The 142,598-nt window shown below is 41.0% G+C and overlaps 10 protein-coding genes across 23 annotated transcripts in view; 5 read left to right on the top strand and 5 right to left on the bottom strand.

Annotated features, from left to right (window-relative positions):
* The first annotated feature begins 23,726 nt into the window (after positions 1–23,726).
* LOC143102075 (ligand-gated cation channel ZACN-like) lies at positions 23,727–30,007 on the top strand. 2 transcript variants are annotated; one of them, XM_076265457.1, is made up of 9 exons: positions 23,727–23,918; positions 25,070–25,212; positions 25,553–25,597; positions 25,710–25,816; positions 25,942–26,114; positions 26,866–26,978; positions 27,293–27,500; positions 28,599–28,733; positions 29,015–30,007. In XM_076265457.1, the coding sequence occupies exons 1-9, from the start codon at positions 23,864–23,866 to the stop codon at positions 29,281–29,283; spliced, it is 1,248 nt and encodes a 415-aa protein (XP_076121572.1). In that variant the 5' UTR covers positions 23,727–23,863; the 3' UTR covers positions 29,284–30,007. The 2 variants fall into 2 exon arrangements, with proteins under 2 accessions (XP_076121572.1, XP_076121571.1); XM_076265456.1 differs by having other exon boundaries at positions 25,067–25,212.
* A 770-nt stretch (positions 30,008–30,777) lies between these two features.
* On the bottom strand, positions 30,778–39,795 carry LOC143102073 (exocyst complex component 7-like). 10 transcript variants are annotated; one of them, XM_076265453.1, is made up of 19 exons: positions 39,628–39,795; positions 38,919–39,024; positions 38,463–38,676; positions 37,936–38,139; positions 37,318–37,575; positions 36,257–36,469; positions 35,882–36,027; positions 35,295–35,450; positions 35,111–35,209; positions 34,764–34,826; positions 34,528–34,600; positions 34,329–34,379; positions 34,080–34,200; positions 33,342–33,404; positions 32,859–32,954; positions 32,562–32,625; positions 32,425–32,466; positions 32,115–32,248; positions 30,778–31,417 (listed from the first exon to the last, which is right to left on the bottom strand). In XM_076265453.1, the coding sequence occupies exons 2-19, from the start codon at positions 38,967–38,969 to the stop codon at positions 31,315–31,317; spliced, it is 2,151 nt and encodes a 716-aa protein (XP_076121568.1). In that variant the 5' UTR covers positions 38,970–39,024; positions 39,628–39,795; the 3' UTR covers positions 30,778–31,314. The 10 variants fall into 10 exon arrangements, with proteins under 10 accessions (XP_076121568.1, XP_076121560.1, XP_076121561.1 ...); XM_076265445.1 differs by lacking the exon at positions 39,628–39,795 and adding an exon at positions 39,137–39,535; XM_076265446.1 differs by lacking the exon at positions 39,628–39,795 and adding an exon at positions 39,137–39,535 and having other exon boundaries at positions 34,528–34,579.
* Positions 39,796–40,237: 442 nt separating this feature from the next.
* On the top strand, positions 40,238–58,912 carry LOC143102072 (putative ATP-dependent RNA helicase DDX17). The gene is made up of 13 exons (XM_076265444.1): positions 40,238–40,702; positions 40,929–41,088; positions 41,291–41,387; positions 41,518–41,651; positions 41,831–41,896; positions 42,056–42,197; positions 46,609–46,769; positions 48,561–48,733; positions 52,650–52,760; positions 52,897–52,958; positions 53,157–53,216; positions 56,500–56,736; positions 57,309–58,912. The coding sequence occupies exons 1-13, from the start codon at positions 40,647–40,649 to the stop codon at positions 57,881–57,883; spliced, it is 2,034 nt and encodes a 677-aa protein (XP_076121559.1). The 5' UTR covers positions 40,238–40,646; the 3' UTR covers positions 57,884–58,912.
* A 279-nt stretch (positions 58,913–59,191) lies between these two features.
* Positions 59,192–67,456, top strand: micall1b.2 (MICAL like 1b, duplicate 2). 2 transcript variants are annotated; one of them, XM_076265442.1, is made up of 15 exons: positions 59,192–59,931; positions 60,492–60,540; positions 60,711–60,852; positions 61,253–61,320; positions 61,465–61,604; positions 62,036–62,598; positions 62,693–62,738; positions 62,977–63,949; positions 64,055–64,181; positions 64,384–64,506; positions 64,916–65,003; positions 65,954–66,027; positions 66,141–66,255; positions 66,709–66,755; positions 66,871–67,456. In XM_076265442.1, the coding sequence occupies exons 1-15, from the start codon at positions 59,789–59,791 to the stop codon at positions 67,002–67,004; spliced, it is 2,832 nt and encodes a 943-aa protein (XP_076121557.1). In that variant the 5' UTR covers positions 59,192–59,788; the 3' UTR covers positions 67,005–67,456. The 2 variants fall into 2 exon arrangements, with proteins under 2 accessions (XP_076121557.1, XP_076121555.1); XM_076265440.1 differs by having other exon boundaries at positions 61,253–61,329.
* Positions 67,457–67,641: 185 nt separating this feature from the next.
* polr2f (RNA polymerase II, I and III subunit F) lies at positions 67,642–74,362 on the top strand. The gene is made up of 5 exons (XM_076265443.1): positions 67,642–67,776; positions 68,160–68,229; positions 69,640–69,770; positions 73,322–73,393; positions 73,897–74,362. The coding sequence occupies exons 1-5, from the start codon at positions 67,757–67,759 to the stop codon at positions 73,985–73,987; spliced, it is 384 nt and encodes a 127-aa protein (XP_076121558.1). The 5' UTR covers positions 67,642–67,756; the 3' UTR covers positions 73,988–74,362.
* A 4,212-nt stretch (positions 74,363–78,574) lies between these two features.
* sox10 (SRY-box transcription factor 10) lies at positions 78,575–84,995 on the bottom strand. Of its 2 annotated transcripts, none has more exons than XM_076265438.1 (4): positions 84,896–84,995; positions 81,374–82,229; positions 80,103–80,365; positions 78,575–79,459 (listed from the first exon to the last, which is right to left on the bottom strand). In XM_076265438.1, exons 2-4 carry the CDS (start codon positions 81,802–81,804, stop codon positions 78,645–78,647), a joined length of 1,509 nt encoding a protein of 502 aa, XP_076121553.1. In that variant the 5' UTR covers positions 81,805–82,229; positions 84,896–84,995; the 3' UTR covers positions 78,575–78,644. The 2 variants fall into 2 exon arrangements, with proteins under 2 accessions (XP_076121553.1, XP_076121554.1); XM_076265439.1 differs by having other exon boundaries at positions 80,211–80,365.
* A 21,914-nt stretch (positions 84,996–106,909) lies between these two features.
* Positions 106,910–108,901, bottom strand: kcnj4 (potassium inwardly rectifying channel subfamily J member 4). Its single transcript, XM_076266859.1, has one exon. It carries the CDS (start codon positions 108,848–108,850, stop codon positions 107,390–107,392), a length of 1,461 nt encoding a protein of 486 aa, XP_076122974.1. The 5' UTR covers positions 108,851–108,901; the 3' UTR covers positions 106,910–107,389.
* Positions 108,902–127,266: 18,365 nt separating this feature from the next.
* On the top strand, positions 127,267–130,642 carry kdelr3 (KDEL endoplasmic reticulum protein retention receptor 3). The gene is made up of 5 exons (XM_076265437.1): positions 127,267–127,706; positions 128,155–128,255; positions 128,688–128,846; positions 129,755–130,007; positions 130,134–130,642. Exons 1-5 carry the CDS (start codon positions 127,616–127,618, stop codon positions 130,175–130,177), a joined length of 648 nt encoding a protein of 215 aa, XP_076121552.1. The 5' UTR covers positions 127,267–127,615; the 3' UTR covers positions 130,178–130,642.
* Positions 130,643–131,929: 1,287 nt separating this feature from the next.
* On the bottom strand, positions 131,930–133,630 carry LOC143102851 (GTPase IMAP family member 7). The gene is made up of 2 exons (XM_076266666.1): positions 133,609–133,630; positions 131,930–133,278 (listed from the first exon to the last, which is right to left on the bottom strand). Exons 1-2 carry the CDS (start codon positions 133,628–133,630, stop codon positions 132,248–132,250), a joined length of 1,053 nt encoding a protein of 350 aa, XP_076122781.1. The 3' UTR covers positions 131,930–132,247.
* A 375-nt stretch (positions 133,631–134,005) lies between these two features.
* The window catches only part of LOC143102066 (ankyrin repeat and fibronectin type-III domain-containing protein 1), a 14,199-nt gene continuing 5,606 nt past the window's right edge, over positions 134,006–142,598 (bottom strand). For both annotated transcript variants that reach the window (XM_076265436.1, XM_076265435.1), the window contains exons 12-18: positions 142,329–142,550; positions 138,219–138,385; positions 137,413–137,575; positions 136,672–136,834; positions 136,090–136,256; positions 135,598–135,811; positions 134,006–135,368 (exon numbers count right to left, since the gene is read on the bottom strand). In XM_076265436.1, the coding sequence (XP_076121551.1) occupies positions 134,596–135,368; positions 135,598–135,811; positions 136,090–136,256; positions 136,672–136,834; positions 137,413–137,575; positions 138,219–138,385; positions 142,329–142,550 (1,869 nt within the window). In that variant the 3' untranslated portion in view covers positions 134,006–134,595. The remainder of the gene's footprint in view (positions 135,369–135,597; positions 135,812–136,089; positions 136,257–136,671; positions 136,835–137,412; positions 137,576–138,218; positions 138,386–142,328; positions 142,551–142,598) is intronic.

Raw genomic sequence — 142,598 nt, 5'->3', positions numbered from 1 at the left:
TCCCTGATAGAGATTACTGTCACTGACATATTTCTGACATGTTTTTCCGGCATTCTTCTGTTGATTAGTTTTTTGTAAAGCATTTTATACATTTGATATGAAAAGGGGATATGCAAGTGAAGTTTATTATTATTATAGTATTTTAGCGTTATTATTTTATTATTGTTGGTTTTTCATTTTATCATATATATTATAGGATCATTGAATGTAGCATCTAATGGGAATAATCTCTAAAACAAATATTTTTTTACAATAATTACCTTCCGAATAAATTCACAGATGTGCTGTGGTCAGGTGCTGCAGAATAGAAACAGATGGATGCCGTATTCGTCTCAGAGCCGACCGGGCAGCAGACAGGGACCCCTAGTTCAACTCTGAAGGGTGAGAGAAAAATGCATTTTAATCGTCACAACAGTGCAAGACTGGAATAGCCAAATTATATCCAACCTCGGAAGCCTTTCCACAGATAGGTGAAAAAAGGGTTCTGTAAATGATTCCAACAATAATATGCCAGTCTTAAGAAGTCTGCTTAGAAGAAGAAAAAAGACATCTGTCCTTGCATAAAGTTCTTGGTAACTAGGAAAAACTACGAAAATATACCCATTGCATTACCATTGAACATCACTGTTAGTCAGCATGCCAATGAAGCTGAATTAGCAAACTTACTTTTAAAGCAGAGCTACAGTTGGTATGGAGCTGATCTCTTGCTAGGACAGACTGTGAGGTCCTACCCTGCTTTGGCTTAACGGCTTGTAACACTTGACCCTTTTTTGTGGGCAGTCCAAGCCGGAAGGCAAAGTCCCATTTCAAAGTGTAATGTCACACCAACTTTGGCATATTTGCATATCCTTATGAGAATTTAATTGTGTCAGGTTTCATTAGTTTACAAACCTTTATATGAGGGTCGGTTGTGCAACTCTGACAATGCATAAACAGTTCTGTTGGTAAACATCATAGTGTTCTGTCCCATTATGCCTCATGAGGACATAAACATTTCCACACACACAAATTCTTCCTCATTACACCCATCCAGACCATTCCTGAAGGTGATAAGAGCTATTTAGCACAGTTTGTCCTTTAAATTCTCACAGTCCGTTGGTAAATAAGTTAACCATTGCCTCATCGAAACCCAAAGCCCCATAATGAGATTTAAAAAAAGTTTTTTTACTCTATTGGCTTCTTACCTGAAGCTAATAAATGCCCACTCTGATAAAAAATGAGCACAAGATCACATAGGTGCCGCCCGACAGCCACACAAAATAATTTATTAGGCCCATTAGATGACCAAGTAAATTACAACCCACTGAAGATAACAGCAACAAAGTCTCAAGCACGTTCACCACTCTCAGAGACAAACTTCTACAGCCATATATCTGTCTCTGGAAGATTAGACAAACACTCTTTGTGAGACAAGCAAATAGATAGCACCTTTACAACTGTCTATTCTACAATGTTTAGCAGGCATTGAAGGTGAATTGCATAATAAAATACCCCATAATACAAGCTTCCACAAGAGACAAGAGGGTTTACACCAAACAGTGATGAAGCTTCTATGATTGTGTGAAGAGGACTTACATCAAACTAATGAAGCTAATTATGTGATTTCAACATAAAAAGATTAGAGAGAATCATGGAAGAACTTGAAGGAATTGATATAATATCTGAATAATGAGTTCTAGTCATATTATTGGGATAAACGCAAGTTATTTTGGTGTAGTCTGTAGTGTATGATCTATTTATGTATTTATTAATCTATTTTTTCCTCTAGAGTGTGTAGTAAAACATGTCTGTTATTTATGTGGTGAAATGTAGATACTTTATCGATACGTTTTGTGTCAAGTTGTATTTGTCATGAGGATGCATGGGGGGTGGGCAGGACCGGAGTGGGGCCACTTTTCAGCAGGGAGTTTCAGGCCCAAGACCGGCCCATGTTTTCCATAGTGGTGGAAACTGGATAAATGAAGCAACATTTCAGCTCTTACTATCCTGTAGTTTTTATTAGTACCATGGTTCAACAAATGTGTGAAGGTTATAATTCACTTCAACTGAGAAGTTAACAAAAAATATTCCACTATTCCACAAGTTAACAAAAACAGAAAAAAAGAAAGAAAGAAAGAAAGAAAGAAAGAAAGAAAGCCTTTGAAATGTAGCCTATCCCATGCTTCCACAAAGAGGCATATTGAACTAATGTTTAGGCTATGTTTTTCCATGGGTAGGCTATAGCCTAATGTTGTTTGGTGATTTAGCCCAGTGGTTTTCAAAGTGGGGGCCGCAAGGGGGTGTCAGGGGGGCCTCAGCAAGTTGTAAGGAAACATAAAAGCAACAAATAAATACATTTGAAAAATGTAAAATATACCTATTACTATGAGGGTTGTTATACAATGCCATTATAATAATTTGTTGCATATCTGAACAATATATATGATGATAATGACTGGGAATAATAGTAGAGTGATAGGTCTAGTGATAGATGGGTTTAATAACATATCAAGGGGGTCCTTGAACAGAACCTAGTGGTATTTGGAGGGCCTTGTCGTGGAAAAGTTTGGGAACACCTGATTTAGCCTACTCCTTTACTACACCCTCTTCTGAGCAAACAAGGCATATATGTTTATCATGTAGCATAATTGCTCTTTCTTACATTAAATAACTATAAATTATCCTCTCTACTTGTCCCTGTAGTCATGGCCTCCTCATCACTAATTTTGGGCTCATCATTTTCAGTGGTCGACTGGTTGATCTGCTGCTCAGAGGCTACAATTTTTATTGCATAGGCCTACACAGATCATGCTTCAGTTTTGTTATCAATATTTGCATTCTGCAAAGTCTATGAATCGGATACTAAAGGCTATTTTTTTAAGTCATTTAATATGTTGCTTGCGAATAGCTTGACAACGCTACAAACGTACAATATTAGCCCAATAACTAGAGAATGTAATTCCAGGGAATTACGAGTGCATGAAAATGAAGCTAGGACAGACAGCATAGCTTAATAAAAGTTGATAGTTTAGAAGTAGACAGTTTAAAAGTTGAATGTAGATAGTTTAAAAGTTGTTAATAGACAGATAGTTTAATGGATGTTGATACACATAGTTTCATGAATGTTGAAAGTCTAAAAATGAAATGTAGATAGTTTAGAAGTTGTTGATAGACTGATACTTTAATGCATATTGATAGACAAATAGTTTAAAGGCTCTATATAGGTAGATAGTTGACGATAACTGACAGTTGGAATGGCTCTAATGTTTGCTAGCAGTTATGCTAACAAGGCTAATTATTTTGACCAAGTTACTTAGCTAACTTAGCTCATGTTTTCTAGCAGTTTTGGAAAAAATGTTAACTATGCTAACAATGGTAACATGTTAACTATGCTAACCATGTGATTTAGCTAACTTAGCTAATCATTTTAGCAGGTATGCTAACATGCTAACTATGCTAACATGCTAACTATGCTAACCATGTTACTTAGCTAACTTAGCTAATCATTTGTAGCAGTTTTACTAAAAATGTTAACATGCTAACTATGCTAACAATGCTAACATGCTAACTATGATAACCATGTGACTCAGCTAACTTAGCTAATAATTTTTAGCAGTTCTGCTAAAATGTTAACAATGCTAACAATGCTAATGATGCTAACTAGCTAACTACCTAGTGAGGACTTTTATTTTGAAACAGTTGAGGCAGAGGATACAGTTGATGGGAGTCATAGTTGACAAACAGTTACAGTAACAGTTTAACAGTTGATAACAGTTGAACAGTTAAAAAGTTGGATAGTTTAAAGGGACTTTTATTTTGAAACAGTTGTGGGCACAGGAAGCAGTTGAACAGGATCTGCAGTCTTAATACAGCCATATTGTATGCTTAAAGCCTGAGACAGTTGCTCCAGGTGGCCAACCATGCTAACCATGTTACTTAGCTAACTTAGCTAATGTTTTCTAATAGTTTTGTCAAAAATGATAACTATGCTAACAATGCTAACTAGCATGTTAACAATGCTAACTTTGCTAACCATATAACTTAGCTTATCATTTTTAGTAGTTATGCTAACTATGCTAACTAGCATGCTAACAATGTTAAAATGCTAACTATGCTAACCATGTGACTTAGCTAACCTAGCTAATCATTTATCATTTTTAGTAGTTATGCTAACTATGGTAAAATGCTAACTATGCTAACCATGTGACTTAGCTAACCTAGCTAATCATTTTTAGTAGTTATGCTAACTATGCTAACTATGTTAAAATGTTAACTATGCTAACCATGTGACTTAGCTAACCTAGCTAATCATTTTTAGTAGTTATGCTAACTATGCTAACTAACTACCATGTGACTTAGCTAACCTAGCTAATCATTTTTAGTAGTTATGCTAACTAGCATGCTAACAATGCTAACATGTTAACTATGGTAACCATGTTACTTAGCTAACTTAGCTAATCATTTTTAGCAGTTTTGCTAAAAATGTTAACAATGTTAACAATGCTAACATGCTAACTATGTTAACCATGCTAACTAGCTACAGTGGTTAGGAGTCATAGTTGATGACAAGTAACAGTTACAATGGCTGAACAGTTAAAAAGTTCAGTAGTTTAAAGGGTTAAATTGTTTAACAGTGAAATATTGTAGTGAGGACTTTTATTTTGAAACAGTTTTTGGCACAGGAAGCAGTTGAACAGGGTGTGTAGCCCAGAGCCATAGAAAAAGAGAGTTGCGACACTTTGAAGTCACCGCCACACGGTCACGTAGTTCACGTACGCTTCAACAGTTCCAAACAGCTCTTCGCGTGTAGTGTTATTTCAATGGGATAGACAGCAGCAAGTGCGTTATTGAACGGGAAACATTACAACAAAACAAAAACGAGTGTTATTACGTGTTAGTATGCTTACACTATAGTGTCAATTATATATTGCAAGTATAATTGGTCTGCAACATCGATCTAAAATATGTTCTTTGGTAGTTCTAACATTGAACGTTTGTTTCCTTGCTGGACATATACGTTATTGGATTCCTACATTTGCCTGTATCACGCTACATACATTGTCAAAACGTAGGTTATGCATTTTGTATCCTTTTTGTGTGTGGACATTAGATCCAGTGTCCTTTTCGGTTCATTTGGTGAGATGAAGATGAAGGTGCCCCCCCCCCAATCTACCACACAGCTTTGATCATTGTAAGACTAGCAATAAACGTCTATCAAATATATAAATAGCATTCAGTAGCCTAACAGCTTACATTTTAAAAGTTTGATCAATGCTTTAAATCTGTTCTCTTTTAGAGAAATAGTATAAAGTTGGCCACCACAAAGCCTTGGTAGTAACATTTTAAGACTAGCCATTAACATGTCAAAAACACATAGGCTAAATAAGAATCAATAACAACTTAAATGTGAAAGTTTGATCAATACTGAAAGACACCTACTGTTTCAATAACACACTTGTAACTCAATAAGCAATCAACTGTTTCAATAAAATACTTATAACTTATATTTCAGCCGGCTGGTGAGACTACAGCATGAAAAGGATGACTGATACATGTTAGGTTTTCAATAGAATTTTTATTAAGTTTTCAATGTGTGTTTAAAACAAGAACAGGAACAAATGCAAAAAAGACTGGGAGAAAGGTATGGTGACACTGCAACATAAAAAGGAGGTCTGACACTCATTTAGGTTTCCAAAAAATAAAAAGATTTCAGTTTCCAAAGTTTGAACAACAATTGTGTGTGGACTACACAGAAGACACTATGAAGGGATGGACAGCTCTCCATATGCTCTGTACACCTATAAGAGGGACATTCTGGAATTTCCCCCTCGGGATCAATAAAGTATCTATCTATCCGGTAAGGAGGATGCAACACATTTGGCTGGAGTCAGGAGTGTTATGGGAGGTGTGGAAGATGCTGGATCAACCCAACTCCCTTTGTGTAAGGGCCCCATTGTGTGGACCTCAAACATAAAAAATGATCTTATCTGTCCATTCCAGTCATATATAGCACACCCTTCTTGTCCTCTGCATCCTTGGTCCTGGATAAGCAGAACAGGCACAGTGGAGAATGGAGGGAGAGAACAGAGCAGGTAACACTCAGTGTATACTTGGGACAACACATTAAGTAAGTAGCAGAAACCTAAGCAAGAGGCCATCTTCAGCAAGAGGTTTTACATAGGCTACCCATACACAGCCAACCATTTGCAAGGCTGGGGGTGCCACAAGTCCACACAAAAACTATAACAATAACAACATGAAGAATAATTTTGTTGGGGATTACTTTCAGACTGTGCATACGTTTATGGACGTAGGCACGCTTCAATTAAACTAAAATACACATTTTGCGCATCATGTACAAAAATCCGGGACATTCAGTGTCCAGGATTTTTATTTTTATTTTCCTGGACAGACCATGAGAATCCTGGACAATCAGGAAAATCCTGGACAGGTGGCAACCCTATGTTCAGCCCACGGTTCAGTTCATAACGCCATAAAACTCGCCATCTAGCAAGCTAATCTATATCAGGTTAAAAGACAATAATCACATTCATTTGCACCATGCTGAATGAAATGTATTTTATCAAGATAATAAAGTTCGTGTCCCCCCTCATAGCATATATCGTTAACACTATGTGAATGAGCTGACTAGCTAACGTAAGCTAACGCAATCAAGTTTGAAATATATAGTTCTAGCATTATAAAAATCTGTTGACAACCAACCTATCATCTAAAGTTGCCCTACTACAATAGGCTAACTAAATGTGTTTTGTCTGAAATTATTGACATAGGAACATTATCTTTGAGCTAGCCTCTCTCCACATCAAGGTTTTCAGGCTAACTTTTAGCTTTGAAATTTCGTCAACATTTAAGCTATAAATATCAGTTAAACAAGCAGCACATAAACCTCAAAGAACAATACCAGTAAATAACAATACCAGTGGTTGAAAATGTAGCTAAAAATGTGGAGAATGCAATGCAATCAAGCATTTTGGACGATATATTGTCACAAGCTGGCAGAATGGCAACAGGCCGATGTGCGTTTTATTTGGAGACTGTTTTGCGCGACAGAGACTGAGTTTGCTGCTGATATTCTGGGGATAGGCCTAGCCAATGTACGACTTTTGCCTTTTAATATATTTGCTGCATTAGATCAGTCTTTCTAGAACAGGCAAGGGCTTTCTAGCCTCACGTCAGCAGCGCTGCATCACCCATATAGCCTACATTAAAACAACCAGCGGATGGCGGGTGCAGTTTTGAAAATTGGTCAACAAACTTTAGTGCTGATGGATGGCTGATGGATGATAAGTTTTGCTATGCAGTTATGGTTGAAATAATAGCCCATCAGCGCATCTCTAGTGTGTGTGCCTCTCTCGCTCAGAGGGGAGGGAGAGGCTGAGGGTCGATCCAGCATGGATTCTAAACTCTGTGGTGGATAGGATCTACAATTAGGTGTTAATAATATTACCACGCTAGGTCGAAGTACTCCCAAGTGCTATTGCGCCACACATTGTAGTTCTCATGTTTATTCGCTTGGAAAATCGTCACGTTTCATGTTGTGCGCCCTAACATTTTTCATCAACTACTCGTGCAACTGTATTTAAGTAGGTAAAACGTGGAGGTGTTTGAATACTGCTATGTGCCTCTCTCTACGGCCACGGCAGAGGCCGCTAGCATAGCAACATGCTAACACATTCGCGCCACGCGACAGAGCGTTTGAGTGCACCTACCGACGCGGGAGAGGTACGACTCAACTCGTGAAAGTTACGGTAAGAACATATATCACTACTGATTTTGGGTGGCGTGTTCCTTTAAAGCAACACCAAAGCACTTTTCCTGTTTATCCAGCACTTAGGGTTGCCACCTGTCCAGGATTTTCCTGATTGTCCAGGATTTTCATGGTCTGTCCAGGAAAATAAAAATAAAAATCCTGGACACTGAATATCCCGGATTTTTGTACATGATGCGCAAAATGTGTATTTCAGTTTAATTGAAGTGTGCTATACGTCCATAAACGTATGCTCAGCCTTATTGGCTCTACAAAAATGACGTAGCATAACATGGGTGGTGGTGGTGGGGGCACACACCATGGAGGTTCATTAGAAATGGTAAGGTGGAGAGGGAGAGTGTGTGGGACAAGGAGAGACAGAAGTTTATTCCACATAAGCAAAAAAGCAGAACCTAATTATGTATTCCCCCTTTTTTCTCAATACTGCCCCCAGGTGTCCACAACTAAAAACTGTTGAAAATATAACAAAATAATAAAGGTCTGCTATTAAATAAAGCAATTAACAAAACAAATAACTAGAAATTGTCATTCTTACTTTAGCTATACAATTGTGGCTTAGAATGACGTAGAATGATTAGTTTTTAATTAATAGTTTAAAAAGTATAAAAGTTACAAAGATGAAAAATACAAAGCCCGGGTGTCACAAGTAAGACCTACGTAACAAAGTTTGAATGAAGTTTCATTAACTTTTCATGCATTAACTGCGTTAGAAGGAAGAAGAAGCCTAGGAAGAACAGTACAGTGCATTTTCATGCACTGTAATTACATTGTCAATAGGCTAATCATTGCCTATAGGCTATCTCTCTTTACCAGTTGCCACTTTTGTCTGTAATCTGGAAGCTTGGCACATTTAGCAGCATTCTACCTGGCCGTTTCTACCTGGCCGTTTCATCCCTCCTGGCCTCTTTTTATGGTTATGGTTATGGTTATGGATTTAGCAGACGCCTTTGTCCAAAGCGACACATAAATACAAAACAACATAATAATATTTAAAATTGAACAGGGAACAGATTAAACTGTAGGTCAAATATAGTAAGGAGAATAGTTGTAGTACACAATAATATCAATTCAATCAATAGCCTAATAAAAAAGCAATGTAAAAAAGGGGAAAGGCAATAATAAAACAATAATGTCAATTCAATCAATAATATAAAAACAATGACATGCTAAGACTACATTGAGAATACCAATAATAAACAATAATGTCAAATTAATTAACTGCCCAATTAAAATAAAACAACATTATATAAACCATAACACATAAGCGCTTAAACAACTAAGTATATGTTGAATAGGAATGTCTTTAGACCCCTCTTAAACGACCCAAAACTACCACAGGAACGGAGAGCACTGGGCAGTTCATTCCACCAACATGGAACCACTGAAGAAAAGAGTCTGGAATTAGACCCAGTTTTCATGACTGGTCGACACAACATACGCTCACCAGAAGACCGCAGTGGGCGGTTGGGGATGTAAGGCTTGATTATTGAATTAAAATAACTAGGAGCAGATCTAGTTCGTGTCCTATAGGCCAAAGTGAGAGATTTAAATTTAATTCTGGCTACTATAGGGAGCCAATGGAGAGTAACTAGGAGAGGAGTTACATGTGTCCTCTTTGGCTGATTGAAGACCAGGCGTGCTCCAGCATTTTGAATCAGCTGTAATGATCTTGTTACACAAGCGGGTAAGCCAGCTAATAGTGAATTACAATAGTCCAGCTTAGAGATGACCATGGTCTGAACAAGAAGTTGTGTGGAATCTTGTGTCAGATAAGGTCTGATCTTCCTAATGTTGTAAAGCATAAATCGACATGATTTTGCAATAGAAGCTATATGATCAGAGAAGTTAAGTCGGTCATCAATTACAACGCCCAAGTTTCGTGCCGATCTAGTTGGGGTCAGTGAAGTTGAGTCAAGCTGGATGTTAATCTGTTGGGGAATAGCTGTTTTAGCTGGAAACACCAAAAACTCTGTTTTTGAGAGATTAAGCTGAAGGTGCCGATCTTTCATCCAGGCTGAAATATCCTTAAGGCATGCAGAAATACGGTGGGAAACACTAGAGTCATCAGGTGGGAAAGACAGGTAAAGTTGAGTGTCGTCTGCATAACAGTGATAGTCAAATCCATGGGAGTGAATGGTATCACCTAAGGAAGTGGTGTAAATAGAGAAAAGCAAGGGTCCTAATACTGATCCCTGAGGCACACCTGTGGTGAGGTCATGAGACTTAGATACCTGTCCCTGCCAAGACACGTTGAAAGAACGCCCTTTTAGGTAAGATTCAAACCAGTCAAGAGCTTTTCCAGAAATTCTCAGTTCAGATAGTATAGATAGGAGAATGTCATGGTTAACAGTATCAAAGGCTGCAGATAAATCTAGTAGAATTAATACTGATGACTGAGCAGAGGACTTAGCTACTCTCAATGCTTCAGTCACAGACAGAAGAGCAGTTTCAGTAGAATGGCCACTCTTGAAACCAGACTGCATAGGGTCTAGTAGATTATTCTGATGAAGAAAGTCACAAACTTGCTTGAAGACCACTTTCTCCAAAACCTTTGACAAGAAAGGAAGAAGGGAGACAGGTCTGTAGTTCTTCACCTCAGTTGGATTAAGTGTACTTTTCTTTAGCAGAGGTGTAAACCTAGCCTGTTTAAAAGAATAAGGAACTATTCCAGAACTGAGTGAAGCATTAAATACATGTGTGACTGCTGGTAGAACAGCGGGTGAGATAGACTGTAGAAGAGTGGACGGGACAGGATCTAATGGGCATGTTGTTGGACGACATCGCTGAAGCAATTGAGAGACTGCTTCCTCATCAAGAGGAGAGAAAGAGTCAAATGATGCGGTCATACTAACACAAGGCAAAGCCCTCCTTATAGGAGCATCAAACTGAGCACTTATTTTAGCAACTTTTTCAGTGAAAAATGTTGCAAAGTCATTTGCTGACAGTGAAGTAGTTGATGGTGGTGGTGGAGGATTGAGAAGAGATTTGAAAGTAGAAAAAAAATTTCTACTGTCAGTGGCGCTCTCAATCTTTTTCGTCCATCCTGGCTATCCTTAGGCTATCTGAGAAAACTTTTTGGAAAAGACGGGCGATATGGACCCAACCAACTCTTCTTGGGAGGGGAGAACTCCCTCACATAGGCTACAACCCATACAGAGGCAACGGTGTCATGCACAGAATGCGGAATGTGTATAGCCTACTTTAAGAGAAGATAGACTAACGTGACAAATGTCAATATTTTTTTTTTCCTCGACCGGCCCAAAAGTGAAGCGGCCCACCAGGAATTCTCCCGATTCTCCCGATCACCCACCCCGGGCCTGGGGGTGGGTTGAGGCTTTTATGTAGGCTATGTCTGTTTGTGAACTGTTGCACATTTTTGTTTTGTGCACTTAACATGTGTGAGGCAGAAATCTTAGCTCAGTACAGTGTAGTCATATGACTGCTGTTTGGTAAAGGTGTAAACATTTTACAGCGCTTATGCTAAATACTTTCACTCACAGTAAAGCCACATCTTTATCTCCTCTGGCTGACTTCTATTTTTTTGCTAATTTAATCATATCAAACACTAACTCCGTGCACTTCACGGAAATGACGATCGCAAACATTTTAACATAACTTTATAGAGTGGTGAAGTCCCGCCCCTTCCGTTTGCCTCCATGGGACCTATCTTTCAAAAAAAATTGAACGGCAGTCTATGGCGAAAAATAAATTATTTTCTGGTCCCGGTTGACTTGTACCTTGAATTACCCATATGATGTTTGTCAATTTTAAAGACAATTTTTCATGTAAAGACATTTGCAGTTTGTTTCGTAACTATTGAATTACAACATTGTGAAAGATCGTAATTCCAACGACTACAAACCCATAAGTCGCGCTAGTGACGTTAGCTCATTCACAGCCACACTAGATTGTACAAGCATACCAGCAACAGGTCTTAATTGGGCTTTCCTTGCCGAGGAAAATACCATGAGTCAGAGGATTAAACACATCAGGTAAGTTGTATTCGTCCATAGACTGTACATTACATACTGTTAAGTGACATAGCAGGCAGCAAGATGCAACCGTTAACTAGCATAACAGCTCTTATCGTTTCATTACGTTGGTGACGTACATCGTTCGAGACGAGAGATGTAGTCCACTGAGTGGATTCGCACAAAACCAACATAACTTTTGAAGTCTATCGAACAACAGTACTTTCTTGACGTGAAAAATTATCTTTTAAATTCACACACATCATATGTGAAATTTGTGGCACAATTCAAACTGGACCAAAAAATAATTGTTATCTCTCCATTAACTCCCGTTCATAATTTTTTGAAAGATAGGTCCCATGGACCGGAAGTAGAAGGGGCGGGACTTCACCACTCTATTGGCGTCCTCAACTCGACAGTGACATGGTCATACTGTGTCAAAACATAAACCGTTTATGTTATAACTTGCTTGTACCTCTGTAGTCTGTTTTCCACTGCTGCTGCTTCAGCTTTCTCAACCGCGATTTCCACGAGTTTGAAAACGCTCCCTCCCCTTCCGCTATTTGGCCAAGATGGCGTCCATTAAGGGCGAAAAGTGTCCAGCGTTGCACACTCAGCTTTTTGACCGTTATGAGTGCACCATCCGGGAACTTGCAGCGCCCTTCGTGTCGTTGGAATTGTCAGTGTGAACACCCTCATGCACTCAAATTAGGTATTGTAAGTGCATAAGTACGCGATTTGAGACAGAGTCTCAGTTAGAGTTATCCAATTTATACGGTCAGAGTCTATGCTATGTCTATTCTTTTTGAGAGGGCAACCATAATTTATCTGTATAATTAATAAGATAAGAAAATATAATACAATTTATTACACGGCTCTTCATAATGCTGCAGAATGCTCAATTCACTTGAATGGGCCTTCCCAACGTTCGGCGGTCTGCTAAGTAAGGGATAACGGCCGCCGAGGTGTCCTGTTATACGGAATTAATGGACGAGGGCGAGGGGCAAAAACTCCCCGACGCGCAGCGGAGTTGCCTCCGCCCAAGTCCATTAATTCCGTCTAACTGGACACACTTCGGAGGCCGTTATCCCGCTTATCACCCGGTTGCCACTGTAAACACTGGAAACACGCGGTTCTGTTTAAAAAGAAGCTCACTAGTTCAGCTTGTTGTACAACTTTAGCATGGACAGTTAGCTTGTTTACAGTTGATTCCATTGTTTGGAAGCCTGCAACCAAAAGATTCTAGAGCGCTGCAACCGTCGTCCTACTATGGTTGTTATAGTTACCATTCATAAGCATTGATATGGAACGGTGTCCTGTTATTCAGAATTAAAGGCCACCCGCCAGCCAATCAGAAAAGAGTATTTCTTCTCTCCGGGTGATAATTCTGAATAACAGACCGTTGCTAAGTATAACAGACCGCTGTCAAGGAAAATGGGCTTTGTGCTTCTGAGTCATAGTCAATTCTTTCATATCACTACGCAAGGATTGGAACTTCATTCAAAAGTGAAAGCAGACGGTTGATCAGCTGTGTTCTAAAGAATGTTTGATTCAAGTTCAGCGTGTGTTGCGAACTATTTGTTTCTCAGCAAAAGCCATGATGAAACGGTAACAAATAGGCTATAGCCTAGGCTATGTAGGCTAAAGAGTCATATCGTGGGGAGTTTATTGTGTCGTTTTGGTAAGTAGCCGTGTAATAAGCGGGATAATGTATAGAACACCGGTCATAGAGTGTGCCAGTGACGCCACTTCCATTTGCCTCCATGGCCTATCTTTAAAAAAAATTTGAACGCCAGTCTATGGCGAAAAAGAAATGATTTTCTGGTCCTGGTTGACTTGTGCCTTGAATTACCCATATGATGTTTGTCAATTTTAAAGACAATTTTTCATGTAAAGACAATTGCAGGTGTTTCGTAACTATTGAATTACAACATTGTGAAAGATCGTAATTCCAACGACTACAAACCCATCAGTCGCGCTAGTGACGTTAGCAGCTAGCTCATTCACAGCCACACCAGATTGTACAAGCATACCAGCAACAGGTCTTAATTGGGCTTTCCTTGCCGATGAAAATACCATGAGTCAGAGGATTAAACACATCAGGTAAGTTGTACTCGTCCATAGACTGTACCTTAGATACTGTTAAGTGACATAGCAGGCAGCAAGATGCAACGTTAACTAGCATAACAGCTATCAGCTAGCTTCTAATCTTACCCAGATAGCAAAGGGGCGTTGAATCCACGTTTGTTTGAAGCGGCGGAGGTTGATTCAACGTGGATTCAACGCCCCTGTGCTATCAGGGTATCGTTTCATTACGTTGGTGACGTACATCGTTCGAGACGAGAGATGTAGTCCACTGAGCGGATTCGTACAAAACCAACATAACTTTTGAAGTCTATCGAACAACAGTACTTTCTTGACGTGAAAAATTATCTTTTAAATTCACACACATCATATGTGAAATTCGTGGCACAATTCAAATGGGACCAAAAAATAATTGTTATCTCTCCATTAACTCCCGTTCATATTTTTTTGAAAGACAGGTTCCTTGTAGCGGAAGTAAAACGGAAGTCACTGGCACACTATTGGGAAAAGACCTCTCCAGAATATATCCCGCCTCCTAACTTCCGTATCCATCCAACTTCCGGGCGTGGATTGTCTATGGGAAATAACATGGCGTTTTGAAAGATCGTACCTGTCAAACTCTGTAGGTGACAAAGTAGAAAAAGCTGCTGGGCAGATTGGCCTACACACTTCTGCCATCTAGTTTCCACTGGATTTTTTTGATTTTCGGTGCCGTTTGAGTAGTATAGTCTATAGTATACTACTTAACCCTTAAAACCCGATTGACGCAAAGTGCGTCAAAAAACACACCCTTTCTTCTCTGTTACATTGCTCCGGAACGGTTCATCATAGCGAGATGAAACCTTTATTGCACGACAGAGCAGAAGTGAGGCTTTCCAACGAGACTACACACTTGTCTGTACGATCAAGTATGAAAATTTTAAAAAATCATGAAATTAAATCAAATTGCATCATATTTACAGTCTATACTTCTCTGCATTCACCTGCACACACATTACTCTAGTTTGAATTACTCACGAACCCGTGATCGCATCGATATGGCAAGCATATCAGATGAAAGAGGGGGCACAGGGCTATCCACTGGTACCATGTTTATCGATCCTTCTGGCTTATAAAATCAGACGAAGTGACTGCAAAATAATAACGTCATGTACACAAACCAACGCTGCACACTCATTACTCTCATTTGAATTACTCCCGGACCCGTGATCACATAGATATGCCACGCATGTCAGATGAAAGAGGAGACTCAGAGCTATCATTTGATACCAAGTACATCCTTCTGGGTTATAAAACAGACGAAGTGACAGCAAAATAATAACTTCATATAGCTGGACTTACCCCATGTTTTTGTCTGTTCTTGTGGCAAAGCATGTTTATAATCCAATGCTATCATGTGTTTCTCTATGGCAAAGCATGTTCATATTCCGGTTTTGAGATCCTAGCAAATTCCTGCATTGCATCCCAATTTGTTCAACAAATAAACACCTTTTTTGCCTTTATTTAAATAAGTATACTTTGTTCATGGCAATGCAGTAAAGAGTTGACAATTATTATGACTGCATACACACAGGCACGCAGGCTAACACGCAACCTCGGGTCAAGTCAGGTCAGATCAGTTCGTGTCACCGATATGGAGCGCAGAAAGGTCATTTTTCATCACTAAATAAAAAATGGCATTTATTTCCGTAAATCACATAGCAAATATTTCTGTAAATTGCTCAGCCCCAGAGTATCCCTCCAACATGGCAATTATATTGCCCGATTCAGGACAGTCTGCCCTACACACACATGAAATGCATGTAGAGCTGTGAGCTTGCAGTGGTGAGATACATGTCGAAATATAAGATTTTTTATAATACACTTTTTATATTTTAATTCTTTAAAAATCAAAATAAAATCAATGCTAGTATTAATACATGAAATGATGGCAGATCTGAATAGCCTAAACTCTCCTGAAAAAAACAATATATAATATATGTGTGTGGCACTTACAATGACCAGAATAAATCCTTATGAATAAAGGTAGTGAAAATGCCCTAAAAACAGCTTAGGGTTCTAAGGGTTAAACGGCACCGACAATCAAAAAATCCAGTGGAAACTATATGGCAGAAGTGTGTAGGTCAATCTGCCCACCAGCTTTTTCAACTTCACTACCTACAGATGTTTTACCGGTATGATATTTCGAAACGCCATGTTATTCCCCATAGACAATCCACGCCCGGAAGTTGGATGGATACGGAAGTTACGGAGGCGGGACTTATTCTGGAGAGGTCTAATAGGTCCCTTCAGGGCGGAACAAGACCCCTCCGCTGCACGTCGGGGTCCGGTTCGCCCTGTCGGGACCTATCTCCCGACAATGACCGGCGTTCTATACATTATCCCTTACATATCAAATGTTGTTGTCTTAGTATGATTAAAGGCCTATATGCTCATGTGGGATAATAACATTATTAAATTAAGATGAATGCGTATTTGTACAAAATTCTAGTTTTAAGGGTAAAAAATATTAGTTTTATGTCCTTTGACTTCATGGTGTTCAGTCAGAATTTCATTTAAGATAAAAATTCAAGGAGATGCATAAGTGTATACTACATTCATACATCTAACAGATGGGCAAAGAGCAAAGTCACTCAATCAGTGGACTGTTTTGTGCAACTTGTGTGGCCTGTGTGTGACCAACCAATTTATGTGCTTAGGATTTTGGTCATTGTAATAAATTAGTAAATTGATTTCGCCTCGCTATTAAATTAGCTCAACTTCAGACTTTGCACAGTCCACCTTGGTTCAGGGAAATTCAAAGTACATAGCAAGTCTGGCTCATTATTCTGAATTCTAGACCAGATAATGATATTGCAAGCCTACAGGTGCATCTCAAAAAAATTAGAATATCATGGAAAAGTTCTTTTTTGTCTTTTTCAGAAATCCTTTAATGACCTTTTTAATGACCTTCATGTGCTTGCCGTGAATGTGACCTCCTCAGCCCACTATGCCATTATGGGGCCATAGCTGGCGGCACCAGCAAGAACTCCAGCTTAGAAAAGAAGTAAGCGTGCAGTCGACCTCAGTGTTTTTGCCTTTGCTCCTCTGAAAAAGTCAGGACCGCACTTGCAACCTATAGTGACCATGAAAATATCCTGTTAAAAGGACTTTTGGGGAGGACCCCAGCAAAGACCCCAGGGGTTGCAGAACTCCTCTGAACATATCTCAAGAACAATAAAATAAAACAATAGCAAACCCTTTGCCCCGAGTTTTATCTGGTAGGACAGACCTGTATATATTTCTGAGATAATAGCCACACCTGTTGACGCACCTTCTACCTGCCAGTGCAGGGCTTGGTTTTTAACTGGATAACACCTAAGTGAAGTGATTAGATAAGTCATTCAATCACTCTGATTTTCAACATTTCTGTCTAAATGACTCAACTACTCAGATAGACAGATTTATAACTAAAACCTTGGCGTGATGATAACCATCAGACTGGGATTTGGCCATTGTGTAACTGAGGCCCTTTTGTTGTTGCACGAGTTACAAAGAATCAACACCCACTAGGGAAAAAAATCACCGCTAAAAGGCCAGCTTACCCAGTGTGTGGAGGAGTGGTCTCTCTGGCTGGATCCAAGGCACTCTTGTGTAGAGGGGGTAAGAAGTATAGACGAACGGCAACTCTTTTCAGCTGAATGGCCTTCAACAAAGCATTGTGAGGTTGCACAGGTGTGCTGAGCTGAATATAAAAGGGAATGATTCTCATTGTGTCTCGCCAAGTATCACACTGGTCATGTGATGTGGCGCCATTGTGCGAAATGTGGTATTCTGAAGAATCAGCACAAGATAAACAGAATGATGCAGCAGTGATGAAAAAAAAAGTTTACGAGATTAAAATTATTTTCCTCGTTTAGGCTTAGAAAAGTCATGGCTTCTTGCTTGTAAATTCAAAAGGCTGAGAAGTTTCTTAAAGCGATCACTCCTTCTTGTAGTTAGGTTGACATGTTTATTCTCACTTTCCTTAGGAGTGTCTCATTGTTGGAGTAAGAGTTGTGGAGGTGTCTCACTATGGGCTAACCCATCTTCACTGGCACGGTCTCTCATGCCCCCCACATAAAAACATCCACTTGGTGAACCAATGCGTAGTATGACTTAATGAACTCTCTGAGAGATCAGTATAGTTATTTAATCACTTCATTATGATAATAATGTATGTTGCTAAAGTTTACACTTAGCAGATATGCTGACCCTTCCTCATCGTTAATCAATTCTCAAATTGATTGATTGATTCTCGAGTTCACAGTTGGGTCTTGCATGAAAGCTCCTTCCACATGAGTTATCTTTTTATCATTTGTTGAGTTGATTGTCATTAACAGCATATATTTTTTAGCAATAATACTTGTTAATCTCATCCATCGCCTGACATAATTTGATATCAAAGATATGTTAGTGACACTGAATTGGTGAGTGAATAGGTGAATGGAAGGCATTACACTGTAGTCTAAAGTGTTTTGAGTACTCAGAGTGGAAAAGCACTAAATGCAGCTCATTTACCCAAATATAGTACCCTCCAGAATTATTGGCACCTCTGCTAAAGTTGACTAAAAACCGGTATAAAAAATAATCTGTTGGTGATTTATTGTAATCTCGCAATGGAAAAATAGGAAAAATCCAACCTTAAAGGCCGTGTTGCAGGGTTAATTTTCCAACGAATTTGCACAATTTGCTTGTTGATAATAAACATTTAAACTGTTATCCATTGTATTTGATGTTGTTGGGTATCACAAAACGGAATATAATACGAAAAAGCAGCTACTATTTCACAGCGTTTGAAGTGATTCTCCTTTCCCCCACAATGCATTGCATTACGTCACCTTGGGGAGACTACAGACCAAAGCCCACCTTGAGACCCTTGAGAGTAACGAGAGAGGAGTAAAGAGAGACGAGTAAGGGATTGTTCAGCAGTAGATACGATTATAGATAAATAGATAGGCTATAGATAGCCTAGATATGTATATAGACAGGTAGATAGATAGCTAGATAGATCATAATGCTGGTCACAGGGGAGCTCCTCGTCCAGCGGCCAAAATGCACTCGCTTCCCTAGTTACTGCAGCTCTCCACCACAGTTTCCATCGGGACGGCACAGCCCACACAAGCACCTGCAAAACTGCGACTTGCCCATATTATCTCCCTCTTTGGTAAACCGTACCCTGACGATGTCAATGGCAATCAATCACGAGCAGTAGTTTTCGAAAAATATTCATGCTGAAGACACGACCAGCCTAATCGGCGGCGGCTAGAAGCTAAGTAACTGGGGTTGCTCACAGGTGGGACTAAAAAGTTAGCCCAGCTATCATGATGCTTCATATTCTGATCTTCTGACTAAGTTTGCCTGGTAGCCTACTTATCTGAACTAACGACATGATCACTATCACTAGATATAAAGAAAATGTTGACTTTCATTCGGTGCTGTTCACTGACAGTAACAAAAAGTGTCGTAATGTTATAAGCATAATACATTGAACTGAATAGGTGCATTAAATGTAGCCTCATAACGAGGCCTCTCAAATTCAGAAAATTGCATTAAACTAAAATCGGAAGACATTGTTATCTTTGTTAGACCATAGGGTCGTTGTCATATAAATGCTGTAACGAAATTCGAAGTGTAAATATACAAACTTTATGTTGAAAGTGTAACCGCGACCGTTTCCCATAGGAATGAATGTAAAACATACCCTCCAAAACGAGACCTCCCGAAATTCAGAAAAATTACTAAATTGATATCAGGCACCGTTATTACCATTGGTAGATCATAGGGTAGCTGTGATATAAGTGCTGTGACGAAATTCGAAGTGTAAATATACAAACTTTATGTTGAAAGTGTAACCGCGACCGTTTCCCATAGGAATTAATGTAAAACATACCCTCCAAAACGAGACCTCCCGAAATTCAGAAAAAAGTACTAAATTGATATCAGGCACCGTTATTACCATTGGTAGATCATAGGGTAGCTGTGATATAAATGCTGTGACGAAATTCGAAGTGTAAATATACAAACTTTATGTTGAAAGTGTAACCGCGATGTCCATTGAAATGCATTGAAATGAATGAAGCGCAGATCAAGTAGTCCCCAAAGTGACGTCATCACCGAATTGCGTACAAAAAACCTGCTAATGCTAAAAACAACAAAAACTGGCATTTAACACCATTTGGAGACATTTTTTAAAATGATATACATAGATTGAGTGCTTTATGTACCCATTAATCGACAGTGGTGGTTAACCTGCAACACAGGCTTTAAAGGGAAGCAAATTTATTTTGAGAAAAAGGGAAATCTCATAAAGAAATAATTATTTTTAACAAAAACATGTCGCTCACAATTATTGGCACCCCTGCTTGTAATACCTTCTTAAGCCTCCCTTTGCCAATAAAACAGCTTGTTATATTCTCCTATGACACCCCATAAAGTTGGAGAATACAAAGCAAGGGATTTAAGATCGTTGGTCTTTAAAAAATCTCCCCAGATCGTCCAGATTGCTAGGTTTTAGTTACCATATTTGTTTTGATCTGGACATTTGTTTTGGTTTATTGACCTGATAAATAAATTTCCCTTCAAGGTTGGATATTTCCTAATTTTTTCATTGTGAGCTTACAATAAATCACCAACAGATTATTTTTTAACCCTTAAAGGAGTACCGTCACACCGGTGTGACGGGAATATTGAGAAATGTGAACGTTCTAAAGAATATCTGGGTTCATTGAATTCAACATAGAATTTTAGAACCTTCAATTGTTGCGGAACTTAGAATGTTCAAAAACCTACACCTTTAAGGGGTTTTTAGTCAACTTTAGCAGAGGTGTCAATAATTCTGGAGGGTCTGTAAAAGATAATCATAATAATCCCATGGAACATTTAGTATGGTGTAGTGGAGCATTTGGAACATTTATTATAATGCTACAACATCCAGTAGGCTACAAAATGTTATTGGAAAATATGTTTTTATGTTGGTTCATTTTTCTTTCAAATTTGATGCTTTTATTATGTGATGATAACTTGACCATTTTAATTAAACTGACCCACTATTCCGACTTTTTAAGTATAGTATAAGTATACGTATATATACTCTTTTGATCCCGTGAGGGAAATTTGGTCTCTGCATTTATCCCAATCCGTGAATTAGTGAAACACACACAGTGAAAGCACACACTAATCCCGGCGCAGTGAGCTGCCTGCTACAACAGCAGCGCTCGGGGAGCAGTGAGGGGTTAGGTGCCTTGCTCAAGGGCATTTCAGCCGTGCCTATTGGTCGGGGTTTGAACCGGCAACCTTCCGGTAACAAGTCCAAAGCGCTAACCAGTAGGCCACGGCTGCCCCAACACTCGCAGTGGGAGGAGAGAGCAAGGGCCTTAGATGTAGGCTGGACAACTGTTTTGTTTACAAGCTCAATGGACCACCACATTCCATGGCAAGCATTTAATTCATGCTGCGAACATTTGGTCTGGATAAACGCGCACACACCAGCAACCTTCAAGCCACATACCTCATCCCATCTCCTTCCTCTTGAGTCTCCAAAGTATTAAGGAGTAATAATAAAATCAAAACAAATACTCAAATTCATGAACATCTCTACAGTCACTCAGTCAAGAAAATAACAGAATCATTACACATTGTACTGCAATACATCTAACAAACAAGCCGTAATCTAGAACTTGGAACCTCTTAGCTAACAAAGCTTCCACCTGTGACCTTACCATTGAAGCAAATTTCCGAAACACAAAAAACTCAGGCACCAACCACAACCGCTTATCCGGCATGAGGCAGGCAGAGCTTAACTCTTTCAGAAAGGTGTGTTTAATGTGCTTCCGAAAAAAGATTGGGTAAGAATTGAATGTACCAATTTAAGTTTAATTTCACTGCTGGTTTTGCCCCTTGGACATTGGAGGTGAGTGGAAGGTCCCCAGGTTGGTCCCCATTTTGTAATTCATTTGAGATTTGTGAATTAATCTGGTTTTAGCCAGGCCAATCTGAAACCTATATCCACCAAACATTTGACTTGAACGGGCTGGGATTCAATAAACATATTTGCTGGGAGCTACACAGTGACTACTAGGGACACAAACATTATTTTCAGAGGGGATGAGGATCCACAGCCCTCCATAAGTAATCCAAGCTAGATTTGATAAAACAATGCAAAGCAAAAAAGACAGGACAAAGATATTGAATTACATTCAAGAACACAGAGTATAATCATTGTGTAAGAATTTTCTAATGTGTTTTTCTTTTAAATCATATCACACTGATATAGAAACTAAACAACTGCTAACTACTTCATAGATCATAGGATCAGACTGATACTCGTTGGGACTGTGGTGTGAGGGCAGTGAATAGGCACCAACATTGTTGCTCTGTAGTTTTTCATGAGAACACACTGCCCTCAAGTGGCTCATCTCGAGAAATATATAACATTATAAAATATAACATTGTAAAAACCTGCTTTAGAAGGTAAAAAAGGCCTATATCCAAAAAATCACTTGCACCAATAGCACAATATTATTAGCTGCTGTTCACTTTATTTCAGGCTTTTTTAATCGCCGAGGTTCAGAGAAATGTGTGGACAAAGGAAACCTGGTACGACTTGAGAGTCCAGGGGCATTCATTCTGACTGCCCTTGTGAAGCTCAATCCTGCTTCACATAGAAGACAGCAATGTACAAAAGAGCAACAAGTTTTACAACAAGTTGTGCTCTTTTAGAGGACAATAAATGGTAACACTGACAGTATCGACATAAGAGTGACATGACATTGTCATGAACACATGACACTGTCATGACACATGAATCCTAACCCTAACTTTATCCCTAACCCCTAACTTGGTATGACAAAAACCGAATGTCACTTAATAATAGAAGTGTTATGTCATAAACGTTTATGACTTGTTTATAACATGTTCATGACAGTGTCATGTCACTCTTATGTCGATACTGTCAAAAGTGTAACCCAATACATATATTTCCAGTTTCCAGCTAAGTGAACTGTTTTTACATAAAGGATAATTGTGCACTGGGAGTGCATTAAACCCAGAATGCTTAAAGAACTGCATTTCGTTGTCTTTGTACTTGTACTCTGTACAATGACAATAAAGTTGAATCTAATCTAATCTAATCTACGTGTTTCTGGGTTTCAAGACCTTTTATCCCAAAAAGCATTTTCCTACTTTTCCATTAAAAGCACTAACATTGACCAATGGACCAACACCTCATTGCTGTTTAATTACAGGTCAATGACTCAACAGTAACACAAACTGAACAAGGCAAATAGGCCTCCAGTTTCACATATTTTTTTGAGGCTCAAGGCATAGTATTCAACGTCAGATCAGATTACACAACCACATCCTCATTGAACATTTCTTACAACCTCTGCTTTTCTGTGGTCACCGCGGGTAACCCAATGCTGGCACTCTGACTCAGACTCATCAATCTGTCAAAATAAGCCCACTGATCCGACAACCAGTCCGGCAATTTTCTTTTATCATATAAAACGTCTTAAACAAACTAACTGCAGAGGGCTTTGTAAACAAATAATGGGAGCCAGAGTTTGCATTGCATCGCGTGCCACCCTGTGTCTCTTGCTGTACTGAAACTGCACACAAGCACATAAACAAATGACTGAATGATGACGCTCACAATGGAACCCTACAGCATTGAGCTTTGGAACAGGTTTAAGGCTTAAAGAGGTCATGAACCGCAACATTGCATGTCAATGGCACATCTTTTGAAGGTTTGTGAGTTAATTTGACGTGCGTGCATGAGTGATTGTTTGCTCGGTACACACAGACGTGTATGAAGTAGTCTGTACGGGATGCCTTATAAAAGTGTCAGGACAATCACTGGCGTAGCACATTACATCCCATGACAGTCCCTCGTTGTAACCCATCACAGCACCATCCAGCTGAACTCTGGAGGTGGACCATATTAGCAACCTGAACATCCTCCATCTACTTGCACTCATCTTTCACTGAGCCAAACCGCTGATGTGCCAGAGGGGACAGTAAAATGGGCTCCTTGCGTCACATCCTCGGAGGACTGCTCTTGTGCCTGTCTGTCTCAGGTGAGAGTATTATTTTGAGTAAATGGCAACCAGAACAAATGTGTCGTGTGTAATAATAATAGCACTTCTATGATAGTAAGATGTATGTAGCTAGTATAAGCTAGTGCACTGATATCAAAAGTGATCTTTGCTTATTTATTGCTGTTATTGTTCGTGTTACACTCACTACATTGTTAGTTTAAGTTGAAGAAAAACTATTGCTAGAACAAAGAGCAGTGAATCATTCAGATGCTCATCAGAGGATCACTCATCACAGTGGGCAAGAGGGGACTTAGAGCTGGGTCATGGAATTAAGATAGAGAGGTGCAGTTCCAGAAAGTGTCCTATAGGCCAGAGTAAGGGATTTAAATATAATTCTGGTTGCTATAGGACGCCAGTGGAGAATAACTAACAGAGGAGTTACATGTTTCCTCTTTTACTGATTAAAGATCATATGTGCTGCTGCATTTTAAATTATCTGTAATGTCCTCACTACACAAGCAGGTAGACCGGCTAACAATGCATTGCAATAGTTCAGTTTGGAAAGAACCATGGCCTGTACAATAAATTGTGTGGCATATTATAGATAAGATCTGATCTGAGATAAGGTCTAGCTGGATTAGCTGGGAATACCAGAAGCTCAGTTTTGGAGAGAGCTGATGAGTCAATCTTTCATCCTGTCTGAAATATCTGTGATGCATGCAGACATCTGAGCAGAAATAGTAGTCATCAAGTGGAAAGACAGTTGAGTATCATCTGTATAACAGGGATAGGCACATCTATGTGAGCAAATGAGCTCACTTTGGTGTAAATGGAGAACAGAAGAGGCCCAAGTAATGATCCCTGTGGTATGCCTGTGGTAAGGTTGTGAAAATTTGATACCTGTCCTTGTTCACTGAATGAACATCCTTTGAGGTATGATATAAACCTATTAAAAGTTTCCCCAGAGATTCCTAGTTCAGATAATGTAGAGGAGAGAAATCATGGAAATAAAAAATAAAACTGACTGAGCAGAGACTTTAGCTACTTTCAATGCATGCATCAGTCACAGATAAAAGAATTGTTATACTTACAATACACGGCATGAATACTGTATATAAGATGCAAAAATCCTGCTTTGCTATTTGCAGCATATTTCTTATGTTCTACGTGTGTTGCATGTTTATCAGCAGCAGAAGACAATGTTACCTCGTGTGTCACCAGGAGATGTTTGGCATCTCAGCTGGTAGCAAAGAACATCGTCAGTCAGCCACAGTCACCCTCCTGTGACATTAATGTCAATATAGTATATCTCCGCTATGAGACCATAGCAGTGGTGAGTGTCATTAACCTCATATTTTCTATCGCTCTTGTAAAAAAAAAAAGTTGGTAACACTTTACTTGACGGTATCTACATAAGAGTGACATGACACATAACTTGTCATGACAAAAACCGAAGGAATCTTAATAACAGAAGCGTTATGTCATAAACGTTTATGACTTGTTTATAATGTTTATGACACGGTCATGACAGTGTCATGTCACTCTTATGTAGATACCGTCAAGTAATGTGTAACCAAAAAGTTTTAGGCCTACTTTGTGCCACATAACTGGATTATTACTGACTTCAGCTCAAATGACTGGTTTCTATATTTGTTCATTCCACTTACACTAAGGACACCAAAATGATGCATGTCTCCAGTCGATTGACTATGAAATTGGTAGGTTGAATGTTTTTCTCCTGTGTTTCCCACATTTCATCATACTGTTCATTCTATATTAACCCCAAAGCTAGCACCATTGTATGAGGAATAACTTTTATTCTGGGAACAGAGATGGAATGATCCTGATCTTTCGTGGGATGAGACAGTCAACAACTTCTCTATTGTGGTTCTTCCAGCTGATAAGATTTGGACCCCTGTCCTCACCGTGGACAACGCGTGAGTACATTTACACTACAGACACACACAGATATTTGGTGATAACAACCACTAGTGACATTCTATCAAAGAGACTACACACCTGGTAGCAGGGGAATCATTAGCATGTTTTACATTTCTCTTAGAGTGGCTGTTAAGACAACGCCTGTCAAAGCTGACGTGGTGGTGGAGAGCAATGGAGCTGTTGAATATAACGTCAACATGTACACTACAGTGAAATGCAACATCAATCTCTTCAATTACCCCATCGTCAATGACTTCTGCCCAGTGGCCCTAAATGGCTGGTCAAATAAGGAGGGTGGGCCCTGACTTTACTATCCAGGCAGATAATTACATTACCTTTGGCAGACATGAACCACACTAACATTAGTATTACCATATTATTATTATTTTACTTTTTAAACTTTTGTGACTGATATTATTTTATCATTGTTGATGGAGGTGACATTACTAGTAGTGTCAGTGGCTGCAGCAGGGTAATTACAGTGCATGAAAATGCACTGTACTGTTCTTCCTAGGCAACAACTTCTTCTTATTATTATTATTCCGCTTACCACTTTTTCCGTACGCAATTTCTCTTGAACAGTTTAACTTAGAAACTTCATTCAAACTTTGTAACATAGGTCTTCAAACGCAGATATACTACGATATACTTAAAAAAAAATTTTTTTTTAAATAGTCTACTCTTAAACTATCATTAAACTATCTATCTATTAAACAAGCTGTCTATCAACAACTTTTAAACAATCTACATCCAACTTTTAAACGGTCTACTTTTAAACTATCAACTTTTATTAAGCTATGCAACTACCATGTCTGTCGTAGCATCACCGCAGTAACCAGCACTGTATTATCTATTTTAACTATACATGATATTTTACATCACAACTTTTGCATTTTCATGCACTGGTAATTCCTTGGGAATTGCGTTTCTAGTTGTTGTTGTAGTTGTAGTAGCATCACTTGCGACACCTAATGTTTGCCACTAACAAGCTTCTTTTGGACCCCTACGTTGTTTCATTCATCTCATGCCTGTGTGTCGGTTTCAGGTTGTGGTATGCATCTAGAGTTTGGCACCGTGAACTGGACCGCTGGAAGCACTGCAGAGTGGATTACTAATTCAGTGGTTCTTACTGGTTCCGGCTTCCGCACCTACCTCTATGTAAAATGGGCCATTGCATCACACAACATTATAGAACAAACATTATAGAACAAACAGGCAAATGCACTGGCACACTCACAAACCCATGTGCACAATCTCTCTTCCCAATGATTGGTAATGTTACAATTTCATCCACATAACTAAATAAAATGCATAGTCATTGCAAAGGACCTGTGCTGCATAATGCACAATGATCTCCATAGAGTGTCATTCATATAGTTTTGTTAGAAAATCCTACCGTTTTGTTAGAATCATACAGTTTTGTTAGTCATACAGTTTTGTTGGAATCATATCGTTTTGTTTGCATCCTGTAGATAGAGCTGTCGGTCAGTCCGTTCAACCCTGTCGTGGGCCTTCTCATGCCCAGCGTGCTCATCATCCTGGCCGACATCATGAGCAGCATGCTGCCGCTGGGCGGCGGGCGTAACAGCTTCAAGGTCACGTTGGTCCTCAGCTTCACAATGTTTCTCGTCCTGCTGACGGAGCAACTCCCTGACAACGGCAACTGCAGCCCCTTGATTAGTATGTTTGCGGCACGCTACATGCTACCCAATTGACCACCATCAGAGTTGGGTTTTGTCGTGGAAAATGTCCACTTCCGAATCCAATTTTCCAATTAACAATTACCACTTGACTATTTAGTAATTTAGCACTCTGGAACAAGGCGTCCGAAGGAGACAATGTAGACAGAAGACTTTCTGAAGACTGTTGATCTTTATTCTCCATATTGCAATGATAGTACAGCCTAACCAAAGTCCAGACCAACCGTCAAAGCAATAGGGAGGAGATGTCATCAGCTGGGGCCCCCGACGAAATCTGCCTACGGAGGGCTATACACTATATTTTATATCCCTTGGCCCTCGAGAAGTGCCACCCTCTCACGTCATCCTTTCACCAATCAGCATTAAGCAGGGTCACTTACATTGGTGGAAACCATCTTCCCATCATGCATAAAACTATATGCAAACCTGTCTAATGCATAGGACATATGTAAAATGCGGTTTTCTGGTTCTTTCCAGTTTGGGGAAATAGGGCCTTCTTATCTAATTCTCTTCCTAGCTGGACAGGCCCTAAATCATAAGACACAGCGGCCTCCTACTCCCTATCCTGTCCGGTGCTCACCAGCTGGATAACACCCCCCTTCCCTTGACCATGTAAGGAGGAGATGCTCTCATCCTGGTACCCCCAGTACTTTTCCACTCACCCCACTCCTCTGATAGTTGGTCTGGCCTACACAGGATACAATGATCTCACTCTGCTCACAGCAAATGCAGTGACATAAAAACTTATGACACTCATGACTACTGTACATTCTTCTAAAACATGAAAACCCATGATTACATCCCTTTAAATCATGAAAATCCACCATAGTTTCTAGGCAAAATCACACTCACAAACATATGGGGCGAAGAGCATATACTCTGTGGTGTGATACTTTTGTAATAACAATTTAACAATTAGTGTCTTATGGTGTGGGGTATGTCATTCCAACCATGTGACATATGTGAATGGTTTGGGAGAACCAGCTCTTTTGTCTAAATAACTGTGTATGTGTGTGTGTGCTGGGTGTGTGTGTGTATTCTCATATTTTTTTTCCAACATGGTCTTTGTACTTAACAGGGTACCATTTCCTCATCTCCCTCCTCTTGCTGGTAATGAGCATGCTGACTTCACTGCTCCTCACTCGCCTGTCAGGAGGCTGTACCTTCCTATTGTGTGGACGTAGAAAGGTTACTGAGGACAAGCAGGAGAAGGGTGAGGACATACCTGCCTTCATGCCACCATTAACTCACATGTGCAGGGAATTCATATATCTTTGCAGTCTGAAGTTGGAGAAGGCAACAGACCACAAACAATTACACTGACAACACTGTCAAGGTCACATAATAACTTACTTCAGCTTCAGCTTGTAATTTTACCTCTATGCCAATGTGATGTGGAAACAGTATTGCTTGTACACAACCTCACTACACCAACCATACCAAAGTGACCACAATAGAATGAGTAACCGTGTGACAACAACCATTTTCACACAGGTAATGGAGTGGTCAGTGGTGATGTGGCACTGGGCAATGTGCCTGAGATGGAGGACACGTTTCACCAGAGAGTGTTGGGTTTCATGGAGACCAAACAGCAAAAGGAGCACCAGGAGAACAAGAGTATGGCCTTTGCTGAGAAATGTGACCACATCTACTTGGTGCTTTACGTTTGTCTCTGTCTTATCTATACGATCGGCATAGTGGTCACTGTTCAACAAAACATCTGTGATGAAAACCACTTTGATTTCTGGAATGATTTGATATAATGTTTACCTCATGATAGCAATTATTTTAGGGTTAAAATTATTACTTTTAGTTAGCCATGTGGCCCCTCTTGGCACTAAACAAAGACATCCTCCCCTCCCCCAATGAAATGCCAATGTACTGGTTCCAAGGACTATCAGATCCACAAAGGATGTTACCTTGCTATAATGTATCCATGTGTCATGAAATGTAAATATATTTATGTTTGGTATCATTGTAATAGTCTCAGTACAAGAATTGTAATGATTTGATTGTGAGAATGTTTGGAACATTCTATAAGTGATATTTCTGATATATAAGATATCTCTCCTCATGTTCTTCAGATAGGTGTGAAGTAGGTGTGTCTGATGCCATCTGGAGAACCAACCAAGTGGGATTGTTTTGCCGCCAAATTCTTCCTGTGTTTATCCCATACAAAAGTGACTAACTTGCATTGTAAGAAGGATGGAGAACTGAGGAAGAGAGGGAGAGGTTGATCCAACAGAGGCCATGGCCTACACAGACCATAGGCCATTTTTTTACCCTCTCTGCTTGTAACAGAATAAACCTGATTCACATAGCAGTCACATACCTTGAAAATTAACTTTATTAGTTTAACAGTTGAATTGAAAACCAAATTGTCTGTAGTCTCCTTATTTCATGCGACTGCTTAACCAGAGCACTTAGACATTCTCTGGCTTAAAGCGATGGTTCGGAGTAATTTCACCCTAGGGTCCTTTGCACCATGACCCCTAGCCAAACACCCTCCCAGAACCTTTTTTCCCTTGGTCGAACCCTGGTCGAGTAGCGCTATCAAAAACGAATGACGTTCTGCAGTCGTGATGGAACCAACTTTTATCTCGTAAATTACCCCACTAATAATGCCCTGAATGGTACGAAACTTCTGCAGTAGTACAACTACGACCTTTAGTCCAATAACGAGGCATTAGAAAGTTTGTAAGTGCACCAGGAGTTTATTTAAATAAGACTTGCCTGATTATCTGCTACTATACCGCTGCATCGACGTTTCTTCCGTGATTTGGGAAAAGCCTGTAAAAGTCCTGGCAGGAAGCATGCATAAGGATGTAGATCCAGGAATGCACTAATATTTTGTTCGTAGTCCAGTTTGCAACAATTATTAGTTATTACTAAGTTGTAAACATTTCGGAAAAAAAATATTTAAAACTGGATATACCAAAAAACGTTGATGTAATCGCTTCCTGCAAGGACTTTTACAGGCTTTTCCCAAATCACGGAAGAAACGTTGACGCAGCGGTATAGTAGCAGATAATCAGGCAAGTCTTATTTAAATAAACTCCTGGTGCACTTACAAACTTTCTAATGCCTCGTTATTGGACTAAATGTCGTGGTTGTACTACTGCAGGAGTTTCGTACCATTATTAGTGGGGTAATTTACGAGATAAAAGTTGGTTCCATCATGACTGCAGAACGTCATTCGTTTCTGACGGCGCTACTCGACCAGGGCTCGACCAAGGGAAAAAAGGTTCTGGGAGGGTGTTTGGCTCGGGGTCATGGTGCAAAGAACCCTAGGGTAAAATTACTCCGAACCATCGCTTTAACAAACTGTTTCAACAATGTTTTCTTCTACGCGATTCACGCGAAACTATCGTGAAGCTTCTGCACAGCGGCGCCATCGACTGGTCTGGCATATGCACTACAGCACACTTAGCCGGTTACACCTCTGTGTGTACACGCAAGGTTTTTTCTTGCCGGAGTCGTTAAAGGTGTGAAAGCGGTAAGATAAAATCCACCCGGCGGTTTCGTGTAAACGGCCCCTAAGTTAATATTAAGTAATTATTCACCACAATTACTTTCACTCATAATATCCATAGTATATTTTTTTCTCTTTTTCAATGCACTGCACTTGCTTCCCAGACATGTATCAATGACAAATACCCGACAAAATGACCTTGAGACAGCTTTGAAATAGAGATATTTATTTAGCAGATTTCAGCAAAGAACATACAAAACATTGCAAATGAATAATTAATGAACACTAGTGAACACCATGTAATTCGATAGCAGATCCCTAGTCAGATTAGGGTGTCAAAGAACCTCTCAATCATCTCATCCAGTTCTTCAGGGCTGTACTGGTTATACTTCTGTGGGTGTCTGGTGAAGTTAACCTGCTCATACCTGCATGAAGATGGACATTCTGTAAACCATGTGTTAGCCATTTTCTTTTGATTCTCATCTTTACTTTTTTCATGTAAAACAAAAAGATGTGTATTAAAGGAACTGTGTGTGTTCTGAGTTGGCGCGAGTTCGAATTGTCTTGAACACACCATAACATCCTGTACTGCACTCTGCCACTGACTTGCATGTATTTGATACTCTTGAGGTACAATGCACGCACGCACACACACACACACACATAAACACACACGCACATTCACACACACAGCACGCACACTCACATGCACGCACACACACAGGCACACACACACGCACAAACACATAAACACACCCACACACACATCAAAACACACACACACATGCAGGCAAGCAGGCACACACACACACACAGATACACATGCAGACAAGCAAGCACACGCACACACACACACACACAGATCAACACAAACACAGTCACACACACACCCCCATTACCCCCCCCCCCACACACACACACACACATTCATAAGCGAACCCTCCCACACACACACACACATTTACATACACAAAAGTAGGGAATGGAGTAGGAGATGGAGACAAACTGACAAGCAGAGAGCATGTGCAGGACTGGGCAGCGGTCATGCGGTACATCTAGTTATTATCATTATTATTATTATATCGAAAACAAGTTAAAAGTGTGGCTATGACTGGAGCTCACCGCTGCAGAAAGGCCCTATAGGCCTGTCCCACCACATAGACCTGGCCCCTAGAGAGGGCCTCTCGCTGGTCCGGGTCAGGGATGGCCCACTCCCTCTGTGCCCTGAGCAGCTCCTCTAGGCTGTCGTTAAAACTCTAACAACAGGGGAGTCATAGAAAATAAACCACATTTGGCATCTAATGCATATCACTGGTGCTTGTAACTGCATGGAAATTACACTGTGTGATTTAGTGTCCTCTGTGAAATCTGTTTGAATTCATTTTAGATCAATCACAGAAGAGGGAATTTACAAACCTAGTGTTCTTTGTACCTTAAATTTTCCTTTGATCAAGCAGCACTCTTTTTCTTTTAGCTAAAAGATAAGCGGTGAGAGTCAAGAAAAACGATCACATCTACAAAGTTATGCTGTATGTATTCATTATGACCCAACAACTTCCAAAAGTCTACCTCAGAGCCTGGTTGTACAGGAGGAATCCCTTCATCCTTCAGGTATTCAATAACCGCCAACCAGCTGTAACATAGACAAATATAAACGCACACACTCAAATGCACACACACATACAAAAAACACTCACACCCACACGCATACATACACTCACTCACTCACTCTCACACACACACACAGAGACACACACACACACACAATCTCCCCTTCACAGAGATTATTAAAAAAGTGCAGCAGGGAGAACCCATCCTCTCCGGTCCACTGTTCTTTCCCTGTCTCTGTTTGTCCTGGCCTGTCACCTTTGGAGATATTTCTGCTTCTGCTCCTCCGTCCTGCTCTCCCACACAGCCTGTGGTGCATCAGCGCCTTCCTCCCACAGCCCCCTCAGCTGAGCCCTGGGGACACACTAAGCTATTGAGATGCACCACTAAAGGCCATTGCACACTCCGACTCCGTGTTTTTCACACAATTAAAAATAAATACCACCTTCTGTTGTGTCAGTTACATTTACACACAACTATATGCACTTTTAACGGTCATATGAGTTTTTGGAGGCGGTTCGATTGCCGAGTTTTTCGCCTCCCTATGTCAGGGAATGAGGCTTCCTGCAGCAGTGTTCTGTATTTGATGGGTTGAAAACATACATATGAAATTTCACTGTGCACACACCCTCACACATCACACTGGAATATTAGAGGATGAACCAATACTGCTGTACTGACCAATTTATCAAATTAAGATCTATTTTACTTTTTCATTGACAAAATGAAACTATAGCTCACTCCAAGGCCAATGAGATTGGCAAGTGACCAGGTTCATTATCTACCAATCGGCCACATTCAGATCTGTTGTTTTGTTCAGCCCATTAATTAACACACACACAGGCACACACACACAACACACACACGCACTCACGCACACAACACACACACACATAAACACACCCACACACACATGCACGCAAGCACACACACACACACAGAAGCACACATACACATATACACAAAAACACACACACACACTATGCACACACTCTTTTACACACACAAAAGTAGGGGATGGAGACAAATTGACAAGCGTGATTTATTTTTGCGGAGAGAATGTGCAGGACTGGGTGGCAGACATATTTTGTACCGCTCTGCAGTACATCTAGTTTTTTTTTTTTCTGTGGTCATTCTAAACGACTGTCATTGAATCAAGATTGAATGATTCAAGTGATGTTACTGTAATGTCAGAGAGATGTGTATGACAATGCAATTCCTCTGACAATAAAAAGCCTTTTCATTATGTCAAATACTATTATACAACACAATACCAAACACATGCATATCTCAAACACATGCAAATTAACGTCAGTGGAACACTATTTGGACCCTTTCTGACAAGTTGGAAAAACTGATGAGGGGATTTTTGTAAAGCGACCTCTTTATTGTTAATATTTATTGTTAATTATTACTTGTTAATTACTATTATTGTTACTATAATATTATAATTATCATTATTACACCTATTATTATTACCTCAAAATAGATTTGTGAATGAAGTTGTAGTTGTTGAACAGGAAGATGGCCCTTAGGGAAGGGTCATCGTATGTGGTGGCCATGTTCTCCAGACTCAGGAAGATCTGCTCGAGCACCTCAGCTGAAAACCCAGAGCAGGGAGAGAGAGAAAGATGTATTTAAAAAAAAAACTCAGCCTGAAAGCTTAGAATGCACTCTTTTGAGATTCACAGTCAATGTAAAAAACTGCCAAGACCCTAATTCACATACAAATGAATGGTCTCAGACATGTGATATCATCTGGGGTCTCACTGCCTGGTTCTGCAAAAACACAACAACAAAAATATAAACAAAAAAACTCACACTGACAACAACGGATGTTCTAAAACCAAATTTGACTTTCATGCTGCTTCCCTAACTGGAGCATGTCAACTGTTCAGATGATACTTAAAAGGTATAGTAAACGTACCCCTGGAAGCTGGAACCTGGAAAAGCTCTGCTGTTGACTTCAACTGGACCAGCTGGCTTAGAAAGAGAACGACCTGGGAATAGTGAGAAGGCCCAAGCTAACACACATGCATACCCTTAACTCACTGCACTGATATCGGAGATCTTACAGCGTACATCTTAAACCACCTCACTGATGTTACAGTAAAAAGATGATCTCAGGTGAAAGGTTTCGTGATAACAATGCGTGCAGCTTACATTGCTGGTCAGCTCATGAACTGTCCCATCCTCAGGCATCTCTCTTTTCTTATTCCACTCTTCCTATAAATAACATTATTCTCATAAAGATAAAGTTCCTGTGCACAGCCTTCCAGGTGCTGGTGAGGTGCAGTCGTCAATAGATTAAAAGGAAAGTGAAGGATCACCGCACACTGGTGGGATTTCTTTATTGGTTTATTTAGCATTGTGCGGTGATCCTTCACTTTCCTTTTAACATTATTCTCATATTTTAGAATATGTGCTACATGTTTTCAATTCATAAAGAATGCAACGTGTAGACACTACTCTCAACAGCAACCAGGCAACAGACACTCAGGGCAACATACCATAATTCTACCGGGATACTTATCCAAAGCTTGCTGAGCAAAAGCTCCCATGGACTCAATGAGATTGGGCAACTTGTCCTTGGTTTTGTTGGTTGTGTACTATAATCACATGATCAGAAACTGAGAGACAATCCCGATTGAACTGAAACATGCACATTCTTATTACTGCAAATTGACTGCTCACCTCCAGCACCTTGTTGATGCTGGGCTGTGCAGCCTTGAGGGTGTAAAGGGCACGGAGGAGTGTCAGCAGGGCATCATAAACATGGTAAGCATTCACGGCATGGCGCACAGCAAAGACGATGTACTCCCCTTCCTCAATCAGTACATCTAAAGCTTCCTGTGGGGAGGGGGACAAATGGATGGATGGATGGAATGACAGACTGACACACAGACAGATAAAGGCTGTAGAATGTAGATAGAGAAAAAGGAATACTAGTATGTGATATAACCTAAAGAAAGTCTGCTGCATGCTTTTTGGAGTAATCAAACATGACATTCTGAATGGTGAGATCAATGGCCTTCATGCAGTAACATTCTCCTAAATTTAGTGTAATGTTAATGACCAAAAAGTGACGATTTGACTTCTGACTTGCCCAATATCAATGGGAATCTGCCTTAGAACAATATTCAGGAACAATGCCCAACAACATGCAATTAGAGGAATGCACAATCATCACCTTAACTCAATACCTTTAACTGCTACAATACAAACATCATCTATGACAAGCACATTCTTCCTCCTTCCAACCACCTTGTCTATCATCTAACCTGCACCAGTGGGTCAAAGGTCTTTTTCCAGTGAATCTGAGGAAAGACTCTGGCAAGGGCAGAGAACTCCACACTGGCCAGAAGACTGAAGGCCTTGAGGCACTGACTGTAGCAATCAATGTTGATGTCACTCCAACCCTCCTTCCCTTTTAGATAGTAGGAAAAGACACAAGAACACAGAGCCTTGAGTTTTAATATGACATATCCCTTAAATTATTATATATCGCAGATAGATAGATAGACAGGTGTTGGACAACGTTTGACATTTTTCTTGCATCCATAGCATAGCTATCTTTGCTATACTGTAAGAATGCAGGCATTGAAATCATTGTTGAAACTATAATTGACATCAAGACATCAGACATTCAGTCTGACCTAGTCTCTTGAAGATCCTCGCTAGGCTGCCCCTGAAAGAGCTAAGTGAGGAAGACGAAGAGGATGACGAGGAATATGAGGAGGAGGAGGAGGAGGAGGACAAGGAGTGCAGGCTTGTGAAGGAAACGCTTGTCTTCCGCAAGTGATCTTTGAAATCCTTGAGAGAGCGGTGCAAGCGACATGATCGTGCCTTGGAATATGTAGTAAAGATGTCTGCATATAAAAGAGAGAGCAATCTCAGAAAAAATCTTATTTATAATGGCCATACACATCTATTTCTCACTCTCATCAAATATAACCATAATACACTGGAAATATGCACACAGTATTTAAGAATATAAAATGCTGTTTTTGTTCTGGTTCCAGTCCAATTTTGGTATCAGGTGACCACTGAATTTGTTGTTTTAGCAGGACTAGCTAAAGGGGAAGCTGTTGATGAAGCTGTCGTTTCCCAATGACGGGCACGCTCTGCCCAGCAGAAGCTGAGATCCAGCTGTGATGGGGTCAAGAAGATCATCTCAGCCAGCCACCATGAGGGGACACCCGAAACTGTACAAGCTGTCTCTGGTGACCCTCTCCATTGTACACAGCCAGGTGGGAATAAGTTTGCCTTATTTAGCCTTTTTCCATCGACAGAGAACCGGCTCCGTTCCTGTCCGGAACCAGTTAAAGAACAGGTTCGCTGTTGGTGGAAAAAACGCCTACAGAGACTCTTAGAATATATACCTTTGACTTTCCCATTTTAACTGAAGTATGAGCTCTTCCAGCTATAGCTTATCGATAAGGTTTTCGATCTGTCAGTGTTGTCATCTCCTGCCTGCGTATCACACCAATGTGTCAGTGTCAGAACCAGAACCAGCCGGCTCTGTCAACTGAGTTGAGAGTACGTATTTTTTGTGTTTTTTATCTTTTGCATCTTCTGGTTATATTCTTGAATGAGAATGAGAAACACACTTAAACAAACATATTGCTAAAACAACTAAACCAACAGGTGCCTATGACTACAGATATACACACACAAATATATAAACATATACATGCACTCTCACTGTCATACTCACTGACTACTCGCTGAGGCCTTCCACTGAAGAGGCCATGCACAGGCTCGAAACCTGGGTGTCGCTCTAGTGAGCGGGTCTTCTTCTTGCCTATCACCCATGACACTGTTTTCCTTGTGAAGGGGCTTCCAGGGAAAGGTGCCTTAAAAGTGTTTGGTGATTCTAAGCGATCAAGAGACCGTGTCTTCCGTCTACTCTGATTGCTTGCCAAAGTAAGCGGACTCTCCTCTTCAATGATGTCTGGGAGTTCACGGAGTTTAGCTAATGGGCACATATACAGAGGGGTGAAATTAGGTATGGGAAAGGGGGCTTAAAGTGTACGTGAAGAACACATACTATTGCCGTACATGCTTTCCTTGACTTAGAAACTTGAATGACCTGATACTAGTCACAACATGGTTAGTTCAATAGTTCCAATTTACCACATCGTATTATTTAAAACTATTTTACCTAAACAACTCTATACAGTTTCATATTCTTATAGCTTAATTATAAAATCATGCTGCAAGTAGGCAAGATAATGGGCTTTAGGAACACAGGCATTTATGACAAATAATACTTTAAATACACTATGAAAACAGGTGAAAGCCAACTCTCATGTATCAACTCATTGGCACTGACAGTCTTCCTTGCGGCGAGGTAAAGGCCCCAGGTTTGAGGGTCGGTCCAATGAGCGGGTCTTCAACTTGTTGGTTAACCATGATGCTGTTCTCTTCTTGTGGGGACTTCTGCAAGTGTCTCGGTCTAGTGACCTAGTTTTCAGTTTTTTCACACCCTTCCACATGGAAGCCTCGTCAGCCTCGTCAATGTCCTCTAGCCAACAATCTGGACAAAACAAAACACATAAACTAACAAGGATGTAGGGTTGTACGAACCACTCCTATCATCATCCACAATCCTTAAAATATCCTCTAACATCTATCTTAAAAACTCCTTGTGTTCTTGATAAGTGGGTACGCTGCAAATACAAAAACAATTCTACATGATGGAAAAAGACTCACCCCCATCTCCCAATGCTGGCTAGTATAGCCTGAATAATAATTATTGTAGTTATCTTTAAAAAGATTAAAAACACTGGTATCACTTTCTCTCGTCTTTTGATCAATAAAATCTAGTGCAGTAGAGTAGGGCATTGAGGTACCCATTACCAAAGCTGGAGCAGTCCTCCACAAACCAGGTGGAGATTGACACCATGTCCTGCAGTAGATTACTGGGGATGCCCACATCCTCTTTCTGAGTGCCCAACACCTCCTCGTCAATCAGGTTCAGGATGTCAGTTGGAGAGGAGGGGTTACTGCACCTTAGCAACAACCTCTTGAATTCACACAGCAGCTGCGCCTTGGCTGAATTCTTGGTCTGCCTCTGTGTGACAGGTCATAAAAACCATTACCAATTATTATGTAGCTACAGTGGGAAGATCTAATAGCACAAATAATTGAATACTGTACATTGTCTTGTGTATAACAATAAAAACAATCATGTTGTCAATTACATTGCCGATATGGTTTCTTCTCATTTTGGTTCCATTCTAAAAGCATTTAATTTTATAAAGTGAGCTGGCAGAATAACTGAGGCGGGCTTAAACGAAAGTAAATTAACGTTACCAGTGCTTTTAGCTCAGGACCCTCAGGGATAAATTCCTCAAAATACTCCATGGCTCTCTTGATCTGGTCTAAGCAGTCCAGATAATTTTTCAGTCGTCCTGTGGGGCTACATGACAGCAGACAAGCATAGAATTGCTTTCTACAACATTAGACTGGCCACGTCATAAAGTTTAAATAAACTAACCACACATTTAAGATACAACTAAGTCACTTTTTACCCTTGACTAATGATCCATGCCGTGGTCTCCCTGATGTTGTAATGAGAAATGACAGAATCTAGCTCTGCCAGGGTTAGGTCTGTTTTAAGCTCCAGCTGTTTTAACCTCTGTGATTCCTCATACATTGGCATGATTTTGTTCTCCATGCTCTCCAGTTTACCATATAGTGAAAAGAAGACGGAGTCCTGACAAACATCAACATATGTGATAGGTTGTACTATGACTAGGCCTATTCAATGCAATTACATCATTATAATGAAATTAAGCATTAGTCTAGGTAAAAGGGGAATATAATGTTAACTTTACCATTTTAATGTGGAGTTGGGCATTCCGTTTCAGGGCATCAGTAATGAAAGAGAGTAATGTTTTATCCTGAATAGCCAGGAAATACTGATATGACCTTGCAGGCATGCAGCTAATTGAGCTATATATTGGCTAGCTTCTAGCGTATAAAAACAGCTAACATGAGTTAGTTATATGACAAGACAAACCTGTTTGAGACTTCTCTCGATTTCTTCTACACGTGTTATCTTGTTTTTGTTGCTCATTGTGCCTCCTGAAACTTGAGTCGTAGTCCTGATGGTGGTAAAAAGTGTTCATCTACTCTTTTTGAGTAGAAATGAACAGACACTGTAGGCTACCAAGCTCTAGCAGTGAAGTTTTGGGGTAAATGGCGGCGGTAAATGGCTCTGGCACTAATCATTAATAAACAATTTCCTTCAACTAAGTTGCTGTTTCCTGCACATCAATTCAAGGCTAGACAGATGGCTCTTTTTGGCTTGTTTAAAATATAAAACGTTTATATAGGCGTATTTAGGCTTAAACCTTTTAATAACTTTATAAAAGAAAAGTTTATCTTTTTAAAAAAAAACATGGGGGGAAATTATGCGGATAGTCTGCGAGCCTCAATATTGTTAACAGGTTATGTCTCATTATAAAGCTTTCAAATTCATGTTGATGGTGGTAAAGATCTCAGCCTGTGCCTACGGGGGTGTTTGGTGGTGTTTACTAGTCGTGCAGGCCCTAAAAGCTGTCCCCTGTATCACCTTCCCAACCCCAGGTGGCAGTTGTGAGCTCATAGGTCGTTCGCTTAGTGGTGATGCAGAAGAACTACAACAACAACGCCATTTTTGTCTTGCAGAGTGTTGGAGCGAGACATCATCAGAGCAAACGGGAATAGTTAATCCTGTACCTTTCAGTTGCATGGTAATAACATTGCTTAGAGTTTGTTAAAGATTAAGCAACAGTATTTAGCGTCCGCCATTAATTTTTTTAATTCTAACGGCACATTGAAATTGTTCTCGGCCTTGGTCGATAGCTGACTAGGTTAGAGCCTGGACTTTGCTAAAGCTAACGTTAGTTAGCTGACATTAAAGGGAAATATTTTCACGTCCAGTAAGCCACTGTTGATCATAAATACGGGGTGTCAACCCATTCGAACACTCTAAGGAGGTTTTTGTAGCGAAGACACGTTTCTCAAACGAGTTTGATAATATACTAAGGCAGCAGAATGAGAGGTGGGTCGTCGTATGGAGACAGGGACCGAGACCGAGGACGCGACAGGGGGTGAGTACGAATGTGAGAGCATAAAGTGGTCAGCCAACACCAACTAACTTGATTGGGGGCTTGCTGTTAACGTTTGAAACATTTGGGCTTGATTTGCACATCAGGCTAATATCAAGTATGAAACGGCATTCTTTCCATATAATTATGTTGGTTGGGTCTAAATAACTGACGTACTTAACCAGCAGACAACTTCATTAAGTCTAATTATCGATTTCTTATATGGAAGGCCGCGCTTTGGCTCTAGCCGTGGCCGCTCACCTCCAGGGTCAAAGAAATTCGGCAATCCAGGTGAACGTCTTCGTAAAAAGAAATGGGATTTGGATGAACTTCCAAAGTTTGAAAAGAATTTTTACACAGAGAATCCTGAAGTCCAACGAATGAGCCAGGTACCCTTGCATTTTACACGTCGTCTGTGATCAAACGTTGTTATATGACGAAAAAAGACTGTTGTTCAGTAATTTCTCTTTAGACTTCTGCTTTAGTGCAACTGTAAGTAAACCTGTAGAACACTGAAAATTGCTCTTTCTACTTTTTAGCGTTTAACCTGTTCTTCCAGGAAATTAACAAAATATTGTTTCTTGATTGTAGTATGAGCTTGAAGAATTCCGCAGGAAGAAAGAAATCACTCTAAGAGGCTCGGGCTGCCCCAAACCTGTCATCAGCTTCCAACAGGCCCAGTTCCCACGTATGTACACTGCAGACACATATTTCAGCTCTAAGAAACAAAAGACATGCATAATTGTATAAAGATACACAGGAAATACTGTTTAACCTATCCAAAGTATAATGAAAAAAGGTGTGATCTCTCTCTGTAGAGTATGTAATGGATGTCCTGATGCAGCAGAACTTTAAAGAGCCCACTCCCATCCAGGCCCAGGGCTTTCCATTGGCTCTCAGTGGTAGGGACATGGTGGGCATTGCTCAGACTGGCTCAGGGAAGACTCTTGCGGTGAGTAAAGAAGTATGACTTTAAATGCCCATTCAATTAGAGTAATTCATGGAATATGAAGGTAGGAAAACTACAAATCAATAAAAAGATTATTTTCATTAAAAGTGTAGCTTGTGGTGGGAATTTATACCAGGATGAATGATATACTTTATTGTACATATGCTTTATTTGTTCCTCAGTATCTTCTCCCTGCGATTGTACACATCAACCACCAGCCTTATCTGGAACGAGGAGATGGACCTATTGTAAGTCTTACCATCACTTTTTAGTTGTATGTCAAGTCTTCTGTAGAATGGTGTAATGGAACATTGTTTGCCTCATCAAAATATATATCTATAAGTAAATTGGTCTTGATGTTCTTATGTTCTTTTTTGTGTAAACTCTCCTCTTCTGTCGCTCTCCAGTGTTTGGTACTGGCCCCAACTCGTGAGTTGGCTCAGCAGGTCCAACAGGTGGCCTATGATTATGGCAAATCCTCACGCATCAAGAGCACTTGTGTATACGGAGGAGCACCCAAGGGCCCACAGATTCGCGATCTGGAGAGAGGTGATGTGTCTCATAACCTATATGACACAAATAAGGGAATTCTATACATTTAAGATACATTTCACCCTAGTGCATAGGTGGGTCATTCCGTGTGAAATCACCCAATTTCAGCACAATTTGGCAGGTGACCCTCTCCGAAAAAATCTGAAAAAAATCACAGGTGTTTGTAGACCAAATACATGCATAGATCTAAAATAGTATATCTGTATAACTAATCGTTGCAAAACTACAGCCCTTAGAAACTTCAAGTCATTTTAAGCATTGTGGTGAACAATCCTTTTTATTCAACTTCCAACCTTATTGGCTCTTTTGGTATTTCACACACATTAGTGAAACTATGTGAATAGAAGTACATTTTCCCGTTGAATTAAAAAATCCAAGCGGATCAGACGTATCTTGTGTACTTTCCCCTCTGCAAAGCTCTGAAAATGGCTATAAATTCATAATGTGAAAAGACATCATCATCTTTGAGGGCTTCTCATTCAATAAGTATGTGACACAAATTCATCAGATTTTTTTCCTACTCATGTATGTATTATAAGGTCCTGTCCATGCATTAACTTTGGTTGTTATCATTATCATATTTTCAGAGCATTTCTTTAAAATTGGGCTTGATTTTCAAAAAGCCTGTTTTCATCTTCTCATTTCACCACGTGGACAGTTAACATGATTTTTTTTAATTTTCCCATATATCATTCTGAATGTGAGGATCATCTGCCCAAAATTTGGGCTTGTTGCTGAGTTTCTTCATTGAGATAAGATTTTTTACAAATATTGTCTATAAATCCACTGAATTTGTACTTTATCTGCAGTACCACTTTGCACCACACGTGGTGCTCTTTTAATACAATGGAAGTCAATGGAAGAGTAAGAGAGTCACTTGTTTGCTGCACATATCCAATCTAAACACACAGTTTATGGTTCATATTTAAATTGCTCCAAATAATTATTGCAACATGAACAACATACTACTCATACATACATTTTATTTAGAGAAAATAAACTGATCAAGTAAATTATACACTCATAAGACTGACTGGTCATCATACATGCAGCAAGAGGATTTAGCATAATTACCATCTTTGTAACGGGTTTTCTACACCAGCTTCAACCTATCAGTGCCTATGTGAGTACTTTAATAATTATGACCGCCGCGCAACGAAGCGGCGGTCATATAGGTTTAGTCAGATTTTTATTTATTTATTTATTTTTTATTTTTTTCGCATGCCCACATTTCTGTCAATGATTCCCGGGACACTGAAAGACCGGGGCACACGAAACTTGGTGGGCATGTAACCCCACATGGATAGCATGGAACCATCGTTTTTCGTTTTGATCTGTAGCCCCCCCGCTGGACTGGACCCCCCGAAAGGAGGGTAGGGCAGACACAGTTTTCTGTGAATATCTCGAAAACCGTAGGGTTTAGGAGGACCTTTTTTTTTTTGTATGTTGATCTCAAGGGGCCATGTCAACCCATTCCATAACCACTCATTTCATGTATAGCGCCACCTAGTTAAACACAAAAAAGTAAAAATGAGGTGTTGTAATCGAAGGTATCTGTGACCTAACATAGTCAAAACTGCACGAAATTGGAAGTGTAGGATCATTATGACACCCTCTGTATGCACGCCAAGTTTCGTGGAATTCCATTCATGGTGGGCCACACAATAAATTAATTTATGTTACTATACACCAACTGGCCTGTAGGTGGCCGGAGACAGTTTTCTGTGAATATCTCGAGAACCGTAGGGCCTAGGAGGTCCACCTTTTTTATGTATGTTGGTCTTAAGGGGGCATGTCAACCCATCCCATTACCACTTATTTCATGTATAGCGCCACCTAGTTAAAAAATTAAAAAGCAAAAAATTAGGTGTTTTCATCACAATATCTCTGGCTGACAAGGTCAAAACTGCACGAAATTAAAAGTGTAGGATCATTATGACACCCTCCGAATGCATGCCACGTTTTGTGTACTTTCGTTCATGGGGGGCCTTACAATAAAATAATTTATGTGTACATTTAGTGACGTACACCAACAAGGATTCCCGGGACACTGAAAGACCGGGGTACACAAAACTTGGTGGGCATGTACCCCCACATGGATAGCATGGAACCGTCATTTTTCGTTTTGATCTGTAGCCCCCCCCTGGACTGGACCCCCCGAAAGGAGGGTAGGGCAGACACAGTTCTCTGTGAATATCTTGAGAACTGTAGGGCCTAGGATGACCATTTTTTTCCGTATGTTTGCCTCCAGGGGTCATGTTAACCCATTTCATGTGCACACATGTGCACAAACAGATACACACACACACACAATACATTCACAGTAATCATACGTATGACACATACTCACACAGTAGACATATGTACGCTTGCATGCACAGGCACATAGGCAGGCACACACACAAGCACACACACACACACACACACACACACACACACACACACCCATAACATAAACATAACACAAACAATCAAGAATTTCTCAGAATTATGAACAGGCAAGATGGAGGTGGGATTGTATAAAATTAATTTTACATGTGAAATCTATGAACTAATCATGTTTTGGTACTTGTTGTCTAGCAGATACCAGTGAGAATTGAGTGTGGATAATGCAATTTAGTGAGACAGTTAGAATCATATAGGCCTTTCAGCGTGATTTCTTTTTGTGGAAAAAATGTGCTGGACTGGGCGGCGGTCATATTTTGTACCGCTCTGCGGTACATCTAGTTACTAGCCAGCTGGTTAGGCAAAGTCTATATCCATCGTCATATGCATGGGATGCAGTCCTCTGTGATACATAGACAAAGAGCATTAAGATGGAGATCAGTGCTTTGTCTCCATGTGATCTGGGAGTTGGAAAATGAATGTCATAAAGGAACATATTCAAGAAACAATGGTTTTCTAAAATTCAGTTCATCAAGGTATTTCACTTGATGAAGATGACCATGTGTGTTTCCATCACAAGTATTCATAACAAGGTTTGAGGACTCGTGGATCCAAGAGGCATTCGTAAAAAGATGATAACTCTTTAGTATTGATTTTTCTGCATCTGACAATGCACTGAATTTTAGAAACCCCTTTTTACTTGAATATGTTCCTTTATTACATTCATTCTCCAACTTCTTTCCTAGATCACATGGAGACAAAGCACTGATCTCCATCTTGATGCTCTTTGTCTGTGTATCACAGAGGACTGCATCCCATGCATATGACGATGGATATAGACTTTGCCTAACCAGCTGGCTAGTAATTATTAAAGTGCTCACATAGGCACTGATAGGTTGAAGCTGGTGTAGAAAACTCATTACAAAGATGGTAATTATGCTAAATCCTCTTGCTGCATGTATGATGACCAGTCAGTCTTATGTGTGTATAATTTACTTGATCAGTTTATTTTCTCTAGATAAGATTTATGTATGAGTAGTATGTTGTTAATGTTGCAATAATTATTTGGAGAAATTCAACTATGAACCATAAACTGTGTGTTTAGATTGGATATATGCAGCAAACAAGTGACTCTCTTACTCTTCCATTGACTTCCATTGTATTAAAAGAGCACCACGTGTGGTGCAAAGTGGTACTGCAGATAAAGTACAAATTCAGTGGATTTATAGACAATATTTGTAAAAAATCTTATCTCAATGAAGAAACTTAGCAACAAGCCCAAATTTTGGGCAGATGATCCTCACATACAGAATGATATATGGTAAAAATTAAAAAAATCCTGTTAACTGTCCACGTGGTGAAATGAGAAGATGAAAACGGGCTTTTTGAAAATCAAGCCCAATTGAATAAAAATGCTCTGACAATATGATAATGTTAACAACCAAAGTTAATGCATGGACATGACCTTATAATCCATACATGAGTGGGAAAAAAATCTGATAAATTTGTATCACATACTTTTTGAATGAGAAGCCCTCAAAGGTGGTGATGTTTTTTCACATTATGAATTTATAGCCATTTTCAGAGCTTTGCAGAGGGGGAATTACACAAGATACACCTGATTTGATTGGATTTTTTAATTCAACAGGAAAATGTACTTCTATTCAGATAGTTTCACTAATGTGTGTGAAATACCAAAAGAGGCAATAACGTTGGAAGTTGAACAAAAAGGATTGTTCACCACAATGCTTAAAATGACTTGAAACTTGAAAGGGCTGTAGTTTTGGAACCATTAGTGATACAGATATACTATTTAAGATTTATGCATAGGTTTGGTCTAAAAACACCTGTGATTTTTTTCAGATTTTTTGGGAGAGGGTCACCTGCCAGCCACTGGGTGATTTGACACGGAATGACCCAGGTGTCTATTTCCACGCCTTATAAGATGTAGGAAAGAAGGTGCATACTTACAAGTACAGCCTCTAAACCCCGATGGACCCTTTTGTTCTGGCTCTGTTCTTAGGTGTGGAGATATGCATTGCAACGCCAGGCCGACTGATTGACTTTTTGGAGGTGGGCAAGACAAACCTGCGTCGCTGTACCTACCTGGTGCTGGATGAGGCCGACAGAATGCTGGACATGGGTTTCGAGCCCCAGATCCGCAAGATTGTTGATCAGATAAGGGTAAGATGGAGCGAAATCTATAACGTTGTTATGTTGTTTACCATCACAGAGAGAATTTAAGGAGTATTTCACCGCTGGGAAGATGAATGTAAATTTTAATTGGGTCATTTATGTAGTAGAAATGTGAAATCATTTTTGAAGTCAGTGCCTTCTTCACCGAGGAAAAAGCCGAAAGTGTATTTTTGGCTCATGTGGATGAAAGCCAACAACTCCCAGAATTGCACTTCCCAGAACTCCCAGAACTGCCCTTCGCTGCCCTGCAAGGCCACTCCCCTGGGAAGTGCAAGCACACTGAGGGACTCATTGATGTAACATTTTGACATTAATAAGGATTTTAAAATTAAAACAATCATTGTTTTATGTTGCACTCAATCTTGTGGCCATGTATTGAAGGTCCTGTTCTTCATATGGAAGTTTTCCAAAATCATTATTTTGCAAACTTTAACACCACATTGTTTTTTCCTATTTGCCAGAAAGTCATACATTTTGCATATATCCATGTCAGATGACCCGCAAATTGGCTGCATAGGCTACCATGTTCGACATTTAACTAATGTCCAGCAGCAGCGAAATTTTCTGAACCTTTTACCACTGATACCGTGATAAAGTTGGTTTTATATTGGACGTTGAATATTCAACACATGCAAAAAATTAATTTTGCACTTGCTACGAGGGATGAATTTGTGTCCAATATAAAAACAACTTTACTTGCCGTTCTTCTGATATGACTGCATTTCATTGATTGTGATGCACTCACATCTGCTACAGATAGTGATGACTTCTGATGCCATGTAACGGCCATTTAGGATATATTGTAAAATATCAAAGTTGTAGGACATTTACATAGCTTAAACTGTATGTTTATTTTGTCCCCCATGTCTGTTTCATTCATCCAGACCAGGAGGGACCAGTGTGAACCTTTTCCCCCAATTGATCTGTCGCTAAGCCCCGTCCCCCATTGTTACCGTGTGAAACTCGGAAAAACATACCAGACTTGCTTAGACATACATTATGGAGAATGGCAGCTGACAGTATATCAAAGCAGGCATTGAGGAAGTTTTGGTTGATAAAGGATTTACTTTCCTCCAGAAGCAATCAAAAGGGACTTAATTATGATATGGAGAGGTATATCCAAAACTTTAAAATGTATACAAGGTGACAAGCTTAAAGTGGAGGCGAGTAGCCAGATCACTGTGCAAAAAACACTGACGTTAATGTTAGCTAGCTAGAACTAGACTGAGTGTTAGGCTATATTAACATTCGATGCAGTAAGAATATAGTAGTTGGCTAATGAGCATTTTCATCTTGGGATTTAACAGGGAACCTGGAACCTGTGCCCACGTTGTTGGCTTAGTAGCCTACATTACGTCGAGCTGTTGCAAATGCGAGATGCGTCCTGTGTAGGCTGCTGTTTATGAAATATACCCTCGTTTACTAGCCACTCGGGGTACCGGCTATCAGTATTACACGTCCCCCATGCACAATGTTGGACCATGGTTATCCGTCGGGTTTTTTTTAGGAAATAAACTCCATAAATAACCATTAATTTGTCATTTTATGCCTCCTCCCTGTTGTTTCCTATGGAGTTGTTCGAGCTTATGTCCGAGTCTGTTGAGGCTGGACTGTCATTGGTTCATCTGCGTTCTAAGGGTGGCGCTTAGCGACAGGTCAATTGTTGTGTCTGCCTGTTAAATATGCTCAGTTCAATGTCAGTCTCAGAGTCAGTCAGTCTCAGGCCGATGCCAATTATTAAAAAAATGCCAAAAATTGGCATGTCTTGTTTGCTCTCAGCCTGACAGACAGACCCTCATGTGGAGTGCCACCTGGCCGAAGGAGGTCCGTCAGCTGGCCGAGGACTTCCTGCGGGACTATGTTCAGATCAACGTCGGTGCCCTGGAGCTCAGTGCCAATCACAACATCCTGCAGATTGTTGACGTCTGTATGGACAGCGAGAAGGACAGCAAGTAAGTCACCTCTAAGCCTTGATCTGCAGTACATCTCTGCTGTGGTACATCATCGTTATGTGTGTGTGTACGCATGTGTGGTGTAGGGGTGTCACAATTCTCCAAATCCTCGATACGATTTAATTTTCGATTTTAAAGTCACGCTTCTATTCGATTTTCAAACTTTTTTTTTTATATTACTATTAATGCCTTCCTTATGATGTTAACTTTTTTTGGCCTTTTCTTTTCTGTTTTGGGGGGCTTTTATTTTGAAACAGCTTTTTATTTTGAAACCGTTCCAACTGCGAGGTTGTAAACAAAACAAACATTAAACATAGACGTGAACATAGTCAAATGAAACAACACAGCATGATAATTTGACTGTTTCTTCAGCAAACTTTGAAGAGACCCTAGGTTAGTGTTTATGGATTATGCACTTATCAATGTGCATTTCATGCCTCAAGTATTGGGCAGCCGTGGCCTACTGGTTAGCACTTCGGACCTGTAACCGGAGTGTTGCCGGTTCGAACCCCGACCAGTAGGCACGGCTGAAGTGCCCTTGAGGTTGGCTGATTAATCAGGCCAATTTTTGGCATTTTTTTAATAATTGGCATCGGCCTGAGACTGACTGACTCTGAGACTGACATTGAACTGAGCATATTTAACAGGCAGACACAACAATTGACCTGTCGCTAAGCGCCAACCATAGAACGCAGAAGAACCAATGACAATCCAGCCTCAACCCCTCACTGCTCCCCGAGCGCCGCTGTTGATGCAGGCAGCTCACTGCGCCGGGATTAGTGTGTGCTTCACCTCACTGTGTGTACACTGTGTGCTGTGTGTGTTTCACTAATTCATGGATTGGGATAAATGCAGAGACCAAATTTCCCTCACGGGATCAAAAGAGTATATATACTTATATACTTATACTTAAGTAATTTTTGACTGTAGCTAGATCATCTTTTCACTTACTGAGTTGAGTAAGTTAGTCTTAACGTGAATGAATGACAAAATACTTTTACACCGGTGATTTCAGAGTAGAAAGATGGGCTTCGATTTTGGTCTGGACCTGACATAGGGGCTGTGGCTACATCGTCGATTCTGCATTTGAGTTCGAAGTTCGAGATTGAGACTTAAAATTGTGACACCCCTAGTGTGGTGTACTGTGTGTGCTTTAAAGCATGTTACTGTTATTGCATCTAGTGTGGAGATATCTAAAAATAGCTGATGGGTCATTCCGTGTCAAATCACCCAGTGGCTGGCAGGTGACCCTCTCCCAAAAAATCTGAAAAAAATCACAGGTGTTTGAAGACCAAACCTATGCATAAATCTTAAATAGTATATCTGTATCACTAATGGTTCCAAAACTACAGCCCTTTCAAGTTTCAAGTCATTTTAAGCATCGTGGTGAACAATCCTTTTTGTTCAACTTCCAACATTATTGGCTCTTTTGGTATTTCACACACATTAGTGAAACTATGTGAATAGAAGTACATTTTCCTGTTGAATTAAAAAATCCAATCAAATCAGGTGTATCTTGTGTAATTCCCCCTCTGCAAAGCTCTGAAAATGGCTATAAATTCATAATGTAAAAAACATCACCACCTTTGAGGGCTTCTCATTCAAAAAGTATGTGATACAAATTCATCAGATTTTTTTCCCACTCATGTATGGATTATAAGGTCATGTCCATGCATTAACTTTGGTTGTTAACATTATCACATTGTCAGAGCATTTTTATTAAATTGGGCTTGATTTTCAAAAAGCCCGTCTTCATCTTCTCATTTCACCACGTGGACAGTTAACAGGATTTTTTTTAATTTTACCATATATCATTCTGTATGTGAGGATCATCTGCCCAAAATTTGGGCTTGTTGCTGAGTTTCTTCATTGAGATAAGATTTTTTACAAATATTGTCTATAAATCCACTGAATTTGTACTTTATCTGCAGTACCACTTTGCACCACACGTGGTGCTCTTTTAATACAATGGAAGTCAATGGAAGAGTAAGAGAGTCACTTGTTTGCTGCATATATCCAATCTAAACACACAGTTTATGGTTCATAGTTGAACTTCTCCAAATAATTATTGCAACATTAACAACATACTACTCATATACTCAATACATAAATCTTATCTAGAGAAAATAAACTGATCAAGTAAATTATACACACATAAGACTGACTGGTCATCATACATGCAGCAAGAGGATTTAGCATAATTACCATCTTTGTAATGAGTTTTCTACACCAGCTTCAACCTATCAGTGCCTATGTGAGCACTTTAATAATTACAAGCCAGCTGGTTAGGCAAAGTCTATATCCATCGTCATATGCATGGGATGCAGTCCTCTGTGATACACAGACAAAGAGCATCAAGATGGAGATCAGTGCTTTGTCTCCATGTGATCTAGGAAAGAAGTTGGAGAATGAATGTAATAAAGGAACATATTCAAGTAAAAAAGGGGTTTCTAAAATTCAGTGCATTGTCAGATGCAGAAAAATCAATACTAAAGAGTTATCATCTTTTTACGAATGCCTCTTGGATCCACGAGTCCTCAAACCTTGTTATGAATACTTGTGATGGAAACACACATGGTCATCTTCATCAAGTGAAATACCTTGATGAACTGAATTTTAGAAAACCATTGTTTCTTGAATATGTTCCTTTATGACATTCATTTTCCAACTCCCAGATCACATGGAGACAAAGCACTGATCTCCATCTTAATGCTCTTTGTCTGTGTATCACAGAGGACTGCATCCCATGCATATGACGATGGATATAGACTTTGCCTAACCAGCTGGCTAGTAATTATTAAAGTACTCACATAGGCACTGATAGGTTGAAGCTGGTGTAGAAAACCTGTTACAAAGATGGTAATTATGCTAAATCCTCTTGCTGCATGTATGATGACCAGTCAGTCTTAGTGTATAATTTACTTGATCAGTTTATTTTCTCTAAATAAAATGTATGTATGAGTAGTATGTTGTTCATGTTGCAATAATTATTTGGAGCAATTTAACTATGAACCATAAACTGTGTGTTTAGATTGGATATGTGCAGCAAACAAGTGACTCTCTTACTCTTCCATTGACTTCCATTGTATTAAAAGAGCACCACGTGTGGTGCAAAGTGGTACTGCAGATAAAGTACAAATTCAGTGGATTTATAGTCAATATTTGTAAAAAATCTTATCTCAATGAAGAAACTCAGCAACAAGCCCACATTTTGGGCAGATGATCCTCACATTCAGAATGATATATGGGAAAATTAAAAAAAATCATGTTAACTGTCCACGTGGTGAAATGAGAAGATGAAAACAGGCTTTTTGAAAATCAAGCCCAATTTTAAAGAAATGCTCTGAAAATATGATAATGATAACAACCAAAGTTAATGCATGGACAGGACCTTATAATACATACATGAGTAGGAAAAAACTCTGATGAATTTGTGTCACATACTTATTGAATGAGAAGCCCTCAAAGATGATGATGTCTTTTCACATTATGAATTTATAGCCATTTTCAGAGCTTTGCAGAGGGGAAAGTACACAAGATACGTCTGATCCGATTGGATTTTTTAATTCAACAGGAAAATGTACTTCTATTCACATAGTTTCACTAATGTGTGTGAAATACCAAAAGAGCCAATAAGGTTGGAAGTTGAACAAAAAGGATTGTTCACCACAATGCTTAAAATGACTTGAAGTTTCAAAGGGCTGTAGTTTTGGAACCATTAGTGATACAGATATACTATTTAAGATTTATGCATAGGTTTGGTCTTCAAACACCTGTGATTTTTTTCAGATTTTTTCGGAGAGGGTCACCTGCCAAATTGTGCTGAAATTGGGTGATTTCACACGGAATGACCCTGATAGCAATGATGTTTGATAATGATGAGAATGATCTCTCTCCTCTTTACCCTCACCAACAGATTGCTTCAACTGATGGAAGAGATAATGGCTGAGAAAGAAAACAAGACCATCATCTTTGTGGAGACCAAGAAACGATGTGATGATTTGACGCGGCGCATGAGGCGAGATGGGTGAGTCAGAATCAACTTCCGGCTCTGTGCTCCCCTAATTGGATGCCTTTTGGACATAAATACTTTGGCCTCAGCACAACTCGGGACAAACACACAATGCATGAGATTCATAAGGCCTTCAATTTCTTCTCCCTAGATGGCCTGCTATGTGCATCCATGGTGACAAGAGTCAGCCTGAAAGAGACTGGGTGCTCTCAGGTAGGGATTGGGTTGAGCGTCTGGCAATGGAACTAATGGAGTGCTAACTTTGTTATTTAAATTACTGCTTAATGTGTGCATCATATCTTATTAACCTGGAATAAAAGTGTTGCAAATTTAGTATTATAATATTTATTCAAATAACAGAAGTCTGAAGTCTGTTGAAATAGTGATGTGTGTATTGTCTGTTTTTGTTAGAGTTTCGCAGTGGAAAAGCCCCCATTCTCATTGCGACTGACGTGGCCTCTCGTGGTTTGGGTATGTCTTGAGTATTGATTCTGTGATTACATACCACAATACGTGTATATGTAAACACACACATAGGTACTTGCCTGTACCTGGTTTAAACTGATGTTATCTCCTTGCATTTTACAATAGCACATCCTTTTTTTGCTTCAGCGTGAAGTGGTATAAACCTGTTTGCTTAGTTACTGGAACTTAAGACATGATTGCGTGATGTTCTTGATTCTGGCTTTGCTGTCTATTGAATAGGCTAGCGTCAGATTAGATTCCACTTCTTGATGTTACTCTACTGTAAGGATGCCATTGCTCCATTCAAGCTGAAGAGTATAGATAAAGTGTTGCACTGAAGTGTAAGTGGGTGTAGAGTGGGATAAGTTAGCTAATTTCAGCCACATATGAGCTAAGTTAGACAAGGGGTACAGAGAAAGATGCCTTTTGTAGATTTATAACCTATTTTTGTTTCTGTGTTCATTTTTTGTTTGTTTGTTTCTTTATTTTGTTTCCAAGTCTCTCTTCCGGCACTAGAAGCGCACAGGCCCATGGGAGCCTGCGGCCGGACCTAGGCATGACAAATCGAAGCCAGAATTGCGGAGCGAAAACAGGGGAGAGAGACGGCCTGATTTTAGCTATCCCTGAAAACAGCCATCTCACCGAAAAAACCTTCCCCCCCGCCCAGAACCAAACGCGCTCCTGTCAACTCTCCCCCCCTCCAGGGGGCTGACTGCCTGGGACCCCTTGGGGGGGAGAAAGGGACGCTGCTGGGATTCCAAATTTTGAGAGCTGGGGTGTGGTGGGCCGGTCAGCTGAGAGGGCAGAGAGAGGGGCGTGGAGGCGGGTGACCTCCCTCCAGCTTTGCCAGCACCTTGCTATGAAGGTAACGCACCATTGCCAAAGGAAGTAGAACTTTACTACCCCATGTGCAGTCATAGTGTGTGTGTATGTTTCAGCAAATTAGATTTTTATCTAGCAGAAATGCTTCTCTCAAGTAGCTGGCCATTTCCATTCAAGTTTTATTATCTATGAGGTACTCCAGTAGGTTCCTATTTGGGCACATACCTTACTTTAGTGTAGTAACAGTCAGGCATAGTGGTTTGAGGGTCCCCTTACGCTAAGATACAAGCCATTGACATTCCTGCATCGTCCCAGTAAGGTGTAGTGGTTTAGTCAGAGGTGGTGCGTTACGAGAAGACAGCAAGAGAGCGGGCAAGCTGAGCAGCCAGCAGTCGCCGCGCTGGAGGCCCCTCACCCCCTCTGGTCGGCCCCCCTGCGGCCTCCCACTGCACGGCTCCCTCGCTGACACCCCCACCCTCGCCTCTGGCTGTGCTGAGCTGGCCTCTCCCTCTGCGGGCGTCATGTCTGGTCCTGGCCGGCAGGAGTCCTGGCCTGAAGGAGCCTCTCTTTTTACCGTTCACTCATTCTCCTTAGCGCCCTCCCCGTTTTCTTCAGTTATTTTACCCTCCCCGTTTTCTCTACTCATCATTCTCTCCATTTATCTCTCTCTCTCTCTCTCTCTCTCTCTTTCTCTTTCTTTCTCTCTCTCTGTGTGTCCCCTACTCCAACTTGCTCTTCTCCTGCCTGGCTGCTCCTGTCTGTCGCTCTCTCTGTCCAGCTCTCTTGCATTTCTCTAAAGACTTCTTTTTGCTCTCTGTCTAATTCTCTTATGCTATCTTGTCGGTCATGTGACAAACCCCCACACACCCTCCACCGTCATCCTCCTTACTCTTCAGTTCTGAATGTCCCCTTGTGTGTGTGTGTGTGTGTGTGTGTGTGTGTGTGTGTGTGTGTGTGTGTGTGTGTGTGTGTGTGTGTGTGTGTGTGTGTGTGTGTGTGTGTCATGCCTGGATAATCCCCGTGTCGGGGGGAAATGGAGAGAAGCAAACCCATGACTCATCTCCATTTGATAGATTAACCAATGCCCCCCCCCCCCCTCCCTCATCACAAAAACGGCCCTTCGCTCCGCTCCTTCACGCTCTGTGCAGTCTGTCACACGGTCGGGTTTACCGTGGACTAATGGCCTACTGTCTGTTTCTTGTTACTCAACACTAAAGACCTGGGCTCCTGGAGACTCTGCCTGGCCTGGAAGGGCCTGGTGGGGGTCTGGAACATGGATCCCCATTGGCCTCTTTCTGCTGTCTCCTCACTATAGTCGGATAGAAGGCTAAAAATCCAAACACAGCTTTGACATTTTACCACGGCAGCTTTATGGCAGTCAGATTTATGTTTGGAATGAGAGAGAGAGAAAAAGGCATATAAAACGAGAGAGAGAAAGGAAAATAGTAGTGTTTGGCCCTGCCTCTCCAGTCCAGGGTTGTGGAGTGGGGTTTTAATGGAAGGGTGCGAACATGGGGGTATTTGCTACCTCCACACCTCTCCAACCCCTACCAACAGCCCAGGACTGGTCTTGGGGGCCAGAGGAAACCTCAATTATCCAGGGTAAGTACCTCAACCCCCTCCTACCCCGTTGAAATTCCATTTTGTGCGTTGACCTTCAAAATGTTCATTTTGTCCCAAAAGAAGTTGTATGTGGAGACTCTAGCAGTGCTTTCAGAGCCCTCTGTCCGTTGTAATGAGAAACAGACTTGTCTTGTCCAACAATCCTTTGTCCCCACCTGGTGGCAAGGTGTAATACAACAGTCTTCCACCTTGGCCGTCCCCAAATCAATAGTTGCTGGTGGACCTCTTGTTTCAACCTGATTCTGAACATCTGTGAATTACCTGACTTTGACCCAAACAGTACTAGTGTTTAGACATGGCGATGGTGGTCTTTGCAATATAGGTCTCAAACAGCCAAATTAACTGCCTTATCCATGAATAACACTGTCTCAGGGTATTTCTACCATGCTTTGATCGTTCACCATTTAAAGTAATCTCATTTCCCTAACTCATAATGCACTGGTATTGAGGATTTGAAGGATTATTGCTCATGGGAAATGGACAGCAATCAATGAAGAATTTATTAATTTTAACATAATTGGTTGTGGCAAGGCTTATTAATAGTCAGGTTTCTCCAGCAAGTAGATATGAAATGTCTTTTCACTTATTTGTGAGGTAATTAAAGTTCAGACCCAATGTATACTGTCCAAACCACATTTATTGATAAGTTCTCAATCCAGACTTCAGTGATTATTTAGTGGGTCCTTAGCCTAAAGCACAATCTTGTAAAGTGCACATGAGTCCGTGATGTGTGTAGCTCATGTTAATTTCATCTATTTATCTTCCTTCCCTTTTGCTTAATGAAAACCCTACCACCTTCCTGCTGCCTCCCCTCACCCCCCGCCCCCCTTTTCCACACCCCAAGATGTGGAGGATGTCAAGTTTGTTATCAACTACGACTATCCCAACTCGTCCGAAGACTACATCCACCGCATTGGGCGCACAGCCCGTAGCACCAACAAAGGCACGGCCTACACCTTCTTCACACCTGGCAATCTGCGCCAGGCCCGGGAGCTGGTGCGCGTGCTGGAGGAGGCCCGGCAGGCCATCAACCCCAAACTCCTCCAGCTGGTGGACTCTGGGCGTGGGAGCGGTGGAGGAGGTGAGTTGATGGGGTGCAGCCAGGGCACAGGAGCAGCTGTTTCATTTTGTGGAAAAACTTTAATGAATGACTTTAATAGATAGATTTCTGGGCCTATCCTAGACTGGATTGTTTTGTTTTTTGGCGGGGGGGGGGTGGTCGTGTTACTTTCTTTTTTTTCACCACACATGTGTTTGCATCCCTGAATATTAAAAATGTGCAGACAGGACATGAAATGGAATATGATTGCTACTAAAATTTTTTGTTGTTTGCTGTTCATTTTTATCTTCAGGTGCAGGTATTTAAATGTCTATATAGGAAAAAACACATGTAAATGAAATGGTGCTTAAAGCCTACTTTAAAATATAATACTAAAGGAAAAACTATTGAATACAAAGAAATATCATGATATTAATAGCCATTGGAGGTACCAAGAACTGTTATCATGTTCTCTGCTTCAGAGAGTGCTAATTTTAACTGTTTGAGGATCTTTATAGCAGACTTCTGAGTCTCTCTTAGGCTTATCAATTGTACTTTTAAGATCATCTGTTCAATCACTCAGGCATGCACACCTGCCTTACTGCATTCTCCAGGTGGGAGATCTCGTTTCCGTGGCAGCGGCTCAAACTCCAACAACCCTAACCTGATGTACCAGGAGGAGTGTGACCGCCGCATGCGCTCGGTGGGTGGTGGCGGCAGCAAGGACAGCCGTGGGAATGGCAGTTCAAGCGGCGGATTCGGCCGTGACGGGAGACGTGATGGAGGTGACCGCTCCTCCTCTTCCTCCTCGTCCTACCGCGACCGCAGTGGCAGGGATGGGCGCGGCAGCGACAGCTACAGCTCCGGCTCCAACTCTTACAGCGGCAGCAGCAGCCAGTACAGCAGTTACGGTAGCAGCAGTGGCGGCAGCCAGTACAACTCCAGGGGAGGTGCTCCATCAGGGGGCAGCTCGACGAGTGGAGGTGCAGTGCCCGATCAGTCGGGCCAGTCCCAGGGTCAGTTTGGGAACATTGGGGCCAGATCGGGCAACCCCCCGCCACCTGTCACCGGGCCACAGCCCCTCATGGCCCAGCAGTTCTCTCCCACTCAGCCAATGATGGGCCTCATGGGTCAGGGTGGACCCTACCAGTTTGCACCGCCGCCACCCCCACCCCCATCAAGGAAGTAATGATGTTTAGAGTTTACTTGGAGTGAGGCGTTCAGTTAAGCTGTGATTATTGGGGTATGCAGCGGTTAGAATGTGTTGACATTCCACCAAGTCCCTGTTTTGCATCTCTCCCCTACCTTGGAATGTGTCTGAGAGCCCACAGTGCACAACCGTGAAGTAGATAAGTGTTCCAGAGGAGATAGCAGTGCGTTTCTCCGAGTCGTACATTCTTGTTTTTCCGAGCCTACTATTACAGTACATAAAGACACAGATTCCCACCATCCTGATCATGATTTATGCAGCTCTGCAGATTACACTCTGAGCTTTTCTCTTAATTCAGTGATGCTGTTGACAAAAGGAGAGGTTGTGTATAAATATACGTTTATTTAGAAAAGCGGTGAAATGACTTAGTGAGCAGACACCAGCTGTATTTTTTATCTTTTGTATTTTGGCTGTATTTTTGTTTTGTTTGGTCAGATTTTGTCTAGTGATGCTATTTCCCCTTTTTTGGCTCTACTGTTGGGTAAAAGTGGTTTGAAATCTTTGAACTGAATACGGTCATTATGTTGTCCTTTAAGAATGTACCAATGTAGGTGATATACATGGTTATGTCTTATTGTTTCATAGAGTCAGTTCTTTTGTTCTTTTGTTGTTTAGTTGACTCTAAATTGGATGATGGTGAGACATGAATATTGAATCAGAATGACTTGATTGCTAGGGATCATTTCAAGATTAATATTTGGCCTGTAACATGTAAGTACTAATACAAAATTCATGATTTTTGTTTTCCATCTTGACCAAAACAATAAGCTTCTATACTTGTTTTCATTGAGATTCTGTTCAGTGCCAGGCATTTTTTCAGCGTTCCCTCAGACAGTGAGGATATACTGCAGTTTTTTTTTAAAGTTGATCTCTCTTTTTCAGTTAAATATCATAACAAGAACAAATTTGTAACCAACTTTGACTATGTTCTTAAATTTTGTATCTTGAGTTAGCCTATAGAAGCTATGTGTCTACGTTTTTCAAATTGAAATAAAGATTTCCATCAAGCTTTGTAGTAATAATTTGAATTTTATTCTTAGTGAAGGCATAAAAATAACATTCAAGCTGCAGAGTATCTTCCTTAGGCCTATGTGGGTTTTGGCTGTTGATATTTTACAGAATGCATTAGGCGCATAAAACGCGATAACTGCTGCACTGTTTTAGTACATTTAATTAAATTCACATGTGAACACGTAGTGTAGTGAGCTAGAATCTAATGGCATGTCTCCCCCACCCCTCCAGATAAAACGAGATGTCTGTTTCCCCCTACTGGTCGTTCGAGGAAATTGGTCTGCGGTCTCTGCAAGTCATACGATATTGTTTTGAATTTTGGGATTTTGCGCGTGTATGTGTCCATTGGGAATTACTGTAGATTTGTAGATTCCTACAGCGTCGGAAGGAAGTCTGAATCTTCATGCAACATTTAGAAACTTTAATCGACAAAGCACTATTCACCGTGTGCTGTAGCCTGTCGTCTGTTGCGTGGGTAGAAAAGTAAGCAGTGTTTGTTTCTGTTAAAGGAAGTCGGTAGGTAGCTTACATTTGCGTTAAGTAGGCCTATGCAATTCATTTATTTGACTGTAAATTGAAACCGATTGTTATGTCAACATTAGATCGGTTGCTAGAACTCCGAATGGCCGGACTGAATATTTGTGGTGTGTTGAGCTCATACAATCCAGAACATTTTGAAGGCTGAACTACATTTCTAAGAATATTGTTGATCTTGGTGCATTTATTTTTATCCAAGCCGCATTTGCGAGTGCGGGCTTTACCATGACGGTATGTTATGCCGAAGATGTCAACAAATGTGTCACCTAACGTTACAGTAGCTGGCTGGGTGCTCTGCTGCTCTTCAAAGACGTGGCAAACGCACTCTAAAGTGATATGGGGTCCCAGAAACTTCTGCAGGATTGGTGTCGCTTACAGTGCGAACATTATTCCAATGTGGAAATTAGGGATTTGACCACCTCTTTCAAAGATGGGTTGGCTTTCTGCGCCATCATCCACAAACACAGACCAGACTTGCTGTAAGTATCCATGCGCCTTAAGAGACCGAGGCTAGCCTAATACACTGGGCATGTTGGCGAAAGTTATGCATTTTGCTGTAATTAACACAACACATTTAACTTAATCTCACACGTTAAGGATAATTTCCTAACATTAATTGCCCTGTATATTTAAATAATTGTGTTCACTAGACGCCCACACATGACCTTAACATAGCCCATCATTGGATGCCAAACTAATCTTTAGCCGAGGATGTGAGCTTGCCTGTCACTAAGGATTTGTAGCTAAGTCTTCCGTAAAGAATAACAATCCTGCTCACATAGCACCCACCAACAAATTCCACGTGGAGGCTACAGTATTTTTTTTTTCTCAGGTTCCCTATTTTCCCTATTCCTGCCTAGTTCAGCATCTTACTAGACATTGCAATTCTGTACAATTTAAGAATACTTTTACTATTGTAAGATAGTGTCACGTGTCTGAAGACCTAATTGGTTATATCCCTGTGTGAGAAAAAAGAAAATCATCTATTGTTTCATTGTTTAACGCCACATGTACTGACATAATGCTCTTCTCAATACAGAGATTTTCATTCACTCTCGAAGGAGAAAGGCTATGAAAACAATCGCCTGGTGAGTTTTTTGAAGGATCTGACTGAACATCATGGACAGTCGTGATCCACTGATTAATGTAGATTTTATTAGAGTAAGATGCCTAACTTTTGTCTATCAGTCTTTCTGAAATAACCTTGTTAAAGACCTGTTTGACACTGACATTTTACCCCTTTTTTCTGTGATACCAGGCCTTCGAAGTAGCTGAGACACATCTAGGTATCCCTGCTTTGCTGGACCCTGCTGACATGGTGTCTCCAGAGGTGCCTGACAGGCTGAGTGTCATCACCTACCTTTCCCAGTACTTCACCTACTTTGCCAAGACATCTGATGGTGAGTCCCAGAAGGCACTTCAGGTTGACTGTGCTTGTGTACTGTACTGCTCCCAACTTATGATGCTGCTGACATTGGCCGACTCTTCCTTTCTGGCTTTGGCATGAATGCAGAAAGTACTGTAAGTGAAAGTGAATAACATGGTGGGACTGTTCTGTTGCTCACACTTGATCCATGGTCAACCTCCTTAACATTTGGACTGCACTTTCAAGTTATGCCTGTTTATTTGAAATCAGTCCAAAGTACAGGATGCACACTTTTCCACACTTATTGGTAAACTCCCTGAACTTTAGTTTACAAGAATGAATGGACACATTCATGCACTTATAGTAAAGGAATACAGCGGATGTACTCCCCAGATGCATTCTGGTATTGGTATTTGTATCTTTTACATTTTCAGCTGGATTCAGCAACTTCCTGATGTCCAGCCTCCCAAGCACCTGCACAGATGGGAAGAAAGGGCTCCAGGTATCTGAGGTTGTTTACCAACCAAAGTAAACTTTGCTTTACTCTTTACTCTGTTATCAACCATGTCCAACGGTTTGGTTGTTAATTTCATTGTGAAACAGTCTGTTAGAAGAATGACCCTCTCTCTGGTCTTGGCACTGTTAGAGCTCAGCAGAGAAGGGGAAGGGGAAGGGCCAGACCAACAGCAGAGCTCCAGCCCACTTGTGCAGTGTGTGCCAGAAGCAAGTTCACCTGGTACAGAGACACATCGTGGATGGAAAGTTGTACCATCGAAGCTGCTTCAAGTAAGAGTTGGGGGAAAATGTTTCTCATATTATACAGATCTTCTCACTTCAAGGGCCCTAAATGAAAAAATTGGCAAAGTCTAAACAAGTCTAACTAAAGCTAATTTAATAACGTGGCAAAATCTATGCACTAATTTAATACCAAGAGCAAGATCCTAGGCTTAAGCATCAGTGGGTCAACTTCACACTTCCATAAACCACACAAAAGCTTTTGTTCATGCACGAGACCCTTTGCTCATTGACTGACTTGCCTTTTTTGCTGGTCAGATAATTAAGGTAATAATAATAATAATAATAATAATAATAATAGTAATAAAGTGTTATGAAAGATCAGGGGAATGAAATGTTTGTAGTAACTTGCTGTATTACTGCTGTATGCATAGCGGAAGAAGTAGTTTAATCAATGTTGCTGTTGTTGTGATGTACTTCAGGTGTAGTCAGTGCAGCAGCACCCTTTTCCCAGGATCATACAGGAAGGGAGATGAGGCTGGCTCGCTGCTGTGTTCACACCTCTGCATACAAAAACCAAATGGCCTCCCTAAACAGCATAGCCTCGCAGACCCAGGAGAAGCTCTTCAGAGAGTGACTCAAGACGTGCCTTGTTCAACCAGCCTCACTGAACAGCACAGTCTAGAGGTGGACAAAGAGAAGAGAAGCGAAAGCCAGTTGCCCGAGAGCACAAATGAGCACACACAGTGCGAAGTGGACGATAAAAAGAAATCACTTCCTGACAAGGAGGTAGAAACAGAAAAGGCAGAAGGAAAACAAACTCTTGAAAAACAGAAGCTCATGGATGTTGACACAAAGAAGCTCGGAGTCAGTGCAGGCACTGGCTCTTCTCCCGCACTGGCTGGTCAGTCGGGGACAAACAGCCGGCCCGTGCCAGCACCACGGAGGGCGAAAGCCCGACAGCAGGAGTCCAGCAGGTCTAATCCCCCCTGGCCACCACCCAGGGCACATCCTGCTAAAGTGATGAACCGTTCTCTGTCTGAGAGTGAGTTACCGTCACTGTTTGCCATCCGAAAGGTAGTGTTGTAAACAATGTTGAACTCATGTTTGACTTTTTTGTGTCTTTCTCGGCCTTTCAGATCATGAAGCCAAGTCTGGAGAGGAAGGCTTCAGCGTGTCAAGAAGGTCTGTTTATTTGAAGCACTAAAATGATGGTGTTTTTATTTTGTGACATCAATCAATCAATCAATCAATCAATCAATTTATTGTTTAAAGTGAAGTATCACCATGCAACATGGTCTCAATACACTGTCATAAAAGTAAATAAGTGGCATATCGTGTTCTCATGCCTGGAGTTACATAATCTAAAGACGTGTGGAATCATCATGTCGATTCATGTCATCATGTAAATTTTCTTCTTCAGCTCTGACAAGTCCAGTGAAAACCAGAAGCCAAAAAGTCCCCCTTGGCTGGATTTGATTCACCCTGGACCTTGGGCCAAACTTCCTCCAGTCCCTCTTCCACCAGAGCCCCCTCGCTCCTGCTCTGTCCCTTTCCTCAGTGAGATGTGGTCAAGGCGGAAGGCTGTCCATCTCTCCCCTCATAATCCATTTGACGAGGAGGACGTCAGTGAAGGTCTTGAGGGATCACACAAAGACACATGGACAGTATGTTCGGAGAGAGATGAGAGCCAAGTGCAGGTGACCATGGTGACAAGCCAGACCTGGTGTGGCACCAGTGTACGGGACCAAGCCAACGCTGAAAGGTCAGCTGATGACAACCCAACCTCAAAGGCCAACATCCCCCAATCAGCTGAATGCACTGATACACCACCCGCACGTAAAGGGGAATCCATTTCAGAAGAGAGAGGGGTGGTGTGCTCAGCAGAAGACTCTAACTCACCAGGTGACTGCCCTTTAGTCCAAGCTAATGCTCCACCAAACATGGCTGAAACAGACCGTCTTGAGAAACCACTAGCTGAGACTAATGGCACGGGCAACGTGGCTCCGTCGATTTGTTCCTCTTGTGTATCAGATTTAGCTGAGACTGCTGGTTCAGTGTGTACGCTAAATTTAGCTAAAGCAGTCACCGTACCTGAGGCTTCCAGATTAGAATCCCCTGCTGGCAGAACTGAATTAGAGAGTTTGCCAAAATCTGCTTTGGCCTCAGCACCCCAGATGCTTTCAGAGACTGATGTTTGCCAAGAGCAAGATCTCCCTAAAAGTTTATCAGAAGTGCAGTTATCAACCCAAGATATCACATCCTCTCCACCAAGTGCATCATGTAGTGACAGAAACACTGAGAGTCATTCACAGCATACTCAACAGTTGCCATCTGATTGTCTGATCAGAGACAGAGAGCCTCCACCACCACCAACTAAACCATATCGTAACAAGGTAAGGACATTCATTGATTACTGTGATGTTTCAGGTTATAATGACATGTTCTGTTGAATGATCCTTAGTTACGTTGTTGTGACATTATCTCCGTCTGCCCACCAGCGCACATGCAAAGAAAACCCTTTCAACAGGACAACATCCCTTGCTGAGATTCCCAGTGCGTCATGTTCCTCTTCCACTAAAGCTGCAGCGCCTGGCCATGGTTTTCCCCTCATCAAGAGAAAGGTAGGTGGGCATAGGGTCTTCATCTCTCAGTTTAATTTGATAACTTTATTTGACTTGTCAAGGAACCAAAAGAGTAAACAGGGCTTAATTTTGCATTTTATCATCACATCAGTCCTTTATTATCTTGAGGATTTTGTCACAATTTGGACATTTAGTTCATTAGTTCACTACAAGCGTCTGCCGATTGATTGAATGCCTGCAGGTAGAGACCGACCGGCACCTCCAGAAGAAAGACCTACAGACAGAGCGCGGGGAGCTGGAGAGGCGTTTGAATGGCCTGGAACAGAGAGGCGTGGAGCTGGAGAGGAGCCTCAGAAACTGTCACAATGGTGAAGAGGAGATGGATGTTTTGATAGCTTCATAAACAGTCATTCAGTGATTTGGTTTTGAGTTTGATTCAGTTTGGTTTGGTCATAACTGAGTTAAGTATTTTGAGCCTCGATCTGGTTGGATCTGTGTGAATGGAGCTCCCTTTGTTTCACTTTGTTTCAAAATTGTTGGGCAGTTGCGTGCCATGCAACTTTGTATCTTGTATTTTGCTGCATTTTGTCTCAGAACAAGTTAGTTGACCACATGCCACATCCTCTACACTTGGTTTGCAGCCTTGTGCACACCGGCCTTTGCCACCTCAACACCCTGTTTCTCTTTATATCTTGTCTGTGTGAGCAGGAGTGTATGTTTATGGATAGTCATGCAAAATGTTCCTCACATAGATTTTTTTTCTCTCTTTTTGTTCAGAAAAAGAGGATGACCTTTTGGTGAACTGGTTCACCCTCATTCATGAGAAACACATGCTGGTGCGCAGAGACGCTGAGCTGGTCTACATGTGAGTGCACAAAATCCTATGATGCCCCGGCAGGGTATTCTGCTTACCGTAAAAATGAACGTTGCAAAAAGACAATAAGACAAAAGATGCCGGACAGAGCGGCGTAGTCACCAGCGTACTTGTGACACCAAGACATGACAAATACATTTAAAAAATAACAAACACAAAAGATGCCAGACAGAGCGACGTATTCCCCAGCGTACCCATGACGCCAAAACATACAAGAGGAGGAGCAGTGTGCCACTGTATGTTCTTTTCTGTTCCCGTATGGTTGGAAGTGAAATGTCTGTCTAAAACTGGATGCTCAAGAAACAGGAACCACACAGTGACACATAACACTGCCCCAGTTAGGTGTTCACTTATGGTCTCACTTCTAATTTGTCTTCCTCATTCATGATTGTAAATCCTGTATCCTATCGAAAACAAAACAGGTATCAGTTCTCTGTCTAATTATATTCAGCCAAGTTCTGCGGATCTGATGTGGGAAATAGCAAATGCTGTGGACGCTCTACAACATGTATTTTCATTATCTGTTTCAATCATTTTCATATTATATATGTTGTAAAACTATGATACCCAAATTAGTCAGTCAGTAGAGGAAAAAGTACAGTACAGTACAGTATGTCATGACACGTGGAGCCCTAATTTAAATGGGGAAAGTGCAAAGTCTAAAGTCCAACTAAAGCTAATTTGATAATGAGGGAAAATCTCTTTGCAAATGTGATACCATGAGCAAGATTCTATAGGCACAAATATTGATTTGTCTGCTTAATCCTTCCACACACCACACAGTAGGTTTAGTTCATGCAGACACTTTGGTTGACTTTGCACTTTGCCCGTCTTTTAAAGTAGGACCCATAGTGTCATGGCAAACTATGTGACACTGAAAAGGCTCTTAGATTTCCACACAATGTAGCTTTTGGTGACTTTTTTTCTATATACATTTAAAGGGCAAAGCAGCAGAATCTGGAGGAGAGGCAGTCAGATGTGGAATATGAATTAAGATGTCTCTTCAATAAACCAGGTGTTTACCACATTACCACAGCAATGCATCCATCCTTCATCATGTGTAAATATTATTTATTTATTCAATGAGTATTCTGTGTTTATTTTTCTTCAACCATGTCTGTTGATCAGAGAAAGATTGGAGCAAGGATGACAAGGCCAGGGAGAAGCAGCTGATGTCAGACCTAGTCACCATCATTGAACAGAGAAACCAAATTATCAACAGCCTGGACCAGGACCGGCAAAGGTGAGCCAACTATAACATGCAGTTTATTTAACGACTAGTTCCATCAACAACAAAAAACAAAGGGTGTCACCATGTTACCTCAGTATTCAGAAATCCGGTTTTCTATTTCCGGCCAAAGCTGAGTTGTATTGATTTTAATATGGCAGTAGACAGTGCTTGACATATCCTAAGCCATATAAAAGCAAACTTTATATTTCTCTGTCAGTCATATAGAATATCCATATTGAGTGCAGAATTGTCAACATTTCGAAAGAAATATAAGTTGAAGCATATTGTAGTTAGCCTGCTGAGACTTCACTGATAATGTAAATAGAATGGACGGAAGATGAAAACCGGATGGATTTCCGCTTTCAAGAATAAGGTGGATAGGTTATTTGTTTTTGTTCTATACCTATTTGCAGACAATACGTTACAATGTGTGGCTTTTTACTGAGTTATGTTTACTTCTCTCAGAGAACAAGAGGAGGACATGCTGTTAGAGGACATGATCAAAAAGAGAGGTATGAAGCAAACCACTCTTCCTGTCTTCCTATAACTTGTATTCATCCCGTTGAAATATAGGCAACCTAGAAGCTTTGCTGTCTTCATCTTATGTTGTTCTATTTACCCTTCCAGATTCCCATAGAAATGAAGAAACTGATCAGAGGATCTTTGCTGGAAAGTTTAAGCCAATGAAGATGCTGAAGCAGCTCGGCCACAAGACTGAGAGCAAAAAGGGAAAGAGCAAAATCTCTCTGAAGAAGAGCTGAAGACTAACCACTGGGGGTAGTCTTGCCACGAGAGCTGAATGTGCAGTGATTACCGGAGAGTCGGTGTCACAAATAAAGTTGCCCCTTTATTGAGAATTTATGTAGACATGCCATAGACATGTCACACAAAGATTACCCAAAATGTTGTGAAGTGATTGTGAGTGATCTCAGCCAGTTTATGGCATTTTCTTATTCCACAGGGTAGGGCATCATGAAGAATTTATGCTTTTATAAATGGGCATGCCAGTATTTAAACTTTAAAAGTAGTTAAACTTATGTTTGTGGCCAATGCTAGGGTTATTCCCCTCAAGAATGGATTTTTGCGAAATTGTGTAGACGGAAAGACATTGGATATTTATTTTCAGGCTATGTTAAGAAACTCAGACATTCTATTCTGTCATTGCACGCATACTCTGTCTGAAAAGTAAAGTATTATGGCTTTTTGCATTACTTGTGTTGTGCTGTTATTTCACATGATGTGTGTGGATAGTTTTCACACAATAACTTCAGCAAAACTCATATTTTTTTTTAGTTTCAGGGGAAAAGACAGAACATAGATTCAATTGATTGGCTTCGTCGGAATTGTTTTTCATGGTATTGTGTTTTACACGGAATACTAAGACGACCGGAAGTGTATGATAAAGGCGGAAGTTGAAAGTGTCGACATCATTCTCGTGTGTTTTCTGGTGCCTCCACATTTTGAACAAGTTGAACATTTGGTTATCAAGTCAAATACCCAGTCTGAGTAAATAATGTCTGACAACGAAGACAAGTGAGTAAAATACACAACATTAACGACAATGCCTTGCTGACTGCATTAATAGAACTCGCATGTGAACAGTAATGTTAAATAGCTTGTTATCCTGATGCCCTAGCAAAGTTAGACGGCTACGGGAGCGTGATCCATGTTGGATAATACGTTTAAAAGTTATTGTTAACGTAGGTGATCGATAAGACTTGAGGCAAATTTCACTTTTCATTTGGAAGTCTTTTGCGAAAGCTCAGTGCGATAGAGAAGCTTGCATGTGATGTCAACGTTAGACTGTTTTTACTTGGCACTTCGACCCATTCAGACTGCTTCGCTTCGTTCATTAATGTTTATCCTTGAAACGCGTATACGCTTGTAATATATACCGATTCACTTTGTTCTGATAGCTTCGATGACGGAGATTTCGACGATGGGGAAGAAGATGAAGGGTTAGATGACTTGGAGAACGCGGAGGATGTAAGTTAAATGAATAGTGCACTTTCAAATATTAACTCTTTCTGAAGTAAAGTAGATCTACCTATCTACACAATAATTTTAACCTGCACCTGGCAACACTGCATTTGCAACAAGGCTGTAGCCATGGAGTTAACATAAATCTGTTTTTGAATATTGGAGGGGACATGTCCCCCTTAAAGTACAGTAGGCTACCAGTCAAATGTTTGGGGACACCAACGTCTTGTTCATGTTTTTTTTTCTTTACTTTGACTATTTTTTATAGAGTAGAACAATACAGACGGTTATGTAGCACAAATAGCACATATGAAATTATGTAGTAATATCATATAATAGCAAAAAGTGCAAAGAAAGCCGACTTTTAAGTGACTTTCAATGTACATATAGTAGACAGACACCTTTTAATGATGTCAAAAGTATGCAAAGTCATAAAGGTAGATGATGATGAATATAAACTAAAACATGTATATAGGCTATGGGTCATTCCACGTCAATTCAACCAGGGCCCACGCACTTAGATCTCAAAAAATTCTGAAAAAATTACCAGGTGTACCTATGTTACCCAGGAGACACACTGTAAAATTACTCTTATGTAAGATCAATACTTTCCAAGATACAGCCAGTTTTACATTGGGAGGGGGGTGTCGATTTTGTTCGGCCTCTTTTTTTGGTCAAAGTTCACAAGGCCACAGCGTAAGAACTAAACCATGTAGGAGGCTCAAATTTTGCATGCTGGTACATAAATAGGAATAGTATGTAGCAAAATCGTCACGTTTGGTCTGGATAATCCTGCATGGTCATAGCTGTCCCTCAAAGTTGATACAAATTTTATTGGAGTTTTTGGCTGGGCTCTGTTTAAGCCTTCAGAAGACATATTTGTACTCAACATAGGCTCTTGATTTATTTTCCTTACTGAGATAAGTAGAAACACTCTCAAAAAAAACAATGAACAGAAAACAAATCCCTTCAGGGTCTGAACAGCAGACTTTACAAGTCTAAAAAATCATTTTGGTTCTCATTTTCAGAGCACCCAAACACCTTGTGGGAATATACAAAGATTTTTTAAATATTTTTTTCTTTATTCTCCATGATCTTTTCTTTTCAAAAACACCAATTTGACTTGTCTTATGCAAATCTTTTCTTTTCACTTTCCACCCTGAACATTGGCAAAATGCACCATTGACATCAATATGTTTTGTATAGAGCTACCACAGGTTACTCTATACAACCACAACCACCATAACATTGGTACACCTGGTAATTTTTTCAGAATTTTTTTAGACCTAATTGCGTGGGCCCTGGTTGAACTGACGTGGAATGACCCTATATATTTATAATGAACTTTGTGTTCCGTCATACTTTGTCTTCAGTATTGCCCTATAAAGTAGGTATCATTTTACTTCTTCACTATAGGAAGACCAGGAGAATGTGCAGATTCTACCAGCTGGGGAAGGACAACAAGCTAATCAGAAAAGAATTACCACACCTTACATGACCAAGTATGAGCGAGCACGAGTCTTAGGAACTCGAGCCCTGCAGATTGCGTGAGTGAAAAAGGGTTATCAGGACTCTTCATTTGATTCTATTTGATTTGTTTGATGTTTTCATCAAGTACTGAGGAACGTTCAAATTTGGCAAACAGTGGCGAAAGTTCCTGGCAAACATGTTTTCTCGGAACAGTTAAATTGGAAAGATTTGGTGTAAACATTCTATTGTAATGGTAACACTTTGTAAAGATCACGTCCAGGTCCACTGTATGTTCACGGAGAACTACCTCCTTAGACAAGTTTGCAAGTGTTCACAAATGTTCAGCGAGAACTGAAGGCAAACAGAAATCTGTTTAAAAATTTGAACGCACATCTGGTTTATTAGCCACATTCGTTAGGCCATTTCTTACGGAGTCCCCAAAGGGACATGGTAGGAATTATTCTTCTTGAGGTGGGGATTTATTTTTTGGGCTGCTATTAGGAGTCCCTCACAATACTTTTGCATTTGCAAAGAATACTTTTGAGCTCCCTCACAATAGGTGAAGAGAACTCAAAAGTATTATGTGGAAATGCAAAACTTATTGCAAGGGAATGCAAAATTATTCCGATAGAAAGAAAAAGGAGCTCTGAAAATAAATGTCCAGCTCTAAAAAAGAATTCCCTACCATGTCCCTTCAGGGGCACGGTACTTTGTAGACCTACATTTGGGTCATTGCACACTCAGGGTAAGCACTTGACATTATCATACATGTTTGTGTGTCTCAAAATATGTGATTAATAACTATGTTATTATTAATATCTAGACATATCATCACATTGACAGCTGGGAAAAGAACTGCAAAAATACCATTTGTTGGCACAAAACACATCTTTCATAGCCTGGCGGGCCATCCTATATCATTGAAATGTATAGTCTGGAATCGAATCATTCACCTGCTTAATCCAAGGGGCGGGCAGAGAATTGTCTTTCAAACTGCCTAGGCATGCAATAGGCCAGCGCTACGACCATATCCGTATCCGGTCGGCAAAACAGCAAATACATCCTTCTACGAAAGGAATGACTTAAGTGCATTGTGTTGCTCTACTTTCAAAGAAAAGCACAAATCCAACTCCTCCAAGTTGATGCCAACGCCGATTCAAACAAGCGCTCTTCGTTCGCCATATAGCCACCTTCCTTGTTGTTCACCGTCGCAGGATGTCGTTATCCTGTTAAGCCCGCCTTAAGACTCTGTAACGAAATGGAGCGCTGTGATTGGAGAACATCCACGGTGTTAAGCCAATAGAAATTCCTATGGTTCGATACTAGACGTACAGGCTGAGCAAATTAATTTGCTGCCGCTAGGGTGCGTCTAGATTTCTAGGCTACATCTTTCAGTCATTTTAATCCAAATAGAATCGATTTTTAAAATTACACCACTTTAACACGTATTAACAACATTTTACGGTGGACAGAAAACTGGAAGATATTCAGTAATATGTTACAATTGTGATGTTGAAGAAAGCACATATATCATATCATATGATCATAATTTGAACGGAAATAGTGAGTATTTGAAATATAGAAATATATAAAAAATAAATGATATTATAACAAATATTGCTGATCTGGTTGAACTTATTTAGCAAAGAATATACTGGAGATATGTATTAAACTAAGTAACTACCCAACAAAGAAAAACAACAACAGATACAATTTAAATATCATTATTGACAACGTAATCACAAAAGTTTTCTACCAAACATGTTTTGTCCACTCCAACTCTTGTAAACATGCTATAGAAAGTACAGTGTGTAATTAGTATTGAAGGCGTCAAACATTTTTTCAATAAGTATATTTCCAATGAGGCCATTCACGATGGTAATTCAGATGGTTTTGCTTGTTGTACTTCCTCAAGCTGGTCATTTTAACTGGTGTTACTGGTCTTACATTGCTGGTTTAAATGGCCATGCCTGCTTATGTTGGTCATTCTAGCAAACCAGCCTGACCATCTTATACCACCAATGTCAAGCTTGGCAGGGTGGTCACCATAGATATCAGAAAGCTAGATACAGCATTGTCCGTCGAGTTCTATTAGTTGGCATACATGAACGTGGCCGCCATATTGCTGGGGGCAAACACCTTACTGTCTATGGGCAACACTTGCTGGCAATAAGACACACCTGTCTGAGTCAGTCACATGTTTTTCCATTGGCCTCCAGTGATTGTGGCCCCAACCAATGTGGCGGCGCTATTTACATATGTTCAAAATCCCAATGCGGTATCTAGCTTTCTAATATCTATGGTGGTCACCATCATGACCATCTTACACCAGGATGAGCAGCTACCTCAGATGGTCACGCCATCATGTCCACCTGGTGGCCCAACCAACTACTCAGCAACTACAGCAAAGACCAGCAAGAGCTGGAAGAAAACCAGCAGGGTTAGAGGTAGCCGGTACAATTGTTACAGAGAAAAACATAGGCAATGCACTCCACCACCATGGTCTCTATGCACGCTCACCCAGCAAGACATTACTAAAGAAAAGGCATGACGAAGGTTGTTTAAAGTTACACAACATTTGGACAAGCCTGTGAAATACTGGGAGAATGTAGTTTGGTCAGATGAGGGCAAAATGGAAGGTTTTGGCTGTAATATTACATGCCATGTTTGGAGGAGAAATGGCACTGCACATCACCCTACAAATATTATACCAGCAGTGAAGTTTGGAGTTGGGCGCATCATGGTGTGCGCTCTGGCAGACTTCCTACAGTTGAAGGAACAATACATGGAGCCATTTTTATCTGGGAGAATCTTACCATCCATGAGGATGAGACATGGTGGACCTTCCAGCATAATTGGTGTTATAGAAAGAAAATCAAGGCCCTAACTTAAATCCAATTTAATATTTGTATAAGGAACTAAAGATCAGGATTCACAAGAGGGCACCCCGGAATCTTCAAGATTTAAGGCTATCTGTTTAGAATAATGGGCTAAAATACCTGAATGCTGCGACTGATTAGTTTTATCATACAGGAAAATGTCTTAAAGCTGTCATTACAAGGATTTTCCACAAAGTATTTAAGAAATTTGAGTTTGCGCGTTGAATACTTTTTTTTTCCTGTGTCATTCCACTTTGATACACATAACTTTATTTACGGACTTTAATGTTTGGATTTCCTGAGTTAATACTAATGTCTGGTAAAAATGTCATGTGAATAGCCTCATTGGAAATGTTGACGAGTTCAATACTTATTTCCCATTGTATTATGATGCAACTTTTTTTTCAGTCAGTATAAAATAACTGTATACTGATTGTGAATGTCCGATGTCCACTCCGACACACTCATAACATTGGAAGTATACATATCTAAGAATTGTAAAATGACCAGTAACCATAAAACATTTTTTGTCCTTGAACAGATGTAGCATAAATAAACAAAAAAAAAAAAACATAAATAATGATATTTCAAGGTTTCTTTTTTGTTCTCGTGAAATAAAGTACCCTAACTGTGAAGCTACCTATTTGTTGTCTAATGTTACTGAAAGCATGTTGGTGAAATCAGCTTGCTAAAGTGTATATTTGACTGGAAGTTCGACAAAAGTGAAAATCATTTCTTTCCTTTCATAGTATGTGTGCCCCAGTTATGGTGGAGCTGGAAGGGGAAACAGACCCACTTCAGATTGCCATGAAGGAGCTGAAGTGAGTTACAACCGTCTGCCTCAATATTTTCTTTATGTTTAGTGATGTTTTTCCAGCTATGATATTTTTTAAAAGAGCATCTGATTGTACACGCACTTCCCAAACTATCTCTGAAAATAGCACCAAAGGAAAGTGCTTAATGTTGTTTACAACGTGGAAATGTCCTGTCCTGAGTGCTGCTGCTGGATATTGGCAGATGATTAGTCATAATACCTTGAGATAAAGCCCCATTGAATATTTTGTGATGTGTTGTAGTCATAGTGTTGTAGTCATTTTAATGTAATACATATACTGTAGGTTAAAGAACTACTGTTAACTATTTAAGCAAAGGTAAAATGCAGTAATGAATGTACAAGAAAATTCAGTTGGCCTTGGAAGGCATGAGGTTTGCTCACTGATGAACACTAGTGAAATGAGCTGTACCCTTGGTTAAGTGAAAAGCTAAAAGTGGTATATACTGTAGGTATGGATTGTGTATATTTTGTTCTGTTTCATTTCCACAGGAGCAGAAAAATTCCAATTATTATCAGGAGGTACCTGCCTGATGGAAGTTATGAGGACTGGGGCTGTGATGAACTTATCATAACAGACTAAGCTGACCTGACCTAAGCCGGACCAAGCACACCTGCACCCTAAAGAATCAGACCAATCCTCCAAGACCCAAACTGCAGCTGTTGTGAAAAAAGCAAGTTTGGAAAAGAGACATTGATTCACACGTCAACCATAAACAGAGGTCCCAGGTATCACTCAAAACGAACACAAAATGGTATTGTTTTGATTGGCTGCTCAATCAATCAGTGGTCCAACCCCCAGCTCTCCATCTGGAACTTTCTGCTGCATGCCCACCTCTCCTCCACTAGGTGGACTTCTGAATCAGGAGTAAAGCATGGGTATGAACACAGCAGTGTGGAATAGTTTTGAGTTTCTCTTTATTTTAAGTAGTTATTAAAAATGTTTTGTAAGAAATTGCTTTGAATTTGTGTATGAGTTTTCTTGTGTAGGTAAATTATATGGACAGGCCTAATGTCGTGTGGTTTCAGATAAATACATTTGATACATAAGGGTCTGTTATCACTGATATATGTGATTCAAGAGGGTTTTCTCTGGAAAAACTAACCTTTATTGCCTAAGGTAATGGGTAAAATCCAACCTTGCAAACGCCAACACCACAGTAGGCAATTCAATGCCTTCCGAAACACCAGCAGCACTACTTTGAGCGCTGATAAAGAAATTTGCTAATTTTTCCAAATTGGTGATATGCTGCTCATGCTGTTCCATATCATGGGTTTCTGACACCAAATTACATTTGCAAGTGTGTCAATATGAATTTGAGGGTGATACAATAACTAGTTACAAACAAAAACATCCCCAATAAATGGTTAAAAACCTCCATGCTGTTTAACACATAAAATAAAGTTTCATAAATAGGAATTTGTAGTTGACTTATTAATGATCAGAATTTCTCTTGTACAGGACATAATGAGTTCTTGAACTCATTGGGCCAAATCTGGATATCTGATACCCATAAGTTCTCGTTAGGAACATGTTTTTCTTGGTGGCTCAATATCTTGAGTCACACTGACGTGACGAAGCACACTGTGTGTTCTGTTGCCCTGTAACATGCCTCCCCAGTTCCACACCCTGCATTTCCTGTCTGTGGTGATTCTGCACACCTCCATACGTCACTTGAAATCAACTTCTGTTGAGGGCCATGGTGAGGTGGACTACACCACTGAAATGTATCCAAATGTTAGTCATGACTCAGTTGGTTTGTTTATTTCACAGTGTTACTGGGCCATAGTGTGCTGATCCTTTCTTGAACTGATGGTTATAGGAGTTTACTCTGCACCGCACACCCCCACAAACAAACAAATAAACAAATAGGCCATTCATTGTTTCATGGGGGGCGGAGGGGTTGTGTTTCCATGACAACAAGCAGCCCTACCCTATGATGTGGAAAGATGGTAGATTGTGAGTATACAGGAGAAAGAGCACACTCATACAGACCTTGGTATGGGTCAAATTGAAGTGTAACATCAAGCAGTTGCGTTACAGTGTGTGTGTTGGCATTATCAGTCATGAAATACATATATTTTGTCAAAGCTATGCGAGAACTAACTGGGAGATCAAAATGTTTTTAAAAAAAGTCCTATTGGTGACATTATAGGAGATCAAATTTCACTTGGTTACTTTCCCCTGCTGCCATTTTTGCTGCGCATTTCAAGCTTAGGTCTTTTGACTTCCATCCCATTTCTTCAACACTTCCACGTCCCACTTTGCCCCATATTTCTCCGTTTCTCTTTCGCCCTCTCCAGTCTTGGAATGTTTTAATCCCATTACACTCTCAACCTGGGAAGGGGAGGGTAGGGCCGGGGAGAGGGGGGGAGGCAAGCAGTAAGGGTGGTGGTGGTGGGGGGGGGTGAGGGAGAGGAGGGGCAGGAGCAGGGTGTGCTGAGACTGTGTGCCCTCCATGTATGAGAGTCCCTTTGTATCACAGCAAAGTTCTGGATATGGCTCCCTCATCACCCCCCCCCCCTCTCCCCCTCCCCCTCTCCATCTCCTGCCCTTGGCCCCCCTCCCTCAGCTCTGGCTCAATGGCGCTCTTTGTCTTACTAAAGTATCACACAGCCGATTAAATGGAGGGAATTAGGAATCAGGCTTAACCCGTAGCGCGCACACACACATACGCACAGAGAGAACGCACAACCACGCAAACATATTTGTGAACATGCATACATATACCGGTACATGTACATATACTGTACACCAAAGGCAATGGCTGTGCCCTAAAAGCAGCATGACCGGGAACTGTGGCCTCATCAGTACTGTCAGGTACTGCGTCGTCTGTATGGTATTCTCTGTAGGCCTCTGTAAAGAATGTGTGGTAGGGACCGGGGAGAATTGCATGCTGCTTCAGAGACATGTTGACTGTACTCTATCGCATGAAGTGGAACTGCTACCGACGTTCCGCCATAAAAAATGTACAGAAGTTCCTTTTGGGCACCCTTAGACTGGTCACTGATGTCATTGTGTTTGTGATTTGTTTGGGATTTCTGTCTTAACCCCTGGTTGTCCCATATTTGCCTGACCCCAACTGAAGGGCCACTTTATGAACCACCACTGGAGATCCTTTTTTTTTTACAAAAGCAGGAAGCGTACAGATTTATTTAGTGTGAGAGAATTCATTAGTCATTCTGTCTCTAAAGTTTCATCTCTACTATTTACATTGGTGTTCTGGTTTGCTGGCAATGTAGCTGAGAAAGTACAAAATAACATATAACAGTATCAGTCATAGGCTTTCAACATATAAGGAAAACAAAAAAAAACAGTTAACAGTGAACAAAACATAATACCAGCAAATATAAATAAAAATTTTGTAATATATAACGAACATGTTTTTGCTTATAATACTACGAAAGGCAAGACATCAGGCAACGAAGTGAAAGCTTGCAATGATATCAAGATGATACCCTCTCTTGCACTGGGTCAAACAAGGATATAGAGAAATTACTTAAATTAATAGTCTGATGAAAGGAACATACATTAAATAACTGTCCCTCTTATATTTCTTATATAAATACTGAACCTACGTGTAACCATGGTGTAAGGTTTAACTCGTATTGTATGGCACCCAAAATGGACGATTAAATCTGCAGATTACTGGTCCTCTGGCTTGGAAATGGCATGGGTTTAAATCACTTTGATTCATTTTTACAGTCCACCTCTGACAAAATGGCACAGTCCACACATTGACAACATCCATACGTTATAACAGTCGTCTAAATGCACAGGTCATGGTTTAATCACTGAAGTTATCCACAGTATCTCCTGAATGATGTGTGTGTGGGTGAGTCGAATGATCATTGTATTTCATGCCATTATAAACATTAGTCTAATGTGACAATGAGGTTAACAGTAATTTGTTTTCTGTTACAATTATTTTCTCATTTTGTCTCACACAATCTCAGGCAAATGGACTTCACTTTGTTGAACTACAGATAAGCACTTAAAAGAGAGCAAAAAAAAAGTTACATAACAAGTATCTACAAAACTATAATTTGACACTGAAGTATATACACATTTTGAATGTCAAACAAATTTTGAATATAAAAATTGAAGGGCAGTGGTGCAGACTTTTCAGTGTAGTAATGGCAACAAAAACTGACAACATTGACATTAATATTAAACACTACATGGACGACTACATGAAAAATACTGTATTATGATTAATGAATAAGACCTTTATTTTGGTTAATAGAAAAAGATTACTGTTTTAAAACAATTATCAACGCCTATGAATGTACACATAATATTGTCTTTCAGTGTCTGTCCCAGGTCTGTAAAATAGTGTCTTCCTATAGCAGTTCGGAATTACATCAGTAGTCAGTGCTGGAGAGAACTGCTCAACGAGATCGAATTGGAAATGCTAACAGTCACCGCCGTAGTCTTGTGTTTATATGGTTTCCAAATAGAAAAGTAACTGACCTAAGAGTATGATGGCAATGACAATGTGTGTATATATATATAAAGTGGAGGCCTGCTTATTTTAAAACCAGTTCATTTCTTGGTCTTTAAAGTTTTGGTCTCAAAACTTTGGTCATGTTTATTAGTACTCCCTACAATGCAGTGACAAACTTCCCATTACACTACACAGTGTTTGTATCATGAAGGCACTTCCTCACACTGAGAGGATACACAAATACTTGGAAATGATAAGCCTTGAAGAAGACACTGTACGTGTCCTGTTACATTATGCCTGAGATATAAATGGGGTTGTTACAATAAACATTTTCACTACTTCTTTTATTTTAATTCCATGTTTAAAATGACAAATCTGTCTTGATTGTTGGCATCATTCCTTATTTCAACACCCACACTCCCCCATTCACAAACAATGAATCAAATCGTACTACCTAGCCGTCAGTAAGTAACTGTGTACTGTACACTACTCCATGTTACCCCAAGAACTCCAAGCCCCACTTGTCACCCCGAAGCCCTGCTGGCTTGTCTGGTTTGGCACCTGACCAGAGTGGGTCGGACTGGGCTGCATCTCCCCAGCTCTCCAGCCGTCCGCTCTGTGATGCGAAGGCTGTGGGACGCCGAGGCGCTGTCCTCTTCCTCTCCTTCCTCCTCCTCTTCTTCTTCTTCCTCCCGCTCCTCCGCCACCTTCTCCCCCCTCTTTCTCCTCCTCCTCCACCTCCTCTCCTTCTTCTTCTTCTTCTTCTTCTTCTTCTTCTTCTCCAGGTCTCTGTCAAGGACGCGAGAGGGTGGTGTAGACAGGCTGCTCCCAGTGCGTGGGGCTGTGGGACTGGGGCACGCTGGAGGGGTCTGTGATGGCTGTGTAGAGGGGCCTCTGCGAGGGCCCCATGTAGGAGAAGGCCGAGTAGAGACCCGAGGCCTGGCTGGAGTGGGCGTAGTAGGAGCCCGAGGCCTGGTGGTCGGCGTAATCGGCAAACTGGGCGCGGGAGGCCAGCGTGGGGAAGGCCGAGCTGTAGTGGGGCAGGCTGAGCGGGGTGTAGGTGACGTGGGAGCCGCTGCTGCCCGTCTCCCCGGCGAAGTGGCCCACCGGCGGGCCAGCCTCGCTCTTGATCTGGGCTTTGGACGGGTCAGAGGCCAGCGAGGCGGCGTGGTGCCCCTGCTGCTGCTGCTGCTGCTGCTGGTGCTGCTTGGACAGCCAGGCGGCCGAGTGTCCGCTGGCCGCCGCCAGGGCCGTGGAGATGCCGTAGGCGTACGGCGAGGCGGACGAGCCCGCCGCCCCGGCAGCCCCCGAGCTACCGCCAACGCCCGGGTGCCCGTTGGGTGGGAGGTACTGGTCGAACTCATTCACATCGAACGGCTCCATGTTGGCCATGACGTCGTGGCTGATCTCACCGATGTCCACGTTCCCAAAGTCGATGTGGGGCTTGCCGGCACCGGACGCTGACCCGGAGCCCCCATCGGCTCCCACGCCCAGGCCCCCACGGGAGCCTCCGGCTCCGCCACCCTCTCGCTTCCCCTCGCCGGACTTCCCGGACTGCAGCTCAGTCTTGGGCGTAGTCGGGGGCGTTGGAGGACTGTGGCTCTGGCCTGTAAGGAAAAAAAAGAACTTCAGTCACAGTAATGGAAAGGAACAAGAAAATAATACACCTGGACTTAGCAAGGCAAGTAGAGTAAGTGCAAGTAAGTGGTAGATTGGCCTGATTGTGTAATTGGCCTGTCATGATGTTTTAAAGGGGCGCAGACATTAACAGATCATTGTCAGTTTCCTGTGTCAGCAGCCAAAACCATTCAAATGTTTTTATTCAGTCACAGGGATCTACATTTTCAGGGGATTAATTCTTATTATTCCTATTAACACAGGCAAAAGATGCCCATCATTAGTTGGCCTCTGAGTTACCAGAAGACCTTTGCACGACACTAAACACAGTGTTGGGAGGTTGTTTAACGGTAAATTAAATAAACCTCTCAAATGCAGAAACTGCGATGATCTAAAAGTAACTAGCTTCACATACAAAGACACAAAGAGGGACAAATATTGAGCTTTGCAGAAGTATGTACAGGTAAGGACCACACAAGACTTATCTCAAGGTGACAAACACATCAATCTTGACGTTCTACACATGTCTGAGCCCCTTTAAGGAGAGAGAGAGTGTGTGTGGGAGCAGTGGCGGGCCCTGTGAGGTGCAGTCAAAGGACACAGAGGTGGCAGAGAGAGTCATCTGTGGCACACCTGCAGCGTGGGGGTGGTGCCCATCGGCCAGTGGAGACCCTGCCCCTGCGCCGTGGGCCACTTCTAGGTGGAGGCTCTTGTAGTGTGATTGGCTGTGGCTGACCTCACCCTCTGAGTGGGCATCGGCCTCAGTGCTGGAGTTGGGCTTGCCGTTCTTCCGGCGGCGCGGCTGGTATTTGTATTCCGGGTAGTCCTTCTTGTGCTGTTTCCGCAGCCTCTCTGCTTCCTCGATGAAGGGCCGCTTGTCATTTTCATTCAAGAGCCTGAGAAGGTGAACGCACACAGAGTGAGAATGTGAGTGGTCCATATCTGCATTACTAATAGATTCCTGATACATATAGCTGGTCCATATACCATTGGTTACACTTGAGGTTGGAAATTGGATCAGCCCCACACATCTTAATTTAATGACCCTCCTGACACCCTAACCTTAAATAAAAGGGGCCATTGACTTTGACACAACCTTATTTAATTCAGATAACAAATTATTTCCTGTGGTGTTTGTTAGATGTGAAGTTACTTTTAGAGGTCAAATGACTTTTGGAACATTTTCAAAGCATAGTAGCCTATGAGCCACATTGCACACCACAATAGTCATCATTTTTTTTTTTTTTTTTGAGGACCTGTAATTCAATTTAAGTGCCTTCAGATGTAATTGGGCCATAGGACAATAGGGATTAGGATGGGAAAAGGCTGACCTTTGAATCTCATATCATTCTTACTGGTCAATTATGAAATCTTCTTGGTGAAGTCTTTATTTGGTTAATGTAGGGATTTAGGAATAAGGTTAATAGTTCGGCTGGCCTAAGGCACAACTAAATACATCTAGTGACTTGTCTACAGACCCACTTTGTTTTGTCACCAAATGTAGATTATAGGATTCATTTGACTGATTTGCCAATTTGCAGCTAGCCTTTCAAATGTCTATCATCTATTTGGTTAATGTCATTATGTTGCTATTTATGTGAAGAAGCGTTGATTAACGGAGGATGTCTATATATAGATTCTCACTTACTACAAGGGCTCCTCAAAGAACAGGCCTACACTTAAAAGTATGGTACATTACCGTATTAATTTGACTGCCTGCTAACCATTTAGGTCTTTACATTAAGGATCCACACTGCATGAATAGGATTAGCTAGCAATTCCGAAAATCTCCACAGTGTTTGTCTATAGGCACATTTATGCCCGAGAAACACCGTTGCCTAATGAACTCTTATCTTGACACAACTGTGGGGGGAGTGTCTGTTGGCTCTGCATCCTGGACTTACCTCCACAATTTCCCCAATGTTTTACTAAGCTCGGCGTTGTGCAGGTGAGGGTACTGGTCAGCGAGTTTTCGCCGCGCGGCCTGCGCCCACACCATGAAGGCATTCATGGGTCTTTTCACATGCGGCTTGCTCTTGCTTCCTGAGTTCACGCGCACCGGCATGGGCACTAGCGTCCAATCGTATCCGTTCAGCACCTGGCTTACCGCCTCGCGTATACCAATGGGGAAGCGGTCATCCTCTTCGTCAGACTTGATGGAGACCCTGCTGCCACCTTCCTCTCCAACTGATGACAGCTGTGGCTGCTGTCCAGACAAAGGTGAGTCCGCTCCACCTGCAGGCCCCGAGGAGTGGCCAGGAGACATGGAGTGGCCATCATCCGAGACGCCAGGACTCATCTCCACCTCAGACAAGCTCTGTTCCTCTCCCGACATCTTATTATTCACTATAATAAACTTTCTCCTGGAAACGTTGCACAAAGCAGGCTACTTATTGCTCTGCTGCTTTTCTGCCGGAGTGACTACGTAGGGTTGTACCGAATCAATACTTTCCCTTGGTAGAGATTTGCTTTCTTTTGTGCCAATACGTTTATTGATTTATTTTATCCATTCGAAAATTGTTTATATAAATTTCCAATCAGTTTCAACTCTCAGTCTTCTCTCCGCAATTCTATTCGAATTGCACATTAAAGTTCTTTCCATTCGTACGGGTGCAGTCCCACGCTTTACGCGCCTTTGAATGGTTTAAATTTGGTAAAACCTCAGGGAGCTGCTTTTCTCAATCCGCTGTCTGGTAATCCACTTGTGTGTGTGTATGTTGTCTTCACGTCTGTTTTACACCACACGTTAACAGTAAACACCTGCCAAGAATAATAGAAATTGGGTATGTCATATACATGATAACAGTACATCCATGACACCTTTACCAACATATCAGATTACATTTGACTGAATTTGAGATTTAAACTATACATATATATTCTATAATTTCTATCCGATTAGAAATTCGAGGCGAACTGAATACATGTTCAAAAAGAATGTTTTCAAAAAGTTTTAGAAATGTATTGCAATCTTACATATTAGGGCCACGTCGCAATCGTGCGTGCGTCAGTTTACCCTGGTCGCTCTGGCTCGATCTGAATATTTTTCTAGCCCAGGCCTCCCTCCCGCTAACAAGCTACTGTTTAAGGTTTGACAGTTATTGCAAGCTCCCTGGAGAGCAAGTGTTGGAATAATATGCGCCCGCACCAGCACAGGGCTGGGCTTTATGCCGCGGAACTCCTAGATAAACATGGGCCTGACGCTGGAAATACAAACAGCGTGTGGCTAGGCCTATATGTGTGTATCCGCGTCTGTGAACTGTAGGCTGTTTGTGAGTGAAGGAGTAGTATATATTGCGGGGAAAATGTTAGGTTTTGTCCACGGACCGAAGGCAGTCCTTACGGGCCGTGACCTGTATGTTTTGATACTGGTAATGACAAACACATTGACATTTACTTAATGAGAAATAATGTTCCCATTAAATGTGACTCAATTTGGCTTTAATTGAAATGTGCCCGTTGGATATTGGGTCTGCGTTAAGTGGTTTCCATGAAGCTACATTTCTCGTATTCAGCAGATGCTGGATTGCTGGTGTTTAGGCATCTTAACGCGTTCTAACAAGAAGCTTATCTCGAGAGCGCCATAGTCAAATAGAAACTGTTTAATTAATGCAACTATCCGTGGTCCAGTAACAGTGATGAAATGGGATACGTCATTCAGCATGTCTCCAGCCAATTCGCTTTTAATTAAGATCAAAGTACAGGTGGGCCGATTAAACTTGAGAAAGTTCAGTGCTGCTGCCAAACCAGACAAGTATTAGTGCTAAAATTGATTTGCCAGATGTGATTCCAGTAGCCTACTGCATCAAGTTTATAATGGGATCATGGGTTATCTGATGCTTGGAGTCTTTTTGTTTTTGTCACCGACGACATTCAAGCCAAGAGATCTCTGCCATGTCGGAGTAAATGCTCTTCATTTCCCTGCTCCTACTGAAAAGGGGAATGCCTTTGCGGAAAGAGGTCGGTGAGCCATATGACGTGCTACTGCGGCTCGCACGCTTGCACTCGAAACAGAGGATCACTGTGTTAGTCACTATACACACCTTATGTTTTCCATCTAGTTTTATGGGCAGTTTTCTGTTTTTATGTAAATACTTTTAATTGTGCGTAAATGCTGTGTTTAGGTTACATTACTGCATTTTCCATGTAGCCTATTCATTCATTCATCAACTGAAATATTTTTGGCTATGTGAAATAAGTGAGCCATGCCAATCTGTCATATTTGGTGCAGCAGAACATAGCATAGCCTAATTACTTATATTTCTGTTTATGTTTTGTTGAGTGTCTTTTACCCACCAGATGATAATTTCCCATGTAAACGTATATAGTCCAGTCCTAGAAATACAGAGCAATATAACGTGATGACAAACTGCTAATTTCATCGCTTGACTTGGCAATAACTTGTCCCAAATTCCTGCGTGGTTATGCAAAGTACTTCGTTTGTAGCTAAGAATTGTTCAGTTTAATTAACTGTGCAACAAATTTAATCATGTGCAACCTATCCTAGTTATGCCACAACGTTGATTCAGTCGTTTGCGGCAGATTCTAAGACATTTTGATTCTTGAACAACCTGACCAAAATGGTTTAGACCTCGTTTCATTTGTTGTACAGTGCATTTATGTCGCCAATTTGCCAAGCGTAACAAGCAACCTAATATACCAGACAAACCTGAAAATGTCAGATGCGCCATGTCCCGTAACAGCCTAGCACGTTTCTGCTTTGAGAAAAAAGAAAATTAGGCAACGCTCTATGGATGTTGAGATAGACATCGTGGCCTCATTCAGGTATTCTGTCTGCATTTAGATATGTCGACACTACTGCTTAACTGAACTTTTAAAATATTTTTGAATGGGCGTATGCATAAAAAGTTTATTTTATGAACAACTGTAACTCTCTAACTGTGCTTCAGTTAGAGGCGGCTGTGGTTATTTGCGATTAAAGGGGTCAAGGTTTAAAAATAATCCGAACTATTTTGGCGAAATTGTTTTCTCTTCCTAAAATGTGTTTCAGCTGTGTAATTAGACATGACAAAAGGACATAAGATAATGGCTTATTTTTTCCACAGTTTTCCCATTCAGTTAGTGACATAGACTATGCAGTTTATAACAATCAAGAACTATTGAACTCAACACACGAAGAAAGCTGCGTAAACCCATTTCAGCAAATGTTAATCCTCCTAGACCAGTTGAAAGTAAAATAACGTCAGTTTGGGAATGTCAATAACTCTGAATTTAGCCATTTGCAACTACACAGCCAATAATAATTATAATTATAATAACAATAATAATAATAATAATTATAATACGCAATTTCTCATCAAGACAAAACATGTAAAATATTCCCTTAACATTACGAGCCACAGAAAGATTCAGAAAGAAAAGATAAACAACGCTACAAGAAATTTGTGAAATGCTAAGCGTCTTACTTCTGTATTGAAAAAGGAGGTCGCCCGCTTAGCACTAGAGTCCGTGAGTTCCCGAGTTCCCAAAGTGACGCTCCCGCTCACTCCCCAGCCCCCTCGCTCGCGCTGCCCCGCTATGAATGCCCGCTCTGTGTCGCACACTGGGGCTTAAAGAGCTCCGTTGTGTGAGGAAAGAGAAAAAAATACATTTTGTGAAAAAAAATCTTAAAGGAGCAGCAAACTTACACTCCAGCCCCTTCTGTGATTGGCTGTTGAGCATTCTCCAATATCTCGCCCCGTGGGGCGGGATTTCTGAGGCAATAGGGCCGATTCCGATAGACTTTTCGAAATGCATTAGAAAGTTGTGTGAGTTGTAATTTCTGCTTTTTGATTTTAGAGTTTCACAAATTCGGTATATAAGAATATTTGTCGAAAAGGATTAAATAAATTGACACCTGTTGATCCCGAGAAAAACATGTTGCTCTGTACAAAACTATGTGCCGCTCAATATTAAATTATATGAATAGTTAAACATATTAAAGGTATAGATTTACACATTCCTATAGGCCTACATTTGTGTAAAATATAACATCACTTTCGCTTTAGGCCTACGTGTCTGTAAAGCACAGGCTTAATGTTTTTGGGTGGGTAAATACTAACCATAGATATTTATGTAGGCTGCATTTATATATTTATCCACAGATATTTATGTAGGCTATATTTGTTTATTCTCATCGCTAAGTATGCGAAGATATTAGTAAAAGTGTATGCAATAACCTCGCTTAATTGTGCAATTTAAGTTATGATGTCTGCACTGTAGTTATTATTAAAGTTTGTTCAATCTTATTAGGCATGTACTTTTGTAAATATGGGCATAACGTGATGTCTGTGTGTTTACCACGTGGGTTTGATTTTGCACTGTACATTGATAGGCCTATTTAATCACGAGATGGACACACTCACTACCAGCGCACCCTGAAAGTGCTCAATTTAAGTCGTGAAAAGTGGTCCGGGATGAAAGGTGAATTAGCTGTGTGGTGACCAGGGCATCACACAGGGCGCGTTGTTGGAGCTGGCTTCTCCCGGCCTGTTTGCCTTAGGGGCAGAGGGGAGTCGAAAGCGTGGGGCACGCCGTGGGCTAGTTCTCATGAGCTGTACCGGAGACAAGTAGGGCCAATGGCATGCTTGCGCATCCAGGTCGCGGCGCACCTGCTGTGCGCAGCGGCATCTCCGTTCCATTACGCATGACGCATAGTCGCTTTCCTATATTGTCCACTGTAGCCTACGTAAACGCACATTTTGGCTATGTAATACCAATGTGTGGGGTTATGAACTTTTAGTTATATGAAGAAGAAGTAGACAGAAACATATCTGACTGTGCAATGTACCGAGATTTTTGGAAAGCTTGGACTTTTCATAACCACATGTTTGTCTGTATGTGTTTATGTTCGGTTGTATTGCACATTTGATAAGCCAAAATACCTTACACAATTAAGAAATCTATATTCATCGTCGTCTACTGAAACATACAGTATCTGCTTCAAGATTTACAATCTCTGCTCTGCTATGTTGGATTGAAATATAATCCCAGAGCAAACACTGCGTCACTTCATACTATGTGTTAGTTTTATAATTGCATCAGTGCACAGTCACTTAGCTACACAGAGCACACATTTAAAACCAAACAGCATTTGCAGAAAATATAGAGAAGAGAGACGGGGGAATATTACGGCTCAAGCGCACACAAATACACGCGCTGTTCTACTCAACAATAACCCCTTGTATTTCCATCTCACAACACCCCCCTCCCCAAAAATCACTTCTTTTTTCATTATCCATGAATGTTGACTCTGATAAGGAATCCTAGCCATGAGTGAATCTCTCTGTCTGTTTCTCTCTCTCTCCCTCTCTCTCTCGCATTCCCTCTCTACTCCTTTCTTTGCGCCCTTTGTTTTATCTCAGGTGAATTGTAATCATGTGATCAAACGAACACCCCCCTTCCATTACCCCCTTAAATGAAAAAATGAGGAACAAAAAGCAGTTCTGTGTATATAAAAAAAGAAAAGAGAAAAAGACGTGTGTCTCTCTTTAGTGCGTGTCTTTTCACTGTGTCTCAGCAAACGCACACATATACAGAAAAATGCTCCAAGACCTCTGTGTTTGCTTGTGGATGTACATGTCATACCGTCTACTCAGGAGTAGCGTCTCTGAGGGGGGGAAACAAAATATTCAAGTCCGGTGCCTGCCGTTTCCTCGGGATTTGCCTGCTCCCGTCTTTGAAGTGAGTTTTTTAAGTACTGTAAATGAGCGTGCACTGAAGTAAAATTTGAAACAGTAGTGCAATGGATACAATTAAACAAATAAGATTTTGCATTCTTCCTTTAGACAGTGTTACAGTTGTGTATTTGGGAAGTATTTCAAAATGTATTTTTGCACATCATTTGTGCAGAATGTTAAATAAATGTTCTGCAGAAAGAGTAATGATTCTTATGCCGCAGTAGCTTTGTGTCCGTTGTTCAAAAGTTGGCTGCACTTTTTACACAGCATTAGTGAAATATATATATTGCTATAGGCTATCACACTTTCAACAATCATAGATTAATACATGCATTGTTTGTGTTTTTGTATAGCTGCCTGAGTGTGTGCTGTTTGTCCAGTTAGCACAGCACAGCAGTTGTGAGTTTCTTTTGGTGGTGTATAGAGACAGAAATAGACCTTCATATTGTGAAAATGCTAAAATTATCGAAATAATCATTTGCGCAAAAGTTACACGTAATGTAACAAATTTTAGAGAATTCAGTTCAGTCTTGTTTAATTTGACTTAAAATTAAGCACATCTGCCTCTATTTATATATGCGCCGTTGACATTTCAATAGGCCTAATGTTTCTATTTAAAATTTCATGCTTCGTTATTTTCACAAATATTAATATAGATAATTATTCAGAAAATGCCCCTGACATTAAGTTTTATTTATTCGTTTTGATGTGAGTTAACCATTTTAATAAATTCTTTCTTTCTTCATTCATTCTTATACCACGAACTTTTTTTAAGGACAGCAACTTGTTGAATTAATATGACACAACAACATCACATTTTATTGCAGAATACATTCATTCAAATTATTTGTTGTAAGTGACAATTACTTATGCAATGCTTACCTTTGCTGTGATTTTTGATACCTCATAGTGGTAGGCGAACATCAATATCAGTAACTGCAGTTGTAAAACAAATTATTTCATTTCATTTCATTTCATATTTTATATCAGATCAGTCCAAAATTGAACTGTCCTAATTACAACAGAATAATTACAAAACAGTAGTTGAACCTTTACTCCAAGAACACAAATGATGTATTGTAATTCAAATGGTACCCCCTTTTTGGCATAGTGGAGATGTTGAATTGTGTACATAAGTTAAATGATGGGTCACATTGTCATTCTCTAGGTTTAGCCCTCTCCTTTACATTAATAGGCTATTCCATAGCTCTTTTGTGCTCTGCTCCTTTTACACCTGTGGCTCATGCCTTTTCTCTCATTTTTTTGTGGGAAATATCAAGGTGTTAAAGGTGATATATTTTGAGTCAATTGTGTAACTTTGAAAGGTGTGATTGCTTCTGCAGTTAGTTGAACATGACAACATTTCTGTCATTTTTGTACAAGTTATATGTCTTTGCAGCTTATATGACATTGAATTGAATCCATTGAATTGCATTGTTCATTACATTAATTATGTAAATGCTGTGTTAGGTTGATGTAAGATGAGTTTATTAGACATTTGTAAAACTCCAAATATATATCAGAGAAAATTTCTTATTGGTGCATGACTTTATTAAAGTAACAATATATCCTTAAAAAAGGCACATTTGCTGACCATTGTAGTTTAGTGGGCTGCTTTTATAATTGTGAACCGTCTGACCTGGATCTTTGCCCTGGCCGTTTGACATGTGACACCGGTGATGCAGTTTGTTGTCCTCCTAGAGGACGGAGTGAGGGTGACTGTTAGGGAATCGAAACTCGTGACTGTTGGGGGTCAAGAGGTCAGTCTGAGTGGGCTTCATGGTCTCATGACCAAATTGTATATAGGTACAGTTGCCCTCGACTCATCCCACCTGATGTTTTTAAGGACTGAAGAGCGGGCTCTTACTGTGGCTCACAGAGCAACGTGAAAGTGACATGAAGCTAAGTCAAGAATGAGAGATGTTGCAAAAGAAAGAAGGAGAGAGGAAATAAGAGAGAGGCACAGAAAGACACAGAGCGAAGAGAGATGCATGATGGGACAAATGATGAAACACAGAATTAAAAGAATCTAATATCCTAACAGACAAAACTGATGCAGAGCTGGGCTGTTTAGGGCGGCTGAATTTGTCTAGGAATGACAGGTTAGCCTTTCCAAATAGCAATAGAGAAAATTCCTGGGAAGCCTTTTGCATTCTCACAGAAGCAGAGGGTAAGAAAAGGGAGAGAGAAGTCAAAATGCCAAGAATCACATATTAGGAAGGATGTTTTTATGTTTTTATGGGAATGAAGACTCTTGATAAAGACTGGTATGGGGGAACCATTTAATCAAGATTTCCCCATCTCAGTGTAGCATTTTTGCACACCAAGTAAATATGTATATATAAAAAACAAAATGCTTACCTTCTCACTCTGTTTCCAGTCAGAAACATTTTTATAGCCCTATAATTTCAGTTTTACTCTGAAAATACAAGATCTGTGTATATAATGCAATTATAGCCAGAAGACCTCAAGGTGTCCTTTAAAAGAAAAAAAAGTCTGTCTTCAGTGCACCTGTTCAGGTCCCTGCAGGTGGATGCACTCAACACTCAGCAACTGGTTTCAACAGCTCAGATGAATGTGTCATGTTTGTCTGAGTCGAGCGCAGATGCGATGAACTCTAGATTATTTAAACCTTCCATAATTTAACCACCGAGTACAAAGCCAAAGAGTGTTACCCAAAAATCTCCGTACAGGGCTGAATGTCGTGCGTGCAGTGCATTGGTGACTTCAGTGGTGGAAATGTGAATGACGGATGTTGCAATCAGAGGGGATGTAAGTCACTGTTTGAATGTAAGACCATCACCTGTGTCCCAGTTACCCCCGAAGTCTGTGCTAATTGAGATGAATATTAATGATTAAGCCACCATTAACATACCAGGCCATCTTCAAAGGGTTAATAAAACTAATTCTGCATTCCATAACCCTCACTGACCTTTTTTTCCCTTTCCACCCATCTTTTTTAATAAATTGATGCAGCTGTGTGACGCTTAAATAGGTTCCCCCTCTTTTCCTTGAGTGTCTGTGGCTGCCATGAATCCTGTCTTTGTGCTGATACCACTGAATTTCCTATTCTTTTGTGCTCTTTTTTGCATGGGGGTGGTGGTGATGGTGGGGTGGTGTACGTTGGTTGGGTGGTAACAGTGGCAGGGGCTAGAACTTGGACAGGGTTCCTATGCAGCTGGGGAGTGTGTGAGGTGGGATGATGGGGTGGGGTGGGGGATGTAGGATGGGGGGGGGTCATATGGGTGGAGAGGGGGAGACTGAGAGAGAGAGAGAGAGAGATGGGGAGGGGGCGTTTTGCATTGCGGGTCCCATGAATGCTCCATTGTATGACTCTCTTCATATCTACACAGGGCTGGCCGAAGGGAAGAATCCAGTTACTTCAATTGTGTGAGGGGGGCACATCTAAAGGAAATTGATAGGGGGCTGAGGGAGGGATTTGGGCAGAAGCATGAGGTAAAGAGAGAAAGAGTTTGGTTACCTGACTTTATCTCCGGTAGTATTTTGAAATCGACCAGTTGCTGTGTGTGGGGTTTTTTTGCCTTTTTCCACCCTGAGAGAATCCTGCAGGTGTTATCACCATGGCAACCGGTGAGATCAGGCTGCAGTGTCTCTGGAGAGGGATGTTTTTGGGGTTGTTTTTGTGTTCGTTAAAACTCCCATTTCTGTTAGTGATATTATACCCTGTTAGCTTATATAGTATCCTGCTAGGTTATCTTAAGGACAAACATGTATAAGATTATTTATTAACAGGATTCTAATTATATCCTGTGCTATGTCCCCAAATCTAGCCCAGGTTTTTATTCTGATGAACTGGTTGGCATGCCATGAAACTTCAGCAGTCAAACCAAGGCCGTAATCATAAACTACTTTGAGGGGGACATGTTCCCCCAATATTCAACTATGCTCAACATGTCCCCCCATTTAGGGGCATAAATTGTTATGCTACAATAGCCTGTCACTCTCGGCTGTCCAAAATAATCACTAGCTGTGGTAGCCCAATCACAAATTGTTAACTAAACTGTTAATAAATTCTATAGGCCTGCGTAACTAGCCACCAGCCAATCGTGTAAATGTAAGATCTGTTAATGTTCCTATTAATTGTAGATGGGACATTTAATGTTGTAACACCATACCAACACCAATACTTATACAGTGCAATGTATGCAAACTATACAAACTGAATATATTCTGTCATCAGTTTATCTCATATTTCATAGCCAATTCTAACATTACATTCAAATACGTTGTGTCGTGTGAGGTCTGTCAATTGCACGTTTCTCACAGTCAATGCATGAGACTAGAGAGCCATGTTCAGCAAAGACGTGGTTAAACTCTAAGAACAACATGAAAGGTTACAAAACTGGCACAACAGGGTTTGTTCTTTAAAGGGACTTCTAGGGACGTTTTTTGTCAAAACTACCCCCTCCCATACAGTTTTTTTTACAGTTGGCCTTGGGTTTTGCCATATCTGAAAAAATCAAAACACAATAATGGATTATCTAATTCCTGTGCTCGGAATGGATTCCTCTGGCTTTTGTCTGAGAGGTTCACAGACACACAAGCTGGCCTATCAGCCACTGGCTCATCATCTCTGTCATGTACATGAGTCAGTCATACTCTGGAAACTTCTATTGATACTGAAAAGATGACAGATGACAGACAGACACAATTAAACACACCAACAAAAGCATCCACGCACACACACACACACACACACACACACACACACACACACACACACACAAACACACACACACACACACACACACACACACACACACACACACACACACACACACACAATCGCGAGGCAATAACTGTGCAACATGAAAGGGATGCAGTAACACTAACAAGCAAAACCCAATCAATGTTAACTATGCAACATTTTATTGTAAATTAATTTTCCTTACAATGCTAAGGTGTCATCATAAAGATGTAAAGATAAAGAAACATACTCTGTCAATAGGTAAGGCATCTGTTAGCCTGTCTACAGCATGCCTACTCATCAGCACAGACTTGTTGCTCATCAGCCAATCATGGTGGTCACTGCAAGCAAACTTGTGTTGGAGAATCGATGTCGACCACAGGAACGGAGCCTTTCTCTTATCATTTGAGATGTCAACTAAAAGTTATTATCAGCAGATTTTTGAAAAGCTTTTAAGAGAAAATGTTTAGTTAAAAAAACATTTAGATAAAAAAAAGTATGAGAAAGAGAGAGGGAGCGCACATGATGATGCCAATTGGGCAGCAATAGAAGGTAGCATGGTCGAGTGAGAAAAGAAGCAAAGAGGAAATAAGGACTCCTCCAGTTAAAAAGTGTCATAGCTTACTCTAGGGTGCAGTTGTTTTGGCTTTAATACTGTTTACTCGATCACATTGAACCATGATAATCTGGCCACACATGTTTTTACATAGAAAATACGACTAAACTTTGCCCCAATATCTGGAGGTTGCATTTTTCTATATCAATGCATACATGTTTGTTCATATCATTATAGTTATGGTTGTAATTGATTTTGCTTTGTATGTATCCCTAATCAATGCCATTAGATTACAACACAATGAGGGGAAGAGCAGGGCTATGGAACACTATTAATATTTTAAAAAAGAAAGTATATATAAACATAATGACATCAATATAGTGACTCTATGGCTACGACCTTGAGTCAAACAAACTTTAAGAGTCACTCACATCTCACAGACGGTGTCTTTCTAAGCCTTTACAAGAGTCCAGTCCAGTTTTTGGTTCATTAGACACACAGGTGTGATGGGATAGATTTACACCTTCAGTTGAGGACACAGAGGAGCATTTTCTCCCTGTTTGCTCCCCACCTCCTAGGGGACCGCTTCCTCTGATTGTATCTTAACTAATGTCCATGTAGAGCTGAGAGTTGGGTTGTGTACTCTTCCCTTGTTTCAGAGACACTCCATTTAGCTTTAGTTTAGGCTGGAAGTCTCAGGACATGTGAGCAGCCATTCTAATTCTTCACCATTCATTACCCAGCTGCAACCCTTGCAGTCCCATCTCTCTCTTTCTCTCTCTCTCTCTCTCTCCCTCCCTCCCTCTCTCTTTCTCTCTCTCTCATCCTCACTCTCTTCATTACGGTTCTCTCTCTTTTCTTCTTTGTTGCCTTTTCTCCAGCCATTTATTCCTTCTCCTTAGCCCTCTTCCTGTCACTCTTTCTGTCACTCTCTCCATTCCCTTTCTTTCACTCTTTCACTCTGCTTGCCTTGCTCTTGGCGGCCACAAAGGCATAAACACTGACTGCAGCTGTGTGAGACATGCAGGGACATTAAGGACAGAGAGAGAGCGGAGAAGTCATAGGAGACAAGCACAGGGGAAGATGGAGAAATGATGTCATTAGAGTTTGGTACTGGTCCTGTCTGGTTCAAAACAAAATACCAGCCTTTGGCCATAAACTTGCATACATTGTTGTTGTGAGTTACTGCAGACATTTTGGTGTGTGTGTGTGTGTGCGTGTGTGTGTGTGAGAGAGAGAGAGAGAGAGAGAGAGAGAGAGAGAGAGTGTGTGTGTGTGTGTGGTGTGGTGTGGTTAGAGTGATTCTGGTTGTGTGTTGTCAGTTCTGATGGTATTCAGGAATCTTAATCTTTGAGTGCATAATAGAGGCAGAGGCAGAGGGACAATGAAATATATTACGGCATAAAGATGGAATGAGATGCAAGGGACGTGGAGCCTGAGTCATTTGCAGTGAAATGCATAAAATGATGCAGAAGCATTCACAAGAGGACAAAAGTGTCTTTATTACTGTGGCTGCGCACTCAGACAAGGGCAAGTTCCCCGAATGTCTTGCCCTTTGACACTGCCTTCGTTCCCAGTGGTGTGAATAGACCATGAAGGAAATATAGTCTGAGGCCTCAACATGGACCACTTTTTACATGATACTATAGTTCTGATTTCTGACCAAATTACTTGTGATTTAGTCTCATTGACTTTGTACGGCAGTACATTGAGTCCCAATCAGATGTAGGCAACAGACTGGAAACTGAATTAGATCTAAATTGTCACAAAATTAAGTGAAATTATACAGGGAGCTATATGTAGTAAGTTGGTCTACAGAGATACTGTATGATAGTATGAAGTTGGTATCTTGAGTCACCTGGTGTTTTTGTGTGACTAAATATACAAATTAAGTTAATAGTTTCAAGGGTTTAAAGTCAAAAGCTCAGACTGATGGAAAACAATGTAATATATTGCAAAGACTCGAGAGCAGATTGTTCAATGCCAGCTTTTAATGACATAGGCTAGGCTACATCTAATTTTATAAGGCAATTTACAACATTTAAATGTTGTAAACATAATGCCATTTTCACCATTGGCTTCATTAGTTTGGACTTTGAGTCTTGGAGAGTAATCAATGATCTAAAATTCCACAAAAGATGTTTCAATATCCTGCACCCTCCAACCCCAGAAATCAAAAGTCATCAGGCATAACCCCATGTCAGGCCTTTTGACGCAACTGTCACTTACATGAACAAAGCAGAATGAAAGAGGTTCGTCTGAGTGAATTTGGGAGGGGGTAGAACAGTGTAACGTTGTGTATGAGGATGTGGGAGCGGGTGTCTGACTGTACCCCTGCTGAATAAGCGGCTGACATCTCCTCTGATAATTACACACACGCTGTGTTCCTCGTGACCCCGCATAATTAACACGCCTGAGGCAGGAAAAGAAACTTTGATGGCTGCTTTACTGATGAGTGCAGCTACTCGGGTGCCTGTTGCTCTTTATTGAACCGTACCGCCGTTCCCTTGTTTGGAGGCTTTCTCTGGTAAATTACATCGCAAACAGATCCCCTGCTGCGATTCTTGAGATGGAGACAGGGAACATACTGCTCAAGGGCTGTCATTTGCACCTAATTAGTTTAGGCTAATATAGCTGGCTATTACTGCAGGACTTAACGCCACCTATTATTTACGGTTCTGTAGGGAATTATCTGGCAACATTTCATTGGCCAGATGACTTATTTGCTTGGTGTATTTGCTTGCCCCTATTTTGTAAGTGTAATGATGTTGTGTAGGCTTATATCACACCATTTGTTGTTGTTGTTATGTAGTTGAACATTTGATCGTTCAAATACACCACAGAGCACATCACATTTTTTCACATTAGCCTATACTTCTGAGCACGGAGAAAATCATGTGTAGCCTAGTTTTATGTCATTCAGGCCGATATTTTCAAACTGATTCTATCCTCGATTTGACAGGCTGAGTGCATAGGCCTACGGTAGGCTACGGATTCTGATCCAGCCGAGATGAGACCTTACATTTTTGCAGGCAACTTAACAAGAAAAATAGCCTAAAATATAAAACATGAAATCACAGAAATGTGTATAATGTTTGGCCTAATTTTGAAGATGGATAGGCCAATTTTTAAAGACAAAATGAAAATGAAAAACCTCAAGGCCACAGTGAACTTCTCAATTAGTCAGCCTGCATAAACAGGTCACAAATGTTTTAAAACAAGTTTTTTGTTTTAACAAAAGTTTTTATTGACTGATCATTTGGTTATCAATTCATTGATTTGATCATTACTATTGCTTAATTCAGTTTGAATTTAGAAAAGCTCATTTATCAGGATAAATAATCAACAAATGAAAAAGAAATCATGAGGCATACATGTATTTATCAGACATGCTAGAACTAGAACTACTTTAACAGTCGCCTAATCACAGTTGCCAGAGGAATACTAATCACAGTTGCCAGAGGAAAACGAAGGAAAGCACCCACTGTATGTTTTACTTACAAATAGTCCAAATGATTATTTGGATTGGATTGTAAAATATGTGTCCTAATCTCTTAATATCTCAAAACTAAAAGCAAAGGTGAAGGTCTGTTTTTACCAGGAATATGGATTTATTTATTAAGATCACTCAAATCAGATATGATTAAGCAGGTGGATTTCCCCAACTCTCTGCATCAACTTTTGTCTAAATTAAACAATTAATATTGCTGAAATTTCCCATAACATAAAGCAGAAATAGCCCATTGGATTTTTAACTATCCCGAGCAGTATCTTTTCAGTGTTTTTCCTTTCCATCTTTTCAGAAAAGTCTTTATTTTATTCAGCAGATAAAAGAGGTTAGTTTAGATGCCTCTTCTCAGTGTAGAACCCTTACTGTCTCTGGCCTGTGGTGTGGTGCCCAGAGTGCATGGCAGCGGATGTGACTGACTGTGGATGTGCCTCTGGCTGTATAGTTAAAGAGTGTCTGAGTGCTGAGGCATTGGGGCGCATTGTACTATAAACACCATGCTCCTTTAGTTTAAGACATTAGCCTATATTATTTCCACACCATGGTGAACACCATTTAGCTTAATTGTACTCAAATTGATTTAATCAGGTTGAGAGCTGTTGATGAAAAACATTTGGTTTGGATGTATGTGAGGTCACAGGATTGTGTCAATCAATTCGTTGATTTTTTGGTGGTAATTCAAATAAAACAGTTATCATCATGCTCCAGGAAAAAAACTTCTTGTGTCAATTCTTAAATGAAAAGAAAAAACACAAACGGAAAGGTTCAAGTTTAACAATTATTCAAGCTGTTTGCTAGGTCTATTGGACTATGTGTGCTGTCAAATTCATCTGACATGCAGCCATAAGCAGACTTAGCCAGGCTGGTATTTTTGTACATCTGACTAAAGCCAAAAGGGTGAGCAACATTCTTAAGATTATATGATGATCTTGATTACAAAAATATGTCACTTTAAGATGTGCGAAAAACATTTCATACAGAGTAGTATGCCAAGAAACAACTTAGTTGATGTTATTGAGCACCTAACCCATAGCTAACAGATTTAATTTTCACAGATTAAAATGGTCTTTCACAGATTAAAAAGTTCTTTCTTTCTTTCTTTCTTTCTTTCTTTTTTTGTTTCTTCAAGTATCTTGTTTAATTGGTATCTTCTTTATTTGTAAGCTGTTAAGACATATGTGTGCCTTAAAACATTTTGATTGGGGAGATTAATGAGATGATTCCTAATGCAATCATGAGATTATTAATTAGGCTATTAGATGTAAATGGTGTGTTTCATGTGAGATATGAGTCAATTGAGGGCCCTCTTGTGTATTTTGCTGGTATTGCTCAATATTTGATGCAGACTCTGAGATGTAGTGTGATCCCCTATCAACATTTAACAATAGCTATTTAATGAATGACACGACTATTTCCTGAGTTCTGGGTCATACATTAAACAGATTTGAGGCTGAACTTTAAGTCATTATTATAAAATAATCAATGGAGAAATTGGAAGAGCACATATTTTTTATTAATTTTATCCATTAAAATTATTATTTAAACCAAATGCTATTGGTTGGGAAGGAGATTTTGGTGCTCATTTTTGGTCGGAGGTGATTGTGCAAGAATCAACACTGGACACTGATATTTCATGGTCAGTATTGATGCTGAGTCCTCCTACATGGCCTAGAGATTGTCCAGCTTTGTCCAGGCTGGATCTAGCTCTCTCTGAGGTGCCAAGAGGCAGATGCTGCCCACTTCCTCCTCTCGTTCGTTCTCTACATATCTCATCACCGGTCATGTGTTGCATCCTCATACCGTTGGAGTCACTCTTATTTATTCTCAAAGCATCCTTTAACGTCAGAGCACAGTCAACTTAGTTTCTTCAGACCTGTTGGATTGGATTTCTCCATTCTCTGCTTTCCATGAAGCGGGTCTTTCCCATCTCTGAGAACGTGACGCACTGATGTCATCCTGGCAAGATTGTTGTGTACCTCATTCCCTTCCTTCTCTGCATTTCTGCAGATGTTGTTGCCATACAGTGTGTGTGTGTGTGTGTGTGTGTGTGTGTGTGTGTGTGTGTGTGTGTGTGTGTGTATGTGTGTGTGTGTGTGTGTGTGCGTGCATGGAACGGGTAGGTCAGCAAGAGACTGGAGACGAGCCGGAGGAAGACGGAGGAGAGAAAGAGAAAAAAAAAAACGAGTCACTTTCCAATCATGAGTTCTTCTCGGAACATTGAATTAAGCAGCGTGAAAGGGTGGGGGCCTCGGGGGGTCTGAGGGCGGCCGCAGAGATGCCCGAATGAAAGGCCCCGTTGTTGGTGGCCAGGCTGGGGAGATGAAAGGGGAGAGGGAGATGGAGAGTTCGTCGGTGGCAACCCCCTCTCCCATCGCCTCCTCGCCCCGCGGCCCTCCTGCGCTGGGCCCATGTGAGCCTGGGTTCAAACACAGGGCCCCCAGCTGCTCTCGCACAGCCTCTCCGAGCCAGCCGTGCTCAGACACTCACAAAACCTATACACACCACAGATGCACATGTATATACAAACACACACCCATATAGGGATGCAAATATATGTTAACACACACAGATGAACATTATTCTCTTTGACACACATGTGTACACAATCAGTGTAGATACACTCCAATAGAAAATCACATGCTTTTATTTAGGACGAACTTATATTGTTATGTCCATATAAATATTAGCTCAACAAAGCAACGCTAAGCATGCTTGAATATGCTGATGCTATACAATACTAGGGAAGGTACGTTTTACATGCACAGAGACATGCCCTGATAACAGGTCATCCCCTCACTGGTGTATTGCTTCCGCATTTTCTCACAAACGCAGGTTTATGTCCACATACTTACCCTTCGCTATGCACCAGTAATTATAATAGAATCTTCTAGGTAATGGACGGTCCATTTCTGCCCACTGGAAACGCTTGTCTCCCTGCTGACCAACTGCTATGGCTCTAGAACTGTTGCAGACAAGCACTGACACAGTCTTGAGCAGAAATGACATCAGTCTTAGTGCATTCAAGCACAACAATGCACTCGCTGTCCACACTAGCACCAGAATGGGAAAAATGTGCTGTTACAGCAAGGCATTTATGAGGCTGATAACATTTCCACGCATCACCTCAATGGGGGCGTAATTATTGATTTAATTCGTTTTTGGATGGCATGTTTATCAATGTCATTGAGTCTAGCATTTATTTTAAAATACAAGTTAGTGGAAATTGAGTCGCAGTGGTGGTGGACTGTGGGGTTGACATGCAACTTTGTATAAGAGAGAGTCTTCTGAAGAGACAGCTAACTTGTTTCAGGGCTGCTTAGTTGCACACTTGATTCAACATTGTGCATCAGTCAAACACACACTGAATCAAAGACAGCTCTCATGAAATTATCTGGTTTAACATTTCATGTCATGTCAAATGCCTTTCTACATTATTATATGACTGGAATGTGTACGTAGATTAACTGGAATTTAGTCTGTGTGATTGATGGAATAGAATGGAAAAGAGCATTGTACATTTGCTTTGGTTCTACACTGTGAGGTACACAAAAGGAAACACATATGGTGAAATATGCCTAAAAGCTGGGCAGTTTATTCAGGGTTTGCTCGGAAGAAATTCACAGTGATCGTGTGCATTACTAACAACATCTGACAAGTGTGGTGCCTGACATGACCAAAATGCTGCTTGGGGGACACAACAGCAGCAGCTGACAATAACAGCAGAATATTACGTAAAAGTCATAATCTCAGTCATGACATTTGAATGTCTTCGTTTTATCTAAGACAAGCCATAGCTACCCTTAGAAGCATCTTCCTCTTTGTTTTGCTATTGTATTGTTTCCTTTGGGGAAAAATAGAAACATTGTGTCAAGCAGGCGTTTCTATTTCATGCCAAAATTCTAATGAATTTAGACTGTTTTCTTTGTACTCATTCTGTGTTCTTGAAGAAAATATGCAAATATGTTCCTCACTGTTATCATCAACTGGTGATCTAGCATACCTGATTTCTCTTGGTGAATATGTAATTTAATTTAACTTGACCTAATTAACTATGTCAGACTTATAGAGCTCCCATATTTGTTTCTTTAAAGATAAAGTTATGAATGAACGGATGGTATCACTGAATATGCAGTTGGCCTCTGTATATGTCTGGGATCTCATTATAACCAGTCATTTCCTAATGTAGAAACCTTCTTCCTCCTTCCTATAGGCTAAAGGAACTTGTGAGGAATTTCCCTGTTATTTACTTTCACGTACAATACTGACTCAAATGAGACGTTATTCAACTGTAATGTGTTTGACCAGTGGGTGAGACACAGGGGCAGGTAAACAGGGAGGAGCGTTCCACATTCGGTCAGTTCAGCCTCCCCCTTCACCTGAAAGTATGTGGGGAATCTGAAACCGTATACGTGTGGTGTCTCACCTGAGAGGAGAGGAGAGGGGTAGAAGGGGGGAGGAGACCCACAGGAAACCAACGAGAGGGACAGCCACGGACACAAAGCTGGGTGGATTATAGTGGACCTGATCAGTATAAGCTTAGTAAGCATTACGGGATGGCAATAAAATAAAAACTTTAAACCACATAGACAGACAAAAAAGAGTGGAGAACATGAGAGAAAGAGAGAGAGAGAGAGAGAGAGAGAGAGAGAGAGAGAGAGAGAGAGAGAGAGATGTCACTGCAGTCGCCCACAGCTGCAGAATTAATGGGTGAGCTGGGGGTATTTTGGGGCACTTTAGGGCTGGAGGATAGATGAAGGAATGAGGGACATGTCACAGACATGAATCACTGGGATCACAGAGCAACAAAGAGCAGGAAAAAGTGATGGAGGGTCATCAGGATCAGTCAGGGAGCAGTGCTGAACGGGACCACAACAGGAAGCCACCGACCAGTCATGGACCCAAGGCAGAGAGACGGGTGAGGGGTGAAGACTAACAGGAAAGAAGACAAGAAAGAGAGAAAGAGAGAGAGAGAGAGAGAGAGAGAGAGAGATGGAAAAGGGGTGAGTGATGGAGGCAAACCCAGCCCATAATTAGCACTGCAGTGGGCAGTTATGGGTCACACAATGAATCTCTGTTGACTACAGGCATTTCACAGCAGAAACAATGCACAATAGAATCACTATGGACCCCCTCCCTCCCAACCACCACCCATAATGGCCATCATGTTGCCTCCCCCACATCCCCCCTCTTTTTACCAGCCCACAAACCGAGCCCACCAACTAATAAAGCTGATAGCCTGAAGGGCTGGGGCTGTGAATTGGCTCCCCTGCCACCAAAACCTTTTTATCTGTCTGGTGAAATGTCCCAGCTCTTTTCCAAAGGTTAAAAAGTCTAACTTCATCCCATTTTCAAAGATAGTATCAAAACATGGATCGTGTGAGTGCCCCTGTAAAAAGGATAGGGTGGGGTGAGGGGGTAGGTTGTTTAGAACTATGGAGGAGAAAAGGGAAATGGCTTATTAAACCAAAATGGAGGATGATATTTTAACTTAATTAAAATTAAATGGCCTGTGTGATTTAATTATGGAATAGGAGCTCAAAAAAATGTAAGAGTTTATCCCTCTTTATTTTAAGAGAAGGGGTTTTCCTGTCTCCGCAATGGTGATTTGGGCATGTCCGACGCAATGTTTTCCAATTTAGCCATCACGTGACTTAGGTCCAGTTGTGTCTGGATGGGACCTTTGTCATGAGTCGTGTGTCAGCATTCTTCATACATTCTGGGTGATTTGTGAACATGTCACTTCATGTTCAGCTCTAAATCAATACGGTAAATTACAGCATGGTTACCCGGAATGATGCAACGACATCTGGAGCTGTGGACATTTTCTTTTCAATATTGAAATGTTTTTGTTTGTTGTTTTTTTGTTGTCTTATAGTGGCACCCAACCAAAGTTGTATCAGCTTACTATATTTGCAGAAATATGACCACTGCATATTTCCAGAGTCTCAGAGTCAATTTCCCTATCAGCTGTGGATCAATTCAACACAGGAAAATGTGATTACTTTAGTAGTTCATTCATTCATTTTTTTTTTTATTTCTTCTAAAGGGCAAAAAGTCATCATTTTGAGATCACACAAACTCTTAACTCATACATTACTATGTTTCCATGAGGTTTTCTAAAGGTTGTACAAAGGTTTTATGAAATACATAAAAACACTGCTTAAAAGTAAAACTGTATAAATGTGGCTTCTTTTTCATTTGATGCAATGCCTGATTATTATTTAAAATACAAAATTCTACATAAAATTAAAGTTACAATACAATTTGGACTTTTTATAACAACTTGACAATCTAAATGTTACTGGAGATGTTTGCTTCAAATGTGAGATATAGAAGCCAGAAGCAGGCAGGACTTACAAGTTTTTGAGGATTTGGTTCTAATTACTCTTTTTATTTGAATCATATGACCATTCTCTGTCATTCCAGTTATCTGATAGAGATATTTTGAATAGTTACGGGAAAGGACAAAACAGACAAAGAAGAAAAACACAATATGTCACTTCATGTCTTGATTTTAAGCAGTTCTGCCCCCTGTAAGCACTGAACTCCTAATGGATGGCTTCACAACTCTAATGCATCAGTTCGGAACAGTTACAGTTTTTCTCAGTCGCTTTGGTGCTTTTCTTACATCACTATTAACATTTGCACAGCAGTTAGTGCATTTCTCAAAACAATTAGTGCAACTTGCAAAACCTAGTGGATAACCTGAAAAAGCACATCACTTCCTCAAAAGTAAGTATTTATGTCAGTGTCAGTGTCATCAAAATGAGAAGTCTTGACACCATCGTTTATGAACAAGATAGTCAAATGGCTTTGTCATGTTTTCATTATGGCAGTTTATTCTCTCAGTGTTTTCCCATGCAAAAAAGGTCAGAACTCGGTGACACTACCTGAATATACTCAAGAGAGCACTATACAGTATGTGTACAGCCATTTGAAAACTACAGTAAAGTTAGAAATTGCTGTAGTTAGGAGAGTAAGTGAGTACAAGACACTGAATATGTACGTTTCACATTTGTACTGTATATGCTCTTTGCAATTCTAGCATTGTGACAGAATTTGATAACTAGTTCACCAATTTTGTATGTAATGACTCAAGCAATGAAATGAAGACTAGTTTTATTGAGAACGACTATTCAGCATTCATAAGTATAGTTCATTTTGACTGACATGACAAAGCAACTGATATATGTCCAAAAGCATTTGCAATTTGTTCAGAGGAAGGAGAAATTGCTACTATGATGTGCACAAATGACTAAATGTTGTGGTTGAACTAATAGTTATGAGAATTTTCATTCTGATCTGAGAAAAGCACCAAAGTGACTGAGAAAAACTGTAATTAAATGGAGTTCTCCATAACTGTGTTTGGTGGGCAGACCATGTTTGAGAGGCTGCACTTGTACTGAGGTACAGCAGTACTGCCTGCTTTCTCTTATATTTTTGCCTCATCTTGCCCATCTCCCTCTTTCCCCGGGATTGAAATGAGCTTGGGGTCTTCAGTGGGAGGTCACCAGATGTCAACCGTGACAGCTAAGATCAGAGCTTTCAGCCCCAACCCACGACCACCCCTTCTTTTCAACTTTTATCACCAACATCAACTCTGAACATTTAATGGGATGGTCTGCTCACAAACGTTCTAGTTTTAAATAAGTCAAGAAAACACACTGAGACGCGCACACATACACACACACACACACACACACACACACACACACACACATGCACACGTACACACACACAATATTTCCAAATGTTTCCAAACTATTGGGAACATTTAAGTGCATTTGTGTTCATGGTAAAGCCAACTATATACCCATGTTGTATTGTGAATAAAATTACTTTCTTCCTCTCCCCATAACAGGTGACAAGGGTGTGGAGAAAACACTAGATCATCAAAAAACAAGCTGAGAAAAAAATAGAATATCATGGAAAAGTTATTTTGTTCCCTGCGATTTATTTCAAAAAGTGAAACTTTCATATAACCTACATTCACACATATGGTGAAATATTTCAAGCCTTCTTTTTGTTTTAATCTCTCAAAAATCCAGAATCTCAAAATAGTAGAATAGAGAATGTATGATATAAAAAATATATCGACATGAGATCTGCTCTAATCTGCTCTAATCAGCTAATTAAGTCAAAACACCAGCAATGATTTTTCCGAGCCTTTAATCTCTCTGTCTATGCATGGCAATGGACTTTTACATGATTTTTTGAGATGCACTTATACATGGAACCAAAGCCACACAATAATCCAGCACATTATTCACTGTTTCAAAGTAATGGGGATGTACACGCATTAGAGGGGCATACTACTGTTGATGAAAACCAAATGCTGCTTAACACAAAATATCAGACTTTCACAGAGTTTTCAGTAGGCTCCATTTCTCCTACGGTTTTATCCAAGGCTCCCCATATCTGAAAGACTAAAGCTGAATTATGAAGTCGACCACTAGAGGGGGTATGTGTTCTAGAGGCGTGAGTGAGGGAAGAGGGGTAAAGCTTGATTGGAATGTCTTTAGAGCCATCTGGTGGCAACCAATGGGACAGCAGGGAAAATCGTCACATGCCCACTCATGGCCTCCCTAGCTATCTTGATTAAATATTTTCATACAGGAAGATATAACAGGAATAACATACTTTTGATAACTTATGACAAGACTTATGCAATCACTCATGATAGAGGATTGCAGTTTTGCTCTAAGCTTCTTTGTTCCCGGCTTACCTGAAACATAAAAACCTCTGTAAAATGGTCTCACTGAGGGATCTGTAGGCTAGTTTGTGTTTTGTTTCTGTTCAATGTGTGTGTAAATGTGTTACATAATGGATTGTGATTTGCATCACCCGAGGCGATGTTATCGATGGTGAAGCACTTTGTTCAAACTGACTGACCAATACAATTAGTCATTTCCATTATCTTGTTCGTGCACATGCCAAAATGGACTCTGTAAAGGAAAATGGGAGGAAACAACCAGGAGAGCCTAAAATTGTTTCCATTCATTGTAACTCATTATAATAAACTATTTTTGCTGATATTGTTAGGAGTATAGAAACATTTATTGACAAAGCACTAAGGGAAATGTGTGTTTACAAATGCAAGTCACCAAACAGTTTTTAAACATTCCAATATTAAATATTTATTGTCATATTTTATATCAGACGATATAAGTACATAAGGAATAAAGTGCTTACAAGTATTTTGTAATCATTCTTCAAGTCATACACTTTTCAAATTATTGCCAGGTCATTGTTGAGTAACTTTTGGTTTGAGGATGTTACTCCATGCATGGATTTCACTGGTACACTAAGGGTCGAGTATTTAAGCAAGAAAACACAGTTTACATATTTCCTGAAAAAAAAGCAAAATAACAGCTTTAATTCAATTGTTTCATTCTTATCTAAAAGTTAAACGTTTAGTCCAACTGTTATTCATCCATTGATTAGGAGTTTGATCCTCCCTCTCCCTCCCCCCTAAACAAAACATCAGAAACCAAGTCATAACAGATCAGATGTAGTAAGTTGGTATATGTGTTGCCTGCTCTTCAGTTTATACAAGTTTTTTTGTCGTGAACTCATTTCTAATGCATGTTAACTTCTCTTGGTTGAAGCAAACACACTCCACTGCAGGCCACCAATATCTGAACAAAAAGGGAGACCAATTAAAAAACAACCAAATAAATAAATACACAGCAAATACCTAAAGTTTGGGTGTTAAAATGTTACGTTCTCAAATGAATTCTATAAGCCTTACAGCTGAAATTTAAGATGTTTTTATACATGTTGAATTCTGGTCACTCACTCAAATACTGAAAAACATTTTTTTTTTCAGGTGCAAAAGCAAAAACGTGAAACTGATTCAAGAAATATTGAATATTCAAAATATCTCTCCAAAGAAATGAATAAGTGTTAATAAGTCATTAAGAAGTGAACTCACTGAGAAATGAGCATAACATGAGCAAAACTGATTTTCTCATTTTAACAGTAATAAGCCTGTTTCTCTCAACAACAGTGCAACATCGGAGAATTGCCATTTTCATCAGTACAAAAATAAAACAAACAAAATTCAGTCACAGACTGCATTACCCCCATATGTCTAGACATGGCTGTGTCCAAGTACATTCTTCAACAGAATTAGACTCCTCACTAAGTACAGACAGTACAGTAAAACATAGTAAAAACAATTAGACATTGAGCAAAGACCTTAAAGTAATCATATAGACAAAATTGTTTTGATTGTGTAAATTAATCAAAAGTGTCCTGCCCTTGCTTTTGCTCATCTGAACAAAGCTTTCACCTTCCATCTTGAAATATCAAAAGGTTATCTTTCTTAAGTAATATACTACTACACTGAATCTCTTTGACTGAGCCCAGCTGCTTTCAGATGGTCTGTTTAAGGTTTGTTTTTGTTTTTTTGTTCACACATATGTGGGCTTTTATCCCCAGACACATAACAACAGTGACCAGAGACATTTTGAGAGCTAAGTAGTTGCAATTAAAGAATAATTCCTGTAAAGAAAAAAACTGTTTTTTTTTGTCAGGAAGACACCGCCCATGGTGTCAACCATGTTTTTTTTTTTTATAATATCAAGAAATCAGAGATTCTTATTTAAATGTAGTCAGTCTGAAAGAAACACAACTGGAAAACAATGTCTACAGGCTTGTCGAATTGTTTTAGCTGTTAGAATCAGCAAATGCTCTCTTTCACTCTTTGTCTCTATTATCTATATGATAAAAGTCCAGGTTGAAATGGTTGTTTATCTCCTCTCACAGAAGGAGTGATTCATATCTTGTATCGTATGTCATGATCTCTCTTTTGCTTGTGCAGAACAAAACAAAGAAGATCAGAAAGAATTACTCCAAGCAAATACCATAAATAGATCTTAATACAGTACTTACCAGCTGTGGAGACACAGCATTTAGTATTGACAGATCAATGTCTTTTTAAAACTACCCTGAGTATCTTCTGAAGATCTACCTTCAAGTGCAAAATGTCCTCATTTGGTTTTGTGTAACATTTCCTCCATATTCATGCCTTGGCAACTCAGTCATTTACCTTGACCTTTAGGTGACTGAGTCATCGCCATGGCTGCCTGCCTTCACCACAGAACCACGTCTCTTCATCTAAGGTGGCTATTCACCTCTTCATATGAAGGGAGAAGATGAGACCGGGGAGTCTGCAATCGTATCATGGTTTCCTTCAACTGTGAAGTGAATCACTCCTAAGATTCAAGCATGTACACTGAAGGACTCAACAACTCCACAACTCCACAACTCAAGACAAGGTTGGTCTTTTCTGTTTGTCCTACAGTGTTGAGAAAAAAGAAAATGTGCAAACTGTCACAAGAGCTACCTCCTCACTCCTAAAAGTGTGAGTTTGCTTTCTTAAATTCTGAGTCTTGAGGTCAAGAAGATTTGTGTTGGGATTGGAATTAGTCTGGGGTAGGGTGAACTTTACCGTCTGTTGAGACCTCAGAATTCTGGCTCACTTTTGTATGTTACAGGATCAAGAGGAATGGAAGTCTGAAGAATGTCAAACTCTATCTGATTGTCTGTGTCTAAAAGCGTGTTGTTGCCAGATGTCGTTGATCCTGTCTCCTGAAACATCTTCTGGAAGTCTTTGGATATGGCAATCCTATCAGTCTCAGAGTCTCCAACATCTACCACCAGCTGGTTTGGCTGTTCCGCCTCCTCCTCCTCCTCTTCCTCCCCAGCAATGCAAAGGGCCACCTCGTTCTCGTAGCAGAAGGCGCTGGGGGAATGGGGCATCAGAAAGTTCTGGGTGGCTGCTTGGCTAACAGGGGACACAGAGCGGGAGGAGGCTGAGGAGCGGTGCCCAGCAGTCTCGCTGAGCTCCTTGGCGCTGCAGTGTGGCGTGGAGGAAACCTCGTAGGTTTTGTGGAACCGTGCATAGTCCACCTGGTAGCGGTCTCGGTCCTCAAATATCACCGGCTCAAACCGATGGCCCCAGAGGATCTCCTTTGACAGGTAGGAGCTACGGCACTGGGTGGTCATGGCCGTAGCCTCCACCATGCCCTCTAGGATGACCACGATCTCAAACTCGTCTGACTCCAGGTCGGCCCGGCTCATGCCATAGAGCGGGCTGTCCTCATCGATCTCGTGGACTATCACAAGAGGCGACACGAGAAACAGCCGGTCTATTCCCGTGTCATAGCCCACGTTGAGGTCAGTCTGCTCCAGAGGGATGAACTCCCCCTCGGTGGTCACGTAGGGCCTGATGAGCTGGGCCCGAACATGGGCCTCCACAATGTGGCTCCGGCGCAGGTTTCCCACACGCCACATGAGGCACAGCTTGCCGTCGCGGAGGGCGATGACGGCGTTGTTGGAGAACATCAGCGTCTGGTTCCTCTTCTTAGGCCGCGCCATCTTTGCCATGATGGTACCGATCATGAAGGAGTCTATGATACAGCCCAATATGGACTGAACCACCACTGTCACAACAGCCAACGGGCACTCTTCAGTCACACAACGCCACCCATAGCCAATCGTGGTCTGTGTTTCAATGGAAAACAAAAAGGCCCCAACAAACCCTTCCACATGCAAGAGGCAGGGCTTCCACTCTTTCTGCTCAACAGCCCTTCCCCCAACACCAGACCCCAACCCACCCCCAACCCCTGAGCCTGGAGTCGAGACCATTCTCAGGTGCTCATCAAAGTCTCCATGGGCCAAAGACACTAAGTAGAAGATCACTCCAAAAACGAACCAGGAGACCAGGAATGTGGAGCAGAAGATGAGGAACAGGTACCTCCAGCGGATGTCCACACAGGTGGTGAAAATGTCTGCCAGGTAGCGTCGGGGCTTGTCCTCCATGTTGGAGAACATCACATTGCACTGGCCATTCTTCTTGACGAAGCGGCTCCTGAGCTGGTTGGCACCGGTGGTCAGGATCTTGCCATTGTAGGGACTCCCCATGCCTCGGCCACCCAGGCCCCCTCCACCCCCTAAGACATCCGATCCCCCTGGTGAGAGCAAGTTACGGTTCGGGGTGCTGTTACCATTGTGAAGGCCGAGAGTGGATATTTTTAGCCCATCCTCATCTGGCAGTACAATGCAGTACCTAAAGATACATACATTGAAGATACATTTAGAACAAAATAGAGGAATGGTTCAAACATAAAAGTAAAGACTCTGGAGAACTGAAGAGGGTTAGTGGTAGGTTGGCAAAACAAAAGGGGACAGATTTTGGAGGAGCATAATACAGTATATTATAGTACATAATCGTCTTGGCCTCCTCGTGCATTCCAGCGCACCCTTCAAATGACACAAAAGACTATGCATAGCATGCTCGCTCTAGGGAGAAAGATAAAGTATGACTCATCCCCCCCACCCCCCACAGGAGCTGAGAGGTAGTCTGCTACTCCACTCCATTAAATTCAGTTTCTCCATCAAAGAGAATCAGGAGGTAAACACAGACATGATTCAACCTCCTTTTTTGCTTGACCCCATTCACTTTGACATAGACCTGAGTTACCTGCAAATAACGACAATGGCTACCTCTCTCTCACCTAGACGGGATTACTGTGGAAGGTGAGTTGTGTTTAGCTACATGGGAGGGATTGCGGTCAGCTCAGATTTAGGGATTATTTCTGAGCCAGGTCTCTTGATGCCCTGTCCCATCTCCTTCCACCCACCTCCCTTTCAAAGCACACCATCACTTGGGTCATACTGATATGGGAACCAAGACAAGCCTATCACCAAAAAAGGCTCCTACATTATCTTTTGTGGGCAGTGGTTAAAGTGGGATTTGGCAGGTGGGGGAACCCTAAAATCCAGTGTCGGTGCAATGGGGAAAATTGACTCACCGTTGGACAGCATATTGAGTATTGTGGTGTAGCAATACTTTTTGGACAAGAATTGCTAGCTTCTTGTACACCTCTGTACATGCGAAAAACACCATTTATTTTAACAATATCATCGCGCTATACAGTTGGTGTGAAAGAATATATTTATTATTAATTTATCTGAGGTGGCGGAAATGTGTCCCCACCCCCCACCCCACACACACACACACACACACACACACACACACACACTTTAACCCCTGGTTGTGGGCACCATCACTTCCCAAGATGATTCACACAACAGGTTCAGCATGGTACACAATTTTTCATGCATGCAGAATTCTGGACTTTGATACTCAATTTTGCCGTGGCCACTTACCTGTCTGCTCGTGCCGTTCCCATGGCATTCGTGTTCAGCTGCCTCCTAATGGACTGGAGAATGTGAAAATGGGTCTAGCTGATGCTGCAGTGCAGTCTACACCAAAAGATTGGGTATCGGCATTGTCACCATTTAGCACCACATAGGCAGCCCTCTCTTAAGTGAACCCTGGGTAAAGAGACGGGAAGAAAGGTCATAACCATCATTCAACCATCAAAATCTTTCCTGATTTTTCTTAATCTAATCTCTGTATTTCCAAATTCATCAAAACCAGACTTATAAACTGGAATTATGATTGTAAAACTACCCATAGAACTGAAACAGATTATTCCTAAAAATGTATAAAAAGACTATAGTGTAAATACAACAAGGAAGGTCTGTAATTTGGACTACACTGAACAAAACAAAAATAATAATAAAGTTTGCCTCTCTTGTTCTTGTCCTGCCTTGTCAAGGATTTGCCAGCAGTTTGGTGATGTCCCTATGTTTCTAGTCTGAGTTTCTGATCTCCATCAACATGGTGTGTCGTGAGTGAGTGAGTGTGTGTGTGTGTGTGTGTGTGTGTGTGTGTGTGTGTGTGTGTGTGTGTGTGTGTGTGTGTGTGTGTGTGCATGCGTGTGTGTGTGTTTTCACCAATGTATTGTGAGTCTGTTAGTTAAAGCTACATGTCCTTTATACCACCTGCCAAACAGTCAGTCACTGTTTCATTATGCCTTTTACAAAGTGCTACACTAAGTCGGTAAATGTCCTCCTTAGTATTTGAAGCCAGACACTTCAGTTTGGTAATAAACAAAATTCTTCCAGTTTGAAGGGTCGGTGATAGCCCCTCACATGGACCGAACACAAACGATCCTGCATGGTTTTCTCTATCAGGTGAAATAAAATATGATGTGTGTTACCGTATGTGTGCACAGTATGCATATTTGCAACTTGCTATTCAGTGCTATTCAGCTAGGCCAATCAGTGTATATAGCCGTACAGTACAGAACAGAACAGATAAAAGCATATTGGTGGTAATTTGTTAAAGGATGATCTTTTTTGGCTTAGGCTCCGGGTTGTTTTATGTAAGATGGAAGGAGACAGGCTTGACACCATTCCAAATACTGTTCTCTCTCCTCGCAAAGTCCCCATGACCATCTGGTGTTGTCTGTCTCACTATCATATCATATTTTAAATATTCATGTGTGATATTATGTTTAGAAGAGAGCTCCTGGGTCAGGTGAGGTGAAGGTGACTGAAGTGACAATCATTTGCCCTGCATACAATACATAATGACATGGATACATATGGATGCCTATGCCTAGAATACTTGTAATCTTACATCCGGAGCACTAAATTGGTGCATAGATATTTCACTGAGTATTGGGCTGAATTAGGCTGAATTGAAACAGCATTGTTCAAACTATTTCCCCTGAGAAATTCTGCTGATGAAATTCTGACTTGTGCGAGTTAGTGTGTGTGACATTGCTACAGCAGGTACGCTTCTCAATCATACACCATACAATCATACACAGGACATATGGTCGTTGATGTAGATATTGAGCTACAAATTGAGCTGAAAATGCATTTTCAGAAAGCGGCTCAAGGAGGTTGTTTTTCTTTGTTGCATAATTTTATGCCCAAACGAGAAAAAAGAAATCCTTTCTCTTAATCCTTATATAATAGTAATTACATCTCATCTATCCTTGCATGGTATTAACGAAACATTTGTTACACAAATGTAGTTTTCTCTTCAATATAGACAGCAGGCATTTTCTACCTGTGCTTGAACAGGGCAAGCTGACCTTTGCATGACTGTCACTGCATCATGATGTGTATCAAACATCTGTCAAGTCCAACAGCACAAAATGAGTGTGGCACTGAGACAAAGACTGCCAAAAATTGTGGAGCAAAGGGCAAATTGATGTATTCAATATACAAAGCTTAAAACTTCTCTGGAACACGTGCTCCACAACAAGCATTGCCATGCATGCACAACACTGGCTTTTCGAACAATGCAATTAAACCTTAGAAATATAGTACTTTTTAATTATTCTCAGCAAGAAAAGTTGGTCCAGTGAAGCAAGTGTTTTTCATAAACTTGGGAGGAAATGTTTGAAATTTGATCATTTAAAGCTTCTGTTCATGTGGATATGATGGAAAAGAGCTTGCTTCTTTGACTCAGCACTTGATATTTCGTCCAGTTTTAAGCCACCCACCCAGCCCCTCATTGTCTCCTTGCGAATATTAATTCTTTCTCTCTTGAACAGAACAGAACATAACCATCCTGAAGAGAATTGTTCTTTTTGGGGGAGTTGTATTAAGAGCTCTTTCCATGTTGATTGTTTGTGGAGAGAACACTCGGAAAAGAGGAGAATCACATAGGTGTGGTGTTGTGAACTCTAAGGCCATTAACATAAGGTTTATTTTCTGGTGGAAGATATTTTAACTTACATGCTCCTCTGGCACATGTCAATACTCAGCACGACACTGATATTTCTTGAAAACTTTACTGTAACCTTTACTCCACTTCCGCTTCTCCCTGACGCACAAATTTCAGAATCTTCCTGTTTGTCCACTAAGGTTCAACCAAATCATTTCACAGAAATTGAGCTAAAGTTATTACACTTTTGCCAGTCTTCATTTGATTTGATCTGATTCAGCTTGTGTACATTTACTTCTTTTCAAAAGCATGAACACAGCATATATAACCTCACATACTGACCCTAAAATCAATATATTGGGCTGCAGTTCTCTTTGAGGTTATCTGGGGTCACCAAGCCCACAGGCATGACATGCAGTATCACAGGTGCTCTCACTGAGCAGCAGGCACCAGGGGCAGCAAGTGGTTTCCATAGGAACCAGTTTCTGCTAGCCTGTGGCAGCCAACACACAGCGCACTGGAGTAAGTGTGCTAGAGTGGAGAAGGAGAGAGCCACTAGAGACGCGTTTTAGGGGGGATGTGAGAGCTCTCCACCAGGTGAGTCAGAGAGAGAGAGAGAGAGAAGTCAACAGAATATAGCTTCAGCGGTGATTCACAAACATCTAATTTTGCATGAAATGGGTGACAGTCATCAAAAGTTTGGGGGGGGGGGGTAGGAATTGGGGTGGGGGGTAAGGGGGCAAAGAGGTCCGCTGTAATCCCAAAAAGTAGCTTTAGTAGATGTATCTGTTGGAAGTGAATGTCAGAGATGGAAATCCAGTGAACCTTTGTTACACAACACAAAGAGACGACTTATCCTACCTCTTACTGTCTCTCTCACTGTCTGGGATGCTCAGACATAACAGTTCAACTGGTGTGTGTGTGTGTGTGTGTGTGTGTGTGTGTGTGTGTGTGTGTGTATGTGTGTGTGTGTGTGTGTGTGTGTGTGTGTGTGTGTGTGTGTGTGTGTGTGTGTGTGTGTGTGTGTGTGTGTGACGTTTTAAAATGTCTACTTCAGTATTGTGGGGCAACAAACACATGGCAGGTTCACCTAACTAGTGCTTCATAGTCAAAGTTAGGATCCGGATCAGATTTGTATTTAACAAGAGGCAGAAATGCATTTGGTTTTGTGATGTTGCTAATAGCTGCAGGCTATGCCACCACATTGTTCTGATTAATAACAACTCTCTAGTTTTACCAATTTAATAATAAACATGTATAGTATATTTAAGTATATATACTCTTTAGATCCTGAGAGGGAAATTTGGTCTCTGCATTCATCCCAATCTGTGAATTAGTGAAACACACTCAGAACACACAGTGAGGTGAAGCACACACTAATCCCGACGCAGTGAGCTACAGCAGCGCTCGGGGAGCAGTGAGGGTTTAGGTGCCTTGTTCAAGGGCACTTCAGCCGTTCCTACTGGTCCGGGTTCGAACCGGCAACCCTCCGGTTACAAGTCCGAAGCCCTAACCAGTATTCTATTAATAAATACCTACTGAATAAATGGCAAGGTGCACATAGGCCTACATTCTATAACAATAAAGTTAGGACATGGCTTTGTTTGTGATTACACCAACAATATTACAGCATGTGCTTATGGTGGTCAGTTGAGCCTAGGCTGACTACCCTCTCGATTTGGTCAACATTTGACACCAGTATAAGAAGACTTTTTAACCCTCCTGTTGTGTTCCTTTAATCTAGTTTGTGTTCCCTGTCAAAAATGACCGCTGCATTATAACTTGTTATAAATCCATAGTAACCTATATATTATCATCTAATGTTGTAATAGACCTTTGTATCAACGTATGTTCTATTGGATATTACCAGTTTTGAACTTCTATTTGCAATTATGGCCTGCAGGCCTCATTGACCTGAGCTCATGCAAGTCAGAAAGGGGAAGATACTATTGGGGAAAGGTTCCAGTGGGGGCTGGCATAGAAGCAAAAAGGGAGAGTGAGGGTGTGTTTTTATGTATAGAAGCACACATACAGGCCATCTGATCAATAGGTATGTGCCTGGACTTAATTGTATAGACTGATCATTTTCTCACCCATTCATTTCTAATGGCCAGTCATTTTTGACCGAGAATAAACATGGGTGTTCTAAAGTTAAATAAAACACTCAAATTATTATGAAAATTTATATCCATGCGTTTTGTATTTAGATGCCCTGTGTTAACAAAGTCATGGAGCATCATAGTCAGAATAAATTAACCATATTTTTGAGAGAAAAGAATTGTCAAACGGTCACATTTCACCACGAACACAACAGAAGGGTTAAGAGCAGAATTAACTGCTTTGGTCTGTGCTATTGCATGGGAAAGGGTATTTGTTTATGGGCTTAGGTGTTCTAAATAGAGTTAGTCATCAGCATCGTCCTTTCTCATCCCTCATAAGTAGTAATTGACGAGACCGTGAGTCATGGTTTAAGACCCACTTTTCCAGTTGAGTCCTTTAATAAAGATATAAAGAAATGTTATCATCATTACATAACTGACATCGAGCATTGACAACTTTATCAGTTGCTTTGAGAAAAGACCACAAACGATAACAATACCATTGTCTGTGCTCAAACATTCCTTGTCATGTCATTGCCGACTGTTCCCTTAGCTGTTCCATCATTCCAAAGTGCTGTTTAGGCTACATTTAGCATGATATAGCGCTCACCATTTTATTTTGAAATAAAATGCATATAGCCTATCTGTAGGAAAGGGACTGACTTAGAAGCATGGCAAAGTTATGGAGTTGATGCATGAGGCAAATCCTGGTAAATCTGCCAGATGCTCAAGAACGCCAGGAGGCTTGTGGGGTGATTATGTTTTCGTTTCATTATTTATAACTTTTTGTGACACTCGAAAGACCTCCTCTGCATGTCCATCTATTGCACTCACCTGGGCAAATGCCCTTGCTGCGTTTTGCAGTCAGACTTTCGTCGAAAAAAATAGGCTAGGTCTCGGATATAGTCTCTGATATATTACATTACATTTAGCAGACACTTCTTGACCAAAGTGACTTACATATGTCAGCTATATTACAAGAGACCACATTGTCCCCGGAGCAACTTGGTGTTAAGTGCCTTGCTCAAGGGCACAACGGTGGAAGCCGGGAATTGAACCGACAACTTTCAGGCACGCTAGCCCAGCTCCTTAACCACTACAATACCACCGCCCTTGATAGGCCATATATTCACATGCCCAAACGTGTTATTCAAACGCAGATTTTTTTTGGAACAAACAGAAGTCGCTGTAAGGTCATACAAAGTTGTAAGAAGACTAGTCAACACCGAGTTTCAGTCACAGGCTTTGTGAAGAAAAATACATTGTTGCTCTCTCAGGTTGGAGACATCATTCTACAACAGTGATGGAATTTGGAACAATTCAGTGACCAAATTAAAGCAATAGCCATCAGGAAATAAACCATATAGCTCTACTTTAAAAAACTTGACCATGTATTTCTATAAGACTAACCAGCCCCTTTCAGTAATGACACATACAACTTACCTAAATGCGCGTTTTTCGATGCACTTTTTATTTTTCACTTCAATAAACAAAATCCACTTGTAGCTAATGTACAGTGTATCGAGCTGTTGCAACACTTTTCTCCAGATACATCCTCGTTTTCATTTGGAACGAAAATCCTAACACCAGTCTTTCCAAGAACTTCAATACGAAGGCAATGAATAGCAGTATATGCTGTATGTCTTCTATAGTTCCTCGCCGAAACTGCACTGACTTCTTCCCACAGTAATTACTGCTCGGGCGCACTCTCCTTGGCGGAATCCAGCGCTGATATTTAGAAATGCTGTGTCAATCGCGTCTCGACACAGCGTGGGTAGACCGAGAGGGAGGGGGGTGTGCTGTCACTTTGATTATGTTCTCCACTCAGTGCGGCTGTGTGCCTGCATGAGTAGGTGTGTGCGCGGTGACGCATGCCTGCTATTGTAGTGGAATAATGGTCAATGTTTTGGCCTGGGTAATTCAAGCCCTCGTGATAGTTTTCCACAAGTAACCCGTTTCATGACTTCCATCATGTTTTGACTTATAATTGTTCAGATTAAGACAGTGTGAAGTGCATGAAATGAATGGATGTGTTTGACGGGGGGCTTTTTTCCAACCAAAAAATTACTGTAACTTGTTTCTTCATCCTGCCACAAGTTGTCTACTTGACTTCATAAACCTCATCCTTTCGCGGACATTCCTTCTCGCGCACGATCTCGCTGCCAGCCAAATTCTCTCCCACAGCATGCAGAGACCATGTCAAAGCCAGTTAGCCTTTCAAATGCAAACACCACTCTATATCAACACTGAATGTGCAAGCGCCAGGTAGCCTGTAGGGGAAAGAACACAAAACCACAACAAAGTTGTTCCCCAAGACTTCATTAGAATATACTCATTCTTCGAGAGAAAGTTTTTTTTAGATAGATAGATAGATAGATAGATAGATAGATACTTTATTCATCCTGATTGAAATGTTAGGCATCCGGTGGCTTATACAACCATAACACAACAAACACACATAAGCCTGTAACACACATATATCATATAGTCTATAAAAAATCCCTCACAGAAATGTCAAAACTAAAGAGCATGTGAAGTTATTACAAAGGTCTGGTATGGACTGATCATGTGATGCATTGACCATGATAAGATGCTATAGTAGAGTGTGTGGTGGTAGTGCAAAAGTGAACAGTGCAGGGATTGAACAAACTTGATATTAAATATTAACTATGACTATGAAAAGTCAAGAATGTAAACATAATAGAATTGCTTAACAAGAAAAAGAATATACCTTAAACAATATATAACAGGGAATAAGTTATAAGGTGTGGATATTATGACCATAGTCCAGATTGTGTAGAAGGGCTAATATAGCCTGTAAAACAGTCAGGTGGACAGCAGATAAAGTTATAGGCCTATGATGGTAGGGGCTGAGAGAGACAGGCTCTTAAAAAGAAAAAAAAATGTAAATACTTTTAGTTCAGTCGAAGTATAATAAAGTAAACAATTGTAACTTGACAGCCAGCCAGCCTGAAAAACAAAATCTTTGTTCAAAGTATGCAGGCACTGCATCTTTAATAAAGCATACAATGTTCCTGTTTTGTTCTTTTTTGGTGAACTTCAGAAGTAATTTGGGTCAACCTGGAACTGATAATTGTATTCCAATGAAATGACATTGCACAGATAATTAGATAAGAATACTTTCCCAGTGTAATTTTCTTCATAATGTTGATGCTCTATTTCTCTCTCTCTCTCTCTCTCTCTCTGTGTGTGTGTATGTGTGTGTGTGTGTGTGTGTGTGTGTGTGTGTGTGTGTGTGTGTGAATGCTGTAAATGTTGTGCTGCTAACAGTTTCTATGGAAACCATTCCTCTTTGCAAACCCTCTCCCCTTCTCACTGCTTCTACATTCTAGGCAGCAGTGGGGACTTATTTCAAATGCTTTTTATTACTGTGAATGGGAAGGTGGGAGTGTGTCTTTCTATGGTACACTTTCAGACCACATGGTGGGTGGGTGGAAAGTCCTAGGAGAGATGGTGAAATGAAAAAAGGTGATTGCAGGTTGGGGTGAGAACTAGGATCATTCAAAATCAGCTTGGGGGGGGGGGGGGGGTAATGTCTATATTTGCACTATGGGATGGTTGCAAAAATAAACCGGGTGTAGTGGGCTCAAACAAGGATTGAGGAACTGAAAGGATTGAGTCAGAATAAACACTGTGGAGTTGAAGGGAGGGTTTAACCCTTAAAGGTGGGGGTTTTTGAACAATCTGACATAAGATTCTGTTCCACAACAATTGAAGGTTCTAAAATTCTATGTTGAATTCAATGAACCCAGATATTCTTTAGAACGTTCATTTTCCAACATTCCCGTACACCTTTAAAGTGGAAATGAAGCAGTGAGAACTGTGACCATTTTTTGGTTGCTTTTTCATTTTTGAAGATACATGGATTTTCATTAAATCTGAAATTCAAGTAGTTTCACTGGAAAATGACATGTCAATAACGACTTTCGCCACTAGGGCGCGGCCATGTTATAAAAATGCAGGCGCTACGTCATCAGAATGGTTAGCGTTTGTTCGTGGATGTTTTATCCATTAGCGGATGTTCACTTTATTTCAATTTGCCTACGCAAATTCTGTTTATGTTTGTTTTTGTGTTTGTACAAGAACAAGGGCTGCTGTAATGGAGCCTATAGGCCTATCAGAGACAGTACTTAATTAGATTTAACTTCAGTCACAATAATGTGTCTGGATGTTCTCGCACAACTTGTGGATTACCGCGACCTGAAAATGCAGTTGCATCATTGATGAATTGGTGAATAAACTCGGGGGAGCGAACTTCTCATGTGTGAGTAAGAGGTTTCTTTTTGTGATTAATTGGTATCAATGATTGCATTTGTTTCACTCAAGTAGTAATGGAAACTATTTGCAGAGACTTGCGAACCTGCTGAGAACCTGTTGTGGGTAACAGTTACGCTAGCCTAATCCTGACTTGTGTAGGCTACTCTGCAGTAACGTTAGCCCAGGTCTGTGATACAGGCATGGTTTTGTGGGTAGACGTTGTTTATGGACTGTAAGGCGTCTGAGTTTTTATTTGTTTATGTAAGCTAACATAAAATAACATGCTGTTCAATTTAAGTAAATCAATGCACAGATGTGCCGCTTGTAGCAACCATAGATGTTAGGGTTCATGCTATGCTAGTTACAGTATGTGCTTGTTATGTTATGCTAGTACTGTATCGTAGCTTCTACCATAATACATTGCAGAACAACTGAGTATGGGTGTAAAAATTAGTGTAGTCTCAGGTGATCAGTGTAGTCCCCTAGCCTACCCCCTCTGCATAACCTATCAAGAGTGTGTTAGTTGGTTAACTGTTTATTGGGCGTTTCAGTGTTTCGACTCGGATGTCCCTCAGCGACCGCATTGCAACCTCCAACGTTTCGCTTTAATGACAGCATTTGGCACGTAGGATTGGATGTGATATATCTGTTGTTTTGGATGAGATGTCCCAGGTTCATTTCCTGGCAGCAGACACTCTCCATGTGTGCCATGTCAGTGAACATAGGGACACAACCCCCACATAAGCACCACCGATTGTTTTGCGCTCAGATACACCCTAAAGATGTTGTGCGCTCAGATACACCTCTCTCTCTCGATCATCTATTTCTCCTCCATAGTCAGGCTCTGGGGGCACTAAAACTCCCACTGCACTTACTGGCTCAAAAGCATAGGCAATTGGATGCCTGTCCTCATTGGTGGGTCTATCCCATTCGTCCATATCCATTTTGTTGAGGCAGTAAGCTAACTGTGAGGCTATGACAGCCGCTCGTAGACAGTAAAAGCCGCTATGTAAACAGCATAGAATGTTGTACCAACCATTCCTGTGATGTCATCATTTTCTGAAAACAAAGATGGCCGTGCACAGCTGAAATTAATGCAACTTGTTTGTGCTTTATTCTGAATAACGGGTCATATTTCTGACTTTATTTGTATATAAGGTATATTTAAATATTTAACTAGTGCTATAGACATCTGTTTTATTTGTCTGCTTCATTTCCACTTTAAGGGTTGACAATTCATTGACAATGACAAGGAAACTGTTCATGAGTTCAACACTTCAATATTTATTCAGTCCTGCAGAAACATTATTCTTTGCAAGTCTCATCAGTAGACAGAGCAGGCTGGCAGAGGCACTTGTTTTCTCCACCTTAGCACTGTGTCTGTATGATCAGAGGACAGGCAGGGGAAAAGTGCAATGAAGATTCACATATCATTTGTGAATTTTAAAATGTATACAAGACTGTTCAAAACAACAGCTCTGATGAAGCTGTGACTTGTCTAAAGCACTAGCCTGTGAGAACCGTGACCCTAAGGAGGCTGAGAGGAGTGTGACTCGTCAGAGTTTGTTTTGTATTTATAGCCAGTAATCATCCCTGCATGCCGGATTAGTTCCCACAGCCTTATGCCTTATGATATAGATTTGCAGGTGGCAACTCCCTCTCTTTTAGATATGTATGCAGCAATCTCATGTATTTCTTTCAGTATGTTTCTGTCAGTCCATATACTGCCTTTCTTTCTTTCTTTCTTTCTCTATTTATTTCTGTCTTTCTTTCACATTCAGATACTTAGCTTTGCATGAGCTTTGTTAATGTGACTGGTGACTTAATGATACTGGTATCATTTGTTTACTTTATGTGATAAATAAAATAAAAAACAATTGATGGCGCCCCCGTCTTTGATATCAAACAATCACATGTACAGGTACACCTGTTTGTTGTAACTGTAAGTTGTCCTGATGTAGCCACCTCACTGCTACCTTTTGTGGTACAGGAGTTTCAGAGACTTAGCCATCAGTAATGATATCCACATAAAGATTTTCCATTTGGTCAGTTGACTTGCGACAGGGAAAAGGGGACTGCAGGGATTATGACAGTGCAGGGCAGAGCACCAAAGCCACCAGTGGGGTGGTCGGTGGGGGCCGGTGCAGCAGTGCCACGGGCAGTGTGGTGGAGAGACGTGGTTTTAGTGGTGAATCAGGAGCTTAAGAGGATTGCTGTGCTCGGTTGATCAGCGGAAGGTAGATTGACGTGAAGATGCAAGATTGGAGGCTGATTCAGTGGACTGTACACAACAGGGTTTGTGTGTGTGTGTGTGTGTGTGTGTGTGTGTGTGTGTGTGTGTGTGTGTGTGTGTGTGTGTGTGTGTGTGTGTGCGTCTGCTAAAGGTGTGCAAAACTGCCTTCTACAGGAAGGGATCTTAGATGCTAGCTGTGCAGTCATATTTGTCCACAGCTTCACACTTGGTGTAGTGGGCTAGTTTGATGGGGAAAAAACCAGCAAGCTCACTCTTCCTCCATAATCTCTGAACGAGAGTTTAAATACCTGTTCAATCGTACCCCTACTAGACCAGCTTTTTACATTTTGCCAAAAGTCCACAAAAGTCTCTCCAATCCACCAGGTCGCCCAATTGTTGCCTTTGGTCACCACGCTCCCTAGGGACACGTCTGACTTCCTGAAATGTTTATCACAGATTGGTCATTTAGGTCAGAATGTTTTGTTTGCGACTATGGATGTAACCTCTCTATACACTAACATCCCTCACATTGACGGTTTGACCGGTCTTAAATATTTCCTTGATCTTCGGACTGATGATGATGGACTAACAACTGAATTCATTGTAAAAATGGCTGAACTAGTGCTTACTAAAAATTACTTCCTGTTTGAACATCAATATTACCTTCAGATCAGTGGCACAGCCATGGGTGCCACTATGGCCCCTGACTATGCCAATTTATATCTTGGTTTTTTTGGAAGAACAGTATGTGTTTAATAACAATCTTTTTTTAGAGAAGATCATGTTGTTCAAAAGATACATTGATGATTGTTTTGTGATTTTCCATGGTTCATTATCTGAATTTGAATTGTTTGTCTTGTATATGAACTGCTTAAGACCATCAATCAAGTTTACTTATTCAGCTAGTACCACCTGTGTGAACTTTTTAGACACTTGTATTTCACTTACTGATGGAAACATTGTCTCCTCTTTGTACAGGAAAGACACAGAGAAAATAGTTTACTTCATGCCACAAGTGCCCACCCTACATCTCTGAAACGAGGTCTGCCCTTCAGTCAGTTCACCAGACTGCACCGGATTTGCTCCGACAAAAATGACTTTGAGGCCCAAGCCAGAATCCTATACAGAAATTTTAGCTCTAGAGGATATCCCAACAGCTGGCTTGATAGAGCACTAGACAAAGTACGTGCATCTGATACACAACCACCCAATTTGACCTCTAAACAAAATGAAAACCTCTCTATTCTAAAATTGACATATAGTCCTCTGAGCAGTGACATCAGAAACATTGTTAATTCATATAATTAAAAGCAATGACCAACTGAATGGTCTCTTTCAGAATGTACCTCTCTGTGTCTTTTCTAGAAACTCTAATCTCAGAGATAGGCTGGTCCATGCTGACACTGCCATGCCGCCTCCTCCTAGCACTCTCTCTAATGCCAAGGGTAATTTCCCCTGCAAAAGTTGCACTTCATGTTCACACTACCTGAAACTTCAGTCTTTCACACATCCACACACACATAAGACATATAAAATCAAACAGTTCATCACATGCAGATCCACCCATGTTGTGTATATTTTAATCTGTCCTTGCCCATTGCTCTATGTAGGTAAAACCACCAGGGCCTTACGAACAAGAGTAATTGAACATATGACTTTGTTTAAGTCTTTTCTTTCAGTGTGCGAACTACTCCTCTCTCTCTCTCTTCAACTCTTGGTTTAAACGCACCTGGCTAAACTGTAGATCATCTGAGCGCAACAATACTCCCCTGCATCCGAAAAAACATTGCAAAATACTTACACAAACCTCATCATCAGTTGAAACTGAATAAAAAAAATACTGATGGAAAAGTCATCAGGTCAGACATCATCTTCATCAAGGCATAATCTTACAAACAGCAAGGGCAATAAATCTTAGCAAACTTACAAAGAGCACTGAAGATGCAGTGGTGATGTAAACACTACCATCTAGTGTTCAGCATCAATCCTCACAATCACATGCCTCTCCAGAGGCTAAAAGCTGTTTTGCAAAACAACCATGTACCCCAGTCACATATGCATGTGTACCAGAAATATATATTTCTACTGAAGATGTGATCTAACATTTTTCTATGTCTATGCAACATTCACTTTACGACAGACGTGACAAAACGATCAAGTGTAGGTCATTGCTCACCTTACGAAACAATTGTCTATGGCAAGTCAAGTTTCCATCTCATTTGGATACAAGTAAACTGTTGATCTCGTTATGTGCTCCATGGTATCGTTTGATTCTGCTGATGTGCATGTCGTCTTTTATCCAAAGCGACACACATATGTCAATTATATCACATCACAGGGTCATTGGCACAAGGGCACAATAGTGGAAACCGGGTATTGAATCCACAACTTTTGGAAAGTCGATATAACACAGCAGACTGAAACGACAGGGAAGTCGACTTGACACAGGCAGTTGTTTTAAGGGGAGCAATGACATGACAATGAATGTTTTGTCATGTCTGTCATAAAGTAAATGTTGCATAGACATAGACATAGACATATGTTAGGTCACATCTTCAGTAGACATAAACAGTCGACAAAATAAATATTTCTGGCACACGTGGATAATCATAAAATACACCACAGCAAAAATAGGCTAGTATATTATCAACCCAATTAGTTATTGAATGGTAAAAATATTGATAAGTGGTATCTTATCCATATTGGTGACAAATGAGATGGGAATTGCACAATAGCCATAACAATGGACAGAAGTCTTTCCCAGACATGACCTCAAACGAGGCATTTACCTCTCTTTTGCCTCTGCCATAAGGTAGCCTAGTTGTCATATTGACAACAACATGATAAACACAGTAGGAGTAGGACATGCTACAACTAACAAAACAAAATTATTCAGCATCATAGAGTAATTCAGTTACAATCATAGAGTAATTCAGTTACTAACTCAGTTACTTTTTGGAACAAGTAGTGAGTAACTATAACTAATTACTTTTTTAAAGTAACGTTCCCAACACTGGACCTCACACACAACATGCACTTACAAAAAGTAATATACATATAAAAAAAAAAAACACTGAACAATAAAGACAGTAGAAGATAACAAACACACTTTGCCACAGTTATGTCGATTTAGATATTGCACACTGCCCTACATCAAATATTATATAAGTTTTTTTTACCTTGAGGGACCAACTGACTCTGGCTCTCCCTTTTTGTCAACCTGCCTTGGAGGAGTCAGTGGACTCACAAAAACTATTAACACGGAACATCTATGAAGAGCACTTAGGTATCGGCTATTATTGTTTATCACAAGTTTTATTTTCTTTACAACTTTTCTTTACAACTTTAAGCATTGATATTTCACCATCCCCTAGCCTGGTAGACAAGAGACCAATTTCAAATCTGACTGTCAGGTCAGAGACCTCTGTGAAGTTGGCACCCCATATGATGAAAATATGAATAAAAGTATTTTGATGTGTTTGTGCATCGTTTGTGCATATTTTCGCAGGCAAAATAAAACATTGTTGCTGAGTGTCCCCAGATCTTTAAGATGGTTTGTGCACAATTGTTTATTTTGCCAGCACAAATGTGCACAAACGAATCAAAATACTTGTATTCATATTTTCATCAAATGGGGTACCAACTTTACAGAGGTCTTCCACATAACCAGCAGTGAGAACTTAAATTGGTGCATTAAACTGTTACCAAATCGTTTCAGAAGTGCAGCAAACTCATCTTTCTTGCAAATTAAGTTTTACATGCAGTTGTTTACTCAATTCCAAAGAAAATACAGCCTGTCGCCAGCAGCGCAGCCATTGGTTGTGTTGAATGCACTGCTTTGTCAGTCATCGCATACGCGATTGTGATGGAACCCCACAGGGAACATGAGTAGAAAAAAAAATGAAGTTCAGGTCCACACGTGCACATGAAATTTGATCATAAATCATAATCAGTAGGACTTGATGCTTCAGAAATCGGTGTAGGCCTATATCCATTAAAAAAAACAGTCATTATCCAAACAAACTCGTTTACTCGTGTGACTATGCTTCCTGCTGACTGCCGCAAGATGATTGGTCACCAGGGCCGCGTTTGGGCATTGGGCAAAGGGGCTGCTGCCCCGGGCTAAGGCCACTAGGGGGCCCCGGCGCGGGACATTTAAAAAAGAAAACAAGTGTCTTATCGTCACCTGTCTTTGCCCGTATCAATGCATGCTATCACAGACAACAATGTTTCATGAGACAATTACGAAATATGAAAGCGGATCTCGAAAAAAGAGAGAGCTTCAGCCAGACGTTCTCAGTAAGGCGCGCTAAAGCCATGACCGTACGCACTGTGCGTATCAGCCAGGCTACTCAACAACGAGAGAGAATTTCCCCTGTGTGCGTGTATTCACACCAAATTGGCCTAGGCTACCATAACTTCTCAACTCTGCACAGTAGCCTATTCCATTAACTGCATGCCAGTAGGCTATTTACAATTTTCTGTAAAGTAAAGTTTGTAACGTTATCAAAATCAACTTTATGCAGAACTATGCATGCGCGCACCTTTTGTTTGAGCAGGAGAGATACACAGGCATGCTACAGAAGTTGTAGGCTAGCTTGTTGTTTTCTATTACTATCTATGCTGGTTATCAGCACACAATGGTAAGCAAATTCATTAACTCGAGACTCATGGATATAACACGTTTTTTTAAACAACGAAAACAGAAAGGATGGAGACAGCAAAGCGAGTTATTTCAAATGGGCAAGCCGCAAGCACAAGGTAGGCAAGATTATTGCTTGTCAAAACGTTAGGCTAGCATTACCACTGTTTAAAGCCATACGTGAACGTAGCCTTCGCTAGAACAAAACTATGTAACTTTAGCCTTTATAGGGCTATACAAAGTTGTCCAAATAAATAGGTCGTTGTTAGGCGTTGTTGTTATAAAGATATTGCATGTGGATGTTGTTATTAGCGTACTACAGTATGTAGGCTACTTTTTAACTGACCAATGCAGGAACCTAACCGGGATATTATCAAAGCGTTGAAAGTTATGTGGGTGTGTGCGTACCATCGCATTCATTCCTTCAGGTGCCCTGTCCACTTTTTTCAAAACGAGGATCAAAATAGGGATAAATTATTATCGGCTGCGACACCCCCCTTGTTTGTATTTGATGTGGTTTGGTGTGTGTGGGCTAGACTGCGTGTTTCAATGTATTTGACGTCGTGGCTGGCTAGGGCTGCGTGTTACAGTGTATTACAGACAGTGTGTTACAATGCATCATGATGTGGCTGTGTGCGTGCGCGCCAAACTCTAGGCTACAATGTTTCATGAGTTCAGAGTTCGGGAGTTGCACATTTTAGTCTGACCTGGGTACCACTGGCAGTTTTCAAGCCTAGTTGAAGTAATTGATGGTAATATTTCATGGTTGATTTTTTTGTGTGCATTGCCCCATGTTTGTAGGCTACTTGTTTTTTGTATGTTGGTACAATTGTATGTTGGTTATACGGTTCCACAATATAAATGCAAATGTCCTTTTTACATTATGTCTGTCATAATTTAATTGCCTCGCTCTCTCTCTCTCTTTCTTATGTATATTAATAATAATAATAATAATAGTAATATATATTGAAAAAAAAATGGGGGGGGGGGGGGGCTCGGGGAGGCCTCTGCCCCGGGCCCCAGATGACCTTAACCTGGCCCTGTTGGTCACTGACACCATAGATAGATAGATAGATACTTTATTGATCCCCAGGGGAAATTCAAGAAATAATGCATCTATAATGCAGCGCAATATGAATAAACGTGTTAGCCAATTTTCATTTCTCTGCTGAGCCCCTAAGGGGGCATGAGGAGAAAAAAATATGAAGCAGAAAAAATATGAAGTTCAGCTTCGCGTGTTCACGCGAAATTTTCTGGTGCTCAGAGGAAAGTCATACATGCTCACCAGGGATGTTGTAGAGGCACACGTAAACACCGTTTACGCACCTCCTGAATTTTGGAAATACGTTTACGCACCTCTAAATTGCGTTTATCCACCTATAAATAGCATACCGTTATTAAACAATTCTAAATGTAACGCTTATGCCATTTTGCAACACAGTTATGCTGCATTCACCCATGCAGGCTACCTTCCCCTTTAACTATGTCGGCCAATTGGATGCTTGCACGCTCATGGACCCAATGGTCTGCGTAGAAGACGGATATTACAAGCTACCCGGAACGGACCTTCCTTAGCCACGTCACCCAGCCCTCCAACTTTGGAAGTGAAGTGTAAACTCAGTTGCAGGGAAATGTGCAGGCAGACTCCGTCCAAACGATCTACGTGCAAAAGAACGTCTGAATGAGTATTGGATAGAGTCGTGAAGCGGAGACAGTGAAATCGTGCAGTAGGCTACAGGCCAACAACTTGGAAAAAAGAGACAGCTTTCGTTTGATCGATTTGTTTACTTGTCAGAGGCCTTGTTTTACCTGGATCCTTCACTTCACCACTTGTATATTAGGCTACAGACGTGGCGTGTTATTCTTGTGTTTAAAATCGTCGGCCAAAAGACTTTCCGTCAAAATGAACATTTTCCGTCTCGCCGGTGACGTGTGTCATCTTGTTGCAATTATCATATTGTTTATCAAGATATGGAGAACAAAGTCGTGTGCAGGTATGTAGCCTTCTCTAAGAAATCAGTTTAGCCGGTAGCCTATTTAGACTATTTGGTGGTGTGGCTATATAGGCTGCAGATTGCGCGCACCATTTTCAGGTTAGCCCTAACTTTTTTTTTTTAAATATCAAAATGATAGACCAAAATCTTGTATTGAAGTAGTTTTATGGATAAACTGTTGGCAAAACGTTACATGTGCGACGAGTTTTTTTTTCCTGCCCCTCTTCCCTACGTGGCAAGCAGTCTTTCCAAGATGTGATGAGACATGTTGTCAGCTGTCTTCCTACCACTGTGCTGCCACTGCAGGCTAGAGAAGGGCTTTATTTTCTTCCAAGAAGCTCTATGCTGACCATGTCCTTATAGGGCCCTACTTTGCAGACTCTTTATGTCGCTCATTGTATCTTTGAAACCACATAAAAAACACGTGTATCTAATTTCTCTCCTACAGGAATTTCTGGGAAGTCTCAGTTGCTGTTTGCTTTGGTCTTCACCACAAGATACCTGGACCTCTTCACCAGCTTCATCTCCATTTACAACACTGTTATGAAGGTACAACAGTGCATTTTGCTTAGGGCACTGATTTGGCACAAGTGACAAACATGGGCCATGATTTAAATGAAAACAATAATTTATATGATACTGAATATTATATGTGAACCTGATGTAGAAATATATACTAAAAAAAGAGAAAACAAAATGTTAACTCGGTATTTCTCAGTGAAGTTTTTTACATACTTTGTTTACCAATTTATGGAATTATAATGACACTGCCTGTCTATTTGGATATTATGATTAATTTAAAACTGTATTATTTGTTATTATTATTTTTGTGTCATATATGATAAATACTATTGCTTCTGTTGTAATCTGTGCATAGATAAACAAATGCTTTGTTTACAAAAACTATTCTAATGCTAATGTATAAAATATATTCAAAAGTGGAAGCCATGCATATTCACCTCCACTCTTTTTTTTTTACAGGTGGTCTTCCTCTCTCTAGCCTACGCCACAGTGTATATGATCTACATGCGCCTCCGCAGCACCTACGATTCCGAGAGTGACTCCTTCCGGGTGGAATTCCTCCTGGTTCCTGTGGCTGGACTGTCCTTCCTGGAGAACTACGCCTTCACCCCCCTGGAGGTTAGAGGGATGCTAAACTTAGATCAGGCTGCTTCAAACACGATGGAGAGCCAGAAAGTCATTAGTCAGAAGTTTATGCCATTTGGGGACTTAAATTCATTATTTGTAATCAATCAACTGGTCAGTTAAGTGCAGATTCCCTGAGGCCAGCTGTGACCTGTTTTATCTTTGTATGCATTTGCTACGCCTTTTTGAGACACTGTTATGAACTTTGGCTTAAAGCTGTACCTGACACAAATAGATACTTCAAGGAGAATGCCATGTTTCTCAGGAAAGTACAGTTTTCTGTTGTAAAACATTTAATACAACACGCTGCTTAATACAACATCTGTCCATTTAAAAAAAAAAAACATCCAGTCTCTTAGAAGAAAGCTTTTATAGCTCTCTGAAGAAACATCGGAAATTCCACTTATTTAACAGCAGCATAACCTGTTACACCTATGGTGATGTAGGCTACACCATAGACATTAGAAAGATAGATACCGGATTGGGCTCCCGAATGTACATAAATAGCGTCGCCATCTTGGTGGGGGCAACAATAACTGGAGGCCAATGGAGAAACACGTGACTCTGACTGGAAATCAAACAGGTGTCTCTGATTGCGGCAAGTGTTGCTGTCACTCCCTCATATACAGTTAACGTGCTGCCCCCAGCAATATGGTGGCCGCGTTTACGTAGGCTACCTACTAGAACTAGTGCCCAATGCGGTATCTAGCTTTCTAATATCTATGGACTACACCCCTTGAGTTTGAAATTGAGGCCTACATGTAGCTAGCCAGCCCAACCTGTTAGTGATACTTAATCATGTATGATAATAACATTTTTCAACTTGATTTTCTCTAGCCTCTATTACATTTAATCTGCATTTGTAGGATGCTTCTGTTTCACTTATTGTCTTCACCACTCAGATCCTCTGGACCTTCTCAATCTACTTGGAGTCGGTGGCCATCTTGCCTCAGTTGTTTATGATCACCAAGACAGGTGAGGCGGAGTCCATAACCACTCACTACCTGTTCTTCTTGGGCTTGTACCGAGCCCTTTACCTGGCCAACTGGGTCTGGCGCTACCACACTGAGGGATTCTTCGACCAAATTGCTGTGGTGTCCGGAGTGGTGCAGACAATCTTCTACTGTGACTTTTTCTATCTCTATGTCACCAGGGGTAAGTCAATGGAACATTTATATTATATACACATTTCTATATATTCTGTTTATATATATATACACACGTTTCAGAGTATTTGTTGACATTTTCCTGAATGCTATATCTTCTACATTTTCTATTCAGTTCTTAGAGGTAGTGGAAAGATGTCTCTGCCCATGCCAGTGTGAAGGGTGCAAAACTAGAACTTCACCGTTGCGGGTACACCTGCCCTTACTCATTTACTCACTTGGCATCATCACTTGGAAGGACCATGGCATTGATCTGAAAATTTGATGATTGGATCCGATTCAACCCTTATTTGATTGCAGTAACGTAAAGACTTTATGTAAAAACATATGGATATTTCTTATCCAATCCTTATTGATATATACTTTTGTTTATATTTAAAATGAATAAAACAGAGCCAGGGCTAAAAGGTATTGATCAGCAGACGTGAAGAAATGAATTGTGTCATATCTGCCATTTTGTATGCTTTTAAGAAGGGCTGTAATTACCAGTGCCATTTTGCCATTATTTTCTGTCAGTGTCTAGGGATTCCAGGTGTATTTTAATGTTTGAGTCAAGTTTGAGAGACTCTGCACATAAGCACTCTCATTATGAAACCGCATGTTTTTTTTATTATTTTTTATTATTTATTTGTATTGTATTTCATTTCACACCTGGTTTAATTGATGTAGGAGAGTGATGATGGGTGCTTTTTTTGTTTTAAGCTTGCTTACATGACTTACTAGACTTTACAAGTCTAGCCTGCATTTGGATAGGTCTCATGTTTGAGTGATAGCTTTGCAAGGAATGAACACACTGCATACCAAATCTACTTAACCGCTGGTTATTGGTCCCCCGTAACAGTCCGACTATGCGTCGCAACAAAATGGTACTGTCAGCAAAATTACAAATATATTCACCACTATTCACCTCCGGGGAGTAGAAAATTAACGTTGTTCTTGGAAAAACACCATCTGCTCTCTGACTGTTAGTTTTTTCCCCTGAACAAGAACGCTAAATGTAGAGCTGTACTTACATGGGAGATTTGTATATAAATTATTACATAATTTGCATTCCTTTATCACGAAAGTCCTGATGTGTCTTCCACTTTTTCGTCTTTTAAAATGTTTATGTAAAATGGTTTTTCACAATGTTTTGTCTTTTTAAATCATTACGTCCATGTCTGTGATGTATGTTTGAGTTTGTAGAATATCTCTCAGTATTCACTTCACCTGAAAGAGGTGTGTCCATGGATCACAAGGACAAAACCAGGGATGATATTATGGCTCATTCAAACCACAAAGCACAGGATCCAAGATGCTCTGTGCTTTTACAACCAGAATATAATTCTTGTCTTATGCCTTGTGTGATGAAAATATCAAGAGAAACACAACAGTTTGGGAAATCTCCGCATCCAGAAACATATGTTATGTTTATGACGGTGATCCATCTTCGTTTCTCAATTTTACTAAGCCAAAGATCATTTTCAAGGGCTAAAATGTTGTCTCAAACCAATCTTGGACAAATGATGTGGAACAACCCACTACTGATTCTGAATTTGGAATGGCAAAAATGTACAGTTCAAACAGTTTATTCTCCTTTAACAACTATTTCTCCCTGTTAGATTGTCTTAAGATTTTATATCTAGCTTTTGTAAGTTGTCAATAAAGGATGTCTCATGAAACTCATCATCTCTTGAATATATATATTTTTGGTCTTTATTGTTTGAAGTGTTTACCTTTCATTGCATTGTTGGTTACACACATTTGCATTCACATTTGATAAGTAATCCTTATTCCAAATTGCTCTGTCTTGACACTAAAGTGAAATGTCAAAGAGATCTAAACTTACTGTTGAGCTCAACACATGTCCGTTAAAAAAAAAGTAATGTCCTGTGCCGAAAATTCTTGGTTTACATAATGAGACTAGCAGAGTTTTACAGTTACAAACAGGTGCCTATATGGCAAAGACGAGTGATTTAATGCAAAGGTAAACAGCAAATCTGAAAATGGACTACAACCAAAATAAAAGATGCACAAATCTTTGGCAATGACGCTTTTACCACAACAGCAACTGACCAGCATGTCCTCACTGCATGGTAGTATGTCACATACCGTAGGTATAATGTATAGCATGGTGAAGTATCCTTTTGTAGTGAAAGACTTGCACAGTACATCATGGTGAGTCATATCTGTTGATGGTGTATCTAATGAAGTGGCAGAGCCATCTTGGGACAGTGGAGGCTGCTGGTCTCAATGTAGGAATGTTTTGCGGTGTTTGTACAGCACTTTGCTCCCTTCCCTCACAGCTCCTCCCACGACCTTGGCAGCAGACGTGAGTGACAGCGGTTTGGCAGCCAGAGCTGTCGCCTTCTTCACCACCTTCCCCTTTTTCAGCTTCTTCCCCCCTTTCTCCTCCCCGCCCTCCTCCATGAGCCCGGCTCCTTCGGCTGCCCCCTTGCCCATGGCAGTCAGGAGCTCAGACCAGAAGAGTCTCTCTGCTCTCTTCCTGGCCTCCTCCTCCTCCCTCCTCTTTCTCTCCTCCTCAGCTCTCCTGTCTCCCTCTCCTCCTTGAGCAGCCGGCTGTACCTCCAGTGGCCCATACTCCTGTTCTCCCATGATCCTTTCCTGGGCCTCTCGGATGGCATGCTCGGCCTCCTGGTACATCTCGTTGGTGTAACAGCTCCCACCGTTCTCCCTAATGGTCTTGTCGATCTTGCAGAGTAGCTCTGAAACCTGGGCACGGCTGTCGCTGGTGGGTTTTGAGTTGTCAAAGATATGGAAGCCTCCCTTGCAGCTACCAACAAAGTCAGAAAGCTCTTTGCTCTTCTTCAGGAACTCCTCTATGGATTTACCTTTCAGCTGGTCCCCCCAGGTGAAGAGAACCATTGTGTATCTGGAAGCGTCAGGTCCAAAGGTGGCCAAGATCCAATCCAGAGTTTGCTGCTCTTCCTGGGTGAATCGCCCAGGCTGAAGCACCACCAGAAACATGTGGGGTCCAGGAGAGGAGAGGATGATGCATCGCCCCACCTCAGTTGTCACCTCTTGGGGAGAGAGTCGCGTGTCAAAGAACCCTGGGGTGTCAATCACAACCAGCCGTCTTCCAGAAATAGCTTCACTCTCCTTCTCACACTGGCTTGTGATTGACTCTGGGGAGATGTCAGCTCGGAATGCCTCCCTACCCAGGATGGTGTTTCCAGAGCTGCTTTTTCCAGTGCCTGTCTTCCCCAGAAGCACTAACCTCAGCTCACCTTGGGATGATTCAGCATCAGGAAGATCAGATGCTGAAGATACAAGGTGGGCCATTAGTGAGACTTGAGAAATCTCAATTCAATCTTCTTTTTAAATGTACAGACATTTACCCTGCTTTTTCTCGTTACTCGTATGCAGGCTGATGTTACCCAAGTGAAATGAATGAATAAATAATGATTTTCCTTACATAGGATGCTTGCTTACCCCAGCACATCCCCAATTTTTAGCAGATTTGAGCATCTTTTTGAGAGGCTATGCATCTCAATCAATAGCAGCTTTTGGGGATATCAAAGTAAGGAAGTCAAACGGTAAGGTAACGGAATGTTACAGGACACAGGCGTATAATATTTGTCGTCACCTACCTTCTGGGTCCGGACACGCCATGATCAAACATTTGAAGGAGGTAGCCTACGCTATGAATGACGGCAGTTTGGGTGCTGACGCTGCAGTATGGAGTCCTAAACAGAACTTGGCCACCTTCCTTTCCAACAGAAATGTTGCGCGATTATCTTGTGAGACTTATTATGGATATGTATTAACAGCTAGTTTGGAAGGAGGGTTTTCTTTCCGCAGCGGTACTCACCATTTACGATATGCGCAAGCGTCTATAGTGAGACGCAAGGGCGTCTTGTGTGCTGCCAGTTCAATATTCGTACACTATTATAACTAGAGTTACTACAGTGTGATCGTGGCACATTTTGCCCACAGTGTGCACCTCGGAGGGAAACCGAAAAGAACACTTTGAATGAATGGCAACGATAAAGTGCATTCTGTTTATTTCACGAAAGAAGTTGCTATGGAATGAAAAACCACACAACAAACAGTTTTTACTGAAACAATAACTGATGATAACCTGTTTTACTTTGCCTAGTTTACAGGAAATGTTTACCACGTTTGCGAACTAGACTGACCAGCTTTGTTACTCCATAAGCCTTGTTAGACGCAGTAAAATAGGCTATCTGTATCTCTATCATTTCTATAGTAAAATGAATAGGCTATATTATTAATTAAATAGGCTACATAATATGTAGTACATATATTTCTGAACTATGACACTCATATAATATGGGTAGACTAAACTTGTTTCTTTACCTTGACTTAAAAAAATAGGATCAAATGACATTCAAGTGTTTTTTTTCCCAGTGATCTGTTCAGTTGTGTCAGGAAACCACCCAGTCCAAGCACCAAGACCCACCAGCAGTCCTCAAGCCCACACTGCACAACAGAGGCCTTTAGTCTCATAAACTCTTAATTATATTAAACATTAATAAATCATGACAGGCTATATCCACCCTTCTGACAAGTTTAGCAAGATAGCTATCATTTCATTATTTTGAGGAGCTATACTATCAAGACTTCTGGTCAGCAGAGGTCACCCATGCCACCAGACTCCTTACAGGCATACTGCTCCCTCTACTGGTAGGGTCTGCTATAGGACTCTCCCCATCAAGCCCAGGGCTCGGGTTTACAGTGCCACCACAGGGGGAAGACGGCAAGAGTAAGTGTGGGAGGAAGCCCATCGAGGGTCCCTCTAGCGCACAGAGTTCGGGATGTTCATGGAGTCCACAGATCTTATCAGTGAAGCCCAACGAACTTCCCTGGTCAAGTAAAGGTTGATAATGTTCCAGATTGATCTCTGTGGCCGGACTGCAGCTTTCGAGGAGGCTGGCTGTGCAGTCTCTGCATTCTGCCCCCAACACGCAAAAGTGATCCACTGGATCTATTGGAGGGTCCAGCCCCTCAAAGCTGAAGAACGTCTCGCCACACAGGTCTAGCTTGTCCAACATGCCCAGCATTTCTCCCACCATCACAGCCTCCTTCTCTCCAACACACTCTTCATGCAAGCTGCATGGGTGCAGGAAGTCTGGTTCCTTGAGGCAGGGCAATGTGCCAGGCTCCTCTTGAATGTCAGATAAAAACTGAGCCCTAATTGCCCCATAGAAGATGTCTGGCTGGGGCGGGCTGAGGTACTGTGTGCCGAAAGACTGGATCTCTGCAGCGGGGGCTCCCAGTGCGTACTCCTCAGGGGAGGGAGGGATATTCTCTAGGTCTGGCAGGGTTCCTCCTGACACAGTTATATCATGGCTGGCTGGATCCACTGAATCTGGCATGTTCATACCCTCTAAAAGACAGAGGTTAAATTATACCAAAAATGAAGGTGTATATATAGCATATACTAGTTTCAATAAAACAGAATTGTAGACAAACATCACATTATTTTGTCAAAAAATAAGAATCAGAATACACAGATATTGATTTGAAACAATACAATAAATAAATAAATACACAAAACCTCCTTGGCTTCGCTTCAAGATATGAAAATAAGTCCATGTCACATGAGTCTAGGTTACCTTCATCTGCTTGTGGATTGAGCAGGTGAGGAGGCAAGACTATGGGAACATCTCTGCTCTCCTTCTCTCCACTGGCAGCAGGAGAAGGTGGCGGAGGCTGCCCACCCATGACCAACCCAAGAGGCACTGCTCCTGTGCTGGTGGGACGCTTGGACCGAACACACTGCATTACATCCATGATCCATCTCGCCTCACGCCACACCACCTCCAAGCTCTAAAGTGCATAGGATAAGGTGGGATTTTAATGAATTTTTAATTAGAAGTGCTCTTGTTCCCTCTATAAAGTGATAAATGTACACAATTTGGTAAAAGATTCCATAGTGAAATCTATGTACAATAAGTGGCAAATATAGACGAATAATACTTAAATGAAATAGCGTGTTTGATGGCCATTTTGTGGACATATGTGTTTTGTGCCATATAAGCAGTGAAAATATATAATGATTTCATTGACTACTATTTGTTAACGCTGTTGTCCACCAGACATCTGACCTTTGAGAGCTGTGTGATGTGGCTGTGTCGTTCTTTGGCCTCCGAGACCTCTTTGCTGTCCAGGGCTTCCCGCAGAGCCTGCTGGCAGAGGTAGGCATCCAGCTCCAGCCTCACCCAGGCCTGGCAGTATTGCGATAGGAAGTCTCGTGCGTAGGCCCAGAAGTGCACTGGGGGAAATGAGAGGTACTGTCAGTGTCAACAATGTCTGAGGTGCCCACATGTTTATCACTACAACATAACAGATACAGCCAAATAAGCTGAAGGAATCTGAAATATATCTTCTGCAGGTACGGTGTATGTATATGCTCACTATTGGAATGGAACAAAGGTGAATTGAAAAGTCTCAAATGTAGGGAAAATGAAGTCTGATTCCCGTCAGTTTCACTGGAAGAGCATGTGTGATTCAGTGCTGACCAGTTGAACAACCAAAGCATTTGCAGCATTAGTCCTTACTAATGCTATAATTGGTCAAATCAAAAATTTTAGTTCACATGAATGCGAAAAATATACAATATGTGACTTTAATTGGCCTCAAAGGACCATAAGCCTGTGTATTAAGCACCATTGCTCTGATGAGTTTACCTAGCTCAAAGATCTGCAAAGGCAAGGTAATCCCAGGTTCCTGGGCGCCCTCTAGTGGCCAATAGCTGGCACTAAATTCCTCACTTGGAGGCAGCAGAAGCAGCATGGAGAGTTGGTCCCCAAACTGAAGCAACTCCTGTGTGTACACCCGGTACTGATAAGCCTGAAGGGGTCAGAAGGAATCGACAGTGCAAAATATAATTTAATATAATTTGTAGCTGGTGTAAGATTTAGATTTTGCCGAAAACACATTTCTATGGAGATCCCATATTGTTCCAACAGTAGGCTACTCTTAAATTGAACACTCACATGATTGATTGTTGGACTAGCACAAAGAATCCCTAACTGCTTTGTCACGTCATAAATATACAACATGAAACAAGAGGATTTACTGTTGCAAAAAAAAAACTTTAATATTGAAACACTGTCTAAAAGCTTATTTGGACACCACCCCTACCTGCTGAAGACAATGTGGTCAACAAAGTGCAAATCACCACCATGTGTTTTGGGATTGCCCAAAAATTCAAGGTTTTTGGTCAGAAATACATAATTCTATACAGGACATTTTCAGAGAGGATTTGCCAGTAGACTTTAAGACTTTATATCTGGGATGTGTTTCTCAAGACTGGCTGAAAGTGGACAAATACTTAATGAACATTCTGTTGGTGGCCAGCAAAAAAGCTATCACAAGAAAATGGGTGTATGGGTGTATGTACGGATGAGTGCTTGGCAGGAGTTTACCCTATAGAGGGGAATATTGAGTCGAGTCAGCAGCGTAGTGACAGCAGATCTCAGCGAGTGCACAAACTCCTCCAGCCCCAAGCTGTCAATCGCGCAGTCATCCTCCCCGGCAGTGTCGACACCAGAGGGTAGCGCATGCTTCAGCAACCACTCCCACTCCCCCCTTAAAATAAACACAAATCAGATGCAGTAAACAGGAGAATGTAAGTTTACTGAATGCTGTGAATACAACCTATATGACAAAATATATCAGTGAGCTTATCACACACACACACACACACTCACACACACACACACACACAAAAACATAACTGTGAACCAATTAATGCCTGACACTCTCAATGAAAGAGATTAGAAACTTTTTTGTGTGAATTACGTAAACTATTTCAGTCTATCAGTATCCCTCTCTCTCACAGCATTGGTACATAAATGCTGTTTCCCAAAGTCGAGCATGCTTTCTTGGTAGAATGCTTCCTTGCGAGTTGGGTTCTACAAAGATGAGGCTAGAGCCCTCCCTAGCGTTTTACGGACTCTACTTTGGAACAGACTAGCTAGTGTGGACGTGCATGTCACCGCGGTTCCGCCTGAGCGCTTCTGTTTTGACAATGGCGCTGCTCCGATGCATGTCAACACAGAGGATTATGGGCGTTTTTGTTCACCTGAGAATCCACAGACGCACAGGCGCTTATTTCGGAGTATTCTTGACATTGGAACAGTGCAGTGGCGTCCTTGAAAAGGCGGCCGTTGAGTATGCTTCCTTGACTTTGGGAAACAGCTACAGTGTGTAGCTCCAGCCCTAGCGTTACCTGGAGACATGGGGGTTGCTTCGCACCCTGGCGTGGCAGAGCAGGTTGGGCAGCCGCTGAGGCACCAGCACTCGGAGCTGCTCCACGGAGCTGCACAGCTTCAGGATGCCCACGTAGAGTCCAGGCTGGGCCTGCTGTATGCTGCGTCTGTGGTAGGCCAGCTTCTCCTGGAAAGAGAACACTCTTAGGCGGGGATCAGCTGCCAACCCTCACGCATTTGATTGGTGTAAGAGCACAGGGAGCCAATCAAATGAATGAATCTCACTCTCAATGTGTAAGAGTTGGCAGCTCTGGGATCACATTAGCCAGGGGCAAGCAGCAGTGGCAAGCGTAATGCAACGCTCGGACCATAACAAGTTCTATCTTGTTCCGATGGTAACACAAGCGGTTTGCTTTAACTGACACTCGCGTTGCAGTTTGAAAGTTGACCAGCTTGTTCAACGCTAGCGTTACGCCAGCGTTGCCACCATTCCGCTGCCAAACCATAGAGAACAATAGAAACCTGCCGCTTGCCGCTGGGTAATGTGATCCCCGCCTTACACTCACATCCATCCCTTTGTTCATTCATTCCATTTCTTGTTTGTAAGTGTTGCTAGCAGTGTGCTCCATCAACTTGGTGTTAATTTGGCACCTATAGTGCAATCGGAAAGTTTTCAGACCCTTTCAAGTTTTCCACATTTTGTTATGTTTCAGACTCATCTTAAAATGGATTCAATTAATGTTTTCCCTCATCAGTCTACACACAATACTCCAACACTACACAAAAAAACAGGTGTTTGGAATGTTTTGTAAATTTCTAAAAAATAAATTACTGAAATATTCAATTTACATAAGTATTCAGACCCTTTGTTATGACACTTTCAATTGAGCTCTGGTGAATCCTACTTCTATCAATGGTCCTTGAGATCCTTCTACAACTTGATTGGAGTCCACCTGTGCCTAAATTAAATCACTGGACATTATTAGGAAAGGCACAGGTCTCACAGTTGATGGTGTATGTCTGAGTGAAAACCAAGCAACGAGGTCGAGAGAATTGTCCATAGACCTGTGAGATAGGGTTGTGTGAAGACACAGATCTGGGGAAGGATACACGAAAATGTCTGCAGCATTGAAAGTGCCCAAGAGCATGCCTCAATCATTCTCAAATTGAAAAGTTTGGATCAACCAACAGTCTTCCTAGTTCTGGCCGCTCAGCCAAACTGAGTAATCCGGGACGAAGGACCTTGGTCAGACATGTAACCAAGGACCCAATGGTCACTATGAATGACATCCAGAGTTCGTTTGAGAGGATGAGAGAAGCGTAAAGAAAGACAAACATCAGTGCAGCTCTGTGCCTGGTTTCTTCTACATACGCCGTTGGGAATTGTGGTCTAAATAGTTCAGTCTGCGTTTCATCAGACCAGATGATTTTACTTCTCATGTCTGAGAGTTGTTCAGGTGCTTTTTGGGAATCTCCCGGCAAAAAATTCCATCTGTCCACTATACCAAAAAGGCGGCAAAAATAATGGGTCTAGCCCTATAATGTCAATGGAAGTTGAATATAAATATGGACTTTTCGCAACATTTGGTGTGAGTTGTGTGTCTCTATCTTTATTACTTCCTGAGATATGGCAGTAGTGTACATTTTCGTGGAGGCATTTTCAATAAACAGCATGAAAGTAAACTATCAATAAAAGCTTGCTCTCATGGCTTTTCCCAGTACCAAATTTGAAGGCTGGAAAACAATATATATGTGGTCAACTAATGCCTTATCAAATTAACCAAATGTGGCCTGGCGGTCATTTTTCATGGACTCCAAAAGTAACAAGTTCACCTTGTTCTTCACCAAGCTTTCAGCGTTCTGTGGCCACAGAGCAAAAGTCTTGTCAAGTTTATTCTCCATCTTCTGAAGTTTCTCCAGTGTAGATGGGCTGGTCCGTCGTTTCAGTGGGATAGCTCAGAGTTTGGCATTTTCATCTAAATCAATGCCATTCATGCCATTTGGGGGCAGCCGTGGCCTACTGGTTAGGGTTTCGGGCTTGTAACCAAAGGGTTGCCGGTTCGATCCCCGACCAGTAGGAAAATGTGGGCAGGGGAAGTGGTTGAGCACTGCTCTCCCATCCACAGCAAGGCACCTAACCCCTCACTGCTCCCCGAGCGCCGCTGTAGCAGGCAGCTCACTGCGTTGGGATTAGTGTGTGCTTCACCTCACTGTGTGTTCACTGTGTGCTGAGTGTGTTTCACTAATTCACGGATTGGGATAAATGCAGAGACCCAATTTCCCTCACGGGATCAAAAGAGTACATACTTATACTTAAAAGTTTGATTATTTTTTCACAGGCTTTCCTTTCTGATATCAAAGGAATGTTGGCCTTTTTATAAAAGCTGGACACCTGGGACAGTACGATATTTGCTGATTCCCACTTTGTTCTGTTTTCTGATGAACCATCCGAAAGATACCACATGAAGCAACTGAGAACTTGGCGACAGTTTGGAAGACTGGATCCAGAGATAATCGAGTCATCCGGAACAAGGCCAATGCCCAAACCAAGACGTCTTGTAGACAGAGTACATTTTGAAGACTGTGGATTGGCATTACTAATACACTCTCTACTAGAAGCCATGTTGCAAGAAAGTTTATGTAATCCTGTGTGATACAACTACTACTCTACACTAAACAAAATAGTCTCACGCATGTAGCCTATATCTGATTTGGAATTATGAGATTTTTATAACACCATAGCAACAATAGTTAAATTAAATGATTTATGACAAGTGTTGCAATACACATTAAGGTGTTTTTCATCAAATAACATATTCATCAAAAAAATCACCAAAATATGTATGACAACATAAAGAAACCCAATGTTTATCCAATGAGCTGTGTTCTTTATGCCCTTAATACAGTTATTATTCAAATAACTACTGGCTAACAAATTGATAATAGTGAAATAATGTGAAATATACCCCCATAGTCCTCCATATTGCGAGGTGATTTCCTGAATTTGGCAACAATTTCGACCATTCATAAAGGTTAATTGTGGGCCACCTAAATATTATCCAATTTACTTCAAAATTTACCAGGAATGTTTTTTTGCTTATTGGAACATAATAAGCATAGGGACAGATTAATTTGCATATGTCAAGGCGGATGATGCACCCTACTGTTGGTTGTTCCAAACTTTTCCATTTGAGAATGATGGAGGCTACCGTGCTCTTGGGCTCAATGCTGCAGACATTTTCTTGTATCCTTTCCCAGATCTGTGTCTTCACACAACCCTGTCTCGCAGGTCTACAGACAATTCTCTCGACCTCGTGGCTTGGTTTTCACTTTGACATAGACCATCAAATGTCCAGTGATTTAATTTAGGCACAGGTGGACTCCAATCAAGTTGTAGAAGCATCTTAAGGACCACTGATAGAATTGGATGAACCAGAGCTCAATGACAAGTGTCATAACAAAGGGTCTGAATACTTATGTAAAAGGAATATTTCACACTTTTATTTTTTATAAATTTACAAAACACCCCAAACACCTGCTTTTTTGCAGAGTGTTGGAGTATTATGTGTAGATTGATGAAAAAATAATAGTTGAATCCATTTTAAGATGAGTCTGAAACAAAACAAAATGTGGAAAACTTGAAAGGGTCTGAAAACTTTCCGGTTGCACTGTATAATGGAGTCAATTGGAGTTAATTTGACGCCAATGTGTTTATTTATATATGTGGACAGTTGCTATTAAACACACGGTGGGTCTAGAGAGACTTCAACCTCGACCTTTAACCTAAAGATTGAAGTCAAAGTAATGCTTAACCTACGTTTCAGACGATGGATGGCAACAAAAACAGACACAAACAGTGTTATATTGCTGTAATAATATTGCTGTGTGTACAGTTATTGTGTGTATACGGCCCTACACTCTACCCTACCTCAGTGAGTCAGGACCTCGGTTTAACGTCTCATCCAAAGGACGGACAACAGTACAGTTTGTAATTTAAGTGATACAGTGAATCATCCAGTCATGTGTGTAGAGATGAGACACCTAGATGCTCACCTTGAGTTGCTCGGTGAGGGTGTCCATGGCTGTGGACACCCTCACAGTGTGTAGAGATGAGACACCTAGATGCTCACCTTAAGTTGCTCGGTGAGGGTGTCCATGGCTGTGGGCTCAGGCAGTAGAGGCGTGTGGCTGTGGCTCTTCTCCAGGCGGGACATGGGCACCCACCGCAGGGGAGGGTCTGGCGGATGGCTGGGCGGTGAGCATTCCCTCAGGGTGACCAGCAGCACGTTGCCCTGCCTGTCCTTCAGAGGCTCAAAGTAGACTTGGCCCAGGTCCTCTGTCCCCAGGGAGGACTGCAGAGGGAAGGGATGGGGTGAGTGAGTGTAGTGGGTGTGTGTGTG

The sequence above is a fragment of the Alosa pseudoharengus genome, unplaced genomic scaffold, assembly GCF_046254945.1.
Source record: "Alosa pseudoharengus isolate Yale_2024_CS ecotype anadromous, Long Island Sound unplaced genomic scaffold, YU_APseudo_1.1 YU_APseudo_1.1_scf_4, whole genome shotgun sequence".
Taxonomy (NCBI): domain Eukaryota; kingdom Metazoa; phylum Chordata; class Actinopteri; order Clupeiformes; family Clupeidae; genus Alosa; species Alosa pseudoharengus.
The sequence above is the reverse complement of the archived record's forward strand: the minus strand, read 5'-3'. Positions and strand labels throughout refer to the sequence as shown.

What these genes read in the sequence shown, in the direction of transcription:
- micall1b.2 (XM_076265440.1), top strand. Translation starts at nt 59,789, where the DNA reads ATGGGGTCCCAGAAACTTCTGCAGGATTGGTGTCGCTTACAGTGCGAA. An exon ending in AAGGGCTCCAGGTATCTGAG is followed by an intron (nt 61,330 to 61,464) that starts GTTGTTTACCAA and finishes TGGCACTGTTAG; the next exon opens with AGCTCAGCAGAGAAGGGGAA. An exon ending in GGCTTCAGCGTGTCAAGAAG is followed by an intron (nt 62,739 to 62,976) that starts GTCTGTTTATTT and finishes TTTCTTCTTCAG; the next exon opens with CTCTGACAAGTCCAGTGAAA.
- sox10 (XM_076265438.1), bottom strand. Translation starts at nt 81,804, where the DNA reads ATGTCGGGAGAGGAACAGAGCTTGTCTGAGGTGGAGATGAGTCCTGGC. An exon ending in ACATTGGGGAAATTGTGGAG is followed by an intron (nt 80,366 to 81,373) that starts GTAAGTCCAGGA and finishes TCACCTTCTCAG; the next exon opens with GCTCTTGAATGAAAATGACA. An exon ending in GCACCACCCCCACGCTGCAG is followed by an intron (nt 79,460 to 80,102) that starts GTGTGCCACAGA and finishes TTTTCCTTACAG; the next exon opens with GCCAGAGCCACAGTCCTCCA.
- LOC143102072 (XM_076265444.1), top strand. Translation starts at nt 40,647, where the DNA reads ATGAGAGGTGGGTCGTCGTATGGAGACAGGGACCGAGACCGAGGACGC. An exon ending in AACGAGGAGATGGACCTATT is followed by an intron (nt 41,897 to 42,055) that starts GTAAGTCTTACC and finishes GTCGCTCTCCAG; the next exon opens with TGTTTGGTACTGGCCCCAAC. An exon ending in GCGTGGGAGCGGTGGAGGAG is followed by an intron (nt 56,737 to 57,308) that starts GTGAGTTGATGG and finishes TGCATTCTCCAG; the next exon opens with GTGGGAGATCTCGTTTCCGT.
- LOC143102075 (XM_076265456.1), top strand. Translation starts at nt 23,864, where the DNA reads ATGGGCTCCTTGCGTCACATCCTCGGAGGACTGCTCTTGTGCCTGTCT. An exon ending in GCTTCCGCACCTACCTCTAT is followed by an intron (nt 26,979 to 27,292) that starts GTAAAATGGGCC and finishes TGCATCCTGTAG; the next exon opens with ATAGAGCTGTCGGTCAGTCC. An exon ending in TGAGGACAAGCAGGAGAAGG is followed by an intron (nt 28,734 to 29,014) that starts GTGAGGACATAC and finishes ATTTTCACACAG; the next exon opens with GTAATGGAGTGGTCAGTGGT.
- LOC143102851 (XM_076266666.1), bottom strand. Translation starts at nt 133,630, where the DNA reads ATGGCGTGTCCGGACCCAGAAG. An exon ending in GGCGTGTCCGGACCCAGAAG is followed by an intron (nt 133,279 to 133,608) that starts GTAGGTGACGAC and finishes TTGTATCTTCAG; the next exon opens with CATCTGATCTTCCTGATGCT.
- polr2f (XM_076265443.1), top strand. Translation starts at nt 67,757, where the DNA reads ATGTCTGACAACGAAGACAA. An exon ending in ATGTCTGACAACGAAGACAA is followed by an intron (nt 67,777 to 68,159) that starts GTGAGTAAAATA and finishes TTGTTCTGATAG; the next exon opens with CTTCGATGACGGAGATTTCG. An exon ending in ATTGCCATGAAGGAGCTGAA is followed by an intron (nt 73,394 to 73,896) that starts GTGAGTTACAAC and finishes TCATTTCCACAG; the next exon opens with GAGCAGAAAAATTCCAATTA.
- LOC143102073 (XM_076265445.1), bottom strand. Translation starts at nt 39,282, where the DNA reads ATGGAGAACAAAATCATGCCAATGTATGAGGAATCACAGAGGTTAAAA. An exon ending in GCATGGATCATTAGTCAAGG is followed by an intron (nt 39,025 to 39,136) that starts GTAAAAAGTGAC and finishes GCTGTCATGTAG; the next exon opens with CCCCACAGGACGACTGAAAA. An exon ending in TGATCAAAGGAAAATTTAAG is followed by an intron (nt 32,249 to 32,424) that starts GTACAAAGAACA and finishes CCCTGTTGTTAG; the next exon opens with AGTTTTAACGACAGCCTAGA.
- kcnj4 (XM_076266859.1), bottom strand. Translation starts at nt 108,850, where the DNA reads ATGGGGAGTCCCTACAATGGCAAGATCCTGACCACCGGTGCCAACCAG.
- kdelr3 (XM_076265437.1), top strand. Translation starts at nt 127,616, where the DNA reads ATGAACATTTTCCGTCTCGCCGGTGACGTGTGTCATCTTGTTGCAATT. An exon ending in GAGAACAAAGTCGTGTGCAG is followed by an intron (nt 127,707 to 128,154) that starts GTATGTAGCCTT and finishes TCTCTCCTACAG; the next exon opens with GAATTTCTGGGAAGTCTCAG. An exon ending in TTTACAACACTGTTATGAAG is followed by an intron (nt 128,256 to 128,687) that starts GTACAACAGTGC and finishes TTTTTTTTACAG; the next exon opens with GTGGTCTTCCTCTCTCTAGC.